Source organism: Tenrec ecaudatus, chromosome 8, assembly GCF_050624435.1.
Source record: "Tenrec ecaudatus isolate mTenEca1 chromosome 8, mTenEca1.hap1, whole genome shotgun sequence".
In the NCBI taxonomy this organism is placed as follows: domain Eukaryota; kingdom Metazoa; phylum Chordata; class Mammalia; order Afrosoricida; family Tenrecidae; genus Tenrec; species Tenrec ecaudatus.
Window position 1 is genome coordinate 160930987 of NC_134537.1, and position 144179 is coordinate 161075165.

The 144179-nt window shown below is 50.7% G+C and overlaps 1 protein-coding gene across 1 annotated transcript; it reads right to left on the reverse strand.

The window, feature by feature from the left end:
• Positions 1–14088: 14088 nt before the first annotated feature.
• On the reverse strand, positions 14089–97345 carry GREB1 (growth regulating estrogen receptor binding 1). Its single transcript, XM_075555823.1, has 32 exons — positions 97173–97345; positions 91715–91834; positions 87195–87371; positions 79992–80174; positions 78369–78515; positions 75931–76059; positions 73383–73496; positions 72195–72338; positions 71099–71284; positions 68143–68493; positions 62821–62949; positions 61371–61499; positions 60607–60804; positions 59823–60003; positions 58174–58369; positions 56643–56779; positions 51183–51522; positions 49638–49753; positions 47559–47758; positions 45890–45979; positions 43551–44161; positions 41898–42000; positions 37831–37989; positions 36810–36952; positions 34806–34967; positions 30650–30854; positions 30144–30318; positions 22574–22792; positions 20871–21006; positions 17343–17543; positions 16750–16888; positions 14089–15757 (listed from the first exon to the last, which is right to left on the reverse strand). The coding sequence occupies exons 1-32, from the start codon at positions 97327–97329 to the stop codon at positions 15594–15596; spliced, it is 5841 nt and encodes a 1946-aa protein (XP_075411938.1). The 5' UTR covers positions 97330–97345; the 3' UTR covers positions 14089–15593.
• Between the last annotated feature and the right edge of the window lie 46834 nt (positions 97346–144179).

Consider the following 144179-nt stretch of genomic DNA (forward strand, 5'->3'; position numbering starts at 1 on the left):
CCTCTAACCAAGCCCCCTTGGTTCCTGTTCCAGGACACTATGATTTCTATCACTACTTTTCATGGTGACGAGTACTATTTTCCAGGTCAACTCAGCAGTGACCCTGTGTCTTCCTCCTTCAGAAAGCACTTCCTGGAAGCATTCAGCTCCCCTGTCGAGGGCACCACACCCCAGGCCTCCGACCTCGTGGATCCAGCTTCAAGTTCTGGGTTCCTGAGCTAGATGAAAGGCAAGAGTGACCAGGACGAGCTGCTCGATGGCCTAGCCCAGTAGACAAGCAGCGCTACCATCATAATGCAGGTGCAGCCACCTGGTGGATTCGCATGGACCCCCCCCACCCCCACCCCTCCCCCGCACAGCTCGGACACTGACCACCTGCATCACTGCAGGCAAGTCATCTAACCGCTTTGGGACTTGCTCTCCTTGCCCACGGGATGGAGACAAACAATAGCACCCACTGTGTGTTAGTCTGGGTACTTTAGAGAAACAAATCCACAGAAAATCATGTATAAGAGAGAATTATAGATATATAATGCATCAAGAAAACATCCCAACCCAGTGCTGCCCAAGCCCACAAGTCCAACATTAACCCATATGTCCGACACCAGTCTACAAAGTCCTCCTCCTTCTCGGAAAACACACACTATGATGCTGACTGCAGGAGGAAAGCCGAGTCAATGAATGTGTAAGCATCTCAGCACTGGCCGGGGTCTCCACATGGCTGCCCCAGCACCCGGGACTGCATCGGGGTAGGTCCATGTGGCTTCTCCTCGGGGATGTCCTGTGGGAAGTCAGCCTTGCCAGCTGAAGCTGGGAACTGCTAAGGCAGCTGCATCCTGGTCCAACCATCAAAAGCAAGAGACCCGAGAACTTGAAAGGCAAGGCTCACGGAGCCATTTATTCCTCCACCCTTCAATTAATCCCAGTGTTTTTCATCGGCCAGCTTGGCACAATAAACTAACTCACACCGCTTCATCTGGTTTGAGGATTGCCATTAAGACCATGCCTGATGCAGAGCGGATTCGCAACAAAATTTAGCTGGCGTCTATTTTTGTTGTCATTCCTACTGGTGGTTGTCAGCTCTCTTCAAAGTCCACCGGCCACATGCCTTCTGCAGTTTCTTACTCATGATCGTTGACTCCAATGCCCCCCCCCAATCTCCATAAACGGAAAGCCAGCCGTGTCCCCAGGAAGCAGACGGCATGGTTATCCCATATGAGCGATATAACATAATTCTCAAATGTCCCTCCGTAAATGAATAGCTGTTCAGACCAACAGTTCTATAGCCCTGGAAATGCCTGGTTAACTAGCTCCCCCTCTCATGCCTCTGTCCTCTGTCCAGCAGGCTTGTCCAATACACAGCTGTGGGACGATGGATGTGTGACCCGCGGGGAAGTGGCAGACAACAGGTTCTGCTGGGCCTAGTGTTGGAAAAGGGTTGCATGGGAGTGCTTTCCTTCCGGGAGCTCTCTGCATCTTATTACCACCCGCAGGTCCTCCGTGGCTTGCACAGGGCTTAGTCCCGTTTGGCATTTCCTCCCGTACTACTCAAGGTCGACGGCCTCCCGAGCCCAGCGATACGGCTTTATGTTGTTTCCTGTTCCTATGAAAGCAGAGGGCTGGGGCCTAGAAGCAGCTGGGGCCAGAGGTCTCTGAGGGAGTAGAAGAGAAACAAGGGGTGCAGAATGGAAAGCTTGAAGTGCCCTGATTTTGACGATGTTGCTGTTTCTCCGGACTCTGTCCACCGGCTGGCTCCCTGTCCCTCAACGCTGTCTCGCCTCCGCAGGAGCGCACATGAAAACACACCGTGTCCACACACCGCACGCCCGCCTGAGATGACGGCATGGGCAAGCGAAATGAGGAAAGGCGGCCAAAAGGGAAAGGAGGGCGCTTCCGGGACCTGCAGCCAGCATTGTGGGAAGTGGCTTCTGCAGGGTGAGGGCAGAGCAAGGTGAGCGGCAGGTGGCCACACGGCTCTTCACCCACGGGCACCCCCAGCTTCTGTCCTTCCTTGGGAGAGGAAGTGTCATCTGAGAGGAGTCACAGCAGCGAGCACAAAGGAGCACTCCTTGAGGCTGTGTGGAAGGATGGGGGGGGGATGTCACCCGGGAGGGGAGGGTCCTGACACTGGCTTGGAAGGGCGGCTTCTCCCCACTCACCTTTCCTCTGCCTAGAGGCCTCTTGCTGAGCTTGGTGGCTAGTGGCCTAAGGACCGGTGTCACCTGATTTTCGTTCCGCTCTGTAGTGCTTCTTCCTTAAGGGCAGGGTGAGAAGTCACCTTCTTTACTTTGTAGCGACTTTCATGGGACCTTGTAAAGTAGGAAAGGTTACAAGGAAGCACGAAAGATACACTTTAGCTCTGCCCTAGGGACGGTCTGGGGTTGAGCCCTGGTCCTATCTTTTAGGAGCAGGAAAACCTCAGCTAAAATGGCATCGTCTCCCCAGGCTGTTATTTCATCTATTGAAGAGGAGGGGTGGGGTGTGTGTGTGTGTGTGTGTGTGTGTGTGTGTGTGTGTGTGTGTGTGTGTGACAGAATGCTCTTAAATCCACAACTGCTTGGATGACTCTGGTAAGCAAAAAGTGACAGGAATTTGAAGTAGCATAAAGCCGTTGCTCACTCCTCTTAGTCCGTGTGTAGAAATAACAATAATGACAAAGACGGTGCTCAGAGCATTTCATGATATAGATTATGTGTGCCTTGTTACCTTCTAACATATTGGAAATTTGAGTTCCAAAATTCATCACGTCTAAATGCTTTCAGGTAAGAAACTGAAGTTCTGTGGTACCTGATGATAAATTTACAATGATCGATTAGGGGAGGGACGTCAAGCCCTGTCGTGGTGCCTTGTTGCTCCTGTGGTTCCCTGCCATTGAGTCAGTTCCTGCTCACAGTGAGCGAGCATCTGCACAATAGAATGAAACCTCGTTCGGACCTTTCCCTGATAAATACTAACTGCTCTCACTGTTGTCGTCTCCATCATCATCTTCATCTTCATTTTACAGCCCCAACAGGACAAGACCCTCCTAACAAGAGGCCTGGCTCATTAGACACACACACACACACACACACACACACACACACACACACACAATCTTGGCCACTTGTTACAGGGGAAAACAACAGAACCCAAACGTAACGGGGAAGTGAGTGGAGAGGATGATTTGAGGAGGCATGATAGATTAAAAAATGGAATTGAGCTGTGTTCACCAAAAATATGTGCCACCTTGGCTGGACCATGACCTTCAGTGGTTCCGCAGTCACGTAATGATCCCAGGTGGCAGTTAGGTCATGTTGAGATCATGTCCCAGTGATTCCATGTGATGTTCGAGGGTTAGGGTGGGATGAAGCACCCTCCTCGGGTCACAGGCCTGATCTGATAACAGGGGAGTTTGCCTACCTGTGGCCTGCATCACCTCTGATCTCACAGGAGATAAAAGGAGAGGGATGTAAGTAGAGATGGGGAGGGGCCTGCTCTCGCCAAGAAAGAAGAGCTGGGAGCAGAGTGTCTTTTGGACTCAGGGTCTCTGAGCTGGAAATCTCCTAGACCCAGTGAAAAAATTAAAACTGAATGCAAAGCACATGGGAATTCCCAAGAGCATCAAGCCCACGGATGTTGAAAGGAGACAGCACTCTCCCTTAGAGCCAACGTAGAGAAAAAGCTTCCCCAAGGCAGGTGCCCTGAATGCAAACTCTTAGCCTCCTATACTGGGTGAGAGAGGAAATTCCCGTTGGGTAAATCCATCCCTTTGTGGTATTTAGGCGGTAGCAATGCAACTAAGATAAGAAGGTACTTTACATATTACCCAAAAGTCCCATGCAAATATTTTTAGCTAAAATACCAAGACTTCAAAGACCAAGAAACACACAAAGGGACTTGAAAAATCAAGGAAAAATTCCATTCACTTAAAAAAATGAGTTTTACTGACATTTAATCTCCCTATCACACAATTCAGTCACTCAGTTCTATCAAGAAGAGTTGTACAATCATTACCACAATCAAGTTTAGACCACTTTCTCCCTCCCCCCTCCCATGGTTAAATCACTTTTAAAATGAGTTGTGTAATCACCATCCATTCTAATGAGTGATCCCTACCCCTCCCACATACACTGTTTGCGCATCCAGCCCCTCCCCGTGCCCTGCCTCCCCTATCAACACCTGCATCAGTTCTTGTCTCTAATTGTGCCTCTAGTCCTCCTGTGCTTTGAAAACGGGAAAGCCCAACAGAAACAGTAAGAAACAGCCACAAAATAAAGTGGTAGGAACAAGACCATAATAATACAGAGAGAAAAATACAAATCGTGGGTAAGAAAGCAAAGACCCCCGTGAATATTTTAAAGGCCAGGGAGGAAATTTTTGTCATGGAACAAGCAAGAAATACTCACACTTAGGAGAATCTCATGGGGGTCTGTTAGCAGCTTAATCAGGCCAGATACTCTGCAGATGGGTTTTGGGCTCTCATGGGATTCACAATTCAGGCTCTGATACATTTCCCTTTGTCACACTTTTATTTTGTTATAGTCTTGGATCACACAAGCTGGTGCACTTCTTCCATGTGGGTTTAGGTGACTCCTCACTTAGATGGCTGCTTGTTTGAATACAAGCCTTTAAGATCCAAGACGCTTTTCTGATTGATAGCTGGGCACCACCTGCTTTCTTCACCACATTTTGCTGTAGCGCCCGGATCTTCAGTGATCATTTCATGCCGGTGAGTATCGAGCAGGGCATGTTATCAGAACTAACTGTTCTTGGATTGGGGTAGAGTTCAATGGGGGCCCAGAATCCATCTGCTTGTCCCTGGGATATGCACAACTCAGGTTTACTTTGGGGGTCGTGTTAGGTTCCTGGATTGGGTTACTTCGGTTCTTGCTTCACAGTGCTGAAAGAATTCACACAACAGAAGCAGGTTTTGTAATCCAAGTAACTTTGATGAGGAGAATGGGCGTTTCAGGTTATCGCAGTCTCAAAAATACACCCTGTTTCTGGAAAGCGTGCAAGGTCCTGTGGGTGCTGCGTGGGGGTTCACGGCTTCACACACACATAACCCACGTGGGAAAAATACACGAACAGGAGCCGCAAACCCACACATGGGAACCATGAAATCCCAAAGGGCCAAGAGAGTGCTGGCCCCAGCAGGCCCTGGGTGGGCACGCAGACACGTGCATGACCGCATGTGGTAGGGACTCCCGCTCTCTGCTTGCAGTGTGCAGCTGAGCAGGAGCAGAGTTTAAAAAGAAGCAGTGGCCTTCGGCCTGTCTGTTCAACCCCTCTGGCTGGCGAGGCTTGGTGGAAGGTATTGGCTGATCGTAGTGGCTGAGTTTAAGTTCACCTGCGTGATGTCATGTGGCTGGGCCTAGGGGCCTGGTGTCTGCGCATGCTCAGCCCCGATCTTCCGTAGGTGTCTGATGAGTGTGCCTGATTTCTTCCCAACCCCTGTATTGTGTCATGGACAGCTCATTTTCGTTTAGCGCAGGCATTCGGGAAGACAACCCCCTTTTGTCCCTATCTAGCGACCTGTGAGGTAGGATGACGAATTCTAACCCCCTAAGTAAGGCCAGCCACCCCACAGCAGCAACAAACCACCTAGCAGACAACAGGAGACAAACAAACAAACACAAGCAAACTGAAGGCAGGAAGAGAAAAACCCCATCGAAACAGAGAAGTAAACCCTTGTCAGTTACCCCCCTGGGGTACGAGGTGACTGCACCAGTAGCATGGCCAGCCTTTCCCATGACGCAGTCCTAATACATTTAACCGAAAACGTAATGGTTAGAATACTGCACCCCGAAATTCAGTCAGATGAATCTGCTCACTCACTGGAACAAGGGGAGACAGAATAACCCACTGGAAAGCAACTTGGCAATGCATGTGGAGAGGCACAAAAATGTTTGGGAAAAAAAACTCAGACTGTGTGACTCAACTGCAAGAGTGCCATGTTTTGTTTAAGTCCGTCGCATCAAGGAAGAGCACAGGCTCTGAGGATGGGGTGGATGGCACTGCTCTGATGGGGCCGTGCTGGCAGACGTTGGTGGGGTCGTCCAACAGCCCTCCATGCAGAACACTGTCTTCTCCATGGTCTTTCTACCTGTGAGGAAACGGCAGTAAAGACAAGTGAAGAAAGGGTCCTTTCCCCAAGTTGGGACATGGGGACCAGAAACCAGACGGAGGACTTAGGAACAGAGGGCCCCACCTCTTTGCATGCTGTTTCCTCAGAGGATGATAAGCGACTAAACGTCCAAAATGAAGCACCATTTTGGTAAAGATACCATTGAAGTATCTTTCTTTAGAAAGATTAAACCACCGGGAACACATAGTAAGTATAAAACTTCTTGACGACATAACCATACAATGATTATGCTAGTCACTAAAAAAATGGAATACGAAGTAGGTGGTGCTGGTATGTGTAAGCCATCTGGATACAGAGAGCGCATCTGGAAGGGAATACTGACAAATGACAAGGGGCATGAGCAAAGGGCATCATGCTAAGTGCAGAAAGCTTAAAGTCATCAAGGATTGTAGCTCACTTGGATCCACCATCAACAGCAGCAGACAAGGCGTCAGACGGTGTATTGCATGTGGACATGCGCGCGGCGTGTGGGAGAGCAAGGCTATCACTGTGAAGACTCAAGCGCATGTGGACGTTGGGCAGTGCAGAGGAAGGCCAACGAATCCTCCTGTGAATGTGAATGACCATGCTAGGTGACGGATACCGAAGGCACCGTGGAATCCGGGAGAGCAAGCACATCCGTCTAACATGAAGCAGCATCAGAAGGCTCCCTAGAAGCCAGGATGGGGAGACTTCTCACTCACCTTGGACACGTTATCAGGAAAGCCCAGCTCCTGGGAAACGATGTCCTGCTTCATCAAGGGGAAGGTCAGTGAAAAGGAGGAAGCTCCTCCAGGAGCTGAATCGACACCGTGACTATGACCATGAGCTCAAACGTAACACTTGTGAAGACGGTGCGGGCGCAGCTAGTGTTTCATTCTATTGGGCGTAGGGTGGCTGCGAGTTGGGAATGACTTGGTGGTACCTAACAATGTGAAGCAGGTTGAGGTTAGGGACGGGGTTCCTTCTCTTCGTCCCCACCCTGTGATCACAGACATGCCTTCCATGTGTGCAATATCCAGGCAGAAGACTACGTCACCTGATTTTAATTTTGTGTTGGACATAATGTTATCTAATGGTGAGATGACAAATTATAAATAGACATTCAGTTCTGTCCCCATTCAAGAGCTGGAGTATGGGGTCAAATGGGGGGCTTCTGAAGCTAAACCTTTCCTCTGTCTCCCACTAGCTGTGTGACTTCAACAAGGTCCTGAAGGCCTGCAATCCTCATACCCACACACATAAAGTTGAAGGTCTGCATACTTGGGAGGGTGGGTGAGTGGGTCGTTCCTTGCTGACAGGAGCCCCTGCCAATGCTCATTTCACCAGGCTTCCAGGGCCAGGACCTGAAGCATCCAGTGCCCACCTTTGTTAGCCTGGGTAAATCAGAGAAACAAATCCACAGAAACTCAAGAGAGTTTTATATAAAGGGTAAGTGCACATCAAGGAAATATCCCAACCCAGTGCTGCCCAAGCCCACTAGTCCAACATTAGCCCATATGTCTGATCCCAATCCACAAAGTCTCACAAAACAAACCCAATGACACCAATCCACAAAGTCTCCACCTCACAAAACATACATAATGACGCTGACTGCAGGAGGAAAGCCGGATCAGTGAGCATATAAGCATCTCAGCGTTGGCAGGGGTCTCCACATGGCTGCTGCAGCACTGTGTGGAGTGGATCTGCATTGGGGTAGGTCCATGTGGCTTCTTCTCGGGGATGTCCTGCAGGAAGTGAGTCTTGCCAGCTGAAGCAGGGAATTGGCTAAGGCAGCTGCACCCTGGTCCATCCATCAGAAAGCAACAGACCCAAGAACTAGAAAGGTGAGGCTCACTGAGACATTTCTCTTTTCACCCTTCAGTTAATTCCACATGTGTTTATTGGCCAGGTTGGCACAATAAACCTTAACTATCTCACCACGTAACCCAGCCCCTCCTAGCAGGGTTCATTGCCAACCCTGGGAAAGTCCTCTTCGCAGGGTTCAGAGAAGCCAGAACTTCGAGAAAGAAAATGAGTGTTAGCCAGAATTTCAGAAAGGAAGGGAACTGGGGCAGCATATTTGCTGAATAACAAAAGCAGTCATAGAATTCGGATTTCTGCTCCGGATAGAAAGGGCTGTAAAAAACCTGTACAAGTCTCACCTTGCTCAGCTAAACGGTTATTCCATGATACCCACCTTCCCAACATGATCGCTGAAGACAAACATGTGCATAATCAAACATGATGAAGAAAGCTGATGGTGCCTGGCTATCAAAAGATATAGTGTCTGGGGTCTTAAAGGCTTGAAGGCAAACAAGCAGCCATCTAGCTCGGAAGTAACAAAGCCCACAGAAAAGAACACACAAGCCTGTGTGATCACAAGGCATTGAAGGGATCAGGTAGCAGACACGAAAGAACAAAATCCATCATTGTGTGATCACTTTCCCCACATAAAAGCTGAAGACGAATGTGTGCACAAGTAAGTGTGGTGAAGAAGGCTGATGGTACTCAGCTATTGAGAGATATAGCATTTGGGATCTTAAAGGCTTGAAAGTAAACAAGCAGCCATCTAGCCCAGAAGCAACAAAGCCCACATGGAAGAAGCACACCAACATGTGTGATCATGAAGGGCCGAGGGGACCAAGTTTCAAGGGGGGTGGGGGTGGGGGGAGAAATCATATCGTGAATAAGGGGAGCGTGTGATGGGGACCCAATACCCATCTGTAGACAACTGGACATCCTTTGCAGAGGGGTAGTGGGGAGGAGATGAGTCACTCAGGGTTCAGTGTAGCAATAATGAAACTCACAACCTTCCTCTAGTTCTTAAACGCTTCCCTCCCCCCCCCCAACTATCATGATCCCAATTCTACCTTGCAAACCTGGTTAGACCAGAGGCTACACAGCGGTACAGATGGGAACTGGAAACACAGGGAATCCAGGACAGATGAACCCCTGAGGACCAGTGGTAAGAATGGTGATACTGGGAGGGAAGAGGGGGGCGTAGAAAGGGGGGAACCTATCACAAGGATCTACATATAACCTTCTCCCTGGGGAATGGGCAACAGAAAAGTGGGTGAAGGGAGATGCCGGGCAGTGTAAGATAAGATAAAATAATAATTTATAAATTGTCAAGGGTTAATGAGGGAGTGAGGAGCGGGGAGGGAAGGGAGGGCAAAAAGGAAAATGAGGAGCTGATTCCAGGAACCCAAGTGGAAAGCGAGTTTTGAGACTGATGAGGGCAACGAATGTATAAGTGTGCTTTACACAATTGATGTATGTGTGAATTGTGATGAGTTGTATGAACCCCAATAAAATGATTTTAAAACAAACCAAAAAAAAACCTGTACAACTCCTTCCAACTGGCTTGTTCACTGAGATGCCAGGCCTCTCAGCGCTGGGAAACACGCCTGAGCGAGGGGACTGAAAATGAATGGAAAACTCTCCACAGGGAATGCTCCTTTGGTTCCTGGGCTTCCCTTTAAGGACAGTTGTCCGCTGAATCGGAAGCCAGATCTAGACGATTCAATGCAGATCTGTTCATTAACAGCAGTTCCTCGGGCTCCCTTCCGGGGATCCCCAGGATTCCGTACCACACAGAAGGTAGTAGATTCCGTGCATCCATTACCATCTTCTCTGCCGGGCAACACAATTCTGCCGGCGAGAAGACTGGCTCAGCACCGTCAGTTTTAAACCAAACAGAACCAACAGTGGCAGGCACACACGGCGCTCCATCTGAATGCCTTTAAGATGCCGTTTGCTCTCTGTCCAGCCTGGGGTTCGGTTTGTTTCTCTCCTAATGCATTTCTCTTGATTTGATGGTGCCGAGCTCCCCACAGGGCTGGGGGTGCACCGACTATATTACTGAGAAAGTATAGTGTGCCCCTTTTCATTTAATAAGGCATCCAGGTAGGCCTTACTGCTCTGTCACCTTGCTAAAGTGTTTTACAAACACTAGCTGACTTCCCTGCAAAGGGTAGACCACCCGTGGGCACCGCACTGGGTCAGTGTCTGGTCTGATCTCGTCTGTCCGGCTCTGCTTTAGCCTCTCAGAGCTGGAAATATGCCTGGGCAGATGGAACTAAAAATGAAATGAAAACTGTCGACAGGGAATATGCCTTGGTTCCTGGGTTTCCCTTTAAGGGCAGCTCACCCCCCTCTTTACTGGGCCCTTTCCTAGAGCCCCAGCTTCACAGATCTCCCAGGCTCTGCCCTCAGGCACGAGCAGTTCCTAGACCTCACCCTCAACAGAACTTGGAATCCTCTGGAAGGACTGAGTGTTCACAGGGTGAGGCCTGCTCTTTGCCTCTCAAATATGTCTCCGTTCTCTATCAGCTGGGGAGCGCCTCCTGTCTTTCAGGAGTCCTTTCTCGGTGTTTGCAGGAAGCGATGCGCTGCAGTTTTGAAAGGTACGTCTCTGAGTTTCCCATACGCTGGTGCAAAGGCGAATGTGTTCAGTTGCTACCTGAAAGGTTGGAGGTCCAAGTGCGCTCAGAAGCACCTCAGAAGAAAGGCCTGGCAAGTTACTTCTGCAAAACCAGCCACTGGAAACCATAGAGACATATGTGGGGTCAGAATCCCCTTGCGAGAAACTCACTGTATGGTAAATTCCCTCTTTTAGTGAGATTGATTTCACTCGCCACTTCTCCTTCAGGGCCAGCAGGACATGAGCCGCTTCCCTAACACCTTCATGAAGGACAATTAGATGGAGGCTCCTGGTTCCGCTCCTCTACCACTCCCCGGGTGTCACCGCTGTCCCCCGGATCAAGAAGGCCCAGTGCACCAGACCTCAGGATCCAAGGCCATGCTCCTGTTAGCTCTTCTGAGAGTGCCTTCCTGCTTCCGGGAAGGCTAACTCACTGCCACCCAGAGGATGGCAACCACGAGTGACTCTGCTCACTGAAGGCTCGCACTCACTCTCAGTGGAATCCCATCATCCAATCAGTATCCCCCACCCACTGACTGCAGTGCCCCAGGGAAGGCATCAGTTGGTAGGAGGCACAAAGGCCCTATCAAACAAGGAGCCCCGTTTACCAATGCAGCGCAGCCAGCGCAGGCAGTAAAAACAAACCTCCGTGCCTTAGCGAGGGAAAAAGAGAAGCCAGACCGTATCATTTTAAAGGCCTACGGTTTAATTTGTATTTTTATTATTTAAGTAGCTTTGGGATCTTTGACCTTTTAAAATCACTACAACGCCCTGCAGCAGCAGCAGAGTCCTCGCTCTCTCTCCTTTCCAGGTACACTTGCTCTTGTGCCACTCCACCCTTATCCCTAGGAGCCTCCTTTCTTCGTTGAATTAACTGTAAAAAACGAGCAGCTCTGTACATGATGGAATTTGCTTATTCCTTTTTCTATTTCCAGTATCTTGTACGCATGCTGGGATACCCACAGGGTTTTGTAACCACGCTATCGCCTCAGCAAATAACTTTGTCACTTTAATGTCAAATTTCTTTGCGCACTAAAAATGTGAATCCTATTCTCACTCAGGGTCCGTGAAGGGGCCACACCGTTAAGCACTCAGCTACAAGCCCGGAGGTTGGCCCCATAAAGCCCACACAGCAGTGTCTAGGTAGCGAGGCCTGGAACGCCTGTGGAACACAGTTCTGCTCTGCCCACGGGGGTGGGGGGGCTGCCGTGATCCTCAATGGGCTCAAGACAAGGTGCAACCTTCTGAGTCACTTCCTTTCAATGAGGGCCTCTACCTGTCCTTAGGTGAAGTCAGTTCGTTTACATTTATTAAGGATACATTTGAATGTACTCCTGCCCCATAATTTTGTCGGCCAAGCTTTCTTGCATCTCCCCTCTGCATCGCAGCCCCAACTACAGGGGACTCACCCCGTCACTGCTGGCTTTCCCTTACTGCTTTGGATGGTGGATACCCCGTTTCTTAAAACACAGGGGTTTACCTTGACGTTTCTTTCCCACTAACATGTGAATGTCAATTCCTTCCCCAAAATAATTTGAGCTCAATGCCACTCCTTACCTTCTCTGCTCTTTTGTCATCGACCAGCCATCCCTGCTGAAATCCCAACTTGAAGTCATCTAAGATTTCCCTTCATGCATGCATTCATTCAGTGGTATTCCTGGGGGTGTATATTAAGTTCCCCGCAAAGATGCACCCAGGCCAGGCCATAGAGAAAGAAAAGGGGAAACTCATTCTGTGCTTCCCGGGAGGGGTTTACGGACTCCAGCAGGGCCCCCACTGTGGGAGCCCAAGCAGTCATGTTTATCTGTGGTGGAGAGCGAGTTTTAAGCTGGCCAGGAGAGGAGGAGGGTAAAGCAGTAAAGGGAGCGGGTACAATGGTGCTTTGATGATTCCTTTTGGGGCCCAGGCAGATAGCTCATTGATCGGCAGCCCCTGGAATTACTGGTCTGCTAGGGGCAGCAGGCTTTTCCTAATGTCCTCCAACCGGTACCGGAGCCAACATTCCAGTGCATGCACTGGGCTGCAAACTGCAGTCAGCACTTCAAAAGCACCAGCCTGCTCCAAGGGAGAAAGACGAGACTTTCTACCCCATAAAGATCCCCCGTCTCAAACGCCCCTAGGAGCCTACTCTGTCCCGCAGGGTCACCATGCGTTGCAGTCCACTCAGTGGCAGTTGGGTTTGGGGGCATCCGCTGAGCACAGTCGAGGCTCAGGATGGATTTATTGTGGTGAATCTTGAACTTATTCATAAGCAAAGGTTTATGCCTTACAAAACCTATACTTTTGTAGAGAAAACAAAAAACATCGTGAAAGTAGGGTGTATTATGTTAGTTGGTACCTGGCCAGGGACGGCTTAGCAAGGACCAAAGGACGCGAGGGTCAGTTCAAGAGGATGTGAAAGGGGCCGAGGAAGCAGCAAGGCTGACGGGCAGGCTTCTAAGGGGCCAGTGTGGCTGATGGGCAGGGACCGAGAAGCACAGGGGTGAGTAGAGCTCATGAAAATCCTTTCGCTGTTGCTTTCTTGGAGTTGTCCTCAGCTCTCAACTCTCACTTGCCTGTGGTGTAGGAGTTACCATGGGGCTGCTAACCGCAAGGTCAGCAGTTCGAAACCAGCAGTCGCTGAGGGAGCAAGAAGGGGCTTTCTACTCTCGTGAAGATTTAGTCTTAGAAACTGATAGCAGTTCTACCTTGTTCCGTAGGGTCCTATGAGTCGCTAACAGTTTGATGGCAGTGTCTGGTTAGTTTATTATCAGAATCAGTAGTTGATCTCCCCCCATATAATCTCACTTCTGATTATTTTAATTAGACACGCTTGTGAGGATTGTCCGCTATATCAACTGACTCTCTATTTTCAGTCATGGATGAGTGTGGTTTTGTGCCAAGTCCCTGTTAGCCTGCTGATGCTCCACTGTCCATAAATTGCCTCAAGTGATGATGGGCCCCACACACAGTGGAGAGGGATGCTTGTCTTCCCAAGGGTCTGGCTTCCATCGCCCTACAAATTCTGGCTTGGCTTCCCAAACTCTAATTTAGCCTTTCCCAAATGGGGCTTGTATACAGAGGATGGGGAGAGGATGGGCGAGGAATCAGACAGCTGGTTCCCCAAATTAGCCATCTTATCAAATTCTCCAGGCCCCTCCGAAATCCGCTGCAGAGCCCCCTTAAAGCCAGGCTGCCTCTCTGGGAGGCTTTTCTGCACATTGTGCGCTGGAGGGTCCCTTTACTTTTGCTCCTCTTAACAATTCTGCCTTTCACCCATCCCTCAGGAATCCCTCAACATGTTAGTGTACCCCTACTGTTGTGTCCTTTCAAACACCCCTTTTCCATTATGCCATGGGCTTTCAACTGGTGTCCCCTAGAGATCACTGGCCACACGATGGTCTCTTAAAACAATACAATTGATACCCAGCCACAAAATAAATACGTCATACCTTTTATTGTCAAGACTGAAACAGACAAGAATGTTTGTTCTTCCAAGTTTAAATAAGCTAATGCGATGCAAAGAAGTTATTTACAACAACCAAACACACCCTCAAAAAAACAAAATATAACGAAAGCAGGTAAGTTTTTATTCCAACATAGGAACACTGGCATATACAAAGTGATCATTTTATAAACATTGACCTAAATATTTTTATACTTATGGACATTTTTATCTTAAAAGGAAAAAAAACAAAGGTTGATATTCTTTGGCATCATCTTGTGAAGTAATTTCTTCTTGGATTTTTACCCACTTGAGTGCTTACACAAGTCTAAGCTGGGCATACAGGAGTGTATCCCGGTGACTTCTCACTCTGCACAGCCCTGCACCATTGGGGGTGCGAGGGAGGGGCAGGCGTGTGGGGGGTGCTTCTCCCTCTTCCCACGTGCACCATCTCAGGAGAGATGCCGCCGTCTCTGCATTCTCAGTCTTCTCATCCTTCAAATGGGGAGAGTGAATCCAAACACGCAAGTTGTCTGAAAGGATGAAGTCAGCTCACCAAGGTGAAGGCGCCTAGCCCAACGCTTAGGCCAAAGTGGGCACACGAATGCGCCGGTCTGCAAACCAGGCTGGCAGCCACGACGAAAATCACGAGGAATGTCCCTGCTCTGGCTGTTCTACTCTCTGGTCAAATTGAGACTCTCCCTGAAGAAACTAATTAATAGGAGACAGCAGCTACTTCAGGAACCGAAACCAAGCTGCAATAAATTATCGTCGAGAGCCCAGTTCTTATCAACTATTTTATACATCACCGTGGTTGCTTATTTTTTCTTGATTTCAAGTAAGTAGGCTGCTCCTTTTTCTTACTAAGGCAAATTCTACTTTTTAAGAAGGTCAGCCTCTGTACATCTCACTTCCTGTCTGAAACCGTTTGTTCCCCCTTCGGTTCGAAGGGAAGCGTCTTTCGTATCTGCCCCTGCTAAAAGGTGGGGCATGTACCCTATTTGTCATGGTAACAGATGCATGCTTGCTCTAAGGGGCACCCGTCAATTGTGCATCATTTAGTGTGACGATGCCGTGGAGTTAGTTTCTCACAGAGCAACTTTGTGAGCAATCACACAATTTGTACTCAGTGATCCAAGCCTTCGGGTTCGGGTCTTCAGCCTTCGGGGTTAAAACGTGTTCTTTGAATATTGCTTCGTGGTCGGCTACAGGAAAACCTACTTCCCTGTCTGCCCGCCTGAGACTTGTCCACGACAATCCCAAGGTGCCCCCCCATCCCCCCAGGATGAAGAGAAAAGTCACGCTGGTCTGTGGAAGCATGGGAGTGACCTAACAAGAGACAAGTGTTTGTTCTTCGAAAAGGGTTCCAGACAACCCTGGGCAGTGCAGAAAGGACTCAGGAAATGCTCTGGCTGAGGACGCAGGAGGGCTGGCTGGGCTTGGTGTCCCTGCGTCCCCCACGCGCTGGTTTCAGCTGCTTTGTTCGCTGGGGCCCATCGCAAGCTGTGGTCCCTGATCAGCCCTGGGATGGGCAATGGCTGAGAGCGCCGTCTGTGGGACCCACTGAGTTCCAACAACCCCTGGGATCGCCCTGAGCCTCAATGCCAGTTCCGAGGCCTTCCCTCTTCCAGCAGACGGGCGGGTGCCCGTCCCCTCCCTCAGACGTGCCGCCCCGTGAGGAAGAAGAGCGGCCGGTCTTCCTTGGTGTTGGCGGTCTGGAATTCGTCCCGCAGCCGGAACTGCCACTCGTCCTCCAGCTCCAGGCGGACAACCGTCTGGCGCAGCGAGTTCCGGTCCTGGCAGATGACACACAGGGTGGCATCTGAGAGAGAGCGAGCACAGGGGTCTGCGTTAGAAACGCCAGACACCGTTGAGGTGCGGCGGGCGGGAAGAGGGGGAAGCCAGTCCCTTGAGTCCTGTGAGATGTCCAGCGACTGTTCTGTGGCAGGATGGGTGGGTCGGGCGGGTCAGGCAGCACGGAGGCAGAGATCAAGGAGGAGATGCAGAAGGAGCGGGCCTGCTCTGCTCACACCTCGAGCCCTGGTGCCACACCACTGCCCCATCCCCCACCTCACAGCTGACTCCCACCTTCCTGACATCTCCCTTCCCTGGCACACCCAGACCCCCGTCCCCTGAACTACCAGCATGCATACATCGATCGCACCTAATTTCCTTCCTGCCTCCCTCCTGTCCGATCCCTCCCATTGACGAGGTATTTCCTAAGGACAGAGACCACTGTAGAAACTGCCTCATTTTCCCCGTGGCCGGATCCGCTGTGCGCGATCCCAGAGAGAAGGTTGGCGTAACCAGGCACAGAGAAGCAATCCATTGGGAATCCAAGCAGGGCTGGAAATTGTCTTTTTTTCATACAAAGACCTCACATCGAATGAGTTGGCCACTCGCAGCCATTCTCGTGCACAGGTCGAAGAAGGAAACGGCAGGAGAAAGAGCAGGAGTTTGCGGGGCCCCAAAGTGGGGGGGGGGGAGAACTCCGTGCAAAGGGGGCTGGGCCCTGACTGTTAAGGATATGGACTAACAAGCAGGCATACACTGCGAATACCTGCTGGTGACGAGGAAGCAAGGGATGGGCCTACTCTTTATCCCAACAAGATGGGGTGGGAGCTGGCCGGGAGCAGGGGGAGCCCAGCAGGCCAGGGGGTCTCCATTTATTCGTTCCCACAATGATCAGGACCGACGCGTTTCTTCTCCTGCCCCAACTGGGTCGTTGGCAAATCAGAACTAAAACCCAAGATCACCTCCCTCAGAGGCACCGGGAGACGACCGGCATGGGAGCCCAGGGCAGGATGAAGTTACCTTTCAGAAAATGAAACTTCTTCAAAAAGCTGGCTCCCACAAAAGAGTCACAGAGGTATAAGAGGAGTCCACTGAACATCAAGTCTGAGGTGCTGATGTTTAAAGAGTGGGGCCTGGAGCTCATGTAGCAGACAGAAATCTGAAACAGAAAGGACCCAAGAGAACACACTGCTTTCTACGGGCTGCTCGACAGGGTTACACTCTGAATCCGAATCGGTCAAACTCAGCAGAAGCAGAAACAAGTATTCCAGTGTAATTTCCATATCTGTACCCTTCAAAATCAATGCAAAGAGATTTCTCTATTATTATTTTTAAAATAATAATTCAGAGAGATTTCTCTAAAGAGATTTTTTGAGACTGAAAAATAATGATAATTCAAAAAGATTTAGCTACGCATTCATTAAACGGGAAGAACAGAACTGTTTGGGCATCTGAATTGAATTGGCCTCCAAATTTATTATCCTTTGGCAAACCCTTTTAACTCTCAATTTTCATTTCATCACCTGCAAAATGGGGGTAAGGACCTGTTTCTAACAGTCGGGCTGTTACCAACTCAGCGTCCCGGAAACCGGCTGTGCACCTCCGGCGGTTACCTGAGGTCCCAGGTTAAGGTAGCAGTCCACTGACAGCACGGGGTGGCTGCAATTCTTCAGGGAGAGGGGGAAGAAGCGGTGGCTGTGGTACTGGAAGAACTTCTCAAGCAGGAGATGCGCCGGAGCTGCCAAGAATGGGTGCTTGCTGTCCGGAGCACAGATGTACTGGGCTGGCACAATGGCCATGGGGTTATCTGACACCTGCGTGGGATGGAAGGCACGAGAGTCAGACTACTCCCCACCCCATCCCCTCGGTGAGGGGGGTGTGAGGGCACCACTGGAAAGAGAGAAGTCCTTCCCAGAGGCCACTAGGCTGTGTGGGATCCAAGAGGATTGGGGGTGGTCCAGTTCTGGCAGTCAGAAACAAACCCTGCGCAGGAAAGGGCTAACACATATTTATAATAAAATTCTCTATTCAGAAAAGCTAGACTTTACTGAAGGATCATCGATGAAAATTCACCAAGGTGCACAGGTAAGAATTGGAGACTGTTAACATGACATGTATGGGCTAGAAAAAAAAAAAACAAGAGAACCAATGGACCTTCCCCAACATCCAATGATTCCAACCTGGGGGACAGACCTAGAGGCCTGCCTCTTCTTCCTGACTGCCCCCCCCCCCCAACCTCCAACTCTGCTGAACACCCTTCGGCGGGGGGGGGGGGGGCGCGCTTCTCATTATTGGAGAAAATGTCTAGAAGGTCCACAGAGTAGATAAGGTCCTGCCTGCCTGTCCTGCTCATCTCCTGTCACACCCCTTAGCTCTTCACACGTGTCCCAAGCCTCTTTCCGGTCTTGCTTCGATACCTGCCCCACCACCCTCAGCGCCTTCCCCACCCCAGGCTCTTGCCTCGGCCTGGGACTTTGACTGGCTTTTCCTTATCCCACAGGTGACTGCTCTAATGCCTGTTCTTCGTGGAACTGTCCTGACCCTGGGCCATGCTAGGGCGCCTGGCTTCACACACTGGACCTCTTAGCACGTCTCCTATGGTCACTGAATCGACGTCTACTACCAGCCCGGGCGCCAGGCGCATCCGCTCCTTTGGCGATCATTCTGAACCCTGCAGTGGGGCTGAGCAAACACCCGACGGGCCCACAAATGAAAACTTTTTAGTTATTTTATTTAGATGAAAGGGTCTAAAACCATTGCCTTCCGGATACATTAAACAATATGTTAAATATTGGAAAGTAAACTCAATGGGAAGACGGGAGACATGCAAAATCAGAAAGAAGCCAAAATAACTAAGAGTCAGAAACCTACCTAGGAGGAAACATATGCAAATATACTTTCAAAACCCCGCCCCCGGAGGTACATCCAAGAAAACGGACCTTAGTTTTAAAGGTACAACGGGCTGTGGGGCAGAAAGACAAGAAAGACTCAATTCTCCCTCAAATTAACCTACAAAGCAATCATAATTGCACTACACGGTTCATTTACTTTTCTTTGGGGGGGGGGACTTAACTAAATGAAGGTGCTCTGGGAGTACAGATTCCCCCCTGCTCCCCCCTAAAGTCTTGCTCCTTGAGGGAAATGCACTGGACGGCCCCTCTCAGAGACGCCAGCGAGGATAGGCGGGTGGAGCTGCAGCTCGGGAGAAGTGACCATGCAAGGCGGGAGAGAAGACCAGGAAGGACCTCGACATAGGTTGGCAAAGACAACTGCCATCAGGATGGCTGAAGTCATGAAGGCAAGATTCAAGATAGACAGATGCAAAAAAAAAAAAGGGGGGGGGGGAAATGGTGCAAAGCATCCTTTGAGCAGAAATCTCCACACCTGGAGGGCTTGCGGAGATCTAGCATCTCAACTTCCGCAGGCCTACGCAGCTGGAAGGCCGTAACGGGACTCTCTGTTCCACTGCCCAGGGGCTGCCTCGTGAGCAGATGGCTCAGCTGTCAAGCGAGCCTGGCTGTGCCAACCAAGCCGCCATTTACCGAGGGGCAGGGGAGCTCTCGTGGCGCTCTGCTGCTAACCAAAAGGCTGGTGGTTGCTACCACTCTGCTTCCTAGAAGGTTTGCAGTCTTGGATGCCCTACGGCAGTGGTTCTCAACCTGTGGGCCTTCACCCCTTTGGGCAGGGGGATGGGTCAAAGGACCCTTTCACGGGGGCAGCCCAATTCCTAACACTAGCAAAATTCCAGTGGTGAAGTAGCAAGGAAAATAATGCTATGTCTGTGTGTGTGTGTGGGTGGGGGGGGGGTCACCACAACATGAGGGACTAAATTAAAGGGTCTTAGCATTAGGAAGGTTGAGAACATCTACTCTAAGGGAAAATTCCACTGTGCCCCATGGATAGGGTCTCTGAATCAGAAAGACGTTTGTTTTCACCTGGGGCCCAGGGAAGGCAGAAGCATCATGTCTGTCCTCTGCCTAGCTGAGAAGTCAGATCAGTGCGAAATGAATTGCCATACAAAGTCCCTGCTGCGTAGGAAGAGGAGGATATGCATTGTTCTTGGGTTACAGCTACTTTTAAGTGCAAGGTCAAGATCCATTTATATTTTATGGTTTATGGATGTCCCTGATGCACTTTAGAGACATCGTTATCATTTTATTGGGTAATATTATAAATTGTCCCCATGAAGCATTGGTCATTGCAATTCCGTCAACGGTATACAATGTAAGGACTGTGGAGAAGAGGAATGTATACATGTATAGGACATCTTTTCAGGCTGAAAACTACATAGATTTTAATTGCACAAACCGAAAAACTTAAGTGACTGGGCACTATGGCAACAATGAGGTTGGAGGCAGGGCAAACGTCTCAATCACACTCATTCCCTCAGAAGGCAGCTCTATGCCTGCTGGCCCGAGATATGTCACAGAGAAGCAAAGAAACTGTTAAAATGGCAAATCCATTTTTGAAGTCTTAAACTGCCACTTACTGGGCACCCCCCAAGCAAGAGACTTGAACCAAAGTCCAACGACGTCCACATTCATTGCCTTGGGAGACTAATCATCTGCTCTTCCCACACGAGGGCACTTCAGCCTTAAGTCCAAGTCCTTTAATCTGTTACTCATTCACCATCATTGAGTCAAGTGTGATTCTCAGGGACCCACCCTATAGAGCTGAGTAGATTACTCCCTGTGGGTTTCCAAGACTGTAACTCTTTGTGGAGTAGAATCTGTCCACAGATCACCTGGTGCTTTCCAACTGCTGGTCTTGTGGTTCGCAGCCCAACCCAGAACCACTACAACACCAGAGCTTTTCATCTGCTTCAGGTGTGGTTAAGGTGAAGCCCAGTTTGCTTAGTGGGATTTCCAAATTGAACCTTCCTAGTGGGGCCTATGAAAGATGTTGTGCACCTCAAAAGGGCAAAGTCTAAAATCTCAGTCGTCTACAGCGTCCCAGCAGTTGCAGGTCATGCTTAAAAGCAGAGACCGCGAGGGAAATCTAAGGGGTCCTTCCACTTCCCAACATGCGTGTCATTAGCAACCTGGAACCCCACTGACCCATCGGCCCAGCTCCACCTCTGACTGTAAGGAGAATGTGGCCGCCCAGAGAACCAGCCCGGCTGACCGGCAGCCAGCACTCACCTTGGACGTGATGTGGAAGGATCGGTGTCCGCCCACGGCGATCTGTTTCTTCATCATGCTGAAGCGGTTGAATCTGCAGAGCAGGAGCCCTGCACTGTGCACCCGCAAGTTGAAGTCCACATCATCACACATGAACCTACTCAGAAACAGAGAAGGGATGAGCCCAGACCGGACACTCCCTCATGAGGTGCCTGCCGTGTGCACCCTCCTGTCCTAGGGGGCGGTGAACATGGAGTGCACCCCCCTTAAAGGTGTGACTCTAAGGAGGGCTTTGCGAAAAGAGGAGTAAAAAGGGAGAAATGGGAACAACCCTGGACCAGGTGAGCGGTCAAAGCCCAAGGCTTAAACGGAATGCAAGCTACCAGTGCGAGGTGGCGAAGCCCAGGGATGAAACTTTACAACCGCTTGTGAGAAGTTTGCTCGTTAAAAGAACACACACACCTAGGGAATGCATTATCAGAATATTGTTAAAATACTGGTATTATCCGAGGCGATTTACAGATTCAATAGCCCCTCGACAAAAATTCCAACAGTCTCAAAATTGATTGTAGGGGGTGACTGCACAACCCTTTAAATGGAGTATGTTGATACTTAGACAAATATTATTTGTCTCTAAAGAAATACATAAAAACTGTTTTTTTTTAAGGTTTGTCTTTTGGGGAAAAAATGGAATGGCCCATCTTCAAATATAGATAAGATTTCAAAGGGCCTCGACTAGCCAAAGTGGCTTTGAAAAAGAACAGCCAGAGGGCACTTGCTGGTTTTAAAACATACCATAAAAGTACGACAACCAAAACAGCATGGTACTGGCATAATATAAAGGCTAATGGAATAGAACTTAATGTTACTGAACTGTATACGTGAAACAGTTGAAATTGGACATTTGTCATTATTTTTGCCACAAGAAAAATTTAAAAGCAACATCCATAAAAATCCTTTAAAGGGAAAGTTACCAATCACACTTTATAGCTGACAAAATTCGGCCTAGAGACGGTGAACAGGCTGCCTAAATGACAAAGCCGGAAAGCAGCAGAATCCAGACTCAGCAGGTCAGTCTGCACTCTCGAAGGTGACCCGCTGGGACAGTGTGGCCTCTGCCTGGCATACACAAAACCAAATCCATTGGCAAGGAGTCCATTCCAACTCAGGGCCACTCCACCTGCACCCAGAGCAGAGCTGTCTGCTGGGCTTCATTGTGACCATGGGCCCTATCTCCTAAGGCTGACTATCCATCATATATGAAGAATGCCTATAATTCAGTATCAAAATGACAACCAATGGGGAATTTGCACTGAACTCTTGGACAGTTTTGCTTAACTGCTCGCACCACTAGGGCTACAGAGAAACTCAGGAAACACACTGGAGGTGAATTATCCATCTACATGAGCACCTCTGCGGCTAGGCATATAAAGACCAACGTCAATCCCGCTCTGCATGTTACAGACATATCCATAGGCACAGGATCCACATGCTCAACAGCTGTCCTCAGTGCCCCAAATCCCTCTAAAAAAGTCTGCGTCAGGAGAGGGAGCCCACGCAAAGCAAGAAAAAAAGCAAGCTGAGCAGACAGCGCAACACATTCAGTTAATAAAGTAATGTATGACTGGGCGGGTGGAGGTTAACAACACGGTGGTGGCAAAGCGCCCTCCACATGGGCACCGTGAGCCAGCCACCCCTCCCCGACCCACGCAGGCCGCGCTCACCGGTTCCGGTTGTACTGCACGTGCTGGGTCAGGTCCACGTTGAGGATGACGAAGTCGTGCAGGTGGCAGCGGGAGAAGGGCTCGCGCACCTCGCTGCTCCGCGTCTTGCTTGACCACTTGCGCATCCCGATCAGGGCGTAGTGCGTGATGTTGGGGGACCCCTCGATGTGCTGCATGATGCGCTTCAAGGACACGCTCCTCTCCGACCAGGAAAAGTCCCTGCCAAAGGAGCGCCAGACTGACAGACGGCCTGCGTGCCACAGGGCCTCACGTGCACACCGGGCCCTACCAGGACACCCGCCACAGCCACCGGCCGTGCTCGCCACTGGTTAACCCTGCTCACAATCCCCTGCATGATGAGCATTACTGGCCGCACCTGTAAATGAGGAAAACACCTGGCCCGGTGTCGCTCCACAGAGCTCACGTGTGCAGGGGTCTTCGTGACTCCAGAGCCCATGTCCCCTTCCTCGTGGCACGCCACTCCATGTCCAGTTTGCCAGGCACAAAGGCAAAGTGGGGCCAGAGGAGTTTGCCTTTTGTGGTCGTTACCTAATTGTACACCACCTTACAGATATATAAAGTTATCGGGTGGCATCTGACCTGTCACTCAGGTCACACATCCTGATGGTGCCTGATGAGTGTGTGGCCTTCTCCGTAGGAGGACCCTGGGACCTGCCTCTCTCTGCCTGGACCTTCCTACTGGCTGACCTGAGAGCTGCCACGTCTCGGGCACTGGAGCCACACCACTTTGCACCTCTGGCCTGCGGTCTTCCTGCGTTCTGCATCTACGCGTGAGTGCGTGAGTCTAAAGAGGAACCTACGGACTAGTATTGGACGTATGGACGTGCATTCGACGGAGCTGGGATGCGTTCTTGTTCCATCATGGCTTCTTGATATAAAGCTCGCTCTTACACACAGATGAGTGTCACTGGATTTGGTTTCCCCAGTCAATCCGGCCGAGCACAGCTTTCTATCATGAAATCCAAGTGAGAAAGTAGGGTAGGAGGCGCACCCGACAAAAGCCATCCTTTCTGCACAGGCAGTGTCTGGGGCCGGTGAAGATGGTGAGACTGACCGTGGCGAGGCCAACACTGAAGGACAAGGAGAAACAGACTGAATGGAGTTGGGTGAGGAGGGCCTAACAAACTGTCCACCTTCTCTGAACCCCAGCTTTCTTTTCCAGAACCGAGGGGTTTAAAATAAACCCTCTGGGGCAACAGGCAGCTCGGACATTCCGGGAACTCCAAGGCGATGTAAGACAGAGGCAGCATCCAGTTACCACCTCTCTGCTGCCATGACAGCCCTCAGACAACTTCCTGCTCTTGGAAAGGTGACAATACGGAAAAGCCACTGCAAAATACTGAAACCCAGTAAAACCAGATGGCGTGCGCGCGGGCACTCCCATCTACACCTCTACCAGGAGCGGAGTCAAAAGCAAGCACAGAGCAAGCTCTCAGAGCTCCGAATGGCAGCTCCCGTGTTTGACAGCAGTGGGGTCTTACTGAGGCCTGAGGTCGATGGGCACTCGGACCGAGAGTCACTGTAATGTAGCAGGACGTGGGGAAACAAGTCCTGTAGGGCCGCTAACCACAGTATTAGTAGTTCAAAGCCACTGGCTGCTCTGAGAGAGCAGGATGAGGTTGTTAACTCACCAAAAGATCTATAACCTCGCAAACCCAAAGGGGGTAATTCTACCCTGTCCAATAGCAATGCTACAAATCAAAAAGGCTCTTTAGTTGCATGGGTCATTCCATTTTCAGATGGAATGGGAATAACTAGCCCCTGTCCACAGTGAGACACCATGGGAGAGTTTGGGTAGGTGGGGGGAACCCCCTACCTTCACCACAGAACTAGGAAGTGCCCCCTTCCACCACCACCCAAACTCCCTGCACATGTATGAAGCATACAAAACTCCTAACACGGCATTAGAAACACTCTTCAAATATGCATATCCTCGAATGCTTCTCGCGGAGTCCACTGCTGCTGGCCCGGTCTGTCACAAGGGACTCTTGGGCGTGGAGCAGAGCTGCCCGCTGAGGCTCCCAGGCTATGGATCTCGGTGGAGGCAGGCTGCCCGTCTGCCTCCTGCAGAGCAACTGGCGGGCACAGGCTCCAGCCTTCCAGGTGTCAGCTGGGTGCTTGGCCATTGCACCAACAGGACTGCCCAATCAGATAATTATTTTTTTCCACAAAAAATAGTATACATTTTTAAATGCCCAAGTTAAAAAAAAGCATAACTCACAAAATCATAGACACAAGGAAACTGAAATCACTTTTGAAAAGAAAAATATCAAGACACCAAACCTAAGAGAATGCCTTAAACAGGAATAAAGTAAATGACCCTCCCCTCACCCAACACTCCTGTCCCCCCAAAAAACTCCAAGAGAAATGTTGAACCAAACAGACAGAAAAAAAGAATAAATGAACTAGAACAAATACCTGAACATGTCAAGTCTGAAGAGAAAGAACAAAGAAAAATGAACAAACCCTACGTGAAAATATGGAAATTCAACCAAAAAAAGTCCAGTGCTAGAGTTTCCCAAAATACCCCGCAGCACCACAATAACAATAAAGACATAGAAATAAGTATCTAAGAGATAAGCAGAGAAGAGTTCCCAGACCTGAACAAAGATCCAAGTCTGCAAATGCAGACGCTACATGAACTTCCCTTAGAATAAATACAAAGATATCAACTGTGAGCCCTCTCTACCTTAATAAATTTCTTCAAAAACAAAGACAAATAGAATTCTGAAAGCAGCAAGTGAAAGATGCAATAAAAACAAGAAGTTTTTTTTTAAATCAATGTGGATTTCTCCCCAGAACCAGTAGAGTCCCAAAGAAAATGGAACAACAAAGATGAAATAATAAAAACCATCAAGAATTCTTTACTCCATTAAGCTGCCATTCAAAAACACGGGGGAGATCATGATACATCCAGACAGAAGCTCTGAAAACCTGCCACCACCAGCCAAGTTTCGCAAGTATCACTCAAGTATTCCAAATGGAAAATCACAAATGAAAAATAAATACTCCTATCTGTACACCAGAACATAAATTTTAAAATAACAAGAGAACAAGACTGCCAGAAAGCACAGCATGAGTATCACGGATTGAATTTTGGTATCCCTCAAAAAAAATGTGCCACCTGGCTAGGCTAGGATTTGCTGTATTATACAATGATCTGCCATTTTGGGATCCGATGTAATTATCGTATGTGTTTTAAAGCCTAACCTCTCTGAAATTAATGAGTCAATGCCTTTTTGTGATTAAAAAATAAATTAAAGAAGTGCAGCAAACAGAAGAGCCGGACTGCCTCTCAGATGGGCTAGGGGCAGAGCATTTCCTGTGGGCTCTGGGTCCCTGAGCCGGGAACCTCCTTTATCTTGCAGAAGATTGATACCAAGACACATAGAGATCCCTAAGGGTACCAACCCCACAGATGTTAAAAAGTAGACAAGGGCCTGCCTCCAAGCCAATAGAGAAAGAAAGGCAGACCCCAGAGCTAGCACCCCAAATAAAGACTTCTAAAGCCCTGATCTGTTAAAGACTAAGTCTGTGTTTGTTTATTTATTTATCTATTTATCTATTTATTTATTTATTTTTAAGTCTGTGTTTATTAAAGCCATACACGTGGGGGCATTTCTGTTAGGACACAACAAGCAATCATAAGGACCAAGTACCAGGTATGTTCAGGGAATAAACTCAAGTATAACTTTCATAAACAATACCATGTAAAAACCTAAAAGGCAATGCAATCCAGTTGGTGATGACTCACAGTGACCCTGCAGGACAGGGAAGGACTGTCCTGTCCCTATGAGTTTCTGAGACTTTAGCCCCCACCAACAGTTTAATTGGCATATAATTTGCATATCATTCAGTAGTTCAATAACATCCAGAGTAGTAGTACAATCATCACCACAATCTGTTTTAAAACATTTTCTTCAATATTGCACTCATCATTATCAGCTTCCCACTTCCTCCCAACTTCCCCTGCCAGACCCCAAGGAAACATTAATCCCATTACTGTCTCTATAGATGCTTTTAATGGAGGAGAAAGCCCCATCTTTCTCCCTTGCAGCAGCTGGTGGTTTTGAACAGCGAATCTTGAGATCAGCTGCCCAAGAAGTAATCACTATGCCCCCAGAGCTCCTAAATAACACCGAGTTTTCGGGACATCAGTACAGATTAAACTTGCCATACAAAAACTGGATAGTGATGTTCATAGAGACAGGTGTAGATTATGTTATGTTACGGTTGTACGTTAACTATTGTCCAGAGGTTAAACACTGTTGAAATTTGCAAGTTGTGCAAAGCAATAAGTATGGTAACAGCTAAGAAATTATCAAGAAGAAACATTCAGAAGAAAAAAAATTACATAAAGGACTCATCATAAGAATTCAGCCAAATACCGACAAAAATGTAAAAGTCAAAGTTTTTAAAAAGAAGATAAAAAACACTCAATGAAAAGGGAATCAACAAAGCCCACATGCAAGAAGCACACCAGCCGGTGTGATTATGAATTGAAGGAATAGGCATCAGAAGTTCAAAAATAATCTCAGAGGCGATGGAGAGGAGTCAAAGTAGAGACAGACGTAGAGCCCACCCGGGGATCATTAGACATTCCCACACAGAGGGGCAGTTTAATACCCACAAAACACACAGCACTCCCCTAGTTATTTCCCCTCACTATCATGACCTCAGTTCTACCTGTCAAAGCCCACTAGATAGGTGTACATACAGTGTCACAGACGAGAGCTTTCAATATACAGAACTCAGCGTAGACAACCCCCCTCAGTAACAGTAATGGAGTAGAAGGGGTAGGGGAAAGGACGGGGGGGGGGGGCCCAGACAGCAATAATGGCGGAATAACCCCTCTGAGTGGGGCAAACACCAGGATAGTAGGTGAAGGGATAGAATGGGCAATGTAAGATATAAATAATAATAGTCCATAATATATTAAGGGTTCATCAGGGTGGCAGGGTGAGGGAGGGAGGGGGGAAAAGAGAAGCTGATATCAAAGGACTCAAGAAGAAAGATAGTATTTAGAAACTGCTGACGCCAACAATTTTACATGTCGGCTTGATATAATGGACGTATGGAGTGTTAAAATATGTGCAAGAGTCTGAATAAAATGATTTATTACATTAAAACTCAATAAAATAGCAAAATGATTATTTTCAATAATAATCTCAAATGTAAATGCTCTGCATACCCCATGTAGAGGCAGCGAGTGGCAGAATTAATTAAACAAATACCACCACCACCAAAAAAAAAATCTATGATCCATCCTTTTGATATTTAGAAGACATAAAACTTAAATGTAAAGACATCAACAGATTGAAAATTAGAGAGTGAAGAAAAAAGTTCCACATAACCAATAAACACACAAGATCAGGGGTGGCCACACTGATATCAGATAAAACAGACTTTAAATAAAAATATGTCACACTAGATAGAGGACATTACATAATAACAAGAGTCAGTCCAGCAGGAAGACTAGCAATTATAAATATCAGAGGGTTTCAGAAAGTTCACGGGCAATTTCCATGATCTTTTAATTCCTTTATTCCCCCCAGAAAACTTTCAAGTTTTTGAATATATGCATGCAACACACACACACACACACGCACACACACACACACACACACACATACACGGTTGGGTTTCTCTGTACTAAGAAAGACTCCTTCTAAAATGAAAACAATTCCATTTACAATCGCCCTCAAATCAAGAAAATGACTTAGGAATTAACCTAACCAGAGGCATAGGAGATTTATACATACATTGAAAATTATACAAACATTACTACAAGAGACAAAATGGGAAGACATCCCGTGCTCGTGGACTGGAAGACTTAAAGTAGTGAGAATGTTAATTACCCCTAAAGTACTCTACAGATCCAATGCAATCCTGGTTCAGAGCCCAACTATATTCCATACTGACGTGGAAAAGCTAATCGCCAACTTCATGTGGAAAGAAACCTGATTAGCCAAAGCAATACTAAAGGCAAAGAATAAGCAAGTGATTTCAAAATCTCCAATACCAAAGCACACTACATAACCACTGCAGTCAAAACAGCCCACATTGGTTCCGTGACAGACACACAGACCTACGGAACAGAACTGAGAATGCACATTAAAGGCAGACATTTAAGGACAGCCGACTTTCAACAAGGGGACCAAGTCTGAAACCGTTTATTTAATAAATGGTGCTAGAAAAACCAGGCGTCTCCTTGAAGGAAAAATGGAACTAGATGTATAATGCACATTACACACAAGAAGGAAATCAAAATGATCAAAGAGCTGACACCATGAAACTCCTAGAAGAAAACTATGGGATCTGACCTTCTGTAAAAACGAGGTGACAAAAACAACAACTGCAAGAGTACTAGAAGACAAAGGCGATAAATGGAACCTCATGAAAACCGAAAATACAAATTTGGAATGATATATGTATTAAATCCCAACTGAAAATACATCTATTTCTAAACTGTAGACAGAGGCTCATCGAAATACTTCATTAAGAGAGTAAATAAAGAACAGACACAGTAGGATCACCATCTTCAGGAATGATTTATCCGATAAGGGTCTGATCTCTAAAACCTATACAAACGGGCAACAACTCCATGACTACAGCACAAACCACCCCATCAAAGGGGTAAAAGCCACGCACAGAACCTTCACCATCGAGGATGCCAGGGAGGCTACAAGAACAGGTGCACAAGCTGATGCCGAGGGCAACGAAGGCACAAATCTGCGCTGCACAATGGCTGTCTGTGTGTATGGATTGTGATCAGAGTTGTATGAGCCCCCAATAAAATGATTTTTTAAAAAAGAGCATGTTCACAATCACTAGTCATTGTTGCCGCTAGGTGACACTGGGCCAGCTCCTACTCAGGGCAGCCGGACGTCCAGCAGACCACAACACTGCCCAGTCCTGCGCATCCTCAGGAATGGTTGTCACGGCCGAGGGAACGGTGGCGGTCACTAGATCCCTCATCTTTCTTGCCCTGGGGTTTCCTCTTTGTCATGTTGTTAATTAACTGACGATCTAGTCTGCCACTTTTCTGAATCTATCAGACTTAATTTTTAAAAATGTTTACAGTAAAAATAAAACTGGACTTGCAAGATGTTTCTATCGCACCCCAGATTTTTATCGGTCCCACACAGTCCTAATACTAAGGTGTTTATGCCTGTGCCATGGGTGAATGAAATCCTTTAACTCGGTGGGTTTCAATCTTCCTCATGCCGCGACCCTTTAATACAGTTCCTCATGTTGTGGTGACCCCCCAGACATAAAGTTATTTTCATTACTATTCATCATTGTAAGTTTGCTACTGTTATAAATCGGGCAACCTCTGTGAAAGGGTTGTTCGTTCCCCCAAATGGGTCGAGACCCACAGGTTGAGAACCGCTGCACTAAGGATTCTGTTGTCCGTAAAGGGTTACAGAGAATTCCTATCAACACAGAAGGGACTCTGTTGTCCTTTGTCTGGATTGAAAAGACAGAGAGCGGGGAGGGGGCCTGCCGGGGGTGGGTGTTGGAAGTCATCCATCCTCGTCCATCTTACCTGCTTCTTTCCCCGCCATAGTCAACATCCACCATGTTCCACATCACACAGGAGTCGTCCGAAATCACAATGAAGGGCCAGATGTCCTGGGGCTTGATGCCCAGCTCCTCCTGGCGGCTGCGCTCCAGCTCCAGGTTATGATAGGAAAGCTCCTTGATTAGGAAGTGGGCAGCACCTGCAAGGGTCAACACGCCCCACCCCCCAGGCTCAGCTCTGTCCTACAGTAGCACCCAGACGGCACACCACCCAAGACAGGCCAGCCCCCGTCACTCTGCCACGGCTGGCTGGCCGCGGACTTGGGGGAGAAAATTACAGGGAGCAACAGACTCCTCCCCAGTCCGTACACCTATTTGTTTGTTTGATCTTCTCCCCCACCCCTTACAATTGAGAAGACTAAGTACATCAATCATCAAAAATCGGAAAAAGCTATTCCTTAATAAACAAACACACAACTAAGCTAAGAGGCATTTTACTGAGCAGAGCAAGGTATTTTGAAAAACACCTACCAACTCCGGCGCTGTTGAAGATGCTGGGGAGCACCAGCATGATGTGGTTGGGCCAGTATTTCTTATAAATGGCCATCTCATACTCCTTGACAACCAGCACGTGCAAGTGACTGGCGCCGTCCATGGCGTGGTACAGATTAAAGAGCCCGTGTTCATGCCGGCCAGTTGTGGGCGTGAACGTCGGGCTTTTTATATATTCCTGACCCTGTGAAAGCACAGGAACAATGGGGGAGAGGGTTTGTCAAACAGGCTCGTGACTCCCTGCCCTTTGACGTGTGATTTCGCACCTCCTTCCTCCAAGAGGGAGTCCATTTCCACACTCTTTGAATCTGGGTTAGTTGTGTGCCCTGCTTTTTACCCATAAAACGCAGCAGAAAGGTGGACCAGCTGAGGGTGTGCACACTGCACTCTCTCCGAGCCCTCTTTAGTCTGCACACGAGGATGAGAGGCCACGTCTGTGGGCAGAGAGGAGCCATCCCTGTTGAGTGTCGAGGCCACTCTAGGCCGGCCAGTCCCCAGGGGATCCGCTGGCAGCCACAGACACGGGAGAAGGCTTTTCCAAGGCCTCCAGAACCCTGGAGCAGAACCTATCCGAGTCTGCTGACCCACAGAACCCTAAGCTGAGCAAATGCTTGTTTAGGGATGGTTAGGCATGCAGTGAAATCGAACTGGCCTCTCTCTTCTCACCACATTCGTGGCCCTCTCACAGCAGGGCCTACCATAGGGCTGTGAGTACACACGCTGTCCCAGGTTGACTTAAATCCTCCAGAGACCTACGGTGAACACAGGGCACCTCCCTAACATCGACCCACACAGGCAAGCCATTCCAGGCTTTCGGTAAACAAATGTTTTCCTTACTGCTTTCTGTACAATAGGTTCCCCTGGCAGAGCTAGGTCGCTCTCCCTCTGAATTCCTTGAAGCATCTCCTAAATAACTGTGTACATAGCTGGGGCTCAGAACCAAGTCGGATTAGATGGCTGGGAGAGCCAGTGGATGGATGGACAAATCCTTCCTTAAATGCCAATCCAAAAGCTTTCCCCTTAAACCCACCCCCCGCCCCCTGCAGAGTAGGAGAGTCTTGTAAGAGAGGCCTCTTTGGTACTTGACAAATATTCATGCTCGATAACAGCCTGCTACACCCCAAGGACTAGGCTCAGCATCACAGACACCTGGCACCAGGAAGGTAATGGTTTGTCTTGAGGGGGCTGGTTAAAGAACAGCAAGTTTCTCTGTGAAGCTACCTGTCTGAGACGGTCAAGCCAAGCTCCTAGAAAGCGCCTCTCCGAGACGTGTGCTGGTCACAAAAGCAAGGGATTCTCTAGGCATAAAGGTCAGCGGGCAGACCTCGAATTCGGTATGCTTTTTCATGAGTTTGGTTTTGTTTTTGTTTTTTTGCTAGTTGTTTTCCTATTTCTCTTTGTATTCATTTTTTGTTTTATTTTTGTTTTGTCTCCATTATTGTTGGTTTGCCTACCTATATAAGATAGGCGTGGGAAGCAATCCCAACGAGAAAGAAACAGGGGGTTGACAGTTCCAGAGGGACTTTTGAGGAGGAGTTGTTGGGGAAAGGGAATGGTGAGCAAACAATGCCATAGACGGGAACAACTGGGAATTAAAATCAACAACAAGGAGGACATAGAGATGCTGGGGACATTGGAGCAATAGCAATCTAGCTGAGAGGAATAACTAAGAGGCAGAAGAAGGGCAAGCGTGATGGTGGGACAGGAGGCAAGTAAAAGGAAATGGATGAAAGCTCTAGATGGCAAAGCTAGGAACAGAGATATAAGCATAGGTGTGTTCATATGTAAATATATTCATTCATGAAAATAGAGGTATTGGCCTATATACATATATTTATATGGCAATACATTGAAGAAGTGAACGGACTTTGGGCCTCTGCTCAAGCTTTCCCTCAACACAAGAAACTTTGTCCTAACAACCTGGCATTCCATGATGCTCACCCTCCTGACCCGATCACTAAAGACAAATGGGTGCATAAGCAAATGTGGTGAAGAAAGCTGATGGTGCCCGGCTATCAGAAGATATAGTGTCTGGGGTCTTAAAGGTTTGAAGTTAAACAAGCAACCATGTACCTCAGAAGCAACAAGCCCACATGGAAGAAGCACACCAGCCTGAGTGATCACATGGTGCTGACGGAATCAGGTAACAGCCACCAGAAGATCCCAAATAAAAAACCATATTGTTGAGAATAAAGGATAGTGGTGGTGTCGGAAAAGAGACCCAAAACCCATGTGGAGACAATGGGACATCCCCTCACAGAAGGGTCACAAGGAAGGGAGGAGTCAATTAGGCCACAGTACAGCACTGATGAAATACAATATTCCTCTGGTTCCTTGAGGCTTCCTCACTCCCACCATCATGACCCCACAGTCCTGTCTCAGTTCTGGCTAGACCAGAGCATGTGCACTGTACAGATAACCCAGGTCAGATACCTGTCTCCTCCCACCACCCCCCACCCCAGAACAGAAATGGAAGTAGTGATAGCAGGAGGGTAGGCAGAAGGTGGGGGGAGGAGAAGAGGGAAAGGGAACCGATTGCAACAACTGACACATAACCACACCCCCACACCCCTGAGGGGAACCAACAACAGAAACCATGGGGGAAAGGACAATGGTCAGTGTAACGTATGAAAATAATAATAATTTACAATTCATCAAGGGGTCCCTGGGGGGCGGGTGGGAGAGAGGACCTGATACCAAGGGCTCAAATAGAAAGTAAATGTTCCCAGCATCGTCCCTCACGCCCTTGGTCCTGAAGGTATCATCCACCCTGGATTCCCTGTACCTCCAACCCTCATGTACCAGTGTACAGCCTCTGTCCTATCCAGCCCTGCAAGGTAGAATTCGGATCATGGTAGTTGGGGGGAGGAAGCATCCAGGATCTGGGGGAAAGCTGTGTTCTTCATCGATACTACCTCACACCCTAATTAACCCATCTCCTCTCCTAGGCCCCTCTATGAGGGGAGGGCGAGTGGGTTGGAAAGGGGGAACTGATTACAAGGAGCCACATGTGACCTCTTCCCTGGGAGAGGGACAGCAGAGAAGGGGGGAAGAGAGACCCCGAATAGGGCAAGATATGACAAAATAACGAGGTATAAATTACCAAGGGCATATGAGGGAGGGGGGAAAGGGGAGGGAGGGGGGGAAAAAAAGAGGACCTGATGCAAGGGGCTTAAGTGGAGAGCAAATGCCTTGAGAATGATTGGGGCAGGGAATATATGGATGTGCTTTATACAATTGATGTATGTATATGTATGGATTGTGGTAAGAGTTGTTGGAGTCCCTAATAAAATGTAAAAGAAGAAAAGAGAAAAAAATGATTAGGGCAAAGACTGTACAGATGTGCTTTATACAGTTGATGTATGTATATGTATGAACTGTGAAAAGAATTGTATCAGCCCCAATAAATTGTTAAAAAAAATAAAAAAATAAAAATGATAATCTCATAAAAAAAATAAATAATAAAAAAAATTAAAAAAAAAAAAAAGAAAGTAAATGTTTAGAAAATAAAGATGGCGACATGTACGGATATGCTTGATAAATTGAAGCATGGATTGTTATAACAGCTGTGAGAGCCCCCAATAAAATGATCTTTTAAAAAATTAGAATAAATAAAAACTAAATGGAAAATGGCTGTGGGTTGGTAATGACTGACCCTGGGGGGGAGTGTGGACCTGTGGGTGTTTAACGCTGTCACCGCAAAGGGCATGAAAGACATGGGGAGGACAGGAAGGGAGACGCTGCCCATGAGGAGCTTGGGAGAGTTCCCTTCCAGAGACTGCCGGTGCCTGACGCTGGTAACCCCACACAGTGTGGACAAGCTTCAGCAAGGACTTTCATGGTCCAAATGTACAGAGACAGAAACAGGGGTCTCCGAGATCTTGAGACCACCGCAGGCACCACCGAACACAACCCATAAACAACAGAGGAAGGCGTATGGTTACATGCAGGTGACTCCAAAGCCCACAACGCTGTACTAGCCTTCTCTACGTTCATTCATGTGTCAGTTTCCCCACCACACTCGCCTCTGAGCAAGTGAGTCTCTGCTCACCAGGAAATCCATCACTGCCTCTAGGTCCCCAGCCCCACAGCCAAGTGAAACCTCTTGGAATGCAGGGGAGCTCACGGCCACTACCTTGTCTGTGACGAGGGGCAGGCGCATGCTCTCCAGCTGGCCTCCAGGTTGGCTGAAGACGAAGTGGTGCTCCTTAGATTTGGGGATGATGAAGTGGAGTTGGATTTCTTCTCCTAGCATGGAGTAAGAGAAGGCAAAGGCGTGCAGGGTGGACTCGTAGAGCTGAGGTCCAAGGGGGAAAGGACAGAGCTTACCATCAGAAGGCCAGCTGTTTCCCAGAAGAACCCAGGCCCATTATGGGCCAGGACCACACAGCTCTGGCTCACAAGGGAAACTCATAGGCCAACCGTGTAACACCTCACGCCAGACTCCTGGGCAAGGAGAGGCCAGGTGCATGCAGACTAAGCTAGCGCCTGCTCCTCTCCTTCATGCTCACAGTACTTTACCCAGTTATGTCTCCTCGGGCACCAGCCCTGTCTAAACTCTGGGCTTGACCCACACGTGCCAGGGGTTAACAAGACCATTGTGCTACATCGCTCATCATACTTGTAAGATATAAATATAAATGAATCATTCTTACTGCCTGGATCATGGACATTGTATAATAGCAGTATTACTCATAATAACAATTGCATAGACGGGTATACTTCTGTAACACTGTGTGGCAAACACCCTTCTCTCTCCTTTGTATTATCATTAATTTGGAATTCACAACAATCCTAGGAAGCAGGTACTATTCTTCTCCCTATTTTACGGTTGTGGAAACGGGAGTGCAGAGGTCTCATCTCTAACCTCTTGCTCCAAATCTCCCGGGCCCCAGCCTGCACTCCACCCACTCTCTCCCCATAAAGCTCTAGCTGTACGCCTGCCACTCCCTGGCACGACCTCCCCCCCAGCTTCCCCACCAGTGCATGTGCACGGCGCAAGTTCGGCTCAGGCAGCAGCTTAGGGAGCCTTCGCCAACCTTCACCCTTCTCACCTGTCAGAACCTTTCCTTGGGCTAGCTCACTATAGTACAAGGTGGCTTCCTAAAGTTTACTGACAATGCAGTGATCTTTGGATCCCATTTTTCCATAAACCTTTTGAAGCCTGCTCGTGAGTGCTGGGCACTCCTGGGTGTCCATGAGGGCTGGAGAGAGACAGCCAGGCCACACCAGCTTCATGTTCCTGCTGCAGCTCCACAAGGACCGTGGTGTCCTTTGGGGGCCGAGAGGACGGAGACGCTGGTTTCGATTCACTACACCACCTGGCTCCTGTTGCTCTAGCATCACCATTCCTCATGCCCTGGGGACTCCGCGTCTTCCTCTTTGGGCCGTGCTGCCTTGATCCCCCAAACTTCTCCCCTCTCCTCCTCTCACCTGAGACAGACCCTTCATCTATACCATGGGGATACTACGACTGCCTCACAGATGTGTGTGTGAGTGTGAAATGCACCATCAGTGGGTTACAGGTGTGACTAAACACAGCCCTCATTGGACACCCAGAGCCCCGGTCAGTAGCCCCCTGAGCAACGTTATCCCCCTCTAGGAGAAAGGATGCTTTCTATCACATAAAAAGGCTGGGAGCGCCGACGTATACAAGCGCCTGGTATTGCCTGGCCCGTCGCAGGCGCTCAGTAAGTGCATGTGTCCCTCCTGATCTCTGCCACGTTCCTCTTCTTGCCTGCTCTGCACTGCTCCAAGAGTCTGCTGATGCACACACTTCTCCTTCCCTAGACAGGCGGCCTTGAATGGGCAGCTGAAGCGGATTCACCTCTGTGGCCCAGGCACTGGGACAGTGGCACTCAGTGAACCGTGCACGGAGTTGAGTGAGTTTGGGAAATCACTAGGACACCAAGAAGCATCGGGACGTATGCAGTCGGTTCACTGAGAAGAATGTCCCTCCTGAAGGGCTAGCGGTCATCTCATAAATTATTAAAGAGCACCAAGGATAAGAGCGGAAGAGGAAGCAAGGACTTTCCGTAACCCCACCCCCCCACCCCCGCTGGAATGCGAGCACTGGTGTGAAAGACGCCGAGAGCCGTGGGAGGTGCCCTGGATGCGGGGCTCCGTGCCGGTGGCCTACCTGGTAGCGCGGGTGGAAGCCCATGTACTGAAGACACTGCTCGCAGTGGTGGTACGTGTTGTAGGCTGCGTACTTGGACAGTCTCATGCGCGCTGTCTGGCACCGCACGTAAGGGTCCTCTGGCTTCCTGGCCATCCCTCTGTCTGCACAGAATGTCCCAGCAGTGTTAACGGAGTGGCCACGTGCAAAGCAACTCTCTCAAGCACTGCCTACTTAAACCGAGCAATGACATGCTAAAAAATAGAAACGATCTCTCAGTGGGTCGTGTGTGGTCAAATAGGACGGACTCACCAACCTGGGGCCCAGGGTCACCCAGCTGGTAGAAGAAGACACCTGAGCCACAGTGTGATTAGTTCACAAGGAGACTGTGTTCAGACGGCAACACAGAGCAGCTCAGCTGGGGATCTACGAAGACCACTGGAGCCGCCATGAGGGTCTGCTACAGAGGATGCCGCCTCCGGATTCCCAATGCACGTGAATGGCTGCCATTCTTCAAAAGGACTTGGCGGGGTGAAAACTCTCAACACTGCACAGTCTTAGAGCAGAGAAGTAAAAGTGGTCGGTTCGAAATGGAGACTGGCGAGTATTTATCTCGCACGCATCGACCAAGCGTTCCTCTCAATGACTACTATCACAGTGGCCACCAGTAACTGATGCCTGCTCATGGTGACCCTGATAACACTGCGGGATCATACACCCCAGTGGTCCATGAAGAAGAGAGAACACGAGGAGAGAGAGAATATGTCCATCTTTGAGGGCAATTCCAAATTCATAAGCACACAGGCCTTCATCTTCTAATAACTGGAGCCTTCGCGGTGGTCCTGACAAATGATCGAGAAAGCTCTGCGAGGATCTCTGGCTTGTACTGTGAACTGTCCAGCTCAGCTCTGTTCTGGCCCTCGCTGGTTAATTCACCACCAGCAGATAAAAATGAATCCCTGGAAAAACTCAACTCATCCCTTTAAGAGGGCATTCCCGTGCACTCTGGGAAGAGGCGAGGCAAGAAGCGTAAAAGTCTGACCTTCATTCTTTATGCTCTGATGATGCGAACAAATCAGACTGGCGTCCTCGTACTTTGGGTCATGAATGACGCAGTCAAAGGGCATCTTCTTGAACAGCTCCAGGTCAGGCCAGGGGTCACTGAGCTGGAGATAATGCCAGTCTGATTCTTCTTTGAGGTCTATGGGAGAGATCAAAACACAGACACATGACAAACAAGGAAGCAAGAGGGATTTGTTTGAAAGGTGCATAGGATTGTGCTTGGGGTGGCACTGCTGCGTGCGTCCACGGCTGACTCCGAACCCCCTTGTCTCCTGATGGCTTCAGGCCCAAGAAGGGGCATTCGGGGCTATCGCTATCAAGAGGAGTGGGCTCAGGGTCCAATTTTATGAGAATAGGCTTGCTCCTCTGTTCCCCCAGGCGAACTTCAACTCTGTGCAGAGGACTCTCTAGCTGGCCTTAACCTGTGCTCTGCACACATCTCTAAGTACGACACCCAAGCAGCCCACACTGGCTCCCACCTTTGGGTCTCACAGGAACCACATACATTTCCCTTCTTGCCTCTACAGATTTAGGGGGCACTGGCCTCTCTAGCCCAGCTCACCATCACTCCACCTCCAAAAAGCCTCTTCTGAGAGGTCAAGCCCAGCCACGTCTTCCTTTCCGAACTGTGGCAACAACACGCAGGGCCCAAACCACACCGTCACATCGGCCATGTGTCATCTTGGCAGTCTGATTAGTATGGTCGACGATGCTGAATCAATATTGATTGGTAAATAAAAACTTTCAGCAATCTAGTTGGTCCAACTCAATAAATTAAGCAATATATCAAATGACTGTGTGTCTGTGTATGTACATAGATTATATATTGAACTTATGATACAATGTACAAAGAAAGGTCTGACCTTCGACTTCCAACACCTAGTCAACAAAAGGAGGAATAGAAGCAGGAAACAGGCAGGAATTGGAATGGGTGATTGAAGGCACCTCGCGGAGCCTGCGCTGGATGAGTTGAATCACGTGCAGATTGTTAGACGTGGAACTAATGATCTGCTCTGTAAACCCTCTCTGCTCTGTAAACCCTCTCTGCTCTGTAAACCCTCTCCCAGTGCGCAATAAGGAGTTTTCCCAAAGGTCGGTCAATGACCGCCCCAGGGGTCACAATGGTCGGATCTTCATCTGATGGTGGAGATGGCGAGGGACTGAGCAGCACTCATTCCTACTGAGCACGGGCTTGTGGGGAGTCAGGGTTGACTCCACAGCTGCTGGCGCCAGCAACATACTGTATCCCTGAGTGGCAACCCTGTTTACAGAGAGGCAGGCATGATTACAGGCAGTCTTCGGGGAAAGAACGTCCAACTTTTGGACAAACTCTTACTTTCCGTTTCCTGCAGGCTTCAAGCAGCTCTGTCATGGTTGATGAAGTGAAACCGGTAGAGACTGGGATTTTTACAATGGGGCTGATTCACCATGATAACTGCAACAGGAAAAGTCATAGGGCAAAGCCCCATGGGGGACATCCAGAAGAGACCCCGTGAGCCCGGTCAGGAGCCTGCTGCTTGAGACCGCATGGTTGGGAGAACCATGAAAAGTCATGTAGGTTCAGAGTGGCGCAGCCATCTTTGAAGCCCTGCCTTCGTGCTTTGTCACTGTGCCCTCAGTTCGAGATGATGGAGCCAACGGACTCTTCACCAACATCACCTGCATTTGCTGCGCAGGCAGTTTTTACATCACTGAGAAGGCCTGGAGCTTTGTCCTGCAGTAAAGCAAGGCTCACTGGGAACCATGTGCACCTGCCCCAACTGCCTACGGGTTCCCAAAGACAGCTGGAAAGGATTGTTCATCACCCGGAACTGCTTGCGTTGTGTCGTTCCTAGGGCCTCAGTCCTCCCTGTGGGTAACACCACTTACTCTCCCTAACATCCCGCCAAACTGGAACGATGCCCGTCTTACAAAAGACAGACCGGATCAATGAGGCTATAAGACAGTATTTAAGAGAACGGGCTCTGGAGGGAACAAACCGGGTTTAAAGGCTGTCTTAACCATTGTGATCAAGAAGCCCGAAGCTCAAGGGACCGGCCAGCTTTCCTCTCACCTTTCCAAAGTGGGAGAGGGTTAGAGCTGGGATGGAGGACCTACAGTACTTTCCTTCAAAGCAGAGACCAGACACCAGCAGAACTTCGAGAGCGGGCAGGAGGGCTAAAGAAGTGCTGTTGGCTGAAGTGCTTACTCAGCATTTGGATTCTTAGATCTGTATTATGATTTTATCCTTACCACTTGACTTTGTTTCTGATTTCTATTGCTCCTGTTGGGTTTTCCAGTTTGTGAAGCACAGAAAGAATGGATGAATAAAGAACTGAGGCAAAGGGTCTATAGGGGATGTAGGGGTGGGGGTGAGGGATAGGGAGGGTGAGGGGGCTGGGGAGCAAACAATGTGTGGAGTAGGGGCGGGAACACTAGAATAGAATGTGATGACACAACTCATTTTAAAAGTGTCAGCCACTGGAGATCCCCTCACAGAAGGGTTTAGGAGAGAAGATGGGTCAGTCAGGGTGCGAGGTAGTACCAATGAAGAACACAGCTTTCCCCCAGATCCTGGATGCTTCCTCCCCCCAACTACCATGATCCGAATTCTACCTTGCAGGACTGGATAGGACAGAGGCTGTACACTGGTACATATGAGGGCTGGAGGTACAGGGAATCCAGGGTGGATGATACCTTCAGGACCAAGGGTGTGAGGGACGATGCTGGGAGACTGGAGGGTGAGTGGGTTGGAAAGGGGAAACTGATTACAAGGATCCACATGTGACCTCTTCCCTGGGAGAGGGACGGCAGAGAAGGGGGGGAAGGGAGACTCCGGATAGAGCAAGATATGACAAAATAACAATGTATAAATTACCAAGGGCACATGAAGGAGGGGGGAGCGGGGAGGGAGGGGGAAAAAAAAGAGGACCTGATGCAAAGGGCTTAAGTGGAGAGCAAATGCTCTGAGAATGATTGGGGCAGGGAATGTGCGGATGTGCTTTATACAATTGATGTATGTATATGTGTGGATTGTGATAAGAGTTGTATGAGCCCCTAATAAAATGTTAAAAAAAAAAGCGATTTGACCATGAAACAAGAAAAGCACATGTTCTAAAATCATGATGATGACTGTACGGTTCTTCTCGATGTGACTGAACTATCGATTGTAAGAGATGTGGATCATGTGCCAGCAAAACTGTGAGAAAACAGGTGGTGTTCAGCTCTGGTGGCACAGTGGGCTATGCACTGGGCTGCGGTTCTAAACCCCCGCCAGCCACTCTGCTGGAGAAAGAGGGAGATGTCTACGCCCCATAAAGTCAGAGTCACAAGAGTCCACAGGGGCACTTCTACTCTGACCTGTGGGGCTGCAGGAGTCGGAATGAACTGATGGCAGAGAGCACAGCATGAGAAGTCTCACCAGACTCACTTCTAGGAAGCGTACTGGCATTCAGACACAGTGCAGCTTCCCAACACCCCTGCTCCAGTCCACAGACAGACCGGCTTAACGACATTCCCATTCTCGAAGGGAAAGAAAGCTTCATTTGCCCCTGGGAGGGCCCCAGGAAGAGGAAGTGGGGGACATGTTTTACCATCAGAGCAAACAAGTCTCCTTGATTGGGCTGGATTCTGTCCATGAACAAGGAGAAAAGGGTTTCCTCATGTGTCACCTGCTGTGTGCTCACTTGCCTGGGCAGGAAATAAATTCCAAAGAAGCCGAAGTCCCTTCTGATGGATCATTCCACTTTCTGGAAGCATCCATCAGGACCTGTTTAATTCTAGCTCCACCGCCTCCCAGCAGAGGTCCTGAACATGCTCCCTATCGGGAAAGCACCGAACTTGTGGCATGGCACGAAAGGACAAATTTGGTACTTTGTGGAAAGCATCTAGCACATAAGGCAGACACGCCTGTGACGCGTTTGTTGTTGTTTTAATATTAGTATTTTGAGTACTAGTCTCACACTGAGCCACACGGCTGAAGCCCTGGGGATGATTTCGATCATCAATCTACCAAGAGTTCCTTCTGTGACCCAATTGACTACCGAGGATTCCAAGCGGATGGCTTACTGGCATTGATTTCTTCTTCGTCGTACACATCTACTTCCGTCAGCCGAATGAGCATTCTGGACAAAATCCTGAGGAACTGCAGGTAGGCCCCTGTCTTCCCAATCTGTACGGACATTCAGAGAAGAACCACGGTCAACGAGCCCTCTCTGAACACGCCAGGCACTCTCTGAAACACGTGGCAGGGGCCTCGTGGCCTCTGCCGCATTTACAGGTCTCCTTAGGTTCAAACAAGCACCCAGACACAGACATCTGAAGGAAGGGGGTCCTAAGGAAAGCACAGCAAGCTAACAGCACACTCTCCTGTAAGCAGAAAGCCTGCCTGCTTACAAATCGCTGTAGATGGGGCTCCCGGCCCTGGCCAGCCAAGGACTTTATCTTTAAATAAAAGTTGCTTTTAAAAACATGAGCGTATAATATGTGATGTAACACAATCTAAAAGGAGTCTTAACACGAATGGAAAATAATTACTGCTGTAATAATTGATATGGGTGTAATAAGATAAGAAAATGTATTATGTTAGAAAAAACATGCAATGAATCAGTTCTCTCCTCCAGCAACGGAAGCAGCAGTATGTTGACAGGGAGTGGCCAGAGGTTCAGACTGGATTCAGAGAGGACGTGGACCAAGGGATATCACTGCTGATATCAGTGGATCTTGGCTCAGAGCTGAGACTACCAGAAAGATGTTTACTTGTGTTTCGTTGACTATGCAAAAGCAACTATTCAATGAAAGCTGGACACTGAATAAGGAAGACTGAAGAAGAATCTATGTGTTTGCAGCGAGATGCTGGAGAGTGCTGAAAGGACAGACAAGTGGGTCTTAGAAGCGGTATGGCCAGAGTGCTCCTTGGAGGCAAGGATGGAGAGACCAGTCCCTGGAGCAGGACACCATGCTTTGTAAAGCGGAGGGTCAGTGGAGGAGAGGATGGGCTGACAGACGCCATGGCTGTGCCCGTGGCCCAGGCATAGGAGCACACAGGAGGAGGGTGCAGAGCCGCACAGTGCTTCTTTCTGCTGTGCACAGGGCCGCCCTGGGCTGTAACGGACCCCACAGCAACCTAACAAAAGCTTAGGGAGAGAAGGAAAATTACTTTTCTTCCTCCTCTTTCTTCCTCTACCCCAGAGTCCCTAAGTCCCTCAGCCCAGCACCAGGCGAGTGCACTGACGGTACTGTCAGCCTTAGCCTGGACGACCTTTGGTTCAAGAGGCACCTGTGGGTTAGTCGGGGACCCTCCCTCCCACCTCTAGGGATGTGTCTTCAAGTTGGTGGTCCAAGAGCTGATTCACGGGGACAAGTCAACGTTAATGAAAAACTAACTTTAAAGGGGGAAGATATGAAGACCCAACCAGGGGAGCTAAGAGAGTGGAAGCACCCCACAAACGAGAGAGCTTTGCAGAGTTCGAGGAAAAGGTTTCCCCGGGGGCTTATTGAAGGCTTGCGGTCAGACCACATGGGACCCTCAGACACCCCCCGGAGGACCGAGAAAGTCACCAGAAACTGGTATCAAAGGAGGCTGCCCAGCCGGTGGGCAGCCACCCTGCAATGCCCCATGGGAAAGGCAGAGAGAGCGAACCAGGGGAGAGGGTGCCTAACCCAGGAGTGGACCCTGCCATGTGCGGGGAGGGAGGCTGGCAGCGCCGGCAGTGGACGCACCTGAGGGGGCCCGCTGAGCAGCAGCCTGCGGGGGTGGAAGCTGTCCATGCGGTTCTCGGAGCGGTTGCTGTAGTCCATGTGGCTGGGTCGGGGCACCGTCCACTGGCGGTAGTAGAGAGACTGCTCGGTGGACGTCATCATCTTGCTCAGCAGCGGGCGGAAGGAGCTGGCCCACATGACCGAGTGGGCGGGCAGGAGCGAGGCGGCCTTGGGCAGGCTGCTGCTGTCCGTGGCAGTGACCAGGTCGTACACCAGCTTGGGCAGGAAGACGATGGGCGGCTGGCGGCGGGCCCTGGCGATGGAGCACTGCGCGGCGTGCAGGAGGCACGTGGGCGCCGCCGTGGACGAGCAGGAGCCGGAGGACGGGGACAGCTGGGAGGACGACACGTGCACATGCCGCTGGCCGGCCTGGGGGCCCGAGTCAGGCTGCGGGACCAGCCCAGGGCTGTGCCGGCTGAGGGCAGACTGAGAGCCTGGACTCACCCGGCGCCTCGGTTTGTCCCCGGGGCCCGGGGCCTCTTCGGACAGGCCACAGGGCTGTGGTGATCTGGCCTGCTCTCCCTGGACCGGCGCCACCGGCTGGACGGAGGGCTCCCCACACCACGCCGCACCTGCGGAGAGATGCACCTGGTCAGCCACGCTGCGGAGTCCCAAGAGTCACTGGGCACACACGCACAAGCTATGCCTCGCTCCGCAGCACCCGTTACCTGCACTTGTCCTTGACTGGCAATTGCTCATGAACTTCCACTGCTGGAGTGTGGGAAAAAGCCAAGGGAAGAGCCAGGGCCCCTCAGCTGGGATGGCCTGGTCCCATGACATCCTAGACCTCCCCCCACCCATTCCCACGGCCTCTTCCCTGTCCGCTCCGGCTTCCTGACCCTCACCCCCCTGGACATGTGGTGCCCTGGGACCCCCTCCTCCTTGCTCACCTCAGGAGAATACATCCCTTGTGCTCCAGCACAAATGTGCTGGGGGGCACCCACAGGACACAGTGGGCTGTAACAGTGTTCCCGTTCAAGGCAGTCCCAATACCTGGCTTCCATACCACCCTGTTAGTGATCCAACCTCTGTACCATGTGCTATCTTACAAATGTGAGGTGCTCACAACGGTCCGTAGTCACACGTGGGCACACACATCAAAGCAGTGCTATTGTGATCACCGTAGCTCTGCAGACGGTGTTTCGGATGCGTCTGGAAGTATCTTGAGTATAAGCCGACCTGTTGATCAGCCGAGGCTCATAATTTTACCACAAAAACGTGCTGGAAAGCTCAACTTATACACGAGGAAATGTGGTACACTGTTTACTAGTGACTAAGACACGCACTTGACTAGCTGCCATGAGATCTGGACTGACACCGGTCTGACTCGCAGCCTGGCGCAAGGGCCGACTTGCTCATCAGACAGGGGCTGCTGGCACTCACTGCGAAGTCTCTGACTGGCCCAAGTGCTCCTAGCTGCCTCAGAAAGACCTACCTGGGGACCCACGGCTATTGACAGTCACTGGATGCTCGAGGAGCCTACTCAACAAAAGCCGCGTGGACAGTCAGTCCTCCGCTCTATGAAACCTTCCGGGGCCACAGGTGACCTCACCGCTAGCCTGCTCTACCTGAGCAAGATGATTACTTCCTGAACACATCACCAACATGCAGTGTGAACCTGTGAGTATAAAAACAACACTAACACCTACTGCCTCGTTCTCACGATGGCCAATGAGGGCAGGGCCCATCCTGCATTGACCTTTCCATGTCCGGACTCACAGATTCTCTGTCCTTGTCTGCAGCTGGAAAGCCAGGTGGTACTGCTTTATCTATGTTGGTAGCACCTGGTCGGGGAGACCGGAGGAGCCCCGCCCCCTATCTTAGACCGCAGGCTTTCAATTCACATCCCCTGCCCCCATCACCAAATAGGAATTTCTGGTGTTCAGGACTCAAGTGAACATGTGTGGTCTTTTGCTGTCCCCCTTCCCCCCCGCCCCCGAGAAATCTAGTGTCAGGTTCTGGTCATCAGATTCAACAAGAACAGCTCCCCTGTGGCGCCTCTCCTGCAGGGGCGCAGTGAGTCCCCGCCCTGCCAGCTGCGCAGGGTGGGCAGTGGTGGGTGGTCAGCCTTTCTAACGGATCGTTCCCCGCCTGCAGCCCAGGCCACCACAAGAGGCACAGGCCACGCTCTGCTCCCGAGACACGGCGCCACCGAGCCTTCCCGTCTTGCCCAGAGTGCCGTGTTCTCTGATGCCAATCAAGAAACACTCTGACTGCAAGTTCTCAGACGCCCACCGAGAAGAGCCAGCTCTTATAAGATCTCCTTTCCTTTCCCATCCCAGCCCTGGGGACAGACTCACCAGAGGCTCTCGAGGACAGAGAGGAGGCGGCTGAGTCGTGCGAGCAAGACCTTTCCCGCTTCACAGGGCTCCTCTTCTCGGAGGCGGAGCCTGTTCCAAAACAAACACCAATAGCGCATCATCGCATCGACTTGGGAGGCTGTGGCACGTAAAGCCCGCTCATGGTGCACCTCCGTCCGCCCGTCCATCCTTCTGTCTGGTCAGCAGCCATTTCCAGGTACCCTGACTGCGAACTGAGGAGCAGGGGGCAATGGCAGCCAACACGGAGGTACTCGCAGGCCAGGGGAGCCCCTACACCAGGACCTGGGGGAGGAGTTAGGAATCCCCGGTGCGCAGACAGTTAAGCATCTGCCTCTCCCCAGAGTTAGCAGTGGGATTCCTTTCCAGGTGCAGCAGCAGCAGCGGTGGCGGCGGCGAAGCCGGAGGTTCTGCCCTGCTAACCCAGTCACTGTAAGCCCTGCTCTGCCATGCAGGTGGTTTTTCTAGGTGCCTAAACTGACTTGACACCAGCTGGCTTTGTGCATCAATGATTTCCCAGAAGCCAAGAGGCCAAACGGCCACGCCGTGTGAAGAAGGGAAAGCACGTACAGAGAGTCCGGAAGGTCCCAGAGGAGTTGGCAAGTAAAGGGTGGGGGGAGTGAGAACTTCAAGTAATGGAAGGGGATGGGGGTGGGGAGAGCATGGGAGGTGACAAGGAGCATGGTGGGAGCAGGAGCAGTGGCAAGGTTGGCACGGTCAGCAGCCTGGGGAGCCCAGGATGCAGCCTCTGGGGCGGGAGAGCTGCGAGGGGCTCATGAAAAGCCAGGGGGCAGTGGATTTACCCCACCGGCAGTGGGCAGCCTGAACACGTCCATTGGGGCCACCTTCTTGTCCCTGAAAGAGCTCTACAGCCACAGGGAAGTGGGCAGGGCACATCTCTTCCTCCCTATCTGCTGACAGAGGGGCCATGGGAGGGCAGGAGAGGGCAGGACCTATGGAAGGCCGCACGGTGAGTGAGCAGAGTGGGGGACGGACGGACTGGCGTCGGGGCGGAGGTCGCCTCTGCTACCACTGGCTCCCTTATCTCTCCACACACACACACGCACATGCACACACGCACGCACGCCCTGTTTGTCATCAGCTCCCTGTGCTGCCCAGCCTCGCTGTTCACCGCAGCCAAGCACCCTGCGGATTTCTCTGGCTGATTAAAAACACGGTGTTGGGCTTTGAGAGTCTGCAAATGAGACAGGCCTGTGTGCCCCCCCTCAGTAACGAACGGCACACTGTGGAGTCGATTCACACACAGGACAGAAGCACGGTCATCTTACGCCAATGAGTATTTTGGGCCCATGAAGCCTGAACCTGAGTGAACCCTACGAGATCTCCGTTCTCTTCCCGCTCCGGTACAAACCCTGGAGCTAGGAAGAACGACAGGAACGGCCACTCACTCCCACCACCTGCCCCACCGGAGCGCAGCAGGGTGGGAAGCGGAGTTCAGTGAGTGTTTTGCCAATTCCTCCATCAGAGACGTGGCAAGAACTCACACATGCGGGCTGTGGGCGAGCTGCCCATGCAGTGGGAGCAAAGGGACGTGGGGCACCGCATTCTACCTGCAAGCACTGCTGCCTCCAGGAGAGCCCCGAGAGGTCTGGGAGCAGGAGCAGGGGGGACAGAGCAGGCCGCCCCTCACCTTCGGTCATCAGCTCCTCATCCTCATTGTCGGTGCTGCTCAGCTTCTCAGCATCGCTCTCGGGGGCCTCATTCACGGCCCCCTTCTCCGAGGGAACCTCGTTACTCACAAAGTAGGCAGCCAGGCCGAGCTCCTGCTCCAGGGCCGTCCTCACTAGGCAGGAGGAGTTTATCAGACGCAGGTCGCAGTACCTTAAAGACCTAGGAGGGAACAGGAGAGTGTCTGCGGGAGTTACATCATCGCATGTCAACTTGAGACTATAAGGAGTGAAGGGGTGGAGCCTCGCCTGTCAATCAGGTCACAACTTGATGGGTGGACAGAGATCAATAGCTTGCTGGAGGCCAGACCCATTCTCTCATTCTCTGTTTGACATTCCTGTTGACAAGCCACATGGAGTGATACTGATGGAGCCAGAGTCCTGAAGCTGGAGGAGCTTCATTGAGACCCATGCCAGTGCTGAGATGCTTCCACCCACCACCACTGGATCCATAAGACTTTCCACCCACTGGCCTGTGATCTTCCTGCATTTGGCGTCAATGCCTGTGTTGTGTGAATCTGAAGAGGAATTTATAGACCAGTATTGGACATATGGGCTAAATATCAGACTTACGAACTTGATCTGGACTGGGCTGGGGTGTTTTCTCAATATACCATTGCTCTTTTATATAAAACTTTTTTTTTACACACACAAGTGTCCATGAATTTGTCTCTTTAGTCCACAGGACTAACACAGCATCTTTTCAACAGGTATTCACGGGTCTCTTCTAGATGGACAGGGACCCTCATGACATGGTGGGGTACGCCCTAGGCTGATGACTACAAGGTCAGCAGTTCACAACCACCCACCGCATTGTAGGAGAAAGAGGAGGCCCTCTGGGGGCAGTTCTACTCTTTCCCACAGAGGTGCTGTCTGTTGGAATTGGATCGATAGTCGTGACTGTTTATTCATTCGGTCTACAGAGGGGCCCTGCTGCTGGTGGTGGGAATTGACGCTCAGCAGCAGCCTGGACCCCAGAGGTGATGTGGCATGACTGTCCCTGCCACATACCCACTGTGACCACCAATAGTGTACACTGATGGAGGCGGGAAGCCTAGCTCTGGCTGCAGGGCCCTCCCTCTCTCCCTCCACAAATAGCCCCACATAGAGCCCACACCTGGCTTGTTCAACAGGAAGGCCAGCAGCCCTTCCCTCAGACACTCTGCTGCCACCTGCTGGCAAATGGACATCAAAGCCACTGATGTTCACAAAGAGGTAGACCGGGGTTCACAATCTTCCTAATGCAGTAACCCTTTCATATAGATCCTTATGTAGTAGTGACCTCCCAACCATAACATTATTTTTGTTGCTACTTCATCACTGTCATTTTGCTACTGTTATGAATCGTCATGGACATATCTGATATGCAGGATGTATTTTCATTGTTACAAATTGAACATCATGAAAGCATAGTGATGAATCACAAAAATAATATGTAATTATATACTGTGAAATGTTTATTTCTAATTACAAATAAGTGAAATGTTGTCTTGAAGCATGGGTAACAGTCTTCATATAACAACAGTAAACTATATCGCTACATTTTGCCACGGTCTGCATAAAAAGCCAATGTCTGTAGGAAGGTTGAGATAGCTTCTTTCTCACCAGACCAGCATATCTGCATGCGGGCAGACCCGCCTGCAGACGAATAGAGGAACGGTGTCATGGTTCCCAAGACCATCGGAAATAGGTGTTTTTTCCAATGGTCTTAGGGGACCCCTATGAAAGTGTTGTTCAACCCCCAAAGGGGTCAAGACCCACAGGTTGAGAACTGCTGAGTTAGTCTCCTGAAACCCATATGGGCAGTTCTACCCCTGTCCGTGGGGTCGCTGTGTGCCGGGACTGACTCTTTGGCGGTGACTTGGAGTGAGATAAAGACAGAGTGCGGAGGGTGCCTCTCAAGGTCCGGAGTTCCAGCCCCGACCTGACAGGCCTCACAGTGGTGAGCCAGGCCCACCGGTCAACTCCCTTCACTGCTCTGCTGGTTCGTCAAAGGCCCCCCCGGGAGGTGTGCGTGTGTGCACACACCTGTGCACACTCACCTGGGCAGGGATTCTCCGTGCGGATCCATCCCGCTGAGGATCAGGATGCAGGGCAAGCCCTCTAGCTCCAGGTACGTCTGAGGCCTCCACTCGGCATCGTCAATGCGCTGCCACTCCTGCAGGCAATCATCAAGAGAAGGAGGGGTGAGACTCCTGGCTCCCCAGCAACCGGCGGGTGGTGCCGGGCGTCCCCTTCTAGATGTCACCCGCTGTGAGGATGGCGCCAGACTGAACACCATTGGCTCTGTGTCACACAGTGTCGCTATGAGCCTGAACCAGCATACCAGCACCAAATGGCAGCAGCATCGTCAGCTTAAAATTCTCTGAGATGTCTGTTGACCCAAATGGCAGGTTTCTAATTCTACAAGCAAGCACAGCTTCTAGGTCCCCACTGCATCCTGGCTCCCGCGGGCAGTGCCTGGACGTCACCAGTATTCAGAAAAGATCGATGAGGTGGCCGGCTGCTTCTTTGCAAGAGAGCTGACGGTTTCCCTAGCCAAAGCATATTTTCTCCAATGTTCTCAGTGTTCTCTCCATGAGGCTGTCGCGTCGTTCATTCATAGTCCCCGCTCCTTTGTTCAATACTCTCGCTCTAGCCCTTGGTGTGTCCCCTCACCCGCAGGCTTCTTAGCCCCCCCCCCCCCCCCCCGCCGGTGCCACTGTGGAGAAGCACTGGGCTGCTAACAGCAAGGTCAGCCTTTCCAAATCACCAGCTGCTCCATGCGAGAAAGACAGGGCTTTCTGCGCCCATAGCGAGTGACAATCTCAGAAACCCACAGGGGCAGTTCGACCCTGTCCTGTAGGGTCGCTATGACTCGATGGCAGCGAGTTTGGTCTGGGGTTCGTGGATTTAGTGAGACCCTACTAGGTGGCAGGCACACATATATGTGCATGCGTGCTCACACATTTCCTAAATGTGAGGCATGTAGGAAAAGGCGGTCTGTGGAGTGTGGCCCTTGTCTTCCACCACCAGGGGGCGGGGCGTCAGATGACAGGGAGGCCACTATGACAGCTGTGGGCACAGGGGGCTGTGGCAATGGGGACGTCAGACCGCTTTGTGGGGAAGAGGGAAGCTTCCTGCCAGAAGCGCAGGCAGCAGGCTGAGTTTTGAAGGCCTGGAAGCAATCGACACACAAACCAACCAAGCTCATGGCCACCGAGCGGATGCCTACTTATCACCTGCCCACAGGACAGACAGGGTAGAACTACCCTGCGGGTTTCTGGGGCTGTAACTCTGGACGGGGGTAGAACCCCCTGTCTTTCTCGTGTGGAGCATCTAGCAGTTTCCAACTGCTGACCTTGCGAATCGCAGCCTGAGTCCTCACTGCGGCTCCCAGTGAACCGAAAGAAGGCTTGAAACACTGCCCAGGGAAGAAAGACCCAGGGGTGGGAGGAGAGGAGAGAACGTGAGTAAGTGATCTGGCCCCACTGAACTGAGAAATGCACCTCAGGAAGGGGTCAGAGAGGAGGCTGGGGGGCGGCCAGATCCTGGGAGCTGGCTGTCTCCACATCCCTACTCCTCATCCCCCCCACTTCGCCACCCACCTTGAGCTGCTGCAGGAAGTGTCTCCCCACGGTGACGCCCGCGCTGGGGCTGCCCAGGATGATTTCGAAGTGCTCTTCTAAGGCCAGCCGCTCCCGCACGTGGGAGAGCCGCTCGTAGGCCACGGCCGCCAGGGGCGAGCACGGGACCCGCAGCAGGACCATGAGCCCGTGGCCGCAGGGGCACTGCTTAGAGGAGCTGAGGAGGTTCTGGGTGATCTCCAGCGTCTCCACCGACGTGTAGTTCTTCATCTGAGAAAGGCCGCTCGCGGCCATCAAGGCCGCCGCGTAGTGCTGCACCAGGACAAAGGTCCTGATCACCGCGCTGTGCAGGCGGGGGAACCTGCAACGCAAAGGGGCCGTCCGTCCGTCTGGGACCAGGCGTGGTGCACCCCAACGGAGCCCCTGCCAAGAAGCGACCCTGGCAGTCTGCCAGGTTGGTGACAAGTACAGACAACGCCCAAGTGACTCCCAAATTTTATTTCCCAAATGCCTATCAAAGTCAGCTATTCGGGCCTTGCATCCCCTTTTCCCCTTTTACAAGCTACGTGATGTTTCCAGCTAAGAAACAAAAAGGTCCATTTTCGTTGTTCTTTCTGTTCTTCACTTACATAGTAGCCACTCGGTAAACGTTTGCCCAATGAATCATTTCCAGGCCGGTCTATGTAGCCAGCGAGTATCAGCTTACTTGACATTGGGGGGACAAATTAGGCAATGTGCCCAAGTTTTCAACTAGAAATAAGAGCACCAGTCACGATCAGCATTATGAGTGGAGCCACCACAAACCTATCTGAAATCGTGTGGGACCGCCCCACGCTTCGTGAGACGGCCTCTGCATTCAGTGACGATGGGAAGTTCTTAGCAATGCAACCACACGTGCTGTCACCAGATGAATGACAAACCAGAACCTCTCCAGCCAAACCAAGAATGCAGAAGCCTCGGTTACTTTACTGAAGGTAACCCCGTGCAGGTACATCAACGGGGCTACTGCTTCCACGGGCATGCCCTGTGGAACATCTCCAACCTGGCTGTTGGAAGCAGGCCCCACGGCTCACTGGGAAACTCCAGTGCTTCTCAGCAGGGATGAGCAACCTGGGTCCTTTCTACAAAACGCTCTTGCATAAAACATGCACTTAGCTAGAAAGAGGGTCCTTGACTCAGTGGCTTTGGGGGAACAAATATAGTTTCTTGACCCACCAAGATAGGAACCTTAACACGGCCATGCTGTTCCGACGACCACCGTGCCACCTGAGTTCCCACTGGCGTGGCCGGATCACCTGGCCAACAGCATCTCTGACAGCGTCGAACGCCACTGTGACAGTGCCCTGCTGCTTTGTCCCGCTCGTTGTTCCCTCTCTCGCCTGATGCCTCCACTACGGCATGGCTTGTATAAGCGCAAGTCTCCCTAGAAAGCTTGCCGCGACCAACGTTGTCTCGGGAAGACACGGCTCCATGGAATAGGACACGAAATGGACCGTCTGGCCCAGAGACCACCTCACTTTGTCTTGCAGGCTGGCCAAAAAATGTGTGGGAAACGTCCTCTCCTCACTGCCCAGCTGGGATGGTCGCTGGTCTGTCCCCTTGAGCAAGGTCATAAAAGTCCTCCGGGTGTGTGGCTCTTCCTTCCCTTCACTGCTGGCATGTAGGGCTGGGGACAGAGTTCACCTACAGACGCTGTGAATTCTGAGAGGTCATCCACCAACGTGGAAAATGCCGGCATTCCACTTTGCTCAAAGGATGAGCGGAGACTTGTGTTTGTGACCAACACGGAGGAGAGCAGGGACTGGATGTCTCCAGTGACTGCGACAGCGGAAAAACTGAACAAATAGGGGATCTGACAGCCCTTCAAGACTAGCTATTCAGCAAGGAAACACTGTGTCCAGAAAAACGTCGGTGAATCTCTAGCCTCTGAAAGTCTTCCTCGGCTGTGCTGTTGAGGGAGGAGGCCAGGCAAAGCCAGTGGTCACAGCCAGAGATGCTGGAAGTGAAAGCAGACCAAAGTAGCCGGTGTTCACAGGACGAAGGACCAAAGCAGAGAGAGACGCTGGACCGAGGACTCTCAAGGACTGCAGAGGGTGCCCCTCACACCTTCACCTGAATAACCCTTGTGTGAGGCAAGTGCCCAGAGTCCAGCAAAGACCCAACTAAGAACCTTGGTGGAAATAATCTGAAGCCCATATAGGGAACTGCCACTGTTCCCACCACCACATTGAAAACACAAGCATTCAGGGATCTTGTGGAGAATGAAGACGGCTGTGCCTCACCGGTGGGGCCGAGTTAGGCCTAGACGAAATACTATGTGGATCCACACAGAGAGTAAAAGCAAGATATTGCTATTTTCAAGGAACTAGGTCTAAGAAGAAAACTTTGGAAGCTTTATAAGAATTCAAGATATATCCAGCACCAAGAAAAACCCAAACCCACTGCCATCTAGTCAGTGCAAACCCACAGAGACCCCTGTGGGTTTCTGAGACTGTTTCCAGAAGTAGAAAACCCAGTCTTTCTCCCAAGGAGCTGCTGGTGGTTTCGAACTGCCCAACATGCGGATCGCAGCCCAAGGAGTAACCCCACGACCACCAGAGCTCGCTCATATCCAGCACATGAGGTCAAGTTCACAGTTGTACAGCCAATAAACAAGCACCAGGTATAAAGAAACAGGAAAACACGGCCAAGAAAGAAGAGGGAAATATTCATCCATCAAAGTTGATGCAGAAAAGACACAGATGATAGAATGAGAAGGGGAAAAAACATGAAAATGTAACAATGAAGGTTCAGGTGGTCAGAATGGATTTTTGCAAACAGGACCCCAAACTGTCTGTTATCTATAAGAAACTGACTTCCAAGAACAAAAACAGGGTAAAAGGATAGAAAAACACAAAACATGTTCACACTCGTCAAAAGAAAAGTGAAATAACTGAATTGTCAGATCAAAGACGACGTTTCCGAGCAAAGAACCCACACTAGGACTATTTCATCACGACCAGGGTCGGTGCATCCGGAGACAATCCACAGAGACAGGTGCGTGGCGGGTGAGTGATTATGAGTCGCTGAGCAGAGGAAACTCAAGACTAGGCTGAGATGCTGCCACACACCTAGGGGAAGATGGCACACTGAAAACGCTGATCATACCAAGTCCTGGAGAGGAGGAGGGGCAGGCAGAACTCTAGAGCACTGATGGAAATGTAAAGTGCCCAGCTATTTTGGAAAACAGTTCAACGGTTTCTTAAAAAATTAAACCCACGCCTACCGCAGAGCCCAGCGCTTGCAGCACGAGATGCTGGCGGAGGAGAACTGACGCACCTGTCTGCACGAAGCTTCGCACGTGCATGCTCACGGCAGCTCTCGTTTGTAACTGCAATACCGCAGAAGAGTTCACTGTGCCGCCGTGCCAGAGGCTTCCCCGGCCCGTCCTCCAACTTTGTCAGCACTACCTGTGGCCTTTTGAGAGGAAACATTTTATCCCACTTCCTAGCTCAGATGTGTGACCTTGATATTCCGTGGGAAATGGGCTCAACCCACGGTCTAAAGCACAGTCAGCACTCAGCACATGCAGCTGCCGTCAGAAGCGGCTGGGAAGCAGGGCAGGGGCTGCAGAGTACCTCTCTCAGCCTCCCTGTCAGCCCCAAACGATTTTAAGAGCCCAGCTGCCAATCCATGAGTTGGGAAATGGCTGTGTGGTAGTTACATTACCTGGTGTCAATCTGGGACTTGAGAGGATTAAGAGTAAAGGGGTGGAGTCTAGTCTGTCAATCAGGTCATAGCGAATGAGGCCTCTCTGTGAGTATGGCCTTCCCCCTGAGGATTCTGGGAACTCCTGTATTTTCCTCCTTGGAGGTGGGTCATGTCTCTCTCTCTGCTCACTCCCTGAGAGATGCTCTACTGACAAGACACACGGTGCTACACCCTGGGAGCTGGAGAAACCATATGGACCTACCCTGATACAACCAGACCTCTGGAGCTGGAGAAGCCAAGTAGGAAACCCTGCCAGTGCTGAGATGCTTACAACACCACTGGATCCACAAGACTTCCAACTCACTGACCTGCAATCTTCCTGCATTTGGCCTCATTGAATGTATTTTGTGAGTCTGAAGAGGACTTTCTAGATTGGTATCAGACCTAAGGGTTTATTGGACTTACAGAGTTGATCTGGACTTGGCTGGGATATTTTCTCAATATTCAATTGTTCTTGTATATAAAGCTCTTTCTTATATACATATGAGTCTCCGTGAATTTGTTTCTCTAGTCTACCCAGACTGACAGAGGCCTGACGACTGACCGACTCTTCTCCTGTCATCATCACAGAGCTGGAAGGCATCAAAAAGTTGGGTTTCTCAAGGCATGTTCTGGGGAACACGTAAATACCGTATACACTCACGTATAAGCTGACCCGAATGTCAGCCGAGGCACCTCATTTTACCATAAAAACATGCTGAAGAGCTGGGCGTATACAGGAGTCTGTGCGGTAAGTGCAAGGAGGCATTGCGCTGGAGCCTTCTCCTGGCCGGGCTCACTGAAGCCCCTGAGAATGGTCATGGTACAATGCATAAAAAAGAACACCTCCTTTCCGAGTGGAACTTTTGCACACCGCCTTGACCGTGGGGACCTTTTTACCTTAACGGCTGTTCACACACAATCACGGCAGAGCTCCTGGCACACCCTGACGGAGCCACTGCCGGTTCACCCTCTGTCTAACAAGTGTGGCGGCAGAGTCACTCCTTTTGTCAAAAGACAGGCCTGAGCTGGCTCTCCACACTCAAACCGCAGGTGTCGGCAATTCCTCGAGCTCACCCAGGCTCAGCTCCCTCTTCTGCAAATCGGCAGCCTCCGAGAATAGCTCACGGGTCTCTGGGAAGGGGGAAGGAGACAAGCTCTGGAGTTGAGCTTTGTTCATATCGCTTCGGTCACTTGCTGGATGCGGGGCCTGAGAAAGTCCCCAAGGGCTTTGGGAGGTGGGGTGCTGTCTCTGTGCACCTGTGTTTCTTCATTTGCAAAATAGGGATAAAAGCAACGCCGTCATCATGAGGGCCGGATAAGACGGAGAAAGGGGGATTCTTGGAACAACGTATGACCCGAAACAAGCACTCCGTAGACAATACGTGGAGGATATAAAAGAATGAAGCCAGTCATAGTGACTGCTGCGACCTTCAGGATTTGGGGCAACACACACACACACACACACACACCATCAACTTGGCCTCCCTTGGTTCTCACATTTATAATTCCTCATTCCAGCATGGGTCTGTGGATTCCCCCCTCTAAAGTTTCCTAAGGCAGCAGTAGGACAGTGTCACCACTGATACAAAGGAACCCAGACTCAGGACAAGGCATAAACCAGGGTCCCTCGAATGGAGGGACTGAATCACCCAGAAAGGGAGAGAGGGTGAATCCCTTTGCAGGAGCCCGCCAGCCACTGCTCACACCTCCTGGAAGGCTGGCCCTTGGACTTCCGAGAGAGAAGAGTACCTTTTGCCTAACGCGGTGACCATGGCCTCGAAGGAACTGTCGTATCGGAGCAAGGGGAGGCTGTGTCCGGAAAGGGTGGACTCAATGAACTCTGACAGCCCAAAGTACTTCTTACTTTCGGGGTACAAGTCCACTCCCTGAAACAGAGAGGAGCAGCAGTCACGCAAACCCGGCATTCCCCGGGAGAGCCGAGGTACCTGTCTGTGCCAGGCAGGCAGGTGGTGGGCTAGCCTTGTAAGGCAGTGCCTTGTAAGGCACTTTAGAAATTTCCCCTCCTTCCCAATCCAGACAAAATACTGCTTCGTCCTTCAAGATGCTGCACAGCCCTTGGTCAAAGGTTCCCAGTGTCCGGAGGCAAGTGGTCCCAATGTCTTCCCCAAGAAGAAATCCCAGCTCTCGTAAAACTATGCACATACATACACAATTTCCTCTATTAAAATTGCTTCTTTCCACAAGTATGAACTGATCTTGGGAATACGCTAATCGGAGAACTCGCACCCCACTGTTATTAAAATTAATAGGAATAAATATAGACTTAGCTAACTTGATTCATGCTGGCAACAATTCCTGCCCCAACTAAGACTGGTGCTTCTCCAACATCAGAGCACAGCAAAATCGGGGCCAGCTGTTCAAAATACAAAGGCCCAGAGGATAGGGAGGCCCGACCACCCAGATCAAGCCTCCTGTCTGCAAAGCCTTTAAGGAAGGGCCCTCTCCCTCCCGCTGCCTCGTTTCCCCAAGGACAAAGCAGGAATCAGCCCAGCACGTGCTTCCGGAACAGCTCCAGATGCACAAGGCCCTAAGACAGTGCGTGGCACAGGGTAGGAGCTTTATAAACAACTGTGATTCTTATTTTTATGCTTGGTTTGCAGGATGGGGGCCAGGAATCAGTGTTTTCCAAAGCTCCTCAGATGACTCTGAGCCACCCTGAAAGTCCAGCATGTTGCAGTTGCTCCTTCAACCACCCAGGGGTCCTCAAAGGATCAGAACTCTTCGGGTCTCCTCTTTTGACCAGAAAAAGACAGGTAATAAGCTAAAATAGAACTTACTAGGCAATGAGGATATGTGTTTGGTTTGAGGAAGGAGATTTTGGACCCAATGCTTCAGAGTGTGGGGACAGGAAACACAGGAGGCATGTCGAGGAAGCCTTCTAGGTAAACTTGGGGTCCCTCCATATGGAACCCCAAGCCCCTCACTTTTCTAGGGGTCTACCCTTAACTCCTTGACCCTCTACTCTCTACCATGGAGCTGCTGCTTAGAGGGTCAGAGAGCTCCAGCCAGTTCTGGGGAACATGCCAAACCTGACTGCAACAGAGGGACCAGTGGATACACTGCGGAAAAGGTTCCCACGGGTGTGTGGAAAGGTTAAAATTTATTTCCAGGTTGAATCAAGGGTCCAAGAGGCTGGAATCTGCTTGATGCACAGTGATATCAATCATGATTTTTTTTTTCAGTCAAAACAACATTTTCCCCAAACTCAAGGGTCCATGCAGAATTGCAAAAGCCTGGGGCCCAGGCTGGGGGCACTCACATTGCTGCAGGAGGCCGGCCAGTGGATCTCATTGTACGGGCTGATGAGGGTGTGCTGCGTCTGCAAGGCGTACGGGAAGGAAGTCACGTGCAGGGTCACGATGTTGGGAGCCTCCTTCACCTCCCTGCAGTTCAGCAATCTGTCCACCACGCCCACCGACGGGTCACTTGGAGAGTAGAGATTATGAACGGCGCTACTGAGGGGAGGGAATGGGAGAGAAGAAACAGTGAGGGGCATTCCCAAACCAGCAATCCCACCTTTCCACACCAACAAAGCCCTGGAATGCATGCATCACCGGCCACCCATGGCTCTCTCCCTGATGAGGGGAAGGAGGAACGGAAACAAAGAATGAATTTCAGGGGTCCCTCAGGGACCAGCCGAGAGCCGTTACACAGGAAAGGACTGGGGTGTGGGGAGTGGGGGCAGCAGCTCCTATAGAAGGCTGCCCAGAGCTGCACAATCCGTCTACCCCTTTGGCCCTGTGTCTCTGAACCAACACATCGCCTTCTTGCTCCGGCCCAATCTGTGTGCACACTGTCCCTGAAAGCCTTTTCCTTCCAACCCTCCTGACATGGAGATGACGGAGGAGCAGCTACACGGCGGAAGAGCTCGGGAACACGGCCGTGGTCAAGGAAAAGGCACGTATTCGGGACAAAGGGCTGGAAGGCGGGCCCAGCTCAGACCCTTCCTCCTTGTGGGATAATGGTCTCAGCTTAAGCAGCAACCCCCCCACCCCCAGGAGCTGCTTTGGCTTGACATTGGGCTGCTAACCACAACGTCGGGGGTTCAACACCCCCCATCCCTCATGCTAGCCACTCTGAGAGAGAAAGACAAGACTGTCTGCTCCCTTGAAGAGTCACAGCCTCAGAAACTCTGCAGGTTGCAGTGAGTCGGCACCGACTAGGTGGCAGTGGGCTAGGGCTCCGGGGACTCAAGTACATCCAGTGAAAGGGGCAATCAGGGCTTAGCCTTTGGTGGGAGGCAGAGAAACCTATCGCCACTGTAAGAGTTACAATGTAACTGTTACATCATTGCGGGATGTTTAAAACCCACCCTGCACTGTAAACCTCTCCCCCGCAGCCCCCCAGCTTCTCCTTGCCTGCCTCAGCAGCAGTGTCCAAACCCAACCCCAAGGCTGTTCTCACAGACAACGGCCACAAAGCCCCATCAGGCTCCTAGTGAAATTCACCGGGCACTGACTATGCTCATTGTAACTGAGTCCATACAGTGCCCCACAGAGGAAATGGAACCCCGACTTGGTGGCAGCCTGATTCAGGGAGTGGCCTGGGCTGAGCTACAAGCCAGCCTCCTCTGTTGACAAGGAGGGCACAGAAAAGGCTGGGCAGGCTGAAATTCAGGGGACTTGGTGCTAGACCAGGCCGAGTGTCACTGGTTCCCACCCCCACCCGCTCGACCCCCTGCCCGTGACTTGCAGTGAGACACTGTCCCTCTCTGGCATTTGTTTCTCCTTGTGGAAAATTTCTCCTGTGATAGGCCCCAGCTTGAAGAGCCTGAAAACCTCACCCCATCTGCTTGCAGATTCCTGACCTCCCAACCCAACATCACGCATCTTTCCCAGCCCCAGCCCCAGCCCCAAGCTTCATCCACACAGCAAAGGACAGCCTTGTCATACACCAAGTCACTCTAACCTCACAAGATCCCAGTGGGCATGGTCGTGGATTAGGACAAAGAGGGTATGCGGATTCTGAAAGGAGTTTTGCAGAAAGGCCTTAAATTTTGTGTGAGCCTCCGCATCTAGCTTCAAAACATACTGTTCTACTCTCTGCTTGGTCATGTGCGCCTTCTCCAAGCCAAGCTCCAGCAAGACCCCTGAAACACAGTAAAAACGCGTCAGACACTTCAAACACTCACTCAAGCATCTCTGATACGCCGGGCAGTGTGCTGGGGCCCAAGTCTACCCAGATGACTGAGACAGAGGAGACGGGGAAAGGGACTCTTACCAAAGGACTATCATCTAAGCCTTCATGGTCAGGATGCTGGGGCACGGGGGTGGGGTGGGGTGGGGTGGGGTGGGGGGATGTCCTGATCCACAGCAGAAAAGCCGGCTTCATGGAGCAGCTGCTTCCAGGCATGAAGTAAAACTGAGCGTCACAGGTACCACTCCGGGGTTAATCTTGTGCGTGAGGACAGTAACTCTGAATGTTGTACACTTAAATATCAACTCCCACCAAAGCACACAGGACACGCACGAGAGTTACGGGAAGTCGCACCTTAAAACCTAGTCGGCAAGCTGCAGTGTGACCCAATCGAAACTCGTGTCCCGGTTCTGCCTCTTACAGACAGAAGCCTCCTGGGTACCCCTCTCTGAGCACCAGTTTCCTGATGAACAAACCCCAACCAGGTCGGAAGCAAAGAGTCAGGTGAAATCGGATTCACCGGTGACTGCAGAGGGACTCAGGCTCTTCCACCTACCTGAATGCCAGACGTGGAGCAAGGTCTGCCGGTAGGTCACTTCAGAGGGTGGAATACAAATCAGAAAGTCAACCTTCTCGAAGGACCCCAAGTCCAGATTCTGAGTGCTGGAATCGGCGATGGAGCACAGGTGGGAGAGGAGCTTCTGGGCCACCGCCAGCTGGAAGGGCCGGACGGGGTGCGGCTCCAGCGTGTAGCCTGGAACCAGAGCCCACAGGGGGAGGTGAGCCAGGGGCACCCACGGTCCCCCTGCCCCAGGATAGCAGTGTCTTCTAAAGCGGCGAGTGTTTATTGGGAACAGGCACACTGTGGTCCCCATCCCACCTAAGCTTCTTCAGTTCAAAACCAAGCCTCGACCAGAGCACTCTGAGCGCGGAGGTCACAGTGCCTCCTCTGGCTGGAGCTCAGGGGACAGCTGTCCAGAGGGACTGACACAAGCTCCGAGGCTGCAAGAGTTCGACAGTTCTCAGGGAGAGAAAGAAGGAGGTCTGTCACAGTTCTCTGCAAACTCAGTACAAATCGATCGTTTCAACAATGCCTTTACACAGTGAAACGTACTCTTTCAGTAAAAGCGGACAGACCTGGATAGAAAGGGGATTATCAGTGAAGATGGAAACTACAATTACATATTAGGTCTCCGTGGAGGCTAGGGATCTGCCTTCTGGACCAGGGCTGGGCATAGCATCCTTGCAGCCCCCAGAGCTCCTGGAAGGCCATCCCTCCCAGGCCCAACCCCCGGCACGCTGTCTCCTTTCCTGACTCACCTGTGCACGTTGGCACCCCACGGGCATCCAGGGCTGCCAGTTTAGTGCCGGAGGAGGTGGCAAGGGAGGAAGAAATATGGCCTTGATTCTCCTGATGAAATTTGTCCAGCAAAATGTCGATGTCACCCTCTACCCAAAACAGAGAGAATAAGCAGAAATGTGTTTTGCATCCCTGTTCAATTCAGTAGACACCTAGGAAACACCTACTGTGCTCCAGGCACTGTCCTGAGGCCTGGGTACCAGAGATTTAAACCAAGACATAAAAGAAAGACAAAAGGTATAGTCCACACCCTGCCAAGAAGGTCATAGCCTAGTATGGTAACAAAGCCAAGTATATTGTATCTGGGCACATGCCCATGACCAAATAAATAGCAGACAGATCCCGAGTTTACTCGTGTTTCTCGCGCCATCTGTTATGGACTGATCACGAGATAACCCGTGATTTCTACACGCTGTCTTCAGATGCCACCTGCTTGGATACATTTTAACTACTTCATCTATCTAGGTGTTTACATCAGTAATGAATGTATCAAACTTGATTGTCTTCATGTTCTTTTTGTTTATTTAGCACTTTAGTGCATTTTGGTTAAATCAAATAGCTACTATTTGTTTGGATTTTTTGCCAGGAGTTGTGTACTTATCTTGATCAAACCTCAGTGAAATGTAAAACATCCCCTAAATCACTCAAGTGGTCTCCCGTTACACAAAAAGACATGAAGAAAGTCTTAGTCCTAATTCTTCTAATTTTTCAAAGTAATATGGATTATGTTGATTATTTTACAAGTTTATAATTTCGTGAAGATTATAATTCATAAAAGTAATAATGTTCCACATACATTGCAGAATACGGTTTCATATTGTGAGACGTTTTATATTCAAAGTCTGAAAGTTATAGAGAAATGATCAAAAGTTGATGAGATGTAAACCCATTTATGGTTTAATGCAAAAAAAAAAAAAGCCGAAAAAATACCCAGCCACTTGGGTAAGTTGGTGAAAAAATATCTGGTATTTAATGTGTTATGCCCACCCTGGAGAAAGAAGGCCCACAAAGCCTTCTGGGAGAAAGTGAGGGCAGCCTTGAGGGGTGAGCGGGCAGGGAGAGGAAGGGCACTCTCCGCACAGAACACAGGGCATGAGACATCATCCGCGATCAGTTTCAAGAGAGTGGGAAGGGGAGGGAGGGAGCACTGGCAGGTAAGGCTGGGGAAGAGGCAGAGGGGGCCAGGCACAAGGCCCTGCTGTGCAGATGGGGTCAGAGACCACAGAGCCCCCACCACGGAGAATCCAATGCTTCAGCCAGCACCGACTCCTGACCCATAAAGGCAGAGGTTAGAACAGGAGGGCCAGCTTCTACGGGAAGATGGATCAGAGATGACCTCTCCTATTTTGGGGTCTTTCTTTTTGTCTTAGGAATCGAGAAACCTGTCCCTGCCTCACTGGACAGGCCTACCTGGACAGAGGGTGCTAAAAAAGGCCCCCAAGGAGTCCGCCTTCCCTGTCACCAGCTCATAATTGACTTCCTTCTGGTACTCGGCGGGAGTGAGGAGGCTCTCAGAGAGAATCCGGGCTTGGTATTTTCCTGGAAAACAATCAACATACCCCACAGGGCTCCTTAGGACCTCACAGACGGACAGGACCTGGGTCTCTCTCTCTCCATCCCGAGGCCAGAACCCAGCCTGGCAAAGAGCAGGTGGTCCAGGAATCTTGGTTCAATCAGTGAATGGCAGGTGCCCGTCCCTCCACACTCACAGCGATAGTGACCAGAGGGACGAAGGCAGGATGGTGACGCAGAGAGAAAACAGGGCCCAGGCTGTGAATCCTTTCTCCCCCAGCGACTACCTGTGTCACCCAGGATGAATCCCTTGGGTCTTGCAGCCTCAGCTTCCCCATCTGGAATACACAGCTAAGCTAGCAGCAATCTCCCGGAGAGGGCTGCTGAGAGGATTAAAACGAGATGATGTTTGTAAAATGCATGCATAGCATGTTTACCCACACATGGCAGGGATTCCAGGTTTATTACTGAAGCAATTACTGAAACCATGGGATGGAAATGACAAGAAGTATAGGACCAGAGGATAGCCCCATAGCCCCTGGGTTGCTGTGATATTGCATGGTGACAAGAGATCATCTTCCAGCCTGCCTTAAGGGATCCAAAACACTTCTGTCTCAAGTAGACAACACCTGCTTGGGTTGTCTGGTGTGCATGCATTTATATGTTATTTGTACTTTGAATTTGTCTGACTTTATTTAGTTATATATTGTTTTTAACGTTTTGGGGGTTTTTTGTGGTTGGGTTAAAGTTTACAGAGCACATTGGTTTTTCCATTCAACAACTCCTCACACTGATGCCCGTCCTTAGACGGTCTCAGAACCCGATGCCCCAGGACTGCAAGTTCAAGCTTAAGTGAGCCCCGCCCATGCACAGAGTTCTGAAGGACGCACCCTGCAGTGTAAAAGAGCAGAGACCAGTGGGCCTTTTAACTGGGGAAGCCCACAGTGCAAACTTTGCTAAATACCACGTCACATTCCAGGTTAAAGACGACTCAACTTGTCAGTGTTGCCCTTTCAGACGCAGAAGAACCCGACTGCAGAAGGGACTTTCACCAGCACCCTCCAGGGGGGCTTGGCGGTCCAGAGGAATGCCAGGGCTTCTTCCTATTTTGTAATGTAGGCGTGGTTGTAAGTGGAAGTGTGTAGTGCATAGGTACTTTGTAAATTCAAATGAGGTAAATGATTGAAATCGTGACTTCCAGAAAATTGCGCTTTGCTTTCCTAGCCCTAGGAGTACTGATGGCCTAGAGGGTTAGAGTCCTGAGCTGCTAACGGCACAGTCAGCAGTTCAAAACCATCAGCTGCTCTGCGGACACAAGATGAGGTTTTCTACTGCTGGGAAGAGTGACAGTCTCAGAAACCAACAGGAGTAGTTCTAGTCTGTCCTACAGGGCTGGTCTGAACCAAAATGCACGCAATGACAGTGAATTTCATCTGGATCTTTGGGCTCCTAACCCTGAGGAGGTGCTCAGTGCTCGATGGTGTGGACAAGCTCATCTAGTAAGGACTCTTGAGACAGACCTTGTGAGGACCCGCTTGCTCAGTCCACCATCCTCTTCTACAGGAAGAGCAGTCTGCAGGGTGTGGAGCGTGTGTGTGTATGGGAGGGAGAGAGAGATTTTGGAGGGCACACAGTGGGTGTGAGGAAGCCAATCCTTGAGGCTTGACCCCCCCTCCGGGGTGATTCTGTGCCCTTGTGCCAGAGTAAGAAAGAGCTGCCCCGAGCTACACTGCGGGCTAGGAAGGGTCTCTGTGACCTCAGTCACATGGCCTCACCACACAAAAGCTGAACTGGCCCCGAGTTGTATTCGCCACTCGATTTCCTCAGCCGTTCCATGGGTACATTTTCGAGCCTTCCGTTCTGTATGGCATCAGCCCCTCCCCTTCAAACGCTGAACTTCATGTGACTTAAAACTTGGAAGGAATACTGAAACCTCCCAAGAAAAGGACACTGTGCCCACAGAGCGCTGTCCGAGTCCTGTGATCTCGCCGTTGACTTCACGCCATCCACCTGCAGCCAAGGGCGTTCTCTGGGCGTCTTCATCACAAATCACCATCTACACCCCGCCCTTCCTGGAGCCCTGGGGGCCTAGCAGTGGTTACAAACTTGGCTGCTAACCACGAAGCCACCAGTTTGAAACCACCTCCACCGCTCCCATCATGGGTTCCCATTCAGGGAAACCCACAGGGACAGTTCCACCTTGTCCTGCAGGGTGTCCATTAGTGAGAATGGACCCCAGGGTGGTGCGTTTGGCTTGTTCACACCTGCACCTGCAATGCCAAGCACCTCTCTCTCCAGTCGCCTCCGAGACCGAACCCCAAGGGTCCCCCTCCCTTTCTCAACGTCATGCCACCTACAAGACACCCCCGCCCTCCTCGTCTTCCACGCCTCACGTGTCCATCCCACCCAGCAGCCTGACCCCACTGGCACCGGCCAAGCTGCTCAAACTGCTGAGCATGCCCGGAGAGGGAGCCCAGCGGACTCCACAGACACAGTCGTCACACCAGTGACCGCAGGCACTCTGGCTAGCTGCTCCCGAGCCACCCCTCATTCCAGGGAGATCCCTCGAAGGCCAGGACCAAGAGGAACTCTTCCAGGGGGACTGCTAGACTGGAGATCCTCACACAAGTCATTGGCTGGGTTTGAATGGCCAACTTTGAGATCAGCAGTCAGTCACACACTGCATGGGCCACCCAGGCTGCTCCGAATGCTTAGTGCCGTCCGTGTTCCGGTGGCACTTCTCTTGGCGAGGCGCCATCATTTTCCCGGAAAATTGCTTCACACCCCTCTTTGCGCCTCAGTCTCACAGCACTGCGACCCCCCCCCTGCTGCCTGTTTCCATCCCAGGACAAGGAGTGGGTCAAACACACCAGGGCATCTTCTCCCGCCACCAGCCTATCTGAGCCCCCTGCTTGTGTGGACGCCTGGCCCTGGGCTCTGGCCAGCACCTCGCCCCGTGGAATGGGGGGGGGGGCTCGCACCCCCAGCCCCCTTCACCACTCCTCTCCAGTGCATCTACTCCTCACCGCGATTGGCCTCCCCCCACCATCAGCTAGTGTCTGTCCCCTCCTGCTTCAGTCCCAGAATCAAACGCCCTCTGATTTCTCCACTTCAATAAGACAACAGAGAGGCTACTGCAGTCTCGCCTCCAGTTACTCTCCTGTCTCCATTCCCTTCAGAGCAAGATGGTTCCAAACAGAGGGGGAGAAAATGTAACACACACACACATACACACACACACGGTGGACGAATAACAGAAATGTGGGTGAAGGGAGACAGCAGATGGTGTCAGATACGGAAACAACAATAATAATATAGAATTGATCAAGGATTCATGGGGGGAAGGGGGCAGGGAAAACACAGGAGCTGATACCAAGGGCTCAGATAGAAAGAAAATGTTTTGATGATGATGATGGCAACATAGGTAGGTCCAAGTGTGCTTAATACAATGGATGCCTGGATTGTTATAAGATCCGTTAAGAGGCCCATACAGTGATCAATAAACAAACAGTTGTCTGTATTGTTCCTCCCCTCAGTCTCTCCTGAACCCAGCCCAAATAAGCTTTCCTCCGCTCACCCACCCCCACCCCACTGAAACGACTTGGTCAGGGTCACCAATGACTGCCCTACTGACAGAACAAGGAGGCCATTCTCAGTCCTCACTCTGAAAACACACCCTCCTCTGGCTTCCTAAACTTCCGTCCCTCCTCCTCCTCCTCCTCCCTTGTGGTCGCTCCTCAAGTCTCCCCGACTCGTGTCCTCTTTGTGAGACCCAGAGTTATAACAAGCAGGAGAGGTCCCCGTCTCCTCTCTCCATGTCCTGGACAGGTCAGACCATAGCTCTTTTGACCACCCCCACAAACGTCGATCACTCCCCAGGTTTTTCAGACCCAACCTTCAGACCTTTATACCCCATAGCTGACTTGCATTGCCTGGCCATGCGTCAGCCAAGAAGACTCATGGTCCCATCACCGCCAGGAGGGCCAGCACTGCCCTCTGCACACAAATAAAAAGAAAATCAACAGCTGCCCCACCCCCACCCCCACCCGAGGTTCTCCCTGTCCCACCGGATGGTAACTTCGTTGTCCCAGCCGCACCAGCCAAAACTGTCCTCTCTTCCTCCCACAATCGACTGACAACTCGTCAGTGCACTCTGAGAGCGGTGACTTCCAACAGATGTAGAAGTCACCCACTCTTCTCCCGATCATCAGATTCCCCTGGCCAATTCCCCGCCCGTCTATTCTCCATGCCATAAGAGTCAATCAACCCTGGTCCTCTCTGCTCAAAACACTCCAACAGCTTCCCGTCTTCCTCAAGACAAGTCCCGGGCTTGGGCACACCTGCCGTGGCCCTGCAGAGCCTGTGATCTGCCCTGATCTCCGCTGTTCCCACAGCCCCGTGCCCAGTCTTGGGGAGCACAGCCACTGCCCCAGAGCTTGCTTTCACATTGCCTTGAATTTCTGTTCCAACACCAGCTTGTCACAGAGGTGTTCCCTGACTTGCTCTCCCTCTGTCCGAGCTGTACCCTGCCATCACACTACCCATTTCTTGATGGTGGGGCCCACCTCCCCTTCTGAAACAGGGGCCTCTAAGAAAGCCAGGAACTTAATTCTGCCCACCCACAACTGCCCAGCACCCCAAAGCAGTGGAGCTTATACAGGTCTTTGCTATGCGTTTTTGTAATTGATGCTCTTATTTGCCCACACGACACAGTGAGTTTTTATCTCCGCTTTAGAGTTGGATCCATAGAGGGGCAGAGTCAAGATGGCCAGCTGCCTGGTAGGCCCGAGCGAACCGAGGACGTGGGACTCAGGAGTCCCTGGAAGACACGCCTGGTGAATGCCCTCAGTGGTTAACGAGAGGTGGAAGGTGGGAGTCCATCCAGGGGTGCCTTGCTTGGAAGAAAGGCCCGGCGATCTCCTTCCCCCAAAGCAACACTACGGAGCAGAGCTAGCCTCAGGGTCAGCCAAAGCCGCCTGGATAGAAACTGGCTTGGCTTTTGGAAAATTTCAGATGCAGACTCTAAACTTAACTCACCAATTCCTGAGGGAAGACCTATGACCTAGTAAGCTCGCTATTTGAAACGGGGACACAAAAATCCATTCCCACGTGCACCCAGGGCCCGTGGCTCCTTGCTGAGAAGGCCGAGGTGGGGGGCATACAAAGGAGAAATCACTATGGCTGGGTCTCCCCAGGCCAGGGGGCGGGCCCAGGACTCACCTGTGACGGCAATGCAGGAGTCGATGGCCGAGCTCCGGCAGGCGCAGATGATGACCACATAGTGGGTCTTGGCCAGCTTGCCCTCGAGGAGCAGCCGGAACATCTCGGAGAGGCCCTCTGCCAGCGAGTAGGTGCACTCAATGATGTGGACGCTGTCGTTGCAGGAGCTGGCGGCCAGGCCGGCCAGCCAGGGCAGCTGTGCTGAGGTCACGGGCGTTGCGGTCCCAGGGGCTGGCGGGAAGGGCTGCGGTGGCCCCTGTTGGTACTGGCGGATCTCGGTCAGGTGCGACTCACGCCAGGAGCGCATGAAGATCTGCTCCAGGTCCTCCATCAAGGGCACCTGGTCCGCCGCTGGCAAATAGGGCAGACAGACGGACACAGTGCTTCAGCCCCTATGCCACTTGGCTGGCACGGCTGATGTCAAATATACTCAAGCAGGCATCTCTGGGAGCGTGTGCACGTGATCTCAATGAGCAATGTTAAATGGCAGAGGGGCCCCTGGGAGTCACAGGAAAGGGCAAGATGGCAGGAAAGAGGAGAGGGAGCTCAAGGGTCCAGATGGCAAAACGCTTCCAATGTGGTGACATGTGATCAAACCTCAAACGTGTGACGGCCCTAACCATGGAAAGGTTGTGGACCAGAGCATTCCTTGTGGAAGGAACTAAAAACAAAACCCTCAAGTGCCATCACAGCGGGTCCTGTAAGGCAGGGTACAGCTGTCCTCGTGGGTTTCTGCGATCTTTTGGGAATAGAAACCCTCTTTTCTCTACTGAGGAGCAGTTAGTGCCTTAGAACCACTGACCTTGTGGTTAACAGCCCAACATGTAACCACTATTCCAGAGAGAGGAGGGAAAGGAGGAAAGATTCCTGACCATCCTGAGTAGCAGCCCTCAAGGCACCCTTCCCGCTCACTACGGCGCCCTCCCAGCCTGCAGCCCTGGCTCCTGCTGCTGCTGCTGCTCCTCCTTCTCCTCCTCTTCCTGGCCTCCTGGCCCCACAGGGCTGCCATGTCCCCAGGCCTCAAGCCCTGGCACTCTTCTCAATCCATAATCGCGCCCCCGGTGTGGTAGTTACATAATCTGGTGTCAATTGAGAGGATTATGAGTGAAGGGGTGGAGTCTGGCCTGTCGATCAAGTTATAACCATTGAGGCCTCTGTGTGAACATGGCCTTCTCCTGAGAATTCTGGGAACTCCTGTATTTCCTCCTTCGAGGCGGGAGACTCTCTGCTCACTCCCTGAGACATGCTCTACTGACAACACACACGGCACTACGCTGATAGAACCCCGCTGAGATTCTCCCACCACCACTGGATGCACACGACTTCCCACCCACTGGCCTGCGATCAATCTTCCTGCATTCAGCATCATTGCATGTGTCTTGTGAGTCTGAAGAGGAATTTATAGATTGGTATCGGACATATGGGCTAATATCAGACTTAATGGGCTTGATCTAGACTGGGCTGGGATGTTTTCTTAAGGTACAGTTGCTCTTTGACATAAAGTTCTCTCATACACACATATGAGTGTCCCTGGATTTGTTTCTCTAGTGTACTCAGACTAACACCTGGGATCTCACCCAACTTCACAGCTTCCTTGCGTATCCTCTACACCCGTGTTTCCAGCTGACCTCAACCCTGCCACCGGGCCCTCTGAGGATCCATCTGTTCAAATCCTCAACACAGCTCCTGCAACTGCTGGGGTGTCGCCAGCTTGAGAATGCAGAGACACAACCCTGGGCCATCCCTGAGCCCCATCCTCCTCCTGGTGTGTCCCTTGGCTCCCTCAACACACACCCCACCAGCCACAGCTCTAATATAAACCCAGGGGTCTCTCTCCTCAAGCCCCAAACGGGCCCCTTCACCTCTCTCAGAGAGGAGGCCACTGTCCTGTTGTAACTGCTCAGCCCTGTGGTCTGGTCCCACGTCATAGCAAACGTGGTTTTCTGAGAGTGAAAATGATGTATATGGTATGTGGATTATGTGCCAATATAACTGTTTAAAAAGAAAGAAAAAGCGTAGGAGAAGGAGGAAACTGAGCTTGAACCAAGGGCTCAAGTAGAAAGAAAATGTTTTGAAAATGATGATGGCAACACAGGTACAAATGTGCTTGATACAACTGATGGATGGACGGATGGATGGTGAGAAGAGCTGTGGAAGAAACCCAATAAGATGATTTGGAAATAAAGAAAGAAGATGAATAACGAGAAACCCAATCCGATCGCGTGCTTTGCAATAGCCTGTGGCCCTCACTCTCAGCCTGTCTTACTGTACACACCTCCCCATCCCTGCCTCCTGTAGCTCTCCCACCCTCGCTCCTCCCTCGTCCTGGGGCTTCTCCGCCCTTCCCTGCTCTCCCGTTAGTCCACCGCGCTGGCACACCCCAGCGTGGCCTTGCTCACACCCCTCACTGGTGTGACTCCTTGCCACACTGTTGGTGCTGACGAGGCGGTGGAACAAGCTCTTCAACAAACTCGCCCCACATGATGACCAGTTTCACGCTCTTCCACAGCCCCTCCTCCGTGTGGTGACTCCCGAGTCACTTCATAAGGACGCATGCTTCTATATATGTGTAAACTGGAGGAAGGGGAGCCCTGGAGTCACAGTGGTTAGGTGTGTGGCTGTAATCCCCAAGGTTAGCAGTTCGAAACCACCAGCCTCTCCTCGTAAGAAACACAGGGCTTTTGGCCACCAACAGTGAGAGGCTTGGAAACCCACAGGGGCAGTTCTTCTGGTCCTGTGGGGTCGCTGTGAGTCGGCACGGGCTCGATGGCAGGGGGTTTGGTTTGGGAAGCCCAAGGAAGGCAGGTGTGGCCAGTCCCCTTACAGCGCATCTCCCACAGCCCCAGTGGATATGCATGCGCTCAGAAGTATCCTGATGTCAGTTCAAGAGGTGCTCGGTAGGTCTCACCTTTTGTGGTCACTACCAGTGGTCGCCGGTAACGGGGCAGAGACTCACCAAGCTGGACGAGATAGTAGACGGTCAGCAAGAGCTGCATCTCTTCCGAGATGGGCTGTATGGTGGACGCCCCGTATTGCTCATAGGCTCTCGAGATGGACTGGGAATTCTGATAGCACGTGTACAGGAGGGGGCTTATAACGACGTCACTCAGGTTCCCACAGAGGTAAGGGAAGTTTCCATGGCCTACAGAGGAAGCAGCGGCGGCGGCAGCTTGGCAGCTGGCCTTGTGCACAGCCGTGTGACCCCCACACCTGGTCGCTAAAGCAGATGGGCGGGTTGCAGCCAGGACCCCTGAAGTGTCCTTTCCCACGAGACGGCTGCCCTCCAGCTGTTGCCCATCTAGTATGCCTGCTCCACACTCCAGCTCTTCTACACCGAGTGGGTCAGAGTCACCTCTAGCACGTGCTTGTTCCTTGGGTCCAAGCCCCGTGGTCACCAATGGACAAAGCGGCAGGCCAGGGAGGAGTGACGTCCCTAAAGCCAGAGGCCCTTCTGGTTACAGCCCTTTGGCACTGATCATGGGACACGCTGCCTCTGTGCCCACCTGGGACTGCCTGCCCAAGTCTGGCTCCCTGACTCCAAGCATGTACCCACCTACAGCTGACAAACTGATGCCAACTCAAAAGCAAGCTTACATTACGGGTTAGAACGGGCCCCAGGGGGTTTTGAAGAGCTTTGGAGCACCTCCCAGTCAGAAAATACTAGTGGCTTAGGCGACCACAGGGCAGACCGCCAGATCAGAAACTCCCTGAAGCAAACGGCTGTGAGTTATCCATTGCCAAGTGCCTGGTGCCCCGCTCACACCGCACATGCCCCCTGGGAGGGCTCAGGGAAGTCCGGTGAAGGGATGAAAGAGCAAATGAAGAAGATGGATCATTTCACACTGGGCCACAGCGGAAGACTATTAACAAGCCCCAGCATTCTGGGCATCTGACCAGGGGCCAACTAGAGGCTCATTCACTCTGCTGCTCTCTCATTGCCCTGGAAAGAGTTTTAGGTTGTCCTTTGCACAATGTCCCGCGTGTCCCCTGCTTCTCTCGGATGTCTTTTAGGCTCTCCACCAGTCCCCCGCCCCCCCCCCAGCTGCACTTGCCTTTAAATATCACAGGCCTGGCCTTGCAGATCTTCAGTAAGTTGTCGGGAACGGACACTGGTTCTCCGGAGGCCACAGCAGGAAAGGTGGCTGAAGCAGGTCCCACCAAGCCAACCTGGGGCATGCAGGACATGCCTGCCGTCTCTAGAGGCATGCCAAGAGGGTTAGCGAGAGACAGTGGACAAGACCTCATCTGCAGCGGAGCTTTCAGTGGCAGCCGCTACCCTGTCGGCTAACAAACTGCCCCAGGTCCTGCTCGTGGGAGCACCAGAGTCTTGGGAACAGAAAACCAGCATACCGGTCAAAGAAAGGCCCAGGCTCACTCCGTTCAACCTTCCTCACCTGGGTCAGCCTCCTCCCTGTCAGCACTCCTGCCAGGAGGCAGGCGAGCCCCTTTCCAAAGTTCATTAGGACCAGGGAACTCACTACTCTGCACAGGATACGAGGCCATGCTAAGAACCTTAATATAGAAGAAGACCCTTTTGCTATATCATAGCTAGTGTCCCTAGAATATCCCTTACCAACCAACTAACCAAGACACCACCACCACCCAACCATCACCATCACCACCATCGCACAATTTAAAACCATTACCACCACAACCACCCAACCATCACCACTACCACCACCACCATCATCACACAATTCAACCATTAATACCACCACCACCACCACCATCATCACACAATTCAACCATTAATACCACCATCACCACTACCACCACCACCACCATCGCACAATTCAAAACCATTACCACCACGACCACCCAACCATCACCACTACTACCACCACCACCACACAATTAAAAACCATTACCACCACCACCACCACACAATTAAAAACCATTACCACCACCACCACCACACAATTCAACCATTGCCACCACACAACCATCACCACCACCATCACACAATTCAAAACCATTACCACTACTACCGCCACACAATTCACCCATCACCACCACCATCATCACACAATTCAACCATTATCACCACCACCATCATCACACAATTCAACCATCACACAATTCAACCATTACTACCACCACCACACAACCATTGCCACTATTATCACACCACCTGACCATCACCACTACTTATTACCACCACCATCAACCAACCACTACCACCACCCACCGCCGCCACCGGCACCTGAGCCAGGGGTGCTGGCAAAGCTGGGGTCACTTACCATACTTAGCTCTGTTCCCGCCGCCCTGGGGGCAGCCACCATCCATAGCTGATGGAGACTCTGGAGACCATCCTTTGTGGCGTTTTTTGGGGGGCCCGGAGTTTGGTAAAATACCTAGACAACGTGCAGAGCACAGATTAGGCTGTCTGGAGGAAGGTGCGTCTCGAAAGCATGTTCTCCGCTAGAGAACACGGCATCCATGTAATCCACAGCTCATAGCTCGCCAAGAGATTCTGAGTGCGGAGTGACTCGCCTGGCGTGCTGAGAACATACGTCTCATCCCCAGACTGCGCGTGTGCCCAGGCTCTACTGCGGGCCATCAGAAGCGGAGCAGCTTTGAGAAGTGCTCCATCAGGACGACAGGTGCTCCATGAGGACGACAAAGTACGCAGGTGAGGCACCCGGTGTAGCACCCAGCCACAAGTCTAGGCCCAATGGAGGGCAGTTCCCAGTGTCCACACCACCACCATCACCACCCCTGCTTTCTACACATTCTCATGTCATTTCTAAGAGCCCGGTCTTCAACAGCAGAAACCCCATTCACCATATGCACTGCCACAGTTTCGCCACTAGGAGGCAGTACTGGCCCACCTGTGCGCCCTTCCCTGAGCAGCCCTTGAAAGCTCATTTTAGATGACAGACTCAGGGAGACAAGGTGGGGGGGGGAGGTGTGCTGTGATGAGTCACCCCTCCCCACTCTACAAGAACATTATGCTCATGACTTCGGCTAGCCTCCCGGGTGAATCAAAGCATCAAGGACTGATTAGCGTTATGCTTTTTGACCCACCCAACACATAATTTCTCCTGCAGTTTTGAGCTGTGGGTCTTAGCCCTGGCTGCATACTAAACTGGCTTGGGAAGCTTTATTTTAAGTATCTACCTGGGACCCCAGCCCACTACAGCTCAATCAGAAGTCCAGCATCTGGCTATAGCCCAAGAATCCCCATGACCTCAACACTGCACTAGGGACTCTCACGGATAGCAGGAAACTGACAGGGTCCAGAGAGTGATTTAGAACCATTTTTCTTTAGCAGGGCTCTGAGCAGATGTCCTATCAGAAGTACGTCTGGGAGGAGGGAGGGAAAGGGACAGGAGGGGTGCCCTTGAGGGCAGGGAGTGGACAGATGGGTGCAGGTATGATTAGACATAGCCGGGAATGAGGTTCAGGAAGGAGGTGGGAGGTCAGGAGGCTGGGGATCAGTGACTCCATGCAGGGCGTCCAGTTTTACCTCCTGGCCAGGGCACCTTCAAGTGCAGCCAAACCCGCCTGTCAGTGGGGGGCTGCACATTGCTACAATATGGAGCGGGCTTCAGAGGAGCTGCCCGGCTAAGATGGACTAGTAAGAGAGGCTTGGGGATCCACTTGAAAAATCAGTGAGCACAAACCTCACAGGGTGCACTGGCCCTGTCCATGAACAATCAGAGGACAGGGTGGAGCTGGGCAGCCCTTCTGTCCACCCCACGTGGGGACACTCTAAGTTGGGGGGTGAATAGCAGCTAAGGAGGTACTGCCTATACCCCTGTACAGAGCACAGTAAGCAGACATCCCATTATTTCAAGAAGGAGCCTCCCCAGCAAGCTCTCCAGAGCCATATGTGACAGCGCCCCAGCCTGCGGGAAGGTGGCCTCTCCCACCCGCTGCTCTTGGGGTGAAGGAGGGAGGACGCTAAGGTAGGGGCCTCCCATCCCATCTCCAGAGGCTCATATCCCAGGCACCTCTCCCTCCCTGCCTGCCACAAGTCCCTTCTGACCTCCAGCGAGCCTACAGGACGGCTCTGTGAGCTCCCGGGCTGCCACTCTTTACAGGAGTGGAAAGCCTCCTTTGTTTCCCATGGAGCAGCTGTTGGTTTCGAACTGCTGACCTTACAGTTAGCAGCCTAACTCAGAACCCACTGCACCAGCGGGGCTCCTAAAGCGCAAGCCCTAAGGGAAAGCAGCAAGAACAAGGACCACCTAACAACAGCTCCCTGTGCTTCACGCTTAGTTTCAGCCTCAGATCCGACTCAGAAGATGTGTGTGCTCCTTCAGCTAAGAGCTAGGGAGATGGGCCCTGGGCCTTGGCCCTGCCTCTCTGGGCTTCCGTTTTCCCCGATGGAGAAACGGAGTATTGGACACAATGATTTTGAAAGGGCTCCCCCGGGGTGGGGGGTGGGGTGGGGACACATCTCTGATCCTAAAATGCGGTTTGGTGGTAAGGAGAAAAGGAGGCAGAGAGGAATTCTCCACCTTCTAAGCCACAGCTCAGGTATGCGCTCTGGGTGGATGCCTTCCCGGCAGCGCAGCCCCTCACTGCTGACACTGTCACTGAGCAGGCCCCTTGATTCGTGCCACACGCGACACCGAGCTGTGCCTCCACACGGAAGGCATGGCCTCCCCTGCAGCCAACACAGGTCTGGACACAGACCCACGTACTAGAGAGGTGTCTGCTGGCCTGCCAGGCTCCCACTGCAAACAGCCCCCAACTCCAGCAAGTTCAGCAGCCCGAGCCTGTGGGCTCCCGGCTCTCCTGCATGGCCTTGGCACCGAGGAGGACAAGGCGGTACACTACCTAATGCTGAGGGCCTGGGCAGAGACACCAGGCTGGTCTTCACCAACTGTTGCTGCTTTGGGGAGTCTCTGCCGTTGAAAACTGCGGACCCCACAGCTGCCGCTAGTGAAGGGTGATCAGAAGCTGGTCCTGGAAGAAAAAGAACATAGAATAAGTTCCCAAGGATGCTCTGTGGGTCAGGCCAGAGGGAAAGGCTTTTTGCTCCAGTTTGTCAAACTAGCTCTTCACTGACAAGTCCCATTGGGAGGTCAGAGCTCCCGTAGCCAAGCGGAGACACGGGCGTCCCGCCTCACTGAGAAAACCCACGCACACCCACACCCTCTCCCGGTGAGCACAGTCTGGGTGGTAGAAGGTTCAGGGGGCATGAAGGGCAGCCAGGGAAGCTCCCCAAATCCCAGAACGGGACCTGGAATGGTTCTGCCTTGTCTTTGGCCTCCCGAGAGCATGGGTTTGTACCACAGCGTCCCAGGACGAGGAGAAGACACAGAGTGTTAAAGGGGTGGCTCAGGAGCGGTTAGGGGTGACGGTTACACAGCACGAGGAACGTCACGGTCACGGAATTCTACACACATGGGCACTGCTGAGATAGCCTTTAAAAAATACATACAAGGGGACTTCACGAAGTTCAGGGGAAAGGAAATGGGTCTTTTCCATGAGCTTTGTGAAGTCCACTCACGACTACTGGCCACAATAAAACAGTCCCTCTTGTGAGAAAAATGTGCCCAAGAAAACCATCGCGTTGACAGCTTGCAAACTCTGGGATGGCCCCCTGGCCTGCGGGTCCCAGGTCTAGGGACAACTGGGGACAAGCATGGGTTCCGTTGTCTGAGGCCCAATGCTGCTGTGGGATCGAGAAGGCCACGGTCAGTCAGACAGAGAGAGTTGAGGCGGCACAAAACCTTTCCCCACAGGGAAGGCGGTGCTGCGGGGTCAGGGCAGACTGCCAGGGATTGAATCCAGCTCAGCCACGTTCTAGCCAGGTCAGCTCCCGGTGCCTCAATTTACTCATCTGCAAAATGGGCGTCACGATTCCCCTTATCCTCACTATCAACTCTCTCTAACCCAGCGTTTTATATTGACGACCAGAGTAAAAGATCTGCTCTCCATCCATTCTGTACGGGAATGCCACCATCTGGATGTCACGCACGCTGAGGGGTCAGGGGAGAGGGGAGAGGGGCGCGGAGCGTGGGGACCATGGTCAGGCGTTGGCTGGCGGGGCCATGGCGCCCAGGGGATTGCAGTGACGGAAAGACATCATCTGCAGTCACTCTCCAGCGTGTGATATGATGCAGTCTCCCCAATTCACTTAAGGCCGGTTCTCCAGCCCCTCGTCCTCTGTGGAGCAGAACCACGTCTGTGAGTGAGGAGAGGGTGTGTACAGCTCTCAGAGCCCCGTCCCGGTGGTGACAGTGGAGAACAGTGTGTGGGACTAATGTGGTCGCTGCATCTTAGTGAATTCTTTCCGACACCCTCCAATTGAAACAGAAAGGTTTCTTTCTCCAACTTTACGCTCGAGGAAGGAGATTCGAGGGCTTAAGAGCAAGCTGCCAAGGTCACTCTGCAAAGAGGCAGCAGTGCTGGACCTCACACCCTGCAAGCCCAGGGCCCTCTCCATCCCAGCTGGCAGGCATATGAGGGGGGCCTGAGCTCAGCCCCCAACACAGGCACACCACAGTGCACACCACAGGGAGGGGGGGAGCATGCTCTGGGGGACAGCAGCACCCCAAGTTTGGTGCCAGCCTGTTGTTTGTGGTTTGTGATCATGGGCATGCTGGATCCTGGGGTCAAGGTCAATGCTCTACAGCCGCCTTGGGCAGGAGTGACAACTACCACCAGCCTTCCTACATCCTTGAGAAGGTTGGCATCTCCTGGACAACAGCTATCAGCCAACATGCTCTCAGCACGGCATGCCGAGAGCATCATGTCATTTGGGGGATTAGCAAGATGTCCCCAATGCCAACTCTTGGCTGTGCCACTCAATGTCCATGACACCCTGCGCAAATAGTCCACCTCTAGGAGCCTCAATTTCCCCAGTCATCAAAAGAGGGTGAGTGAACTCTGTGGGTTCCCGGGGTAACATGAGGTCCACACGGAGAGATGAGATGCCTAGGGCATAGTACCCACCCAGCCCAGCAATTCGATTCAGACTCGGGCGGGCGGAGGAACTGCCGCACAGGTCACAAACTGCATGTTGTGGGCATGCAGAGAGGACCAGTATGTGCCCCCACATCCCCACCCCCAATTAAGGAGACCGCCTTCAGTGTCAGAGAGGAATGTGGGAAACTGCCAGGCATCATAAGTACACTCTGATGTTGGAAGTGACTCCCGGCCCCAGGAGAAACGAAAGGGCAGTGGCGAGAATGACGGCGTGGATGAGCCCTGACGCCTGCTGCAGGCTGTCTGACTGCACTACCTGCAGCGGGTGGGTGTCACCTCACCTGCCTGCTGCGCTCCCGCCGCCACCATCATCGCGTTGGCTGCAAGGATGGGCTCGTTCAAGAAGGTCGCCAGGGGCCCGACATTCTCCAGAGGTGGGAAAAGGGAGCCAGAACACGTGCTGGCAGGGGCTTGCCGGCTCCTGAACTCTAAGGAGGAAAGACACGTGCATGAAAATCAGTTCACGATTCCCCAGTGGCCACGAGATGATTTCCCAAGCTGGGATTTGCCCTTCAGGGCCATGGGTAGCCACACGAGGTGCCGGTACAATCCTAGTCTTTGGTCTAGGGTCACCAGGGGAAGGAAGGGGATGGGCATCCCTGTGATGGAGGTCTGAGGAAAATCTATCTCAGACACCATCTGACTGTCAGGAGTCGGAGCAGTGGGGGGCACCTGTAAGAACGAAAAACAGACCGCACTGAGCCGTCCCTCCATCTTTGCCTTTATAATTGAGGAAAGGGACGGAGTATGGCTCGAAGGCAAAGGCAGAGCCAGCAGGCTCCACCTTGTGCTTTATGGCCGTCAGTCAGAAAGATTCTCAGGTGTGTCCGGCCTATGAAGTTCTTGGTTGCATCAAGGGATCAAAGGCTATTAAACACCCCACGACCACCCCACCCAAGAGGATCTCTCAGCCAAGAAAATGTCCAACACTCAAGAAATAATTACTGACGACAGTAGGGGATAAAGACATACATGAGCAAAGGTACCCACTCCTGCAGCCCCTCCCTTTTATTCCGGGAGCTGGGCAGGGGGGACGCCAGGTGACCAGATCCACAAAAGCAGGCCTGAGAGGGACACAGGATGGCTCTCCTCACCATTTAACTGAGAACCAGGACCGAGACACCCCTTCATATGGGTGTATCCCCAACCGCGTCCACTCTGAAATCTAGCTGCCCTTCCCGCTTGTCTTCCCACCACAGTGGACTGCCATCATGGGGATGCAGCAGACTAAAAGGCGGTCTCTCTCAAGGAAGACCGCTCTCTCCTGGAGCTCCACAGAGCTCTCTCCAGCCCCGTCACGTCTTTAGAAACCAGAGATGTGAACTGGTCTTTCTGCTGACACTCAGCAGGGCTCAGGGGCCAGCATTCAATGGGGGTCAGCATTCAACACAAGCTTCCTCTAAATCAGGGTTCCCTAGCCTCAGGACCGCTTGGGTCAGATTAGCCTACTGTGGGAGGGAGGCCTTCCTCTGTCTTGTAGGATGCAGCAGCATCTCCAGCCTCTAGTCTCTAGAGGCTGGTGGCAGTTTCGCCCCTACCCCCACCAGTGGTAGGTGAAACCCCGCAATGCCCCAAGGCATAGCACATGTCCCCGGAGCAGAAAATCACCCTGGATGAAAAACTTGCCACCAGGAAACACAGCAAAGTGTGACTCTATTGTCCTCGGAGAGATTCTCATTTAGCTGTTGTTGTTTATCCTTGCTCCTTGAAGCTCCTAAAACGTGCGTTTCTGTCATTTTTTTTTAAATGCCGCACCATCAGCCAGCACTATGAACTAGCTAAAATCCACAGAATATGAAATAAGGCTGCTCCTTTCACAGATCTGACCCGTTGTCTGGAGAACTGACTCTCCGCACAGGGTGCTGGAGGACATGCACCCTCCACTCGTGGACAGGGAAGCTCACCTGAGCCTTTCCAACAAATCATCGGTCCTTTGGTCAGGGTTCCGTGTGCGTTGCGGACCAGGTAGTACTTCAGGTGTTTCTGTTTCTTGGGCTGGGTGGTCAGTTTAAGATTGATGTGGTTGGAAAACTCCGTGAAGTAGCAGAAACCTTTCTTCCCACACCCGACACAGTTGCCAGAGAAGCCTGAAAGAGGAAACAGATCAGCAGTGTCCAGCAACGACTGGGGACACAGGCGCTGCCACACCAACTTACTGTCAGGGCCCTCTCCAAACGCGCAAGGATGGGCAGAACAGGAGCCACCACATCCGGTTAGTGTCATGGATCAGGCGCCTCCAATATCCCTGACGCTCTTCCCTTTGTGGCTGGCCCAGTGACACAGCCTCCCACCTCTACAGCGAGCAGGCCTGTGGGATCGGATTCACGGGGAAACCACGTACGTATCTGAAACTCCACCCCAAAGGCCTTCAGCCTGGCTCACGAGCTGCTGACAAGACACCAAACGAGGTCCCCAGTGTGCGGCCACGGGCAGATCTGCTGTCATTGCTGGTGGGCTAGGGCCCTCCAGTCGGCGCCAACCCGGAGCACCAGCAGCAGGACAAAGCACTGCCCGGTCCTGCGCTGTCCTCCAGGGTGAGAAGGGCGAGCCCGTGGTTGTGGCCACTCTGCCCACCCTGATCCTTGAGAGCCGTCCTCTTTTGTGCTGACCCTGCACTTCCCCAAGCATGATGTCCCTTTCCCAGGGACTGGTCCCTCCGAGGACAGGTCCGCAGTTCAAGAGACTCAATGGAGGATTCTGGCTCCCTTCTTACAAGATACATTTGCTGGTTCTTCTGCCAGTCCACAGTCCTCTCAATGGTTTTCATCAACCCCATCTTCCAAATGCCTCCTCTTGGTCTGTGACTGGGATGCTGGCATTTGGAGCCTAGGAGTTTATATGCAGTGACCCAGAGCGTGGCTACATCCGTCTCAATGTCCTGCCACCTGAGGCTGAATGTCCCTTCTGAAGGCTAACTGAGGTTTCCAACCTGTCTGGGCCTCTGGGCGAGCTGCCGGGGAGCGGGGAGAGGGACCGCGATGAAACCCACCTCATCTGAACTATGGACATTCAGAGAGCATGCTTTAACAACCTTTATCAGCTGCCGTGCCAACTCAAAACGTACTCATCAGAATGATGAGTTAGTGCAGGTGAAATAGGATGACAGGTGACTTCTTTTCTGGACTCGCTAGCTCCACAGGGCCTTCCTGAAGGTCTGGCCTGGGCACTGGTGTGCCTGGTTCCTAAGGGTTCAAGGGAAGACCTTGAAGCCGGAGACGTTGAGACTGATCTATCTTATCCTATTTCTTGGCTCACAAGTTTCCAAAGGCCATTGAGATAGTAAAGGCTTATGGTGCCAGCCTGGCCAATAAAAATATGTGGGATTAACTGAAGGGCAGAGAGATAAATGGCTCAGTGAGCCTCGCCTTTCTAGTTCTGGTGTCACTTGCTTTCTGATGGTTGGACCAGAGTGTAGCTGCCTTAGCCAGTTCCCTGCTTCAGCTGGCAAGGCTCACTTCCTGCAAGACATCCCTGGGGAGAAGCCGCATGGACCTACCCCGATGCAGCCCTGGGTGCTGGAGCAGCCGGGTGGAGACCCCTGCCAGCGCTGAGATGCTTACACGCTCACTGATTCGGCTTTCCTCCTGCAGTTGGCGTCATAGTGTGTGTTGTGAGCTGGAGGAGGACTTTGTAGATCAGTGTTGGACATCTGGGCTAATGTTGGAATCATGGGCTTGGACAGCACTGGGTTGGGATGCTTAAAGTACACTTACTCTTTATATAGAACTCTTTTATCCACATATAAGTTCATGTGGATTTGTTTCTCTAGTCTACCCAGACTAACACATTATGGTACTAGGAGTGGGTACTGGAGAAACAAATCATAAGCTGGAGTGTAGATGTTTGTTTGACCTCTTCCTCATGGTACTTTTTCTTCTTCGTCTAGCCAGAGGTCAGATAAAGCCACACTGTTTACTCAGTCGTTTCTGGGGGAAATATGGGAAGTATGAAAATAAAAAGCTTGTAAGCCCACTTTCTTTCAGCCATTAAAATTTGGTCTCTAGATGTGTTTGGGCCATGCCTGCAAAGAAAGCTTTGAGAATACATGCCCCACCCAGTGCTTTGGAGTACTCAGGAACCAGTGGTCTTTGTTAAGCTGGAAAAAATCTGGAACCAGGAAGAAAACTCCTCTCTGGGACTACACGTTAAAGGGAGCCTGTGGGGAGGCTGAAATGCTTGCTGGGTGACCACTTATTCAGTGGAAGTGGCAGAAATGCAGGAATAAAGAGACAGGTTGAGTTTGGCTGCTGACACCTGTGAGCTTGGTTTACAGGGAAAAGAGGAGAAGACGAGAGCAGGTTGACTGGTCTAAAGTTCATGACCTAGCACGGGGGTGCTAGGCTTATTGAGTATTGGTGAGAGCCCATGATCTAAAGGCAAGGCGACCAATGGGCACCCTGTGGAGGCTGAGTGAGGCAGCCCACATTGCGTTGACCTCAAGGCCCAAAGGTCCCAGGCACAACCAGAGGGTTGCCTCCGAGTCTCTCAGGTATGTTCAAAAGAACATCAGGTAGTGGCAGCTGAAAACAACCCACTGGGGAATAAAGCATCCATGTTATAAAAACTTGCTCTATTTCCCCTGTCTATTTTATTTGAAGCAAATTCAATATTCCTCCCAAGAGACCTTGGAAACAAGCACAAACCTCCGAGAACCATGGGTTAAACACCAGACTGCTTAGCTACCAGACTGATGGTTCAAACCCACCAGCTGCTCATCGGGAGGAGAAGGAGGCCATCTGCTTTTGAGAAGATTTAAAGCCTTGGGAAACGACACCCCTCACCCCACCCCCGAGGGAGCAGACTCTACTCTGTTCTGCAAGGTCGCTCTGAGTTGGTATCAAGTCGTAGCTGTCACAACACGGTTGGTTGGGGGTAAACACAGCTTAGGAACCAATGAGAGGAGGAAATATGTCCATAGCGACCACCCATCCCTCGGATGTTTGGGCTACATCACAACGAAAGCAGAGTCTTGACCGACTGAGTCACTGGAGGTGGGGCTCCGGATCCACCAGGCTCTTCTGCAGGTTGCTTGGGCCACATGTGTGAAGCGTGAACAAGCTGGCAAAGGACCACGTGGCAGGCAGAGTTGACGGCACACAGAGGTGAAGGTTCATCCTCAGACACTGTGGGAGGTGATGGGGGGTACCCTGGCTGGGGACTCCATGCCGGGGGAAGACCTGCCAGTGGGGTGCTGAACCATCAGGCCACCTCTTAATGGCTGGGATCCCAAATAACTGTCTGAGGATCTGTGTCCCTTTCATCCCTGTTTTCCAAACTAAGCTTCTGGCTACACACGTCTTCTCTTGTATGAGAGTTATCGGCGAGTGGAGATGAATTTCCATGGGAAAACACACCAGCAACAAGAGCCTACACCCAGATCTGACTCTTTGGGCTCTTTCAGACAAACCCTCTCAGTGGATTCAAAGTCACTAAAGCTAGCCTCCCTTCCTGATGAGTTGAGTGAGAGTGGGCGTCAGCAAAGCAAACCCAACCCACTGTCTTCAAGTCAATCCCTCCTCGTGGCAAGCCCAGATGGTACAGGGTAGGCCAGCAACCCCAGGTGCTACAAGATAAACCATCAACCCCAGGTACCACAAGGTAGAACACCAACTCCAGGTGCAGCAGTTCTCAACCTGTGGGTCGCTACCCCTTTGGGGCTCGAACAACCCTTTCACAGGGGTTGCCCGATTCATCACAGTAGCCAAATGACAATGATAAAGTAGCAATGAAAATAATGTTATGGTTGGGGGGCGGGTCACCACCACATGAGGAACTGTATTAAAGGGTCGTGGCATGAAGAGGGTTGAGAATCACAGGGCTACCAGGTAGAATGTCAGCCTATGTTACAAGGTATCACATCAACCCCAGATGCTCCAAGGTAGACCGGCTCGGCACTTTTCCTGGACGGCACAAAGGATGAAGCAGTCGGCTGCCAACCAAAGGGCTGGTGTCTCAAACCCACTCCGCAGCTGCTGGGGACGCAGACCTGGCGCCCTGCCTCAGTACGGATGGCCGCCGAGGGAAAGCCCAGCGCTAGTTCTCCCCCGAGAGCCCGCTGTGCCTTGGAACGGACTTTGCCCAACGGAAACCGTCGCCGGAGGCAGAGGAGCCCGGCTTTCTCTCTGGGCGAAGGAAGAAAGGCTACAAATCCCTGCTTCCCCCAAGACGACCCCCAGCCCCGTTTCATGGGTCACCGGAGGGACCAGCTCGCCCGTGCAGCCTGATATCGGGGTTAATTGCAGGAAACCCACACGAGCTTGCAGTGGTTGTAAGAGAAGAAAGCCACCCGGCCCTTATGACCCATCCCAGGGGGCTTCTTGGCAAGCAATTAACAAAGCTGCTACTTCCTCTAGGCCAAGCTGCCGGTGAATGGACTGAAGGATTCCGCAGGAGCCCCTGGATTTACGACCCTTGCAATCCCTGCACAGTCCCCGAGGCACGGAGCTCAGGCCAGCTCCCAGACACGGGCAGATCAAAGACCCACCAAGGCGTGGGGCAGTGGCTTCCTCCCCAGCACGGCTCCCCTGAGAAGCCAAGGCAAGCAAACCACCTGAGCCAGCCGGGGCTGCCGAATGCCTTCACAGAGCGGATGGTCCGGGAAGGGTCTTGAGTTCGCCCGAGAACGAATGGCAGGACACACTCCTAGCGCAGCCCGACCGGCCAGCGGGCTGAGACTTTTTTCTCCCTGTCACTGTCCCAGGGCTGTGGTCGCACCTCCAGGGGGCATCGCTGTGTGGACACAGGGGCTCCGTCTCCCCATCGCCCTCTTCCTCCCCTCTGGCCAGTCCCCACGACCCCCTCGCAGTCCGTCTCACCCGTGCAATGTGCCTGCTGCCCGGGCCTTGCCTGCCCTGCTGCGTCTGAGGCTGCACCGAGCATGAAGATGAAGCTCAAACGTCGGGACACGTGGAAAATAGGAAAGAAACGGAAACCTTCTGGAGCAGTTTTTAAGCCCGAAGGTGTTTCCCATCAGCTCTCAGCGCCACATGCATTTCTGCAATGAAGGCGGCACGTGGCATACTGCCTCTGAAACAGCCACGTTCTGCCCGCCCTTCTGCCTACCACATCACCACCCAAGGACACGCCAGGCCAGATCCAGTCACCGAGCGGGGACAGGTGGATGGAGAGCTGGACACCCTGGGTGTCCCCGCCGCTGTAAGGAGGACGATGCCAAGGCCCAGGTCACACTGGGCTCTGCGGTCAGAGGTGGGGGTCTCCGCCTGCACCTGGCACCTGCCCTGGCGCAGGGGGGCGCGCTGCGCAGGTGGGGGCTCAACCAGTGTCTGCTGAGCAAACGCTTGGCAAGGCGCAGCTCACCTCCGCACGGACGCCACGGCTCAGGCCGGCAGCCATTCATAAAATGGGTGACTAGTGACCAGTCACCCGGCAGGTGAGGACGGCTTTCCCCGCTGTGTGCTCAGCCAGGAGAGGAGTTCACTGGAGACACCCGAGCATGAATCCTGGCTCTGTCTCCTTTACTCGCCTACCCTGAGGAAGTGCTTACCAGCCCAAGGCCATCTTAATAAATTGGATCCTAATAAGCAGCTCCAGAGGCTGTTAATCATAACCCCCTTGGAGAGACAGCAACAGAGGGACATGATGGCGGCAACAATGGGCTCAGGCTGAGGAACAATTAATTGTGAGGATGGCGCATGCCCAGGCAGTGTTTCCCTCAGCTGTGCATGGGGTGGCCGTGGGTCAGAACCAACTCGTCACGGAGGGACCTTGTCCTAACACCAACAGTGGTCATGACGTCAACCAGAGAAGATAACGGAACAAGGGTACCCTGCAGGCTTCCGGGGCCCAGGAATAGGCCCCAGCCTTATTTTTTGATCATGTGTTCGATGGTTTTCTAGAACAAGGTTCACATGCCACTATTCACAACGGGTAAGGCACTTAGTAAAGGTTTGACGGAGAAAATGCACGAGGAACTGCCCGCTAGATGGGGGACAGTGTCTCCATTTGATCGCCTCTGCCTTTGCAAAATGCGGACAGGGACAGAATTTTGGAAATGGGCCACTTCTTGTGCAAATTGTCGGTTGGCAAAATAAAACCCCTGATTCCCCATGTGTGGCCCCAGATACACAATGTGTAGTGTGGAGCTTTAAAATCCAAGGAGAGTAGGGACTGGGAGGCCGGAGGCGGGTGAGTCAGTATAACCTTTCAGGATGAATCCTGGTCAACCAGCGCATCGCTGGAGGGCAGCGCTTCTCAACCTGAGGGTCCAGACTCCTTTGGGGTTCAAAAGACCCTTTCACAGGGACTGCCTAACACCATGGGAAAACACCTAAATATTTCACAATGTATAATTACCTAGTGTTTTGTGATGAATTGCTATGCTTTAATTATGTTTAGTTATGTTCAATTTGTAACAATGAAAATACATCCTGCATACCAGATATTTACACTATGTTTCGTAACAGTAGCAAAATGACAGTTATAAAGTAGCAACAAAAATAATGTTATGGTTGGGGTCACCACCACATGAGGAGCTGCATTCAGGGGTCTCGGCATGAGGAAGGCGGAGAACCACTGCACTAGGGAAACGGGCTACCCAAATTGGGGGCCAGAGGCAAGGCCAGCCAGGCAGCTGCACGTTCTGGCTGGGGATAAGAATGGTCCAGAAACGAGAGTCAGAATTTAGAAACTTCCTTACATAGCAATGTGGTGCCGGGTTTTTATGCCTGTTCCTCTAATAATTAAAGTATGAGTTCATACTTTGTATGTCTTCATTTTTTTCTAAATTATCTTTTCTGGGAAAAACAAACCCACAGACAGGCCTGTGACCCGCTGACAGACAGGTCTCAGAGGTAGCCCACCTGGGACTTCCATGCCACTGCTGACTCCAACCAACCAGGGGCTGCTGTCACTTGGCTACAGTGGTCCATGAGTGTCAGAGTGTCGGAGTAAAACTGCCCCACAGGGTTTGCCAGGGCTGGGTTTTTCAGTGGGTCCCTAAACCCTTGTTCTGAGGGGCCTCCGATGGAATCAAGTAACGAATCTTTCTTTTAGCGGCCAAGTTCCTTAGCCACGTGCACTGGGACTCCCCATCCTCCCCGGCCCACTGTGCTGATGGAGCCACGGAGACGGGCAGAGCAGGGACTTACCCAGAAGCGCATTGTGGCCATTATCGTCTGGCAAGAACCTCTTGTCGACAGCACACACCAAGAGATGGTCCGGCAGGCTGGGTGACTTGGCCCCCACGAGGAGGAAGCCTGCAGGGACGTCCAGGTGCTCATTGGACATGGAGACCAGGCGCAGGTCCTTCCCCGCCTGGCAGAACCCTGGAGGGAGGGCACATTGGTAAGTGATGGCCCCAGAACAACTGTGCCTGGGGGCAAAGGGAGCAAACGTTCTTGGGCTGCCAGGGACACGCCTGTCTGTGGGTGCTGCATACCTGACCACCCACTCCGAGGGCCAACCGCTCACCGGTTATGTACCAGACAGAGCGCATGCAGGGTGATGATTTGTATGCCCAGCGGTGTCATCCGATAGCACGGATTCATATGCAAATGAAGGTCAAGGGGCGGGGAGGTATTAGAAACATATTAGGGCACATTAAACTGTGTATAAGAAAAACGCTAGAAGAAATTGCACATGATTTGGCTTGTTTTCCTAACATCCTGCATTTTTTTGACAGCTGAGAAACAGGCAAAGGTCATGAGTCATGCATGCACTCACGGACTCACTCACTCACTCACTCAACACACTCACTGCCTCGGAGCCGATGCCCACTCCTTGCCTGTAGGACAGAGCACTGCCCCTGGGGGTTTCCAAGTCTGTAAACCATGATAGGAACAGAAAGCCTAATCTTTTTTCCTCCAGACCAGCTGCTAGGTTCAAACTGCTGACCTCATGGGTAACAGTTCAAGCAGTAACCCACTGCACCCCCAGAGCCCCTGCTGTCAAGGCTCAGGGAATAAGAAGCTAGTCATCTATTGTCTTGGGAAGGGACCAGAGACCAGTGAGCACAGTGAAATGTGGATACCATTCTCTTTTAAGCCTAGGACCTTTTAAATAGACTTCTTCCTCCAGTGATTTGTGATGCTACAAAACCCACTGGGGCGGGAGAGAAGAAAGGAAGAGGGAGGGGACTACAGTTTATTTGGTAATAAGCCTTGTCTAGGAGTTTCTTCTAGCCGGCTCCTGGGCACATTCTGGCCCATCAATGCCCTTTCCATCTCTGGCTACCAACTGAGATGATGGGAAGTAATGGAAGCCTGGATAACTCCAGCCACTCCCCCGCCCCCACCCCCAAAAAACATTCCATGGACTTTTTAAAAGATGGTCCTGCTGTGCGCATATTGCTTTCTGGTTTGCGGTGTACTTCAGGCAAGCTCATGCACCTGCCCCGAGGAGGAGGGCAGGAGGAAGGTTAGCCTGTGGGGCAGGGAGCCAACAGGCACGAGCCCCACACCTACTGTGTGCTGGGCACTGGGCTGAGACAAGCTCTGCAAAGCTCTCGTTTTAATTAACTTTGAGAAAGTGAGACTGTCCTCAATTTAAGGATATGGAACCCGAGACGCAATATGTATACATGTGTGAATAAATATACACATCTATATACATATAGATGTGTGTATATATATATTACTCAGCTGCTAAGACATAGCTAAAAGATGGACTGAGGAAGAAATCCTGTCTGACTTGCAGCCTTGAGTCTGCTGCTCCTGAGTCCTCTCAGGAAGCGAAGCAAACGCCCTGGGGTGGAGGCTGAGCACCTGGCTGCCCTTGTCATTCCCCATCCGGAAAGCCCTTCCCAGGGTGCAGTGCTGCCAGGGTGTGGGGGCCGCTCTTTAGCACAGTGTCTGCCACGTATACTAGGAGAGCATGTGAAAAATCACTCTCATGGCCATTCAAGAGCCCCAGCAGCAGAGGATGACAATTCAATGTCAAGAAAACCCAAATCCTAACAGCCCGGCCAATAGGTACCGTCCTGGTAAATGGAGAAAAGGGGTGAAGCTGTCAAGGTGGGTTTTTTGTTTTGTTTTGGGGGCTTTTTGTCTTGCCTGGAGCCACAATCAATGCTCAGGGAAGCTGCGGTCAAGATCAAGGGAATGTGCGATGTACTAGGTCAACCTGCTGCTCAAGATTCTTTTTTAAAGTGTTGAAAAGCCAGGATGCTATTTGAGGACAAAGGTGCACCTGGACCTAAGCCCCTGGTATTTTCAATCACCTCATATGCATATGAAAGTTGGACCCTGAATAAGAACACCTGAAGAAGCATCACGGCATTTGAATGATGGTGTTGGTAGAGACTATGACAAAAGAACAAACAGATCCGTCTTGGAAAAAGCACAGCTACAATGCTCCCTAGAGACAGAAATGGCAAAACCTCATCTCATGTACTTTGCATGTTGTCAGGAGAGACCAGCCCCTGAAATATGGCATCCTGCTAGGTAAAGCAGGGGCTGTGAAAAAGAGAAAGCCCTTCAACCAGATGGACTGACAGAGTGGCTGCACCGATGGGCTCCCGCGTAAGGACAACTGGGAGGATGGCACCGGATGGCGCAGTGTCTCAATCTCTTGAACTGACTCGCGGCACCTAGCAGCAGTGGTGGCATGGGTTAAGCACTAGGCTGATACAGGCTAGGTCCACAGTCGAACCCCACAGCTGCTCCACAGGAGAACGATGTGGTTGGCTGCTTCCTTGAAGATTCAGGGTTGGAAACCCCAGTGGGGCACTCTGACCCTGTCCTGGAGGGGCACTGAGTCAGAATCAGCTAGGGGGCAGTGGACTGGGTATGCTGTCCATCAGAGCACAGGGGCATCCTCGGTAGCCTTGTGGCACACTAGCAGCCCTACCTTGTGAAGGGCCCCGGTGCTGATTTCTCCGTCACTGGATCCGCAGCACATGTGAAGGCTGAGTGCTTCCCCTGAGCAGGCTCAAGTTGAGGCCCCACTGCAGGGCTCATGGGTCCTCCACAGTCTCCCGGGACGGCCATGCCACCTCCTGGAGGCAGGCCCCTGCCTTAGTAGACTGTTCAGGATCCTCAGATGGGATAGTCTCATCCCTCTGCAAGTTTTCACATTCCACTTCCTGACTTGAATATCTTGGCTTCCCCGACCCCTCTCTTGGCTAACTCCTTCCTAATCCTCTAAAACCCAGATGAAGGTCCACGTCCTCCAGAAAGTCTTCCCCAAACCCTCGATCTACATGCATGAGGAGGCTTTCCACTGGTTACCCATCCTCCCTTAGCACTTACTGTGCTGTCTGCAAGGTATCCGCTCACCTATATGCCTCTCCCACTACACGGATCTTTTGAACCTTTTGTCTCTGTGTTTTAAGAGGGGGGTGGGGGGGAGCAAGAATGTCTTTAATTAACGAACTAACTAATGACACCTCTTGAAGAGCATGGGGACAGGACAGACGGAGTGACTAACACTCGGGGAGAGTGCCCAGCGTGCGGATGCCAAAGCCAGGCGTTGACACCAACTCTCCCTGGGCCCAGGGGTCCTGGCGGCAGGATGGGTCACAGCTTGGGTTGCTAATTATAAGGCCAGGAGTTGGAACTCACCAGCCACCCCACAGGAGAAAGCGGGGCTTTCAGTTCCCATAAAGACTGACCACCTCAGAAATAAATAAACAGGGGAAGTTCTCTTCTGTCCTAGAGGGTCGCAATGGACCGGAAATGACTCAACACCAGTGTAAGGTGTGTTTGTTTGTTTGTTTGTCTTCCTGGACTCCAGAGCACAAGTTCATACAATTGGACTCAACTGTCACCTTACTTACCAAGGTCAAGCCCCAGTTCCTCAACAAACAGGGCATCCTATTCTTGACTTCATAGAATTCCAGAGATGATAAGCTTGCTAAGCTCTTAAGTACTAACAAATCCAGAAGAGGATCCCTACTCATCAGGTATGAGTTAAGCACCTTGTGAAAGTAGGCCCGAGTTGGGAAGATGTATTCTAGTTTTCAAACAACAAAGGGGTTGGGGGTGGGCGGGGGCATCGAGTTGGTTCTGGCTCCTCGTGACCCCAGGTGTGTCTAGCAGAACAAAACCCTGCAGCTCTGTGTCATCCTCACTACTGCTCTCTGATGGAGCCCACGGGTGTAGCTAGCCACTGTGTCATCCATCATGTTGAGGGCCTCCTCTCTTTGTGCTACCCTCCACGTAACCAAGCATGAAGACCTTCTCCACCGGTCTCTCCCATTACCACGTCCAAAGTATGTGCGATAAAGCCTCACACCCTTGCCTCTAAGGTGCATTCTGGCTATAAGTCTTCCAAGATCTAACTATTTTCTCTTTTGGCAGTCCGTGTGGCACTTTCCTTATGGTACCTGTCCAACACCATTCAATGCACCGGTTTCTCATCAGACGTCCTTATTCCACGTCCAGCTTTCACAGGCATATGTGACGACTAAAGAGACCTCGGTTTGGGTCAGGCACACTTTAGTCCTCAGAATAACATTTTTGCTTTTCAATAGCCAAAGTCTAATGATGAATTTTTGAACCCCAAGCCATTTGTAAAGTTAAGGTTGTTTAAATGCAGATGAGGGGCTGGGTCACTGACTTAGGGGATAGCTAACAGGGGCCCTTCTCAGCAGTAGCTGACCCAGGCCTGGCCATTAGATGCTGGGCAGCAGGATGGGGTCAGGTCACCCAAGAGGTCAGCAGCGTCTTACCATCCGTGGTGCAGCAACCTTCCGGTGCAGGGTGCATCTGGTAGGAATTTGGGGGACTGCTTGATTCCAACCCTCCTTCTCCCTCTTCCTCCTCTTCCTCATTGTCTACTCGGCTTCCAGCTAGGCACAGGAAGAAAAGGGATGAGTTAGGCATGCAAGTACGATCCCAAGGCCTGGACGTTTCCTCCAGAACTTTTTCCCACCTGGGAACTACAAGACCAACGAAGGCACAGGACCTACAGGACTGAACCAGGATTCGTTCCCCTCCAGTGCTGGACACATCTTCAGTGTTCAATCATTCATTCATCCTCACAAAGCCACTGGAAACCAGGCACTAGCAACCTTTGTTGGCAGGCAAAAATCTCAGAGCCCTGAGGCGACACACCTTGTCTAAAAGAGCAGGACAAACAGACTCGAGCTCTCGTCCTGGCTCTTGACTTTGAATTCAGGCTCATTTCCCTTCTGACTACAGCAAAGCTCTGCACACACGCGGAGGGGCTGCGCAGTCACAGAATGTTGCGGGCCGACGTGGCCAGAGCACAAAGGCTGGGCAGGTTTTTTCAAACAAGCCATTGCTGTCAAGTCAAGGCCACCTCCTGGCGACCCCAAGCAGGGGCAGTGAAATACTGACTGTGACTCTTCTAGCCAAAGTCTCCAACTTCCACCCAACAGTCTTCCCTGAGCAGCTCAGATAAGAAGGTGAGGGACGATACTGATAGGATTCCCCATGAGCAACAAAAAACAGGATCTCTTGGAGTGCCTAAAACGACCCCTCTGAGAAGCAGCAGGATGAAGGATCTCACTACCAGCAAGATCATGAGTGGACCTGAGATCCCTGCACAGAGAACGTCCTGGATCCAGGTGACCAGCTACATTAGCAGAGAAGCAGCAGCAGAGCCAGGAACCGGAGCAGGGAACAGAGTGGTGGACTTCCCAACCCCCGGGTGCTTTTGTGCAGGAGGCTGGCTTACAGAGTAGGGTGCCTCTGGGCACTTAATCGAGCAGTCTGGGCTTGCTGAGCCACGGAGGAGGAGCTGAGTGCCTCGGAGCTGAGGCTTAATGGAACGGGGAAGTTGGGTGTGCTGACCCACGGCCAGAAGTGAACGCCTTCAGGTTCGGCTTCTAGTGGGGTGGGGTGACCCTCTGGGCTTTCACTAACAGACCCGAAAGAACCTTGTACCACGTGACTCGGCCCTGAGCATTGCCCAGTTGCACCGCAACTGGTGAACTTCCAGAAAAGACCTCTCACGATGAATTTTGCCTGTGCGTCCTGAGTAGCCACTGTGGACACTGGAAGCCAGGGAGATAACCGAGTGGAGGCTAACTAAAAAGAACACCTCCCCCCCCCACACCCCACCCCCGTGTGTTAGAAAGAACTGGGTTCCAAAGAGTTTCAGCTGGTTTCTCAAAAATAAGTCATCAGGTCTTCTCTTTGGAGGCACCATGGGTGGGCTGGAGCCCCCACCTTCCGTGGTTAGCAGCTCTGTTCATGTTATAAGCCGTACCTCCCCGGATGCCAACTCTCTCCTTGCACACAGGAGGCGCTCAAATAAAGTGATTTGCGTGGAGATACCAGGGTATAACATCCAGCCGTTTATGAGTCCAGAAAGGGCCCTGGAGGCCCAGGGGCTGAGCGCTGGGCTGCTGGCCACCGAGTCAGCGCTGAAACCCCCCAGCTGCTTCCACATGGGAAAGATGGAGCTGCGTGCTTTCACAAAGATGTTAACGTTGCCAACCAACCCCATAGGGCAGCTCTACTCTGCGAGTTGTAATCCAATACATGGCAACAGGCATAGATAAGGAAACTGAGGCTCAGCGAGAGCCGGTAAAATTGGCCCCCTAACTAGGCAACCAACTGCTGAACAGTAACAGCCAGCATGTTCCTGGGTGCAGGAACTAATGTCCCTACCACCCCACGCCACTGTTCAGTTTAGAATACATAATATAAAGGTGTCCGCCATGGGGAGGCTCCCAATGAATACAGTCCTTCTACCCTTAGTTCCTCTTGTACTATGAACTGAAGTAGGGAGAGGAAACCTTCCCAGGACCGCGAACAAAGGGCCAGCAGAGTCCGTCAAGATTTGGCTCTGGACACCGTTGGGCAGAACACAGGAGCCGGGCAGAGACCGGAGGCCAAGGCCAGGAGACTGTGAGTCAGAACAGAGGAGGAGCCCCGAGACTAGGAGGCTGGGAGGCAGAGCAGCGAGTTGGCTCAGAGGCCCATGGAGGCTGAAAGCAAGGGAAGGTGTGGCTGAGAGGCTGCAGAACACAGAGACTTGGCTGCTGGCTGAGGAGAGGCATTGCCTGTGGACCAAGGCCTGTCTCCTGAACGCCTTGATTCTGGTTTGCAGCAATCTGCTAACTTCCCTCATCTCACTGCTAATCCCTAAACTCCGGGGCACCCATGGGAATGTCTGCACCCGTTTGCTGAGCCTTAGAGCACAGCAATTCGGAATCCCAGGAAGAAAGAGAGAGGAGGATTTAAGCCTCACAGAGTCAAAAGAAGAGCTCCAACTCCAGTCACTAGGACAGCAGGATTAAAAGGCCACAGGTCAACTTCAGACATTCCAGGGCCTTTGATGGGAGCTGGGATCCCTTAGCCAGGACAGGCATGAGGAGACGTTCTTAACCAGGAACAGACAGAGCCAGTCGTGTCTGTCCAAGTCCCTCGGCGGGAGGAGGTCTTCAAAATGGACTTTGGGGGAGCTCAGGACCCTAGTGATCAAACACACGAAACCAAAGCCTCTTCCTCAGCAGGGTGTGGCACCACGGCTCCAGGCCTTTCATGCCAATGTTCTGTGACCCAGGACAGGAAACTACACAGCACTCTCAGGGTCAGGATGAAAGGAACCCACCCAACCCTTGTTTAATCAATAAACTCTAATCACCCCCTGATGCCCAGGTCAGTGCAGCTCATAGCAGCCCCAGGGGACCTGGCCCCACAGGGTTTCTGCGGCTATTTTCTTCATGGGAGCAGAGCGCTACATCTTTCTTTCCCCAAGTGGTTTGTGGCCCTGAACCAACAAGCCCTCTGACGGCAGCAGTGAGTGCTTTAACCTCCACACCACCAGGGTCATTCTGTAACAAATCCCTATCCCACAATGTAGACGCGGTGTCCCCTCTTAAAATATAAATGAAACGTAAAGTGTATTTCTCCTACAAGGGGGTGGTAGGATCCCTGATTTAAAGAACAAAGCCATATAAATCCCTCCCACCCCCACCCCGTTTCCGGCCCAAGCAGTCTGGGGCATCCATAAAATGACAGCAGATCCAAGGTGTGTTTGGTATACCAGCAGCCTGGGTCATAAAAACGATCTTCAATGTTGTTGGCTGAGGAAGGACAGCAGTGAGATAAGAGACCCCAACAGAGACAGACCGAGAGACAAAACAAGACAAGGATTAGACGGATCCGCCTGCTCCAAGGTTTACGAGGCAGAAAGCCTGGGAGAGGACTGAGTGTTCAGTTTATGGGGACAATTAGCCAGGGGGGAAGAGTCTTCCCGCCCCTCCACACCCAGCACCCTGCACCAGGGAGACAGGTTCTCAGAGAATCTCCTTCTGTCTGTTGACCAAGAGCAAGAAATCTGGCAGGGAGGGCCGGTTGAGCTTTCGCCTGGCTGTACATGCCAGCAGGCAACCTTCATCAGCAGAGGGTGGAAAACTGCGGGGCCAGCAGTTTCGAAAGCTCAGCTTTTTGAGGACCTATAGCCCCGAGAAGCCAGAGAGTGAAAGATGCAGCTCAGAATGCTCTACCCAATCTCTCACCTGGGCGGAAATCCCCACAGTGCTTTCTCCCTCTTGGTGAGCACCCCATGTCTGCTCAGCCCTTTCCCCTGAAGGCTGCAAAAGCACAGGCTGGACTGCTCCTCAGAGGCTCCTCCCGAATCAAGCGAACCCATCTTTCCGTGGCTAATCCGTGCAGGGGCCAGCGCTTTGCAGATGGCCCGGCACCTGTTGGCCCTATTCCTGCATCGCTGGCAATAAAGATGTTGAAGACTGAAAAGTTAGGGATGACTGCTGAATCCCTACTCCACATACATCTTTGGAGCTGACTCTAAATCACAGTCTACAAAATATCCTATTTTTTAAATTATTATTTATTATTATTGTTTTTATTTCTTTTATTATTATTGTTCTTTTCCTGTGGTCTTACTGGCATATCATTCACATGCCACACAATTCGATATGTAGTTGTTGCTGAACTCCCTACCATCCCACAGCAGTGTTTCCTGGGCCGGAGAACACCGGCCCTTTCAGTATGGACACCAGACACTGTTCACGTGTCACTCAAGGTTCTGACCGCCGTCTGGTTTCTCTCAGACTCAGATCCACCCGGTGAGATGAAAGCCTTCGCTGTGCTGTTTGCAAAGTTAATGCAATGAGCACACGTTCCAACACTGACCGGAGACGTGCTTCCCTGCTACGATAAGAAGCTGTCAGGTGTCACGGAGCCTCAAGGCAGGTTCCTGCAGGACAAGCACCGACACCCCAAACCTCACTTTTCTTCATGTGCAACCCTCCCCGACCCCCCCCCACTACACACACACACACAGTCATATACATGCACTCCTGTACACACACACACAACGACTGCCCCCAGCACAGTATCTGACACACCATATGCTTTGTAATTAATCCACGCTTTAAATGGGTCCTCTCTCATTTCAATAGGTAAGTGAAGGACCCCCTGGTGGCACAGTGGTGAAGCACTTGACCGCCAACCACAAGTTCTGTGGGCCGATCCCCCCTCCCCGCACCCCCGCTGCTCTTGGGGGAGGAGAGCAGTCAGCCCTGGAATCAACTCAGTGTCCCAGAGAGAGCCAAGGGAGGTCTACAGAGACTTCAAGTGAAAGACATAAACCCACCCAAAAAGCTCTTCAAGAACAGTAACTCGTCTCGGATGAGGAACTGCAGGATAGACTTAATAGCTACAAAGACACAGACCAAAGATAGAAAATGTACAACATTGTATCCCTTTGAGAGCCAGGTCTACCTTACAGTTAGTTGTCCCTGCACTTGAAGGTCATTGATTCATCTAGTCTTACTTGCCACCCAGTAAATTCTTAAGGGCTAGTTCTTGGCTATCTGTAGAAGGCTCTGGTAGCAAACACAGAGGCAAACGAACGGGGCTAATGTGCAGCGACGCGGCCACAGATCAAAGAGGGAAAACATGTAGCTGAGGTGCGCAGGCAAGTGAAAACGCCAGATCATGTTTTAAGAGGTGAAGCGACGGCCCCTTCTTCCCGCTCCTGCTCACATCTGCCCGGTGGCCGATCCCAGGCCTTGCGATACTAGGACACACTGCAGTCCTGAAACTGAGTCTACACTTAGCCACGCCGAGAACCTGGGTGCAGCGTTCTCGACTCCACAGTGCTTTCCAGCCAGCGCCGTCAAGGAAGCAATTGGCCCCTGAGCCCCGCTGTGCAGGCTGCACAGAACACACCGCGGTGCCTCCTACCTTCCAGAGCAGAGAGCTGCTGCTCAGCCTCCAGGTACAGCTGCGAGAAGATGGGCCTGGGGACCAGGTTGTTGGAGCGCAGGGAGGCTTCGATGGAGTTATGCAAGACTTCTTCGAAACGTGTGGTCTTCAGCTGCCCAGCGTAAGAATTTCCCATCTTCTAAAACCAGGCTGGGTCTTCTGTTTAAAAAAGGTGTTTCGGTTATTAAAAAGAAAAGAGAAAAGTGCATAACAACCCCCACCCCACCCCACCCCCACACACAAAGCCTAGAGTAGAAGGACAATCAGCGGCAAGGAGGGACAGGCTGCCTTTGTTGAAGAGAGACAAGGAGAGGGGCCGCTCTCCTCAGCAGCAGACAGGGCCCGGCAATTACAGGAAGTTATCTAAATAACAGCTTTCTCCAATGCGGCACACGCAGCACAGAGTCTGACACCTCTCTGCATATTTTACTCGAGGTGGGTTTCTAGGCAGCCCCTTGCTTTCCCAAGATCCCCACCCAGCTCTTTCCAAAGAGCTGCACCCAGGAGAGCCCCTGGTCAAATGACGTTTTCTTTTTGTGACCTGCAGGACAGCCCTCCAATGCCGAATGGATGCCCAGTACAGCGACTGAGGAGGCAGCCAATCCACGACAAGGGGCCCACGTTTTATGATGGCGACGACCTGGCTGCCTCACCTTCTCAGAAGGTAGGCCAGTGGGGTACTTTCACCAGTGCCTTTTCTGCCAAAAGCTGACTGCTGATCTTCACGTTTACTATACCCTAAAAACTCGCGGCCGTCCGGTCAATTCTGAAACACAGCGACCGGTCGGATGGAGCAGAACTGCCCCTCTGGGTTTCCTTACGGGAGCAGAGAGCCTCAACTTTCTCCCGCTGCTCTATAGAAAAGTATTGCCGAATTGCACATAGAGACCTGGACCGACAGGTGAGGGTTGAAATGCAATGAGAAAGTCATCACTCTTCTGATCCCCCAACATAACAACGTAACGAACGGTTGACAAGTTCAATAGCTTTGGGTCCATTCAGAGACTGCGTAACCATCACCCCGATCAAATCTAGAACATTTTCATCGATCACCCCAAAAATCCTTGTACCTTTGGCCATTATCCTCTAATCCCCCCAGACTCCCTCCTGGTCCCTGGCAGCCACTAACCTACTCGCACACACGCGTTTGTCTACTGGGGATGGCTCTGAGTCTCTCCCTCCATGTAGGCACCTATGCGACCTTCTGGAAAAGATCGTTTGAGCCACTTAGCATGAGTGCATACACAAGACTGAATGGGTCCGTCGCAGGAGGTGCTGTCAGCAGCCCCGACAGTTCTTGTCATTCACAGAAATCACTACATTTCTAGTTTCCAGTCCTTCCCAGAAATCATTTAAATCCACACGCCTCACTGACGTTTGCTGATTGGCTTCCAACTTTCATTAAATCGAGCTTTTCCACTTCCTTTGGATTTAATTTCTTGGACTTTTTCTTTTCTTTTTATTTATATTTTTGTTGTTCAAACTTATTTGAACGATTCCTGTTCCTTTTACTTTCCTGTCATCTTACTCCTTTAAGGCTCTACATTTTCTCTGGAGGATTTCCTTTCCCTCTGGCACGGAGGCTGAGTCGCTGTGCAAACTTCCTGGACAGTTGACAATCCCCTGTTGATTTCCTCTTTGATCCAGGCTTACCCTGGTGGAAGTGTTTCCTTTCTCAATAGTTAAGTCTGGAGAGGGGCAGTCAGCTTTTATTTAGATCCACTTCTTATTGGATCATCCCCACGACAGTACCATAGAGAAACCCTAATTGTCAGGTGTTCAGGGTTTCCTTGTGGGGAAGGCTTGGTGGATTTTTACAAATACAGGACAGCTCTAAGCAGAGGTCCGTGTCAGTTTTGTTTCGGGCATTGAAAGGAGATGGATAAAAGACATATTCGATTCCTCAGGTCTCAGAGGCTCTTGCTATCTTTCTTGTTGATTATTCTGTCAATGTTTAGAGCAGCGTGTGTTTAATAACAGTAATAAAAAGTGCCAAGATGCCCGCACATGCTCACAGGGGGCCTGCCACCTCCCTGCCCTCACCATGAGGAGCTCACACTGCCGAGGGCTTCCAAAGCCAGGGGGGCTGCTCCTGTCCCCAGTCAGGCCGCTGGGAGCAGAGCAATTTCAAGAGGTTGCCTTTGAGAAGGTCTGTTTCCTCTGCCCTGTGTATTTATTGTGAGGCAGGTTTAGTCTCCACTCTTCCAAGGAAGAGTTAATGGAAGCCATTAAGCACTTCCTGCTGGCGGCAGGGCCCCTGGGCTGGCCCTGCTTACAGCCCTGGGGGGAAATGAGCTGGGGGGGGGCAGGGGAGGGGGGGGGAACTGCTGCAGGAATTAGCCCCAACAGAAAGAAAGGGCTTCTGAAAGAGGGGTCAGCGGCTGGAGCAACCTAATAGCCAGAGCCAAAAAGCCTTTATTCTGACTCAATGCACGCCTTCCTTCCATCCCTGGCTGAGGGGATGCCAAGCACGTCTGGGAACACACGCGTTTCTCAATCCAAGGTGGTCCGCTAAAAGCTGCCGCCAATTAATAACATCACAAATGCCCCCGATTCCTCTAGCAGCATTGTCTGGGGGCTTAGAGAAGGCCCTAAGCAGGCTCATTGTACAAGGCGGACCCACAGTGCAGGCAGTAGGACCAAAGGAAACCAATCAAGGGAGCCAGAACCTACCTACCTGACATCCTGTTCATCTCACCTGACGGCTGGTTGCCACCCACACCCAGAAGACCCCACTGGGCAATCCCAGCCACAGCCTCCCACCCACACTCCCACCTCCTGCAAGTTGACCCCCTTGGGGAGAACCGAACAGAACTGCCTGTGGGGCTTCCGACTTCTCTAACTCTACAGAAGCAATTGCCACCTCTTCTTTACCACTGAGCAGTGGGGGTTGGGGGGTGGCACTGCCAAGTGCTTTCATAATCACTACAGCCTCCTAAGAACAGGAGTGATGTGGGCAGAGCGCTCACCCGCGTGCTCAGCTCTTGCGCAAGGCGCTGAACACATGTCCTTGTTCAGTAGCATAGCACGACACCCCCTTTATGATGACAGGGCCAGGTCTTAGATATAAGTGGCCTGCAGACTCTTGTTGAAAGAACTGAGGCAGAAGCTGGGAGGAGCGGGGAGCAGAAAGTGGGCCAAAGACGGGAAGGAAGAGAAAGGAAAAATGTTCACACCTCAAAAAAAAAGGGCGGGCTGGACCTTAGCCTACTTAGTAAAGAATTGTCTGCCTTGAGCCCGGTGCTCCTTCCAGAAGGGTGGGGGAGGGGACGAGCAGACCGCAGGTGAGGCTGACCAGCAACTGAAAGGGCAGTCAGTTTGGGTTAACCGTGAGGTAGGAACGATACTGAAACGGTGGGGTGGTGGTGGAGACCCCGAATTGTACGTCCAGAAAACGGTTGACTTGGGGTATGTGCTGTGTCTTTTTCAATGATGACAACAGAAGTAATGAAGCTGATTATCATTTTTAATGAAATGTTCCTATCACGACTCTCAGGCAAGCACAGGCGCTTTCAGGCTCACTCTCAGCTGGTGGTTAGAAAAGAAGAGTCTGTGAGTGGAGAGCAAGTTGCCCCACCTATCTCCAAGGATGCATTTGAGAGCACAAAGCTGAATAAAGATGATAACCCCCTGGCGACCAATCATGAGAGCAGCAGACACCAGCAGGGGGAGGGGAAGGTGGGGGAGGAAGGGGGAACGACCACAAAGATCTACATATAACCCCTCCCTGGAGGACAGACAACAGAAATGTGGGTGAAGGGAGACAAGGGTGAGTGTAAGACATGAAAAAATAATAATATATAAATCATCAAGGGTTCGTGAGGTGGGAGGGGAATAAATGAGAAGCTGATGCCAAGGGCTCAAAAGAAAAGATGGTTTGAGAATGATGATGGCAAGAAATGTACAAATGTGCTTGACACAATGGGTGGATGTATGGATTGTGATAAAAGTTGTACGAGCCCCCAATAAAATTATTTATATAAAAAAAGACTGGTGGGTACGGTTGGCAGCGCAGCACTGGAATAGTATCGCAATACGCTGACTGCAAGGGATACGGCAGGGCGTTCCTGCAGATGGGTGACAGGGCTCTATCTTAGAGACAAGGCACCACCTGCCGAGGTGAGGCTGGGGTCAGAAGGGAGGCAAGCCTCTCAGAATTCCATGCCTGACAGATGGGAACAGGAAGACCTAGGCAGGCCTAGCACAGGGTCAAAGGCTAACTCACACTTGACCACAGAAAACACCTCCCACAATGGAGTCAACACCCAAAGGCTTCCTTGGCCAGCTGTTCTCTCCCACTGACCTCCCATCCACAGTCTGCTCTGCTGTGCTCCTACTGCTGAGGTCTCTGAACTCCTGGGACCCCTGCCAGACCCTGACACTTAATGCCCCTCTGCCTGCATCTCAAAGCCCTGACCAAGCGCAGGGCACGGAGTTCTCCCACTACAGACTCTGATGCCACACCCACCATAGCAGAAGTGGAGGTCCAAACGCAGGCCTCACCTTAAAGCACGGATGGGCTGGCTGTGGGAAAAGCATATGCGACCCCCCGCCAAGCGCTCCCCCGCCCCCCACCCCCACCCCCACCCCCACCCCCCTCAGCTTTCTCCTCTGCAGAGTGAGCACAGCTACTTTCCCTGGAAGGGCTGAGCGGCCCCGGCATGGTGGAGAGTAAAGAGGAGAGGTATGGCCATGGGAACAAAACTGCTGGGATTTTGCTGTGTTGTGTTTTCTTTGTTGTTGTTCACTGGTTGGTTTTTGCTGAATGTTAATATTTGCAAGAAGATGGAGATGAAACATCACAAGTGACGAGACGTGTTGTGGCATTATGAGCACTCGGCGCAGGGTGGAAGAAAACAGTAGAAAGGGTCCCGGAGGAGTTTAGCACACGCCTGGCCAATAGCTGGGAACAGCGTTTGAGAAGAGGGCGAGAGAAATCTCAGACCAGGGGGAACTAATTCACAAGATGACAATGTGAGAGAATCGCACGCAGTGCGTGTGGAGATCAGAACCATTTGAAAGAGGCAGCAGTCTCCGGGATTTTGGAAAAAGGCATTTCCCATGCTAAGTATGATGCTTTGGACAGGCGCAGCTGAGAGAGGCATTGATGATAAAATTGAAGGGCGGACCTGCAGGCAGAGAGACCTGCAGATGGCTCTTTCCATCAGCCTTCAGATGTCTGCCTGTTCTCAAGAGGCAGGCACAAAGATTGCTTGAGGGCACTCACTGCCCATGGAGATGCGGCTGGCTGGCTGGCTGGCGGGGCGGGCCTGAGAAGAGGTCATTAAATGTGGACCTCCTTCACCAAATCCCCCGTAAACACAGTTCTGTGGCAGCTCAAATTCCAAAATCAGCACTTATCATCCACTGCCCTGTCTGACCCTGGAAACACAGAGGGATTTGACCAGATCAAGCAAGTTGACCTTGGAGATGAGTTTGGAGCCAGCAGAGTGAGTTATCTCGAGGTGGCTAGACATGTAATTCAAGCCATTCTCTTCCCAGGACACTTGTAAATCAACCTGTCCTCATTTAGAGGCCAGGGTTAGAAGGAGAAGCAATCATCAGGTTGAGTTGAAGTTCAATTAGAGTAAGTGCTGGGCAGAAGAATTATGTGAGGTCGGACAGAGGGGCAGATGGAATGCAAACACAACCTCTGCTCCTCCCGCTCCCCACTGGCATGGCAGCGAGGAATAAAGAGGTGTGAACACCCAGAGACAGGGTGCTAGGAGCGAAAAACAATAGCAGATAAGAAGTGCCAAGAAATTTAGAAGACACAAAACAGGAGGAGACATGACAGCAGACTTAAAAAGCATCAGAACTCACACCAGCAGCGGAGAAAGGCATTTTCTGACATGCAAACCAATTCAACTCTCCAATAGTTAGAACTCACAAAAAGTTCAGCAACTAGAGGCAACAGGAACTTACAGACCGCAATGGGCATGGGGCAGAACATTGGGCTCGTTCTCCCTCCCCATCATTGACAAGGTTAAACTGGACTCTGTGACCCAGGTCAGCAGGTACGACATGATGCAGGGCGGAAAACGACCTCGCAGTCTGTACAAGTGCCCTCATGACCCGAAAGAAGAGCAAGCCTATGAAACCGTCATAGACCAAAGCCGCATCAGGCAAAGAAGCATTTACCACGTCTGTACTCGGGAGATGGTTTGGGAGCACTCCCCACCCCAAAAATAACTTACCAGTAAGAACCACTCAGGAAAGCAGGGCAGAAAAATGGCTGCACAACTTGCAAGTGTCGCCAGTGTCCCCGGATTGTACAAAGTTGATGGTGCTGGACGCTGTACGTCTCAATAACAGTCACCACCAAAATAGCTCCCACATGAAATTGTCAAGACTTACACCAAGCCATACCACATAATATACAAAATCTAAGATAGATGCTCGGCGATAATACAAGCAGGAACGAGACGATGAGCTTCATTTTACTGTGAATGATCTGAAGCCCCCTTGAACACGGCTTCTACAGAGTTGACACGGGGGCGGGGTGGGGGGGTGCGCATGCGGGGAGCTCCCAGGGAAGGCGCTGAGTGACATCGTGCACGCCGCTGGGGGTGCACACTGTAAAGCAAATGCTAAATCCATTCAATGCCCACCCCCCACCACACACACACCTTTTTTGTTTTGGTAAGAGCAAAGGTCTGCTTCCTCTGTGGGGTTTTCACAAAGTTCCTGGGGAAACACAATGAAAAGACAATCGAAGGCTTCCACAACCTTTCGGAAGCCCTCTCCTGTTTCTTTCAATGGGCGAAAACTGGTAGCGGTGTAGGGCTTTTGTGAAAGCAATGTGATGTTGATGTGTGCCGGGTTCGAAAAGCAGGGACGGTCTGTATGCCAAATGCCGGAGTTCTCCCCACCCCCGACCCGGGTCGCCATCTGGCTCCCTAAAATGCAGGCAGGCAGGCTTAAGGACGCACAGATCGGGAACACTGAGAATATCCCGCTATGAGGGACCCACAGCCAGTCACTTCTGGAGAGGGCCAAAGCAGCCTCGCTCCTTCGGACCTGGTCCTTTTTTAAAAAAAAGAAAGAAAACAGGAGACAACTAAAGATCATCAGCATCCCAAAGGCTTTTGAGAGTCTTCAATATGACACAGACTCCAAGAGAAACCAATAGATAAGACAGAGCAAGGAAAAAACGGCAAACACCCACCCCAGTCAGTGACGAGGCTCCGAGGAGGAATACCGCTACTGCACAACAAGAGAAGAATGCTAGGAAGGGGGAGCATGTGGGAAACTGGGGTGATCTCCTATAAAGTACTTGACGACAACAGAACTTAAATTTCAGCAGCAGAGGTAGAAGACAGACTTCTAGGAGGGAATGATATTCCCAAAGACATAATCTGCAGGGGTTTTTTTTCAGAATAGAAATGACATGAACCTCCAAATTTATTGACACCCCACCCCACCAAACACACACCTGCACCAAGTACCCAGAACAAAAAATAAAAACAGATACACACAGCATCGCGCCATGACATTTTAAAACACCAAAAATGTACAAAGGAAATACCAAGCTGTTTCAGAAGGGGGTGGGGGCTTCTAGAGTTTAACATCATGAGATTGACCTTGAATTTCTCTATAGCAATACTAGAAACTGGAAGGCAATGAAATCGTACCTTTGAAATGGTGAGGGAGAAATTATTTCCCACCTAGAATTGAAAGCTCAAACAATGCAGCAACAGGTTAGAAGAAAATCGTCTTCATAAATCCAACATCTTTCCAAAGAAATGCTCTCTCAAATGCCTTTGCTCAAAAAGCTACAGAGGAATGGAGTTCAGTGACTAAGACATGGGGCCCAGGGCAGGGGACATGGGGCCCAGGGCAGGGGACCCAACACAACAGGGACGGGAATCCCAGGATCACTGGGACAAGAGCTGGACGGACTAGCCACACCAGAGCAGGGGCACTCAGGCTCCTTGCTTGGAGCATGCCTTCCAGGAGAAAGCAACGCCTGAGGAGTGCTTACCGGATGTGTTACATACAGAACACTGGAAGAGCTTTGCAAACTGGGTCCGAATAATGATTGATGGGCTCATGAAAAATGCAGGAAAACACAAAAACACAAGTGACAGATTTGTTTCAAGAAAATAAGCAGCCAATCAAAATAAGGGATTTCAACTGTAGTGCACTGTATGCCTGTGAGAAGTGCTTGTTCACCTGGAGTTACAATATAATGTTTTAGAAGAAGGGACGAGATGCATGCATGTGTGTGTTCAAGGGTCTAGGGGTGGGGGAGTTAAGTCCTCATGTTCCATACTCCAAATGTGTGGACTGTCTGGAACTAAGCGGGAAATGGCTGCACACATAGGCTATCTGGAAAGAATGCAGTCCCAGAAGACTGAAGAAAACACTAGAAGCGTTTTAAAAGGGAGCAAGGATTGGGTGGGACTTGGTGAGAAGGGGACTGTTGAGTCTGTAAACTCCAAACTTATACAAGTATTTTAGACGGCACGTGCACCTATTTATTAAAAACTAAGGATTGAAGCTTAAAAATGTGGTGACAGTGCAGGTCTGAAAACAGAGCGATGGATATGACACAGAATCTCAATGGAATCGCAGCCAAGGACCATGGTGGACTGGAGAACAGTAAGGACACAGGGTTAGTGTCTCTCTGGAACTGAAAACAGATCTCCAAAGAATTCCCATTCATTCAGTAGGATATGAATTTCCTAGACCTCCTCGTTTTAAAGACTACTCCTCTGTATCACCATCACCTTTGCAGTAAGGCACCACCCAGCTTTACAGGAGAGAGCAGGACAGCGGGCTGAAGAGGTGAGCGATGCGCGCCGAGGCTTCAAACGCTAGATTTGCGCAGGCGTGATAAAGCCGCTCTTCGTTGCCCCAAATCCCCTCATTATTCACCAAAAGCCACCTACAGTCATAGCACAGTGTCCCTATGAAGCACCTCTATAATAAAGCATTGTGTCCAAAGTGAACACAAATAAGCCATCAGACTCTGTACGTATCTATTTTAGTGATCTGAAATTTTAATTATGTGTTTTAGTAATGCAAGTGATATATAAGATTTCAAAAAGTTCATAGAAACTGGTGTTAAAAGATAACACATTTTTCCCAGGAACCTTCTATAACCCCCTCTGTAGTATATATGATAGCCTAAGTTACATACATAATTTATATAATAACCCAATATGCAGATATATATGTAATGTTCACATACACCTCTGAATGTATGTTTGTGTAATGTTTATGTAGATATGCTCAAATATTTCACACACACACACATCCTCAAACTGCTAGTGGAAAAAACCTCCCATATCTTTGAATTCCACTTCCATGAATTTTGATGCCCATGGAACAGAGAGAGATAAAGCTGGTTAGAAACACAGAGAAGAGGTCTGAGTTTGCATTCCATCAAAGAGTTCTTAAGAAATCAGTATCTGCTTATTAATGACGTGCCAAATTTCTTCCTCTCAACTGGCCTTATGATGGAAATAGTGTCTGAAGTTTACAGCTGAAGAGACTGTGCCTGGGACCTAAAGCCTTGGACTGACTTCACACCTCGATTCTTCAGCACCACACAAACCGCAAGTCTGGTGTAATTAACAAGGACAGTGGTAGTTACTAGGAATTGAGGGGTCATATCATGGCGACACTTTTGCTGGGTGGCTCCTATTTGCCCACCCTAAAGCACCAGCCACACTGTGTTCTCATTTTCCATGTCAGGAGGAAACAGGCTGGGTGGGCAAGAGGAAGTGACTCAATATTGTGAGTCCCTTTGGCCTGCCCAGGGGCAGCCCTAAGCAGGATAAACAACAGCGAGACCACCGAAAACGGAGCCGCTCCAGACGTTGTTTTAAAAGTGGTGCCTCCCCAGCCCGGTCCAGCTGTGCTTGAACTGCTTCGGTTTAGAAAGAGGGTCTCCTTAGGGCCTTTCCTAAGAGCAAATGAGTGAAGAGCCCCTCTAAGCAAACAAAGAGGATGAGGACGGGCATGCTAGGAATGTGCCTGGCACCTAGGAGCAGAGGGCAACGGGCAGCTGGCTTCAGGCTCCTAGGAGGGAGCAGAACAAACAAACAGTGGGCTCCCTGGGGGCCTGGCTCTGCTGGGGCTCCCAGGCCTGGGCAGTGTCAGCCGGCCCTCATTAGCAGGACCGGGCCTTTCCTTGGGGATTCAAGCAGGAGCTTCCAATTCAGGCTGATTACAAGAAGATGCCCGCTCTGACTGCTGCTTGAGGAGGTTTTTCCTCCTTTGCCTGCCTGCCTGCTGCCTTCCTACCTGTTTTACAGAGCAGAATATTCAGAAGTTTGCCCAAGAGGCAGACAACCCAGTCACCTTAAAAGGCTCACTGATACCTTACTGGGGAACACGGCGACGGATGTGTCCAACTGAGACCCAAGACACACGTTGTCCGGTTAGCTTCTGAGCCCTGTTCGTTCACTTTGCCTTTATCATCAGTCACTCTGGGGTGGGGGTGGGAGTGGGGGGAAGACACCTCTGCCTAAGCCCAGAGCCCCAGTCTGTCAAGAACAGTGCGTACATAGTAGGTCTGAGTGCTTAGCTCCTAAGACAACACGCAGCTAGCTCTGTGAACCTCTCTGGTGCACACGCTTCCAAATCTCAGCTCTTCCCCCTCTCCCCAGTGCCCAGAGTGGTTGGCAAAAACCCACCAGTGGCTCAGTCCATCAGCATGCTGCGACGGAAGCCCGCCCTGTGCCCACAGTTCTCGGGCAGGATGGGCTGGACTCAGAGGGAGGGTCTCCAGACAACTTCACACTAAATCAAAAAACCACACCTGCGAGTCAACTCACGGCCACCCCACAGGAGAGAGAACTGCCCCCGGGGGGGGGGGGTTCAAGGCCATGGTTTTGACAAAACAGGCTGCCCAGGCGCCCCCACAGTGTGGAGTGGTTGCCGGGTTTCAACGCTGACTTGTGACTAGCCTGTGAGCGCTCGGCGGCTGTGCCACTGGGCTCCTCCCTTCAAGTTAGGCGGTAACAAACCTCTCAGAAGCATCAAGACTTGACAAACCAACATGGTTTCGGCCTTGAGCCCTGTGCATGTTCATCATGGCCCCCTGCTACGGTGGCACAAGTATGTGCTTTGGAATGAGACCGGTCGGCGCTGGAATTCATGGCACTACTTACTTTCAAGATATGTGACGCTGGGCCCGCTGGAGAAAAGGCTGGCCGCGAGACCTAGATCATGCACCTGTTTCCACGCACGTGGTAATCACCCAACCCCCGGTTGCCTTTGATGCACACCAGCTAAAACACCTGCGTGTATCTCATTCCCCTTCTTCTCACACCACCCCCCACCCCCCGCTACATCTGAAACTCCTAGAGGACAAGAACTAACCTCTCTCTCTCCCATGGTGCCGGCCCCCTGCAGCTCCCTCCAGGAAATGGGTCCTGAAGGGGACCATCACACCAGCCTGGCGTGTGTGGCGCCCTCGGACAGCTGTTCCAGTTCAGAATCAACCCATCGGATGTTTTCCTTTAGGCCCTGCGGCGACCGGGAGGCCAGGGGACGCCCATGCTCTTGTCACTAAACCTATACACGAATGTCTTTCTGCCCGCGGGATGGCTTGGGCTGGCCTGGATTTTGCCTCCTTCGGTGAAGTCATGGGCGGTGGTCAGGAAGCACAAGTTGAGTCCTTTCGCCCTCTGCTTGTGAACACACTGCTCCTCCAGCAGCTCTGCGCCTGGTCTTCTTCCGTAAGCTGACACTTTGTCATACTTAATCACTCCTTCGTCTATCATTTTATTTGTCCTCTCCCTCCTTCTACTCCCCTCACACCTACACGGAGCCCCCGGTTTAGCCGCCCAAGACAGTGCATGCGGCTGTCTCCACCGCCATCCACAGGGCTTGAGCTGACGGGCACAACCAACACACTCCCTCCCCTCTCCATTCCCAACGGACACCAGCAGGATCCCACACAGGGCCATTACCCCAAGCTGCCTGAGACTCTGCTGTCACTGCCTGGGCCAGCCCGGAATCTAAAAGGAGATGCAGTGGGGACTTTCAGAATCGCAGGGACCAGGTGCACGCACCTGCGGCGGTTCTAAGTCACAAACCAACAACCTTTGACCTGTGCTATGCCTCTTACTGTGGGAAACACAGAACTTCGCTCTTCCAGAACAATGGTTCTGGCAGGTCACAGAGTTAAAGGCAGAAACAGCTCATCCCCCTCGGCACCAGGCACTAAGGAGAGAGGTGTAACAGCCATCGTCCCTGCCCAGAGAACTTCCCTGTGCACAGGACGCCGTGTACTTCACATATCCGTGTGGTTGTTGCCTTTGAGGGTGTGGGTGAAAGAAGGTAGCTTCTCAGGGCACAGAGGTCAGAGAGGAGAATCCTATCACAGGCCGGCCTCGGAAGACATGCTGCATCTTGCATGGCTATAGCTCTCCAACTGGAAAGAACTAAGGCATTCCCAATGGAAGGTGCACAGCACACTCAGGCATGACCCAGGGCGAAACCGACTTACGTGGTGGCTCCCTACAGGGGGAGCGCATGGTGTACAGACTCCTCATTCCCTTTGCCTGCCACTCAACAAACACCTACTGAGCCCCGCTGATGGCTGAAGCGCATCGAGTCTGATCCACCCTTAGCTCTGCTCCCCGCTCTGTCCTGTGCTGAGACTGGGCCGAAGACACAAAGCCACATCCGCACCAGAGAAAACTGTTGCATGGCTTCTAGCCAGGCAGCCCCTGCCATTCCAAATCGTAACCAAAATCTGACCTCGGGTCCTCAGATCCCCCATCCTGAGGCTCTACCTCCCTCTGAGAGTCAGCCTTCCCAGATTCCCCCTGTCCTGGGCTATGACGGTAGCAGATACTTCCCTGACCAGCCATGAGGACAGAGCTCGATCCTCAAAGTCTTACCAGAATACCCCAAACTCTAGCTCAGCTCGGAGTTGGCCTTAACTCCCATTTCCTCCCTTTCCAACATCCCTATGACAAAATTCTTCAGCCAACATGCACGCGCGCACACGCACATACACACACATGGGCTTGCAAAGTTTAAAGAAAGAAAGAAATTGCATGATCCTCTCAAGGCTGCATTTTTAGTTTCATGGCTAAATTTCCAAGTGCACCCTGTGGCCCTGGGGCATGTGAAGAGGGGGGGGAGGTTGTGGCACTTCAGCCATGCCAGGACCAGAATATATGACATGGCAATAAACCCATTAGGGGCAGCATAGTATCCTATAAACTCTCTGACAGTCCCTGGCAGGAAACGGGGCATTCTGATGCAGATGCCTCTGGTTTTTCCTGGAGGAACTCATAAACTTCCCAGGTGTTGTTTCAGGATGAAAAGCAAGGCCAGAAGTTGGCTTCTGTCTCATCCACTTGTCTCTCCCACTGAGACGGTCTGGCGGCAGCACTATCACTAGTGCTCACAGGACATCAAGAGTGAGTCTTTGGAAAACTGCCTTTCAACTCTCCAAAGCTAACTGCTCCCTCCTGGTGAAGCCAGCAAGGACTGAATGGGAGGGAGGGAGGGAGGGAGGGAGGGAGGGAGGGAGAGAGAGATCCTGCAGAATAAAGCCAGGCAAGATTTTCAAGGGTGGGGGGAGAGGGTATTCTCTGCTGAACCAGCCCAGAAAAAGGCATTTTCACTTTCCTTCAGGTTTCACGAATCACAATCATCACTGCTTGAGGGTCCACAGAGCCCAGGAATGAATGCTTTGTGACCCCTTTAAATACTTTCAGATCATAAGACCAGGGAAACCAATTCACCACATGGACTGCTCTGGTCCTAGTGCTCCCCTGCACTTTAGTACAAAGGGCCCTGGTGGCATCCTGGTGAAAGCTCCTGGCTACTAACAGAGAGGCCAGTGGTTCAAACCCACCCGCTGCTCCCTGGAAGGAGGCCAGGGCAATCCGCTTCTGTGAAGATCACACCCGTAGGGACCCCCTGTCTTACAGGGTCCCTGTGGCTGGAATGGACTCAACAGCAACGTCTTGGTTGGGTGTGTTTTGCCACCTTACGATAAACCAGGGTTTTGCCAAGGCGCAGCTTAACACAGGCCAGTACTGCCTTTGAACAAATGAAAAGTCCACGTCGACCTCTCCGCCCGCCCACCCCCCCCCCAAGCAGGCGCTCGGGGTGTGCAAAGCCTAATGACGCCCTACCTTACACAAAGCTGTTCACAGCTGGCAGCCTGCACACCAGCCGAGAGCAGCCACTTCCGAAGGCTGGCAGAGGCGCCCTCTTCCCGGGTCTGTGTCTTTGATGTGGCTGCAGCCGTGGCCACAGAGCCCTCGGTAGGAGGCCGTGTGAGGAGCACTGCTTGCCCCTGCACAGGCTGAGCGCTCAGGTCAACCTGACACCGTGCTCCCGGCCCCTGCCCAGGGGAGGAGCGCAGCCAAGCCTGCCAGGGGAAAGATTTCCAAGAGCCTGAGCTGCAACAACAAGTTTTTTAAAAAATCAGCATAATAATTATTCCACTGTAGACCTTCCAAGTTGAGCTCCATCTGCCCAGGGATCCTGCGGGGTCAGATGGCAAACACCACTCTTTTACGTCTTCTTAACACTGGATTGGTTAGCGAGGTCAGAGTGCTCTCTGAGCAGGTACATACCAATCTGTCAGGCTAACCACCAGCAGTTAAAATGGATTTCTTTCTTTCTCTTTTTCCTTCAAACAACATGAAAGTTCTTGGACTTGCAGTGGAACCGGGTCCACTTCTGCAGAGAACAAAGGGTCAGGAGCAGGAAACCTGCTTGGCAAACGGCAGCCAGGCAAGTTGGGCAGCCTGGTCCGCCTCCTGAGGAGGCATCAGGCAAGGAGAACTGGGAAGCCTGGAGCTGGGACCTGCGGGGGGCACACGACCCTTAAGATAGCCGGCTCCCCCAAGGCCAAGGAACCTGCGCCCACTAAAAAAGGTGCCCTGAGCAGCACAAAGGGCACCACCCGAAAATGCTCTCGCTCAAGTCTTTGGCTGCCTTCATCTCCAGGAAAACTCCATCCAGCTCGTGTCTGGCACTTCCTAGGCACACCTGCTGCCACAGGATGCCTCTCAGATCTGTCCTTGGAAGCCCGACCACGTTGTCCTGGAAAGATCTTGAACTAGGGTCTTCCGTTGCCTTCAGAGATGACGCTGCTCGAAAATGCACAGTGCTGATGGTGGCGCAGCCCAATAAACCCGATGAGTGTCACTGAATTGTACGTATAAGCAATGCTGAGATGACACATGTGGTGCTGTACACGCATGTGCGTGTGTGGGTCACAGTAATAATACGAAAATAAGATGGCTTGGACGCAGAGGCATGAATGTCATTGACCTTGTACGACAAAGGCCAAAGAGCTGGAATCTGCTCGCTGGTGTCCCATCAGTGAAAGATGACTCAAGTATTCCTGGGTCCCAGGCCTCCCAGCACTGCAGAGCTGAAGGAAGGTTCCTGCCGTCCCCTCTGAGCAGTGTCTCCCCTGCAAGGCACTGGTGGAAGCTCCCTTTGTCCTCACTCACAAACACAGACAGCAGCAGTGGCACTGTCTGGGGGTTCTGTCTGGGTGAGACCCACCAGATCACGAGGCATCAGGGGTCCTGAACCAAGCCCCGGTGCCACCACTCCCTCACTTGATGACCAAAGTCGGGTCAGAAAGGGAACAAGTAAAGGTGAATGGGGTGGGGGCAGGGGGCTGGGACTGGGAGACATCCCATGTCCACTAGATTCCGACACAGGAGAAAGATGTCTTTCATCAAAGCACTGATGGGGGGGGGGGGGCATGCTTCCAAATAAAGGGATGATTAGAGAAAGTCTACAATACCCACCTGACACTAAATTTATGTTTAAGAGATTGTTAAATGATCAGGATTTGCCTATGACCTCTCCTTTCCAGCAGGAAAAGATGAGCATACTTATTTCTCTATCGACTCATCCAGTTGTTGTCAGAGTTGTTGTCCTGTGGTGACGGAGTGGAATATGAGTCAGTCTGCTCACCACAGGATTAGCCATTTGAAACAACCAGCCGCTCATCAGGGGGAAAATGAGGCTTTCTGATGGTGAACAGATTTGCCACCTGGGGAACCCACAGGGGCCGTTCGACTCTGTCCCATAGCGGTGGTTAGGAGCCAGAATGGATTCCATGGCAGTTTGGTTTGTGTGTCAGCCTGGGTAGAGTAGAGAACAAATTCATGGGCACTCATATGTGTATAAGAAAGACCTTTATATACAAGAGCAGTTTAATATTAAGAAAACATCCCAGCCCAGTCCAGATCAAGCCCCTAAGTGCAATATTGGCCCATATGTCTGATACCAATCTATAAAGACCTTTTCAGACTCATGCAACACATGCAATGATGCCAACTGCAGGAAGATCACCGGCCAGTGGGTGGGCAGTCTTGTGGATCCCGTGGCATTGTAAGCATCTCAGTGCTGGCAGGGTCTCCACGTGGCTCCTCCAGCTCCAGGGCACTAGCATAGCTTCCTGTGTCTTGTCAGTAGGAATGTCTCTCTGAGTGAATTGGTGTCCCACCTCCAGTGAGCTATTTATGTCCTTTGCGCCTCCAAATGAGATCATCCAGCTGTGACCTGATTGACAGGCTAAACTCCACCCCCTTCATTCTTAATCCTCTCAAATGGACAACAGATGATGCATCTCCCAGAGTTTGGGTGTGAGTGGTTGCTGTTGGGGGCACTGAGTGGATTCTGACTCAGTGAGTGACCTTCTCATTAACAGACTTCGTTATAAAGTTTTCTTGGCTGTGATCTTTATGGAAGCGCATCGACAGGTCTTTCTACCATGGTGCTACCGGTTGGACTTGAATGACCAACCTTTGGGTTAGCAGCTAACACTTGGCTATTAAGCTCCCAAGTCTCCTGTACACATCTCCATCAATAGGGAGATAAAGGGCTCACAGGCACATACAGCTGGTGGCTCACAGAACAGGCTCGGGTTTGAATGCTGATGGTATGGCTTACTAGATGTTAGCCCTTGTGTGTGTGTGTGTGTGTGTGTGTGTGTGTGTGTGTGTCACTGCTGGGCCACCGGCACTCCTTGGAGGTGAACACGGCTTCTCTTTTACATACAACACAGTTCTCTGAGAGCTCTTCGGGTCATGGGGGTGGGGACAGCTTTACCTGCACACATTTCCTGGCCTTGGTCGTCCTTGCCACTGCTGCCGAATGGTCACGGTTTCTGCACCCACCACATCAGGTCACAACTTCTTGGCGTGTGCTGTGTGTTGGAACTCCCACTTCACTTTCTTTAAACCCAGCTCAAGCACCTCCTCTCTTACGGGAGGGTCCTGAGTTCCCCACACGGGACCGAGCACTTCTTTCTTTGGTGCACACAATTCCTCATGCTGGCTCCGAGACTTGCATCTATCACACGGAACAATCATTATCTGTGCCAACCTGTCTCCATACTGGGAACTCACGGAGCACAGAGGGTGTGTGTACAAACATTCAATGCCAACCGGTTTTTCATTGGACACCACAGAGTCCGTGCTGACTCACACCAACCCCCCGACAGCAGAACCATCCTCACAGTGCACGGTGGACTGGCACAGAGGGCTGGCCCTCCGGATCTGCGGGAGATGGGTGCCAGACTCCATACCGACACCAGTATTTTTGTAAGGCTGTTCAAGTCCCTTATAGAAAATGGCATAGTATTTGCATATAACCTATGCCGCTCTTCTTTCCTGTATATGTAAACTCATCACTAGATTATTTATGATCTCTAACACCATGTGTGCTAGTTCACGTAATTCCATGTCAACTTGAGAATGTAGGGGTGGAGTTCAACTTAAGGAAGACCCCAGGAACTTTCTTTCTCTCTCTCTCTCTCTCTCTCTCTCTCTCTCTCTCTCTCTCTCTCTCTCTCTCTCTCTCTCTCTCTCTCTCTCTCTCTCTCTCTCTCTCTGCCTTCACTTTCCTGCTGGCTGATTCTGATTTCTGCCAGAGTCCCAGAATGCCTCCACCACCATTGGATCCACAGGGCTTTGCACCCACCGGCCTGTGAGTTTCCTGCACTCTGCATCATTGCATGTGGCTATGTGAGTCTGAAGAGGGACTTAGGGACTAGTACCAGACTTATGGACTTGATCTGGACTGGGCTGGGATGTTTGCTTGATGTACAACTAGTTCTTGATACAAAGCTCTTCCTTACACATAGATGAATGTAACTGAATTTGTTTCTCTAATCAACTCAGCCTAACATACTGTGTTCGTCTGGGTACTTTAGAGAAACAAATCCACAGAAACTCTTATGTGCAAGAGAGTTTTATATAAAGGCTAAGTGCACATCAAGAAAACATCCCAACCCAGTGCTGCCCAAGCCCAAAGGTCCAACATTAACCCTTATGTCTGACACCAATCCACAAAGTCCTCTTCCATCTCACAAATACCCACAATGATGGCGACTGCAGGAGGAAAGCCAAATCAGTGAACATGTAAGCATCTCAGCGCTGGCAGGGGTCTCCACATGGCTGTCCAAGCACCCAGGACTGCATCAGGGTAGGTCCATGCTGTTTCTCCTCGGGGACATCTTGCAGGAAGTCAGCCTTGTCAGAGGAAGCAGGGAGCTGACTAAGGCAGCTGCACCCTGGTCTGACCATCACAGAGCAAGAGACCAGGAACTCGAAAGACAAGGCTCACCACGCCATTAATCCCTCTGCCCTTCAATTAACCCCACAATTAACAGTACACATAAAGTCCCTAAGTCCAATATTAGCCCATATTTATCGACCAGGTTGGCACAATAAACTAACTACCTCACATACCACGTAAATGCTATTATACTCCCTTAGCCTTTGAGGTATTGCTTTGACCACTTAATTGCCAATGGCCCCACCACCACCACCACCACCCACCCCCATCCCTGCCAAATACTTTGAATCCTCTGCCGCAGAACCCAAAGGTACAGAAGACAACTATGTAAGGAATTCAGTAGGAGTTTGCTTTAACAGTAACTTCTGTGTTTTACAGAGGGTGATGGTTAGGGTTTGTGTCAACTAAGCTGGGCTGGGATCCTCACTAGTTTGAACCTGTCATGATGGGTACAACTCCAGCTACCCTGAGTAGCACGGTAACCCCTCCCTCAGGTCACAGCCTAATGCAGTCTCCCTGGAGGTGTGGCCTCCTACATCGATGCTGTAAAGAACTCTGCTTCTTATCTTGCCGCCAACATCCTGCTCAAGACTTCTCAAGCTGGTGGCCCACCATATGGCCTGGGAACTGAGGATCGACTTGACTTTGCCTCCACCAGCCAGTGGTGTTCCTGCTTCTTGCTTCATTCCCCTACTTCCCAGTTCATCGGCTGGCAACCGCATGAGTCAAGACTGTCCTCCAACTTAGCATCTGTCCAACAGACTTGAGTTGGACTGCCTTTACTCACTCCACGGCTACCTGGACCACTGTCTTAATACAAATTTCTTCCTTAATAAAAAAAAATGTTGTGTGTGTGATCCATACATAAGTGTCCCTGGTTTTGTTTCTCTAGGAAACCCTGCCTCACATACAGAGCAAAGATGAAGAACAGTGAGCCCAAGGCAACAAAGGGAAGGAACAAGAGCACGTCACACACCCTTGCCCCGGTCAGAGTTTAAAACCCACAGGTTGAGGAGACACAGCTGGGAAGCTTGAACAAATCATGTCGTCTGAGCTAAAGGAGCTCTTATGCGTGCTTGTGAAAACCCACCTAGTCAAAAGTCGTCTTCACACACGCCCCACTTCACTGAAACCTACAATATCAGAAGTACAGGGAGCCAAAGGACCCATTCACTTCACTGCAATCAACAAATATTGATTAAGTGCCATATTAGTAATGAATGCTGAGAACTCAGAGAATTATAGAAAACATGCCGTGTTAGTCTGGGTAGACTAGAGAAACAAATCCAGGGAGGCTCATATGAATTTATGAGAGTAAATATGCATCAATAAAACATCCAACCCAGTCCAGATCAAGTCCATGAGCTCAATATTAGCCCGTAAGTCCTACATTCATCCATGAATTCCTCTTGAGACTCATGCAACACATGCAATAAAGCCAAATGCAGGAAGATCACAGGCCCAAGGTTGGAAAGTCTTGTGGATCCAGTGGCGGTGGAAGCATCTCAACGCTGGCGTAGGTCTCCACATGGCTCCTCCAGCTCTGGGCTCTGGCTGCATCAGCATAGCTCCATCAGGCTCATCGTCAGTAATGTCTTGCAGGGAGTGAGCATGTGTTCCGCCTCCAGCAGGCTATTTATCTCCTCACCGCCTCCAAATGAGGTCATTAAGCTGTGACCTGATTAACAGGCTAAAGTCCACCCCTTCACTTCAAACTCACAACAGATTATGCAACTGCCACACATGCTACTCTCATTCAGTGCAGGGGGCTTCAGTAGAATAGAAGCTGAGGAAATTTACATGACAGTATAAAAATGGACTTACACTCCAACACCACCTGACACCAAACATTCATTTCTTCCCCTTCCAAAGATCACCTGCGTTGTTGGTAAGTCCGTCGGGTCACTGCCAGCCCACAGAAACCCACGTGCATCAGAAAAAGCACCGCCAGTCCTGTGCCCTTCTCACGATTGTTGCTGTGGGTAAGCCCAGCGTTGCAATCCCCACATCGCGACTCCCCCTTTTCACACCTGCTCGGATTCGCCTCTTCCAGGAACTGGTCTTCCTGAGACCCGGCTCAAAGGACGTAAGGCAAAGTCAAGGCGCCCTAACACGTAAGGAACATGCCCTGGACTTCTCCTTCCTCTGGCAGTTCAGGGTGTTCTCAATATCCTTCACCAACACCATCACACAAACGCCTCGATTCTTCTTTGGGCTTCCGTATGCACTGTCCAGTTTTCACGCTCATCATTCTTTTTGTCCAGTTGATGCTGACTCGTAGCAGCCTGAGAGGGCAGGGTAGGATGGGCAACCCCGCTGTATTACTCTCTACAGGAGTAGAGTCTCCTCTTTCTACCATGGAGTGGATGGTGGTTTTGAACTGCTAACAGTGGGGTTTCCAGCCGCACTCAGAAGCATGACACACCACCAGGACTCCTCCTCACTCACTGAAAACAGCATGGCTTGGCCCAGGTGCACCTTCGAATTCAAAGTGCATCGGTGCTTTTTAACATTTTAAAGAGACCTTTCAGCAGATTTGTCAATGAAAATGACTTTTTGACTCCTGCTTCCTGGGGCATAGGAGCACCAGTGGCAAGACTACACTCAAGGCTGCTCACTACAAGGTCGGTGGTTTGAAATTATGACCACCCCACAGGAGAAAGGGGATTTTCTACCCCCCTTCACCCCCCCCCCCAGTAAAGAGTTATACTCTCAGAAACTTGCAGAGGCAGTTCTGCTTGATCTATAGGAGGCAGCTATGCATCAGAACAGACTCAATGGCAGTGAGTTTGGTTTGGTTTGGCTTCCGCTGGAATTGATTGTGGATCTGAGTAAAATGAACGCCTTGACCAGTTTAACATTTTCTCCATTTATGATGATGTTGCTGCTGACTGCTCTCATATGCGTTTTTCTTTTCTACACGTTGGCTGCAGCCTTCCTCCGCTCCTGATGTCACGTTCTTTCTCTATAGGCTCTCCTCTCAGAACGAACAGATATCGTGAGAGGATGCAACCCTAACGCACACTAGGTAGGCCATGATGAAGTCCATGTGTTCTTTCTCTCTCCCCCACCCTCTTAGTTCCCACCCACGTGGTCTCTCTCCCCGGGCTCTATCTTCAGCCCTGTCCTCTGTATTGCCTTCTTCTGGGGAGGGGTCAACATTGCTCAGCTGGGGCCCGGCCCCGTGGTCCTCTCTGTGAGTTCGCTGCTCCATGCCAGTGTGCTGTCCTCAAGGCTTGGTGCTCTGGGATGGGGTCTGGCCGCTCATATCCTCTTCTGAATTCGGCCTGAGCCTCTCTCTGGCCGCGCTCTATCAATGTACTGCTTCAATCACTGTTGGATGATCTTCAGCAACATTTTATTTGCATGTGATATGAATGAAATTGTTCTATAATTCGAGCCTTCTCTTTGGTCGCCTTTCTTCGGAATCAGAACAAATGTAGATCTCTTCCAGTCAGGTGGCCAAATGGCTGTCTCCAGTAGATTTACCTATCCTGGAGTTTGTATTAAAAAAAAACAAACAACAAACAACGACAAAATAAAAGATGCTGTGCCCTCAAAAGGACAGAGTCGGCAGCGTTGGTAGTCTATAGCACACAGCCTGGGTCACCAAGGGCTGGTGAGAAACCAGGTCAAAAGTGCCCGATGATCTTCCATCTTCTTTTAACGATTTGTACATTGTGCGATAGTTTACCCGTGGAATCCTTCACTACTGCAACTCCAGGCTTGACCGTTTTTCTTCTAGTTTTTTCATCTTGAATAATGTCATGTCTGCTTGCTTATTCCTTTAGCTTGTCTATTTCCAGGTGTGTGCACCTTTCATTGTAACAGTTCGTCTTCTGGAGCCAGTTTGCTGTCTCCCACTCAGCCTTTGCGTTCATTTTTACATTCACTTCAGCCACTCTATATTCATTCAAGAGCAAGTCGCAACGTCTCTCCTGACGCCCATTTCAGTCTTCTCTTTCTTTCAAGCCTTTTTAGCTCTTCTGCTTTCTTCATGTGTGATGCCTTTGAGGTCACCCCACCCTCCTCTGGTCTTCAGTTCTGTGTTCAGTGTGTGAAATCGATTCTTAAGCTAGCCTCCAAGCTCAGGTCGGACAGAGCACTCAGAGACATGCTTTGGTTCTCACAGGCTTCGTTTCATGTTCTTCAGCCTAACCGGAATTGGCATATGAGCTGCGAGCACTGGGCACGTGGCTTCATTTTTCACAGGTGATATTGAGCTTCTCCACCATCTCTTTCCACAGATGTCATTGATGTGATTGCTCTTCTACCTGGTAAGGGCCACAGGTAGAACGGTCATTTGTGCTGGTGAAAGGGGGTGTTTCCAATGGATAACTCATTGGCCTTCCAAAATTCTATCGTGTGAGCTCCAGCATTCTGTTTATCTCTAGGGCCACGGTGTCCAACTATTGATTCTTCTCCCCCACCCCCAACGTTTGCATCCCAGTCACCAGTAATTATCATCAGTACATCTTGATTTCATGTTTATCCATTTCACATTGCAGAAGCTGGTAAAAAAAAATCTTCGATGTCTTCATCTTTGGCATTTTGGGTCGGTGCATAAATTTGAACAATACTCTCATTGGCTGGTCTTTCTGGTAGGTGTATGGAGAGAGCCCTATCACCGATGGCACTGTACTTCAGGTAGGTCCTGGGATGATCCTGTTGGTGACAAATGGGATACTGTTCCTCTTCATATCGTCACGCACAGCATCGTAACCCATGTAAGTCATGTTTAAGATGGCCATTACTGGTCCACCTCAGAACAGGAATGCCTTCCCCTTCATTTTTGGCAACTTTCTATTTTCCTTGATTTGTACTTTGTACCATCCATGTTCTAAAGACTAACGGGTGTTTGCAGCTGTTTTTCTCATTTGATTCATGCTGTGCACCAGCAAACAAAGGTCACAAACACTTTACTTTGTCTGGATCATTAAAACTCATTCTACTTTCAGGAAGCAGCTCTGCCCGCATGCATTTTGTGATCCTTCCAACCCAAGGGGTTGTATCAAAACAGTGTATCAAAACAGTGTTCCAGTGTAACGTTTTTGTGGGCTAATTATTTTTGAGAAGACAATGTATTAGTCTAGATAGACTAGAGAAACAAATTTGTAGATACTCGTGTGTATAAGAATGAGCTTTATATACAAGAGCAATTGAAGATTGAGAAAACACCCCAGCCCAGTACACATAAAGTCCCTAAGTCCAATATTAGCCCATATTTCCAATACCAATCTACAAATTGAAACACATGCAATGACACCAAATGCAGCAAGATCACAGGCCAGTGTGTGGGAAGTCTTGTGGATCCAGTGGCGATGGTGGTATCTCACCACTGGCGTGGGTCTCCATGTGGCTCCTCCAGCTCTGGATCCATTAGTGTATCTCCATGTGGCTTGTCAATAGGAATGTGTAGCAAAGAGAGTGTCCCACCTCCAGTGAGCTATTTTATCTCCTTAGCGCCTCCAAAGGAGGTCAGCCAGCTGCAACCGGATTTGACAGGCTAGAATCCACTCCCTTCACTCTTAATAGTCTCAAATTGACAACAGATTATGTAACTACTGCAGACGATCACCAGGCCCTGCTTCCTGGTCTGTCTTAATGTGGAGCTCCACTGAAACCTGTCCACCAGGGATAGCCTTGCTCATATTCGAAACACCAGCGACTGTCAAGTTCAACAACGTAACTCTGATTGTGCAACAGTAAAGTGCTCGGGGGCTCATCAAGGACTGGTGATTCAAACGCACTCGACACATCACAGGAGAAGATAGCGGGTAAACTGCTCCTGTAAAGGTGACAGCCTAAGAAATCCTATGGGGCAGTTCTACTCCGTCCTCCAGGGCCAACTTGAAGCCCTCTCAATGGCAACAAGCTCGAAACAGGAAAATGGGTCCTTACACCACAGTGGTGAGGATCATGCAAGGAGACCACCATCCAGTGGGGACGGACACACTGAGAAACAGCCTATCAGCCCTACAGCCATACAGACAGACTGGGGAGCAGCTATGCTAGGCATGGCTGAGGTGGAGTAAGAAACAGCTTGGAAAAGCAGGGGCCTTATCCGAAATACAGTATACAGAACACTTGGTTTCTCTGCTTCCCAAAATGCCCCGTGGGTGAGCCATCTCCCTGGAGCGAAACCCCAAACCCAAACCCTGTGTTGACGGTTCTTCGTGGCATCCGGGTCAGACGTTGGGCAGCCGAAAGCCTAGTCTGTAAGGCCACGCCCCCACCCACCTCCACACCCGCCACATCCACCTCCTCTTACCACCGCCCCGCCCACCCCTGGATGTCAACCACAAGTTTGGCCATTCAAACCCAACTGCTCTGCAGGAGAAAGAGGCTACTACTTCCTCCCGTAAAAATTTCCAGTACCGAAATCCTGTCCCAATTTTCAGAATCAACTCCAGGGCAGTGTGGTTTTTCATTTGTTTCTTTGGAACTAAATCCCCTAATATATAGGTACAGCCTGGGGTTTCAGGGCCACCAAATTACCAGCAGGAGCTCTGGGCCCATCGTGGAGTGTGCACTAGGCCGCTCATCACAAGTCAGTGGTTCACACCCACAGGCTCCCTGTGGGACAAAGAGGAGGAGGAGGCTCTCTGCTCCTGTAAAGACTGCGGCCTCTGCCACCCACAGGGCCAGTTCTCGCCCGCCCAGAGGGTGCCTGTGAGCTGGGGTCGACTGGATGGCAGTGGGTTTGTTTGTTCATTCGTTCAAAAATTTACCAGCAGATTCTTTCTGAGAGCTCACAAAGCAAACCTTGCCAGACCTACGAACACAAAGTTCCCAGTGAGCTTTCTCACCTCATTAAGCGCAAATGAAAACCCAAGGGCCACTGCACACGCTGAACACAGGAAGAGCAGGCATGAGAAGGGCAGAAGACGCCACGGCCCCTCGGACACGCTGAACACAGGAAGAGCAGGCATGAGAAGGGCAGAAGACGCCACGGCCCCTCGGACACGCTGAACACAGGAAGAGCAGGCATGAGAAGGGCAGAAGACGCCACGGCCCCTCGGAGAAAGCGCAGGAGTGCCTGTACGCAAGCCCCCTGCACCAAGTCCGTTCCCAGCTCACAGCGCCCCAATCCGACAGCTCACAGCGCCCCAACCCGACAGCGTGGAATTGTTCCCTCGGGCAGCTTTGTCTTTCTCCTACAGAGCAGAGGGGGGGGGGGGGGGCTCAGACCTTGTGGCTTTTAGCCCAACACAAAACCCACAGGACCACAAAGAACTTTAAAAATAATAGAACTCAAATTATTATGCCAAGAGGCTATCAGCCCCCCCCCCTCATCCCACGCCCTGAGGGACTCTCAGAATTCACAGAAGAACCTTCTGAAATCACCGCGCCACCTCCTCTGTCTTCCAGGGGAGGCCACACACAGCCAGCCGCACACTTTAGTAGGGCAAATCAGTAACGTTTTTTAGACCTTTGGTTATCTAATCTCCTGTAAGCAGTCCTTTGGCTGGGACGCGACTTTGGAAACTCCAGATCTTTCCCGTAGGGCAGACTGAGGCAACACTTTGAGGACACCACCAATTCTGCTGCGTGCGCTTGTCCACGCTTGCTCCTGGCAGAAGCACGGAGGTGACTGCAGACAGAGCTACAGAGAAAGACTTGAAGCACACGCGGGCTCTCATCGCAAACACCCACCAGCTGCCTTAGCTCTGTGCCACGGGTGTTTGGGCAGCACCACTCTTCTGGGGCCACACGAGCCTCACAGGACACCGTCACTCAGAAGCTGCAACGCCCTCTCCCGCCCAACTCCAGGCAGACCTCACTCTGAGTGCCTTTGCACCGCCAGGGGAAAGCTGGGTCTCCGCAGTGGAGGGCCCACTTATTAAGGACCCGCTCCTGTGCTCAGGACATTAGCACCCTCATCTTATTTCACCCTCTGTGCTTCGAAACCACTTCACATTGTGCTACTGTTTTGGGAGGGCTAAAAGGACAAACAGCTTTGTCTCAGAAGAAGTACGGCCAGAGTGCTCCTTGCAAGGACGACGAGCCTGCGTCTTCCAGATTTCGGACACGTGTGAGGAGAGACCGGTCCCTGGAGCAGCAGAGGGGCAGCGAGTCCGAGGGACATTCTCCACGCGATGAACTGGCACCGTGGCTGCACGATGGTCACAGCAGGGGTGCAATGGTGAAGATGGCGCGGGGCTGGGTGTCATTCTGGGGCGCACAGGGTCGATATGGGGTGGACCCCGACTGGATGGCACCCCACAACATGTCCCTGATGAAGCTTCTGCGTGGTGTGTCATTAAACATTTTTCCCCATAAGCCCATCACCCCCATGAGACTCATGGTTTATCTTGCACAAGGTGTGCGGGGTGCTGTGATTGGGGGCGGGGGGCATCTCACTCAAGGGCAGAACTGGCTTCATGTATTTCTGTCTCCAGACAACATTTTCAGGAGGGTCTACTATCCTTGGAACAAATCGTGAGCACAGGGTTCTCCCTGTACTAAGGGAACTGGCCTTGCTCCCTGGGCAGGGGCGCTGTGTGGGCTTTGTTGTTGGAACAAAAATGTATCCATCACCTGGTGTGTGTGTGTGTGTGTGTGTGTGTGTGTGTGTGTGTGTGTGCGCGTGCGTGTGTTTCTGCATTAAGTACAACATAAATTCAAACATTCAATAAGCAAATATCCATTCCATGCTCCTGTTTATACGGGAAACTAACAGTGTCAGAGAAGCTGGGGAACCAGGCACCCCCACACCCCACTCCAATGCCCCCTACCCACCCACCCACTCACTCATTCCAACCTCACAGGTAAACTGTGTGACCTTGGGCAGACTACCTAACTCTCTTTAAACTCTAGCTTCCTCGGCCGAACAGCCATGCTTGCTTCAACTTCCCGTGGGTTCTGTGAGGCGTCAGTAAGACACTGTGGCTGAAGTATTTAGCACAGTAGCTGACACTTAGGAAATGTGTTTTCCATTAACTGTGTGTGTGCATGTGTGTGCTCACACTCGGGTGCTAGTCAGGCACAAATGAACACCCTCATCCATGTCTTGGGTGATTTCCCTCGACTGAGATTGCCTCCTCTTCCCCATGGCCACTGACAGAACCAAAACCAAACCAAACTCCCTACCGTCAAGTGGATGCCAACTCAGAGCAACCGTATAAATGGGCAGGGTAGAAGTGACTGGTGAGTTTCTGAGACTGTAGCCCTTTATGGGACTAGTTTCCCCTTGGAGGGGCTGGCTGACCTTACAGTGAGCAGCCCAACAAACCAGCCTCCACTGGGGCTCCTCCACTGACACGTGGAGCTTATAAATTAGGAAGCAAACAAACCACGGACCGGGAAAGCATTCCTAACTTGGGGATCAACTCTTTGGATTCCTACTGGCTAGTCTCTGTTCGCTTTCCCTTCCATTGGCTTCCCCTTTGTCCTCAGTCCATCCGACAAACACCTTCCGGGGGGCCTGGTGTCCACTAGGCATGCGAGTGACCACTTCCAGAAAGCCTCGGTCTTCTCAGCAAACTGAGTGTCGCCATCCCAGTTGTAACGCCTACAATGTCCACAGGCAGCTGCCTGCAAGGGCCGGTTACAGTGCCTGGCCCACAGGAAATGCTATTTGGAAAAGCTGTGTCATACCACCACCACTCCCACCGTGAGGGTGACTCAGACAGCCCCTGCTTGCAACCGGGTGCCCGGGAGCCTCACTGGCCGTGAACTAAGGCAGCCGAGCAGAGACATCGCTGAGAAACTCTGCAAACCTCTCTCCTCCGTCAGACCCAAACCTGCTCGAGCAGTCTCCCAGGCCGCACGCATCTGGCTGGAATGGCACCAAGCTGACTTAGATGTGACTCATCGTCGTCTGCCGCGGTAATTAGAAGTATTTTGGTTGCTTCTAGGTCAGAGTGACCCAGGGACTGCACTTCTCTTTTTCACTGCTAAAAGTTTACGGTGAACCTTTCAACAAAAAGCTAAAGGCTCAACACGAGATAAATTATCTTGTGGCTTTTGCTCAAAGTGAGCATGGTATCAGCTCTGCCCTTTGGAAGCAATTGCTGACCTAGAAGCTTTTCTCATGCACACTGGGGGTGGGAGGTGATTGGTTTTTGTTGTTGTTTGGGGGAGTTTCTTTGTCTTTTACTGGATACAAACATAATGTTCACCAAGCCTCCCCAACTCAAAGGCACAGGCAGGCGGAACGCCTAGAAATATCTCACCCGCCTTGGCCCAGCATCCCGCACGAATAACTAGGAGACTGGTGCTCAAGTGCTCCCCAGGCAGGCTAATTCTCACAGGGTAAGAAAAAGAAGGCACGACCCACGATATCCGATCTCTGCGAAACGCGTGGGTACGAATAAATGAACGGTTCTCGCTTTATTCTCCCCAGCGTTGGCTCATTTGCAAGAACAGTTTCTAAACAGCGTGACATTTGTGTATTTATATCCGTGGCAAAAAAGCACGCCCTCACCATAGAAGGCAGAGAGGGTCTGTCTGTCTAAGGAGAAGATGCCAGCTGGCCCATGTGCTCAGCAGTCAGTCTCATTGCCATTTTCAGCTAACGCCTAGACGATGTGACTGACGGGCGGGGGAAGAGGCAGACCAGCAGGTGCCTCATGGATCTGGTGAGGAACGGAATTATGGATGTGGCTGTTTTTGCATAATTTTCTGTAGTCCCTGACGATTTTCCAACACATGCTTCTTTTATAAACAACTTTTGGAGGAAGACATAAATAGGGAAATCTGTCGAGGGGGGGGTCCTCCCCTTGACAGCAGGGAAGTCTGGTCAACCCACTGCAGTGGGATCAACTCCATGACCCAGTAAAACCTGCCCCTCGAGTTTCTACAGCTGCCATCGCGATGGGGGCGGACTGTCCCCCTTCCTCTGGTGATGGGCCCACCGGTTCCTTTGAAAGGCTCTTCACGTGTGCAAAATTGGTGTGTTGAGTCCCATAGATTCTTGAGCTACCTACAGGCCTAACTCCACATTAGCTTATAGATTTCAAGTGAACTGGAAAGCCCCCAGGGGGCTGGATGTCAAGTCAACCTCCTTAGTAGTCCAATTCAGGACCTGAATGACGGTCCTGACACTGCGAGACAGACAGCCAGAGGCACAAGCCTACCACAGTCACACCAGCCAGCTGGCCTCCCGATGTAACTCTTCTTCACTGGAACTAGACTGACCCTAGAGGCCCACAGTTAAGATCCGGGATGGATGGAGTTGTTCTCGGCTACTCTCACCTGGGAGGAAGCTGAGCTTGCTTCTCCTGCCGGACAATGAGCGTGCCCATCCTTCTAGCCCACACTCCAATCCTCGTCCACCCAGAATCTTCCCCTCAAGGGTCCAACTCTTACCTGCTTCTTCTAAGTGGTTTCTATTAAATTCGAGTAGATACCAAAGAATATTCATAAGACAAATGTGTTCAAGACTTACTCGATAGATACAATGGACACTCATGTACCCACTTCCATGTTAAGTTTTTAAGTCTTTGAAGGTCTCCTCATGGTAGTCTTCCTGTTCAAGGGGAAAAAACGAAAAGCTCAATGTCACCCAGTCATTTCCGATTCATGGTGACCCCAGAGGGCAGGGCAGAATGGTGCCTGTGAGTGAGTTTCTGAGACTGTAACTCTTTAGGGGAGAAGAATGCCTCTCCTTTCTCCTGTGGAGGAGCTAGTGGTTTCGAACTGCTGATCTTGTGGCTAACAGCCTAACTCAAAACCAGTATGACACCAGGGCTTCTCTTAGAGGGAAGAAGACCCAAATCCAAATGATTTTCATTGAGACCCATTTATTAAGTCTTAAATGGGACAGAACAAGGCAAGGACAAAAGTGGATTATGCCGTGGCGGAGACCATCACCTGAGACCATAATGAGTCCAGCAGACTCACAGCCCCTGAACACAAGAAGCTTCATCACAAAACCATGCCTGGTGCATGGTAAATTTATTTCAGTCACAGTTGGAGCTGAGGAAGCAGGAAAAGGACCTGGCTTGGGATGCGTACACTTCTGCAGATTGGGAAAACTTACAAACAACCAAAGGTATAGGGGTGTGATTCTTGGTCGTGCGGCCGAGGAACCCCTAATTGTATCAAGGCCACTCACCCAGGCATGTTCTTGAGAACCAGACTACCTTCCCAAGACTTGCCGGGAGAGCTGCCCCAAACACAGGCTGCCTGAGGGCAAAGCTTTTTACAGTACAGGTCCACAGTTAGAAAGAACCCAATGGAGAGGACTCTTTGGCAACTCAAACCTAGAGCTCAGAATTTAAGCTCTAGTATGCTCCTTCACCTTCCCCCTCTAATCCCAAAGGAAACCAGTATCTTGAATTTGATGTTTACATTGCCTTGCTTTTAAAATCAATTTAAATTGACCTAAAATGTAACTTACATTGGTACCTTTTGGAACACCCCCCCCCCCGAACCCACCTCTGGTTTGGGCAAATCTCACCTTCAGTGTGTGCCCAAACCACCAGGAAATGTATTTAAAATGCAGATTCTGCTTGACCAGTTTTGACCTAAGGCTTCAATTTCAGCACAATTAACAAGCTAATAAAACTTCATTTCAACCTAATTTTTAACTTACAACACCTATCGTTCTGTTTCACTTTTTAATCCTCGAGTAATGAGAATGATGCTGCGTGTTTTTTCCTCGTTGGGCTGTGGGACACAGTGCTCCTGAGAGCCATCATGACGCTGCCCATCCTCACGGACCATCCCTTTCCACGGCTGTATAGTATTTCACTGTGTTTCACACCATGGCTGGTTTTTCCAATCTAGAGCTGACTGAGACCTATTTAAGTCTCCCGCAGGATGTTTTGTTTCTCTTTGCTTTGGTTCTTACACCAAATACCATGTTCATGATCAATGTGATCATGCATGTTTTCTGTCATCTACACAGGTCTCAAGGAGTACCATGTGCATTGCTGGTTACATAAACAGCACCCTCTAGGTCAGTGGTTCTCAACCTTCCTCATGCCGTGACCCTTTAATACAGTTCCTCGTGTTGTGGTGACTCCCCAACCATACAGTTATTTTTGTTGACACTTCATAATTATAATTTTACTACTGTTATGAATTGGACAACCCCTGTGAAAGGGTTGTTCAACCACAGGTTGACAACCGCTGAATTAAAGCTTCTGAAAAGAATGCATAACAGTGTGGGACTAAAAAGGCCTGATTTTAGGGGACTGGCTTTGCCACCATGACAACACACCTACTCACGCAGCCATCTCAGTGCACCAATTCTTGGCAACAAACAGCATGCCTCTCTTGCCCCACGCACCTTACTCACCTGACCTTGCTCTGTGCAACTTCTTTTTGTTTCCGTGAATGCAGAAGAATATGAAAGGACAGCATTCTGGTGACACAGAAGAGGTAAAGAAAAAAAAACAGGGAGGTGTTGCCAGCCATCCAGATGAGTTTGAAAAGTGTTTCCACGAATGGAATCGCAGATTTTACAAATGTATTAAGTGTCATGGAGAGTACTTTGAAGGCGATAAGGTTGTTTCATTAAAAAAATTAAATACATAGCTTTGGAAAAAATCCAGGTGTTTTTGGTGCCCCTCATAATTCCACATATCTAACAGCCAAAATCATGTCAGTAACATCAAACTGCCAAAGATGACTGGGGGGAGGGGAGAACAAGTCTTTATTCAATTTAATTACTGAATGACTCCCATCTTTTCTGTTCAGAGCAAAACTCCATAACTAGCAAAAAAAAGAAGATGAATTTTCACTACCATGTACCTTTTCATAAGTATATGGTATTAGGATTTCTCCCAGAAAATGTATACTCAAAACCACTTAATGCTCAGAAAGAATAGGTTAGCAAAGAGCTTTATAAAATATTCTATAACTTCAGATTTTACAGTCAGAGGGGGACACAAAATATATCATCCAGTCCAATACTCAGCTTTATAATAAAATGGTTACATCATTTTATTTTATTTTTTTAAGTGTTATAGGTACTTACTTCATCAACCTCTCATATAATTCAAGAGTTCCACCATGTCGAGGAGAGTTACACAGGCATCACAATTTTAGAACATTTCCTTCTTCTTTGTACCCAATGGGCTTCTTTATTTCATATGTAATTGTTTTTAATTGTGGCTCAGATATACACAATAAAACATTCTCCAAATCAACAACTTCTACATGCATTGCTGAATCATTTTATAAGCAAGGAGTCACATCTAGAATCCAAGTGTAATTCCAAACAGAATATCTGGACTTTTTCTGAATTCCTGTCTTTAATGGATGAATTCTGAAGGGTGGTCTGCCACTCAGTTAACCATTGAGTCACGTGGACTTAAAGAAGAGGTCAGGGAAAAGTCTCAACCCTTGAAAAGTCACCATTGTCCCGTGCTGTCAGACTGGATTTCTCTGATCTGTTCCTCAGACATGGCAGCTGCCGCACACATGAACTCGGGACCCTTACTCGGTTTGACAGCTGTTAACAGGTGTGTCCACCCTTGCCTCTGAGGTCTTGACTCCCTGAGACTACTTCCTGCTTGACATGCTCTTATTTCAAACCCTGAAGAACACTGATTCTGAGAGCTCAGGTGTTTGCTCCCCAGCTATGTGGGGCGCAAAAGGAGACCGCCAGCCGCTCCCCAGGAGAAAGAAGGGTTTTCTATGCCCGTCAAGAGTCACAGTCTTGTAACCTCACAGGGGCAGCTCCACCCTGTCCTATCGGGTCTCTGTGAGTGGAATCTACTCAATGGCAGTGAGTTTGGTTGTGGAGACACAAAAGACTCTAGAGATGGCTGGTTTCCCCACCATGGGCGCCCATGAATGTTACAGCTGGAAAACAACAGGGGTAACTGCAGGCCCAAAGACAGCGTGAAAAGCCGTATCAGGAGAACCACACATGTGGCAAATGTTACTATAATGGGCTTAGGAATGGGTGACGCCCCCTCCCGGACCATCCTGCACTTTTACTCTAAAACACGCCTCACACCAACAACAAGTGCTCGATCGAGAGCTCCATGAAGTCAAAGACCGCAGCTCCAGAACCCAGCCCAGGACCTGCTCGTCTCAAGGAACACTTCCGCTACGGAGAGAAGGTGATTTTCAGAAAAGGTAGTCCAGAAGACCTACTGCCCATCCAATCCACCAGGTTTCCAAGCTCTATGCTCGCATCAACCTGCATTAGATATGTCAAGACCCAAAGCTTAGTGCTTAATAGAGTTTCACAGCCTTGACTTTCCCCCCAAAACCACTCTAGAAAACAATCACATGGGATTGGCTTGGGCATTTCCATACAGATTAAGTCAACTACTTGTCCGATGGACTGCTTTTACTATTGTTATAGCAATGTCACTCATCCAGCACCCACAACAGGGCTCTCTGTGAGAGCTAAATGCCAGGTGAAGTGATAAAGAACCGGTATGCTTCTTTTGTCTGATTATAGACCACCAGAGCTCAGCACCTTCCCAACTTGTTTTGCTCCTCAGATAAATCATAAGTAATGCGTTAGGCCGGGTTGACTAGAGAAACAAGCCTAAGGACACGCATATGTGTGTGCGAGAGGTTTATATCAAGAAGTAGTTATCTATCGGGAAAACATCCAGTGCAGTCCAGATCAAGTCCATAAGTCCAACACTAGTCCATAAATCCCTCTTCAGATTCACGCAGCCACATGCACTGATGCAGAATGCAAAAAGGTCACCAGCCGGTGGATGCAAAGCCATGTGGATCCAATGGCTGTGGGCGCATCTCCAGGGCTCACACAAGTCTCCACAAGTTTCCTCCACAGGAAGGTGAAGGGGGCGGGGGAGGGGGGTTCCCAGGACCCTCCTTATGAAGTGGTCACTCCCACAAGGAGACACCTGATTGACAGGCTAGACTCCACCCCAACACTTCAAGTTGACACAAAATTATGTAACTGCCACTGGTAAATAATAGGCAATGACTCATTTCCCTGGAAACAAAAATGGAAAGGCAATGACAATACAGCATCCAGCACGGCTGTCAAGGTGTTTACTTGGCCACAATGCTGTATGCTTTGAATGGCGCTATCAACAACTAAAAATGCATCCAGGGACGATGGGGGTCAGACTATGTGCACCTCTGTGTGCAGAACTGAGCATGTGAGAAAGAGAACAAAACCCGTAACTTCCAAGCCCATGTTGTTGCTAGTTGTTGGCGCATGATCACCACCCGAGTGTGGATCAGAGCGGCTAGAGGGTTTCAGATGCCCCAGCCTCCCAGAAGCTGAGCACCAGCCGCGTCGCCGTCAGAGGCGTGGGTTCACACCAGCAAGCTTCAAACAGAAGTCTAATGCGGAACAGTCCACGCCACTCAGGAAGCTCTGCATTTTCATTTTAGGAAGTGAAGAGAGATTACCTATAGTTTGGGTTTTTGGGGTTTTTTTTCCAATCATTTTATTGGGGGCTCGTACAACTCTTATCACAATCTATATATACATCCATGTATCAAGCGTATTTGTACATTTGTTGCCATCATCATTCTCAAAACATTTGCTTTCTACTTGAGCCCTTGGTATCAGCTCCTCAGTTTTTAAAAATCATTTTATTAGGGGCTCATACGCCTCCTATCAAAATTCATACATACATCAATTGTGCAAAGCACATTTGTACATTCATTGCCCTCATCATTCTCAAAACATTTGCTCTCCACCCAAGCCCCTGGCATCAGGTCTTCATTTTTCCCCTCCCCCCTCCCTCATGAACCCTTAATAATTTATAAATTATTATTTTGTCATATCTTGCTCTGTCCCACATCTCCCTTCCCCCACTTTTCTGTTGTATGTCCCCCAGGGAGGAGGTCACATGTAGATCCTTGAAATAGGTTCCCCCTTTCCAGCCCACCCTCCCTATATTTTGGTTTTTATAGACTGGGAAGATAGGAAAAGATTTAGTGCCGACATAGTTGAGACCTCTGGGGTCAGTCAGGGAGAAAGACGGGCCCTTCTGCTCCTGTATAGATTTCCAGTGTGGCCAACACGTGGGGACAGTTCTACTCTGTCCTACGAGGCCATTCCAGTTGAAATCAACTTGCCGAGTTTGACTGTGACAGAGACAGCAACGAAGGTCTCTCCAACAGCCCCGAGAAGAACGCAGACAAAGAAGCTAGCCTGGCTCTGACTGTGGCCTGGGGGCAAAGCCAGGATGAGCATTCCCCAGCACAGGTAGGGGATAGAATCGTTTGAATCTTCTGATCTGTGCCCAAAGAGGGAAGCCCCAAATGCATCAGCTTATGCAGAGCTGAGGCACTAAAAGAAAAAGATGGGGACGAGGCTGAAAAGCTGCTGGGTTTGGGGGAGGTGGCGGGGGGTGTTTCAAACTCTTCGTTACAAATTCAAAACTCACTTAGCAGCCAAATATGCTATTTCAAATATGGTTCTATGCCATGAAAAACCAGCCCCGGCCGCTAATCAAACCAGAGTGTCTGCTTTCATGTCACAAGACGACTGCCCAGCCGGCCGGCCCCGGACATACAGATACAAAGTGCCTCCCGCTTGGGGAGCGTGGTGACTGCATCCCACATTTCAGGCCAGAAGGGGAAAGGGCCAAGAATAAAGAGCGTGCCCTTTCCCAGGAGAACAATAGGTTTCCCAGAAGTCCCGCCCCATAGACTTCTGCAAACCAAACAGCGGCCAGACCTCTGCTGCACTTCCACCTAAGCTCCAAGAAAGCCTGGGCCATGGAGTTTCTGGCTGGGCACATTGCTGTCCTCAACAAACCCAGGATCCCATGAGCAGGAAAGGAGGGGGACAGGTAGCGGGTAAAGCTGTCTGCCCTGGTTTGCGTAAAGTCTGGCATCAGTTCACCCGGTGACAAGAAGCTGAGTGGTGTGTTTTGGAAAGCACAGTAGGAAAAGGCAGTGCTAAGACCAGAGAGACCAAAACTAAATCTGTCCCAGACACTGAGGTCAAACTGACCTTCGGGGAAGAAGAGGATGTTCAGACAGGACAGAGTACTACAAGGCAAATGCAAAAATATCAAAGAGCCCTTTGATCATCCTGCAGAGGTGGCTATTTTAAGTATTTATCATCCACCTGAGAGAACAGCACGTGGACTGCCCTGAGAAGAGACTTCGGGAATCCTGCGAGGCGTTTCACAATTCCGCTGATCCTTGACCCCAGCCGGAGAAGAGAGTCCAGGCCTGGAGAGACAGGAACTGGCCCGGGGTCACACAGCGAGCAAGACCCAGAGAAGGGGTCTGAAGGAAAACGGACTCGAAGGCAGCGGTGTGGGTTTGAGTTTGGGGTGGGCGGGGTGGTGAGGCAGAGGGACGCTGTGCTGCTCCTCCTGCTGACAGTTCCAGAATGCTGGCATCAGGACAGTGGCCTGTAAGATGAGGTCTCGACTTCCTGCCATGATCGTTTCTTCCTCACATACCTACCTTGTCTCCGTGTCAGTGCCAACTCCAACGCACTATGAAGCATGTCGGCATCAGCAAGGATGGCGACGCCTCATCTCGAGTAGCGGGGAAAGGTTATCAGGAGAGACCAGTCCTTGGGGAATGACACCATTCCTGGGTGATGTGGAAGGATGGTGACAAGAGGCAGACCTTTACAAGATGGACTGACGCTGCGGCTGCAAGCATCAGAACCACAGCGAGGATGGGGCGGGGCCGGGCGGTGTTTCCTCCGTTGTGCAGAGGGTTGGCATGAGTCAGAACCTAGCACCACCACCAACAATGCCATTCTTGTTACTGTTATATTTGGCAGCTCTGAGTGAGCAATTTAATGTGTGGCCGTTGAATGGGCACATGGTGACCCCATGAGTGTTAGAGGAGAGCTATGCTCCTCCAGGGATTGAATGGCTGATTTTTCAGGAGACCACCACCCCTTTCTTCTGGTGCCTCTGGGTAAACTCTAACCTTCAACCTTCTGATTATGGGCCACGTTATGTCCATCGTGTCTGTCACCCAGGGACGTCTGAAGGAGCATGGATAGACTGTAGTGGGTTACAGGTCAGGCTGCTAGCCACAAGGTCGGCAGTTTGAAACCACTAGTTTCTCCACAGGAGAAAGATGAGGCTTTCTGCCCCCATAATGGGGTTGTCTTGGAAACCCACAGGGGCAGCTCTCCTCTGTCCTATAGCATTGCTGTGACTCGGTGGCAGTGCATTTGGGTTGGCTCTGAACAGTTGGCGGTGGCACATTTAGAAATGACAAAGCTGCTGGTTACCTCCGAGGACGCAGAGAGTTTTCTAAGGAGTGTTTGTCTGTTTTTATCGCCCGTGGGCATTTTATGAGACATGGTGATTTAGGGCTTCTCTTCAAGAGCAAAGGAAAGGAGCAGCGGCAACACAGGAACAACACGGTACCTGCATGTTTAACTTCCGGCCACAGTTCTCTCTGACTGACTGCAGTCCAGGGTGGACAACCTGCTGAGAACACAGTGGGGGGTTCTTTCCAGACAAGTGTCTGGGGTCAAGGTGGCAAGGAGTATAAAAATCAGTACAGATAGGACTTCCTGGGTTGGCAGTCACTGAAACCTGAAATGGAAGGAGAGTTTAAAAACGCCCCTGTTGGAGCAGGGGGTCCTGTTCATTTCCAGGTAAGCTTGGGCTCCCTGAGGAGCCCCAGGGGTGCAGTGAGTATGCTTGGGGCGGTTACCTGCAGCAGCACCAGCCCCTCCTCAGGAGAGACGGGGCTTTCTAGTCCCAGAAAGAGTTAATCTCAGAAACTCACAGGGGCAGTGCCACCCTGCGCACAGAGACTGGGCACTCATTTCTGTCAGCGCAGCATCAAGGGCTGTACTGTGGTCTTCGATGACAGAGGACATAAGTCGCTGTGACTGTCACCTAGGGATTCGATGAAGAACAACCAGGCACCGGGGTTGGAGGAACTCTTATTGACCACCTGTTATATGCAGATGACACAAGCTTGCTTGCTGAAGGTGAGGAGGACTTAAAACAGAAGCTGAATTCGACAGCCTTCCACATGTAACAAAAATCAAGGGCCTCACAATGGGACCAGTAGATAACAACATAATATATATATATTTTTTTTTTAAGTCTGAAATTGTCCAGGATTTCATCTTGTTCAGATCCACCACTGATGCAAATGGAAGCAGCAGTCAAGAAATCAAATGGCTTGTTGTTAGGGGCTATCCAATTGGTTCCGGCTCTTACTGAACGGTGTTGCAACAAAGGCGTGGCATACACACTTACTTTTTCTGGGAGTTTATCACTTCCTGCTTAGATTATGTGTCAGAAGCGATTGGATGGCATTCCATCGTGTGTGTGTATCAGACTATCTATAGCCAGCTTTCTGCTGATGTGCTGGAGATAGGCTCCATCTCCTTGTTACCGTGAACAGCGCTAATAAGAAAATGGACGTGTCTATGTCTGTTCGGGCTATGACACTCACTTCTTTAGGGTATGTATCCAGCATGGGGATTGGTGGGCCATGTGGAATTTCTACACCCACCCCACCCCCCGTTGCTTGAAGCTTTCCAACACGGCTGTAACATATTTAGAGTCCAACCAGCAGTGCGTGAGGCTCCAATCTCCCCACCCCTCTCCAGCCTTTATTGTGCTTTACTTTATTTGAATTTGGCTTCTGGGATCAGAGTAAGGTCCTACCACATGGCTGCTTTAATTTGCATCTCCCGGATGGCTAGCAACTGTGAGCATTTCGTCGTGTGTGTTAGCCATGTGGATGTCACCTTTGGTGAACTGAGAATCAAGGTGTGGTTGACACTACACTTTGGCGCTATTTATTCCACGATGTCTGGGTCTAGATTCCCAAGCTATAACAGGGGGAAGATCAAGAAGCATTCATTTAAACGAGCACATATTCAAGTGCCTAAACGCTCCTCATAAAGCACTAAGAGGAGTGCTCTGTAAGAATTCGGAGAGCCTCTGGTTGATGACAGTGGGTGAGGTCTGCTCTGACCTCTGGGGGAGTTCCAAAATAGAAGCAATTGAGAAAACACTTGAAATGCAAGCAAGTGTTGGGAAAACCGCCCAGCCACTGAACAAAGGGCGTCGCCACTTGCGCCAGGAAAAAGATAGTCAGGCACGGAACCTTAGGAAGACGATAATTTGGAGATGAAAGAATAGGCTTTTTCAAATGGACAGGCAAATGGTCTGTTGTTCCTTAGAGGTCAGAGTAAAGTGCTTTGTGTGGTTCCGCAAACACACAGACACACACACACACACACACGGTGAAGTCACAGGCACCGAGCAGGTTACTGAGCAGCTGCAGGCCAAAGCTTGTAGTCTGCACCCACTACCTTATCCCCCACACTCTGAGGTGGGGGTGAGGAACTAGGCTCAGGGGCTTCAGGGCCTCCTTGACCAATGGTGGGCGAATGCCACATACCGCCCAGCTGTGTCTGGTCCGAGCACTACAGAGGAGTGTGACCTCCCCAGCTGGTGAGGGCGGGAGAGCGGCCCGGAGGCTGAGGAGTGCCAGGCTGGATGGGAGAAGCTGTGGCCACTGGAGCCACGAGGGCAAGGAAAGTGAGAGCGGGAAGGCTGTTCTCAGAGCCACATGCTGTCCACTCAGGAATGCCCAGAACTAGACGGGGAGGGGAGCAGCTCCCCACTGAGTGTGGTGCGCACCCAAGGGCCTTAATAGACCCAAAAGTCTCCATCCAATTCAGGTGAGTGCTCCCAACAAGGCCAATGTGACTGCTAAAAATACTCCGCATTTGATAAGTATCCTCTCAGCTTGATGGATGGAGACAGCTCTGACGAGGAGAGCAAACACAAAGTCCATGCCGAAGCCGATTCGCTCCTTCAATCAAGGGGGTCGGTCAACCAACTGACACCCCCTCCCCAATGACCATGGCAGCCAAGCCAGCCATCAGGGGAAGCCCTGGGGGTTCCGCTGGGAAGGACAGAGCCATGTTTCATAGATCAGAAGTAATATTTGTAATTAAAAGTCCCAAGGTAGTCAGAACACCTTGGGGCTGCTACAACAACTGATCTGGAGCCCAGGAACAGAACAGAGAACCCAGAAATAAATCCCATCTACTTGCAGACCAGCAATTTTCTATAAAAGGCCACAGGGCATTAAAGGGGGTATCAGAGCATCACTTCCACCAACGGTACTGACCAAATTGAACCTCCATGTGCAGAGCAATGAGACAAGTCCCACGCTTCACACCACACAAAGCAAACTCGCGATGAATTAAAGACCTAAGTATAAATCGGAAAGATATAAAAATCATAAATAAAAAAACAGGGACAAACTTGTGTAATGTCTAATACAAATCATACGTCCACTATCAAATGTACGCACCCACATAACATAAGGCAATAAAAGAGGCCTGGGGACCTCCTAAATCTATGACATTGATGTACATCACGAGACTTCATCAGACAGGTAAATGAGAACTCACAGACCAGGACATTTGGGGGGAGGGGGTGTTATATATCAAATAGAGAGATAAGCTCAAAATTCTATCGAAAACTGCAACACCTCAGAAAGGAAAAAGAAGAAGAATCCAATTTTTAAATGGGTAAAAGATACGGCTAGATCATTCACCAAAAATGACAACCAGGGGGCCACATAGGGAGAAACACTGTTATCACTCGTCAATTAATAAATGCAAATTAGAGGACTTCCAGGAAGATGGCGACGGAGTGACACATACCAGAGGGACTCTGCAGAATTCATCCCAGGAGAGTTGTTTAGAGGGAAATTCAACATGGCGGGAACATAGGAGTATCATAAAAATAAGTAGGCACAAGGATACTCTGCCCAACTTCTTAACGGGGAATTCCTGACAGTGTACCTGGGGCATAAGGTAGCTCGGTCAACACACATCAACATTCCAAGTTGTTGCAGGAACCTCTGCCCAACCTCCACAACACCAAAGCAGGCAACCCACCTGCCTTCTGGAGCACTCCCCTGAGAGGGAAGCCACAGGAGGATAACGTAATAGGTTAATTCCACAGTGAAATTAGCTGTGGGCAGTTCGAAGAAGCATTCCTACAAGTCTCTCAGAGAGAGCCAGTGCTCTTCAACTCCATGGAAAATAGCATCTGGCCACTCTAAAAAAACACAATGCAAATAGCCATCAGCCCCAACAACCTTAACAAAAACAAAACAGGAGAAGCAAAAGGCAATGGCAGAAGTTGTCCCAAACATAACAACATGCACAGAAGAGGCAGACATTGAGCTGCCACAGAAAGAAATAATCAGAAAGCTGCTTGGAGTCATACAGGATATGTGGGAAACAATACAGAAAAAGGATGAAATGATAAGAGGAGATAAAGGCCATACACCAAAGGGAAATACAGGAGCTGAGGGAAGAGATAACAAAAACCAGTAGCAGAAACACGGACCTCGAGAAATGACTGGAGGAAGCAGAGAACCGCATCAGTGACTTGGAGAACAGCCAAGCAGACTTTAACAAACGCGAACAAAAATCTAATAGAATCATCAGAGAAGCTAAAGAAAACCTAAGAGCTATGTCTGATGCTATGAAGCAGAACAACAGAATTACTGGCTTGCCGGAGGAAGACACAACAAAGAAGTCATCTGCAACAATAGTGAGAGAATTCTTGGAGGAAAACTTCCCCAGCTTAATGAATGAAAACCAGGCAACCATTCAGGAGGCTGAAAGAACACAGTTAGCCTGAATCCCAAGAAGTCACCAAGGCACATAATAGTTAAACTATCCAACTTTGAGGAAAAGGAGAAAATCATGAGACCAGCAGGGGAAAAACAAGCAATCACATATAAAGGTTCCCAAATAAGAATATGTTCAGACCTATCAGCAGAAACTAGTAAGAACAGGAGAGAGTGGACTAACATATTCCAAAAATTGAAGGAAAACAACGCAAACCCAAGAATACCCTACCCAGCCAAATTATCGATCAAGATAGATGGAGAAGTAAGAGTCTTCCCAGACAAGGAAAAAAAAAAACCTCAAAGAATACGTTAGAAGAAACCCAACCCTACAAAAGATCCTTGCTGACCCAGTATGGGACTCTTTTTTATGCCCTCACCAAGCACAAATAAGAGAACGTCACATAGAACAACCTCACCCAAAGGGCAACAAAGAGAAAACAGACCCCAAGACAGCATTGGCTTAAGGATGGAAAGTAGTCAAGAATGATACACACACACACACACACACACACACACACATCACATCACACTAATAAGAACGGCGGGTAAGAAAACACCCAATACAAAAGATGTAAGATGACATCACAGTCTGCAGATAGAGATAATAACCCTGAATATCAATGACGTGAACTCAGGCATTAAAAGACTGAGACTAGCAGACTGGCTTAGACAACACAACCCATCAATCTGCTGCCTACAGGAGACACATCTCAAGGCTACAGACAAAACTAGGCTGAGAATCAAAGGTTGGAGAAAGTCATATCAAGCAAACAGCAATACAAAAAAAAGAGGGGTTGCAATCCTAATCTTGGATAAAATTGACCTCAAAGTGCAAACCATAAAAAGAGATAAAGAAGGACACTATATAATGTTCAAGGGAATGGTAGATGAACAACCACTAAGCATTGTAAGCATATATTCCCCGATTGAGAGACCTGGTGAATACATTAACCAAACACTCCAAAAGATGAAAAAAGAAACCATAGCTTCAACAATTATAGTGGTGACTTCAACACACCACTCTCTGAGAAAGAGAGATCACAGGGAAAGAAACTCAACAAGGAGGCTAGAGATCTAAACACCACAATTAGACAATTTGACCTAATAAAATTAATTCTTAAAAGAACAAATACAGAATTGGACAAGTTCTTACATATGTACACAGCAACGAAACCACCCCCACAATGGGAAGACGTCTATCAGCCTGACAGTCTCTTGGTGCATCTGCAGAACACCTGCTTCCTGATTCTCCTCTGGTCCTGCTCCCAGTGCTCAGGTAACCATGGATCTACTTTTACTTATTATACACTAGTTACATTTCCTAGAATTTAATCAAAACAGAATTGAAACCGTATGCTGAAGACAAAACAGGTGAATAAGCAAATGTGGTGAAGAAAGCTGATGGTGCCCGGCTATCAAAAGTTATAGCGTCTGGGGTCTTAAAGGCTTGAAGATAAACAAGCGGCCACCTAACTCAGAAGCACACCACCCTGTGTGATCACGAGGTGTTGAAGGGATCAGGTATCAGGCATCATCAAAACAAAAAATCTTACCATAGTGAATGAGGGGGAATGAGGAGTGGAGACTCAAAGCCCATTTGTAGGCCACTGGAGATTCCTTGCAGAGGGGTCTCAGGAGGAGACGAGCCAGACAGGGTGCAATGTAGCAACAATGAAAAATACAGCTTTCTTCTAGTTCCTAAATGCTTCCTCACCGCCCGCTATCATGATCCCAATTCTACCTTGCAAGTCTGGCTAGACCAGAGGATATACACAGGTGCAGATAGGAACCAGAACCACAGGGAATCCAGGGCAGATGATCTCTTCAGGACCAGTAGTATGAGTGGTGATAACTTTCAGGGCGGAGAGAGGGTGGGTTGGAAAGAGGGAACCGATGACAAGGATCTACATGTGACCTCCTCCCTGGGGGACGGACAACAGAAAAGTGGGTGAAGAGAGACGTCGGACAGGGAAAGATATGACAAAATAATTATTTATACATTATCAAGGGCTCATGAGGGAGGTGGGAGTGGGGAGGGAGGGTGAAAAATGAGAATCTGATGCCAGGGGCTTAAGTGGAGAGCAAATGTTTTGAGAATGATGAGGGCAATGAATGTACAAATGTGCTTTACACAACTGATGTATATATGGATTGTATATGAGCCCCTAATAAAATGATTAAAAAAAAGAAGGCAATGTAAATTAAACCAATGATGAGACACCACCTCCCCCCGGCATTCATAGTAAAGCACAACAAAACAAAACAAAACCCAGAGAGTAGCAAATGCTTGAACGATGTAGAGAGATGGGGACCCTCATAGACTGCTGGTGGGGGCCGTCAAACAACCACTGTGGAAAACCGCCAGGCTCTTCCTCAAACACATGGGAATAGAAATGACATACCAACCAGCAATCTCTCTACTTGGTATATACCCTGACGAAAAGGAAGCAAACCATGAGCAGATAAATGCAGCAGCCCTGGTGGCATAGTTACACGTTTGGCTGCTAACCACAAGGTCAGCAGTTCAAAACCACCAACTGCTCTGTGAGAGAAAAACATAGCTTTTCAGTCCTGTGAAAGGTTACAGTCTCAGAAACCCGCAAAGGCCGTTCTACTTGGTTTAATAGGGTTGTAGTATATCAGAATTGATTTTTGACAGTGAGGGGTTTTGTTTGTCAGGAAGATGGAAACAACCAAAATGTCCAGCAGCGGAAGACAGGATCAATAAACTCTGGAGGATACACACAATAGAATACTATGCATCCCTAAAAAAGAACAATGAAGCTGTCAAATATCTCATGACCTAGACAAACTTAGAAGATAATCTATCAATCCCATAAAGACAAATTTTCTATGAGACCACTATTGACAAGGTAGGAAAAAAAACAAAGAAAAAGGTTTCACACTAAAGAAGCAGTTTGTTGGTTATAGAGAAGCCACAGGGAGAAAGAAGGAAAAGGGGGGAGAAGAAAGAGAATACATAAATAAAATGTATTTTTGTTTGTTTTTGTTTTTCTGTCCCCCCCCCAACAGTTTTATTGGCACACAATTTACATATCATACAATTCAATAGTTCCATCGTTCAATCATATCAAGAAAAATTGTACAATCATTCCCACATCAATTTTAGGACATTCCCCACCCCACCCCCAAGGTTAAATCGCCCTTAAAATGAATTGTGCAATCACAATCATTTCTAGTGCCCCCCTTTTGTTTCCCCAATCCTCATTTCTTATTTTTAAAAATTTTGTTAGGGGCTCATACGACTCTTATCACAATCCATACATACATCAATTGTGTAAAGCACATCTGTACATTCACTGCCCTCATCATTTTCCAACCATTTGCTCTCCACTTAAGCCCTTTTGCATCAGGTCCTCTTTTTCCCCCCTCCTTTCCCACTCCCCCTCCCTCATGAGCCCTTGATAATTTATAAGTAATTATTTTGTCATATCTTGCCCTGTCCGACGTCTCCCTTCACCTCCTTTTCTGTTGTGTGTTCCCCCAGGGAGGAGGTCACATGTAGATCCTTGTCATCGGTTCCCTCTTTCCAACCCCCTCTCCCTCTACCTTCCCAGTATCGCCACTCACACCACTGGTCCCGAAGGGATCATCTGCCCAGGATTCCCTGTTTTCCCAATTCTGTACCAGTGTGCATCCTCTAGTCTAGCTGGATTTGTAAGGTAGAATTGGGATCATGATAGTGGCGGGGCGAGGAAGCATTTAAGAATGAGGAAAGTTGTATGTTTCATCATTGCTACTCTGCATCCTGACTGGCTCATCTCCTCCCCAAGACCCTTCTGTAAGGGATGTCCAGTTGCCTACAGATGGGCTTTGGGTCCCCAATCTCCACTCCCCCTCATTTACAATGATATGATTTTTTTGTTCTTTTGATGCCTGATACCTTCCACACCTTGTGATCACACAGGCTGGTGCACTTCTTCCATGGGAGCTTTGTTGCTTCTGAGATAGATGGCTGCTTGTTTACCTGCAAGCCTTTAAGACTCCAGATGCTATAACTTTTGGTAGCCAAGCACCATCAGCTTTCTTCACATTTGCTTATGCACACATTTGTTCAGCAATTGTGTCACGAAGGTGTGCATCATTAGAATGCCAATTTAATAGAACAAAGTGTTCTTGCATTGAGGAAATACTTGAGTGGAGGCCCAATGCCTACCTGCTTGCTACCTTAATACTACACCTATAAATATATGCACATAGGTCTATTTCCCCATAGCCATAAATATATTTAAATATGTACATGCCTGTATTTAGATCTCTATAAATACCCTTTGCCTCCTAGTTCTTTCCTCTATTTCCTTTTACTTTCCTCTTGTCCCACTATCATGCTCAGCCTTCATTTGGGTTTCAGTAATTTCTCTCAGTTACATTGCCCTTGCCATTCATTTTGGATCACTTATTGCTCCCTTGTCCCTGGGTTGGTCAACACCATCTCCTTTTCCCCACCTCCCCCACTCCCATACCCCCTGGAAACCATTGGTCCCGTTGCTTTCTCCTCCAGACTGTTCATCCAACTTATCTTATCTCGTTAGACCTGCAGAAATAATAATAGGCACCCCAAAAAAGACATAGTAAAACAAAGTGACAAAAGAAAACAAAACGGTAGAAGTCCAAGGAGGTTTCCAAATGGGCCGCAGCCGCTCGCCGTGGAGAGAAAGAAGACGGTCCCGGTCCACATCCCGGGAGAGGGAATGCAGGCTCGAGAAAGGTCAAGGTCCTGGGAGAGAGATCGAAGGAGGAGCCGCTCTGGATCCCCACACAGAAGACGCTCCAGATCGTCAAGAAGGCATAGGTCTACATCCCCCTCCCCTTCTCGACTGAGAGAAAGAGATGAGGACAAGAAAGAAACAAAGAACAAAGGACGTCAGATCACCGAGCAGGACTTAGAAGGCAAAACAGAGGAAGAAG

Coding starts and splice junctions, on each gene's coding strand:
- GREB1 (XM_075555823.1), bottom strand. CDS start 97,329: ATGGGAAATTCTTACGCTGGGCAGCTGAAGACCACACGTTTCGAAGAA. Junction 60,004..60,606: donor GCTCCACGTCTGGCATTCAG/GTAGGTGGAAGA, acceptor ACTGTGTTTCAG/GGGTCTTGCTGGAGCTTGGC. Junction 16,889..17,342: donor ACCTTAACCTGGGACCTCAG/GTAACCGCCGGA, acceptor TTTCTGTTTCAG/ATTTCTGTCTGCTACATGAG.